At 39.5% G+C, this 141,774-nt stretch overlaps 11 protein-coding genes and 2 long non-coding RNA genes across 13 annotated transcripts in view; 4 read left to right on the forward strand and 9 right to left on the reverse strand.

The window, feature by feature from the left end:
- Positions 1–4,444: 4,444 nt before the first annotated feature.
- On the reverse strand, positions 4,445–7,486 carry LOC131977236 (uncharacterized). Its single transcript, XR_009394869.1, has 3 exons — positions 6,005–7,486; positions 5,851–5,922; positions 4,445–5,763 (listed from the first exon to the last, which is right to left on the reverse strand). It is a non-coding gene; the product is annotated as an uncharacterized LOC131977236 (long non-coding RNA).
- A 535-nt stretch (positions 7,487–8,021) lies between these two features.
- On the reverse strand, positions 8,022–20,929 carry LOC131977230 (cytochrome P450 2J2-like). Its single transcript, XM_059340436.1, has 11 exons — positions 20,566–20,929; positions 19,884–20,083; positions 19,320–19,691; positions 15,884–16,800; positions 15,608–15,770; positions 14,937–15,097; positions 14,338–14,514; positions 13,085–13,226; positions 12,355–12,542; positions 12,132–12,273; positions 8,022–8,229 (listed from the first exon to the last, which is right to left on the reverse strand). The coding sequence occupies exons 4-11, from the start codon at positions 16,085–16,087 to the stop codon at positions 8,054–8,056; spliced, it is 1,353 nt and encodes a 450-aa protein (XP_059196419.1). The 5' UTR covers positions 16,088–16,800; positions 19,320–19,691; positions 19,884–20,083; positions 20,566–20,929; the 3' UTR covers positions 8,022–8,053.
- LOC131977232 (zinc finger protein 862-like) lies at positions 9,530–12,125 on the forward strand. The gene is made up of 3 exons (XM_059340438.1): positions 9,530–10,794; positions 10,883–11,020; positions 11,274–12,125. Exons 1-3 carry the CDS (start codon positions 10,746–10,748, stop codon positions 11,645–11,647), a joined length of 561 nt encoding a protein of 186 aa, XP_059196421.1. The 5' UTR covers positions 9,530–10,745; the 3' UTR covers positions 11,648–12,125.
- Positions 20,930–25,328: 4,399 nt separating the features above from the next.
- LOC131977225 (cytochrome P450 2J6-like) lies at positions 25,329–34,942 on the reverse strand. Its single transcript, XM_059340427.1, has 10 exons — positions 34,792–34,942; positions 30,772–31,682; positions 30,494–30,656; positions 28,805–28,954; positions 28,555–28,715; positions 27,930–28,106; positions 27,112–27,253; positions 26,717–26,904; positions 26,494–26,635; positions 25,329–26,025 (listed from the first exon to the last, which is right to left on the reverse strand). Exons 2-10 carry the CDS (start codon positions 30,973–30,975, stop codon positions 25,844–25,846), a joined length of 1,509 nt encoding a protein of 502 aa, XP_059196410.1. The 5' UTR covers positions 30,976–31,682; positions 34,792–34,942; the 3' UTR covers positions 25,329–25,843.
- Positions 34,943–35,039: 97 nt separating this feature from the next.
- LOC131977235 (uncharacterized) lies at positions 35,040–36,408 on the reverse strand. Its single transcript, XR_009394868.1, has 3 exons — positions 36,009–36,408; positions 35,327–35,593; positions 35,040–35,135 (listed from the first exon to the last, which is right to left on the reverse strand). It is a non-coding gene; the product is annotated as an uncharacterized LOC131977235 (long non-coding RNA).
- A 5,707-nt stretch (positions 36,409–42,115) lies between these two features.
- Positions 42,116–48,032, reverse strand: LOC131977223 (cytochrome P450 2J6-like). Its single transcript, XM_059340426.1, has 9 exons — positions 47,732–48,032; positions 47,464–47,626; positions 45,549–45,698; positions 45,299–45,459; positions 44,680–44,856; positions 43,869–44,010; positions 43,474–43,661; positions 43,251–43,392; positions 42,116–42,782 (listed from the first exon to the last, which is right to left on the reverse strand). The coding sequence occupies exons 1-9, from the start codon at positions 47,933–47,935 to the stop codon at positions 42,601–42,603; spliced, it is 1,509 nt and encodes a 502-aa protein (XP_059196409.1). The 5' UTR covers positions 47,936–48,032; the 3' UTR covers positions 42,116–42,600.
- Positions 48,033–51,099: 3,067 nt separating this feature from the next.
- On the reverse strand, positions 51,100–76,178 carry LOC131977197 (voltage-dependent T-type calcium channel subunit alpha-1H-like). The gene is made up of 31 exons (XM_059340396.1): positions 76,110–76,178; positions 75,119–75,255; positions 74,390–74,478; positions 73,228–73,387; positions 71,286–71,592; positions 71,089–71,181; positions 70,592–70,758; positions 70,138–70,192; positions 69,921–70,040; positions 69,378–69,526; positions 67,713–67,898; positions 67,461–67,578; positions 66,635–66,790; positions 66,397–66,510; positions 66,248–66,325; positions 65,405–65,490; positions 64,248–64,371; positions 64,056–64,124; positions 63,142–63,326; positions 62,860–62,986; positions 60,981–61,106; positions 60,763–60,852; positions 59,532–59,697; positions 58,060–58,226; positions 57,832–57,941; positions 57,581–57,714; positions 56,753–56,811; positions 55,803–55,881; positions 54,946–55,067; positions 53,172–53,330; positions 51,100–52,262 (listed from the first exon to the last, which is right to left on the reverse strand). Exons 1-31 carry the CDS (start codon positions 76,176–76,178, stop codon positions 52,176–52,178), a joined length of 3,888 nt encoding a protein of 1,295 aa, XP_059196379.1. The 3' UTR covers positions 51,100–52,175.
- Positions 76,179–82,755: 6,577 nt separating this feature from the next.
- Positions 82,756–90,452, reverse strand: LOC131977222 (cytochrome P450 2J6-like). Its single transcript, XM_059340425.1, has 9 exons — positions 90,249–90,452; positions 89,206–89,368; positions 87,932–88,081; positions 87,683–87,843; positions 87,047–87,223; positions 86,269–86,410; positions 84,786–84,973; positions 83,820–83,961; positions 82,756–83,208 (listed from the first exon to the last, which is right to left on the reverse strand). The coding sequence occupies exons 1-9, from the start codon at positions 90,450–90,452 to the stop codon at positions 83,027–83,029; spliced, it is 1,509 nt and encodes a 502-aa protein (XP_059196408.1). The 3' UTR covers positions 82,756–83,026.
- A 3,325-nt stretch (positions 90,453–93,777) lies between these two features.
- Positions 93,778–99,740, reverse strand: LOC131977229 (cytochrome P450 2J2-like). Its single transcript, XM_059340435.1, has 9 exons — positions 99,446–99,740; positions 99,173–99,335; positions 98,854–98,997; positions 98,585–98,745; positions 96,937–97,113; positions 96,466–96,607; positions 95,953–96,140; positions 95,728–95,869; positions 93,778–95,210 (listed from the first exon to the last, which is right to left on the reverse strand). Exons 1-9 carry the CDS (start codon positions 99,647–99,649, stop codon positions 95,035–95,037), a joined length of 1,497 nt encoding a protein of 498 aa, XP_059196418.1. The 5' UTR covers positions 99,650–99,740; the 3' UTR covers positions 93,778–95,034.
- A 1,922-nt stretch (positions 99,741–101,662) lies between these two features.
- Positions 101,663–103,367, forward strand: LOC131977234 (cytochrome b-c1 complex subunit 6, mitochondrial). The gene is made up of 4 exons (XM_059340439.1): positions 101,663–101,810; positions 102,127–102,165; positions 102,736–102,897; positions 103,127–103,367. Exons 1-4 carry the CDS (start codon positions 101,766–101,768, stop codon positions 103,157–103,159), a joined length of 279 nt encoding a protein of 92 aa, XP_059196422.1. The 5' UTR covers positions 101,663–101,765; the 3' UTR covers positions 103,160–103,367.
- Positions 103,368–107,045: 3,678 nt separating this feature from the next.
- LOC131977219 (vitamin D3 hydroxylase-associated protein-like) lies at positions 107,046–116,232 on the forward strand. Its single transcript, XM_059340420.1, has 15 exons — positions 107,046–107,476; positions 108,548–108,661; positions 108,932–109,072; positions 109,501–109,634; positions 109,999–110,205; positions 110,319–110,359; positions 110,455–110,579; positions 111,021–111,146; positions 111,268–111,365; positions 113,339–113,438; positions 113,617–113,660; positions 113,747–113,786; positions 113,863–113,971; positions 114,054–114,199; positions 115,613–116,232. The coding sequence occupies exons 1-15, from the start codon at positions 107,249–107,251 to the stop codon at positions 115,733–115,735; spliced, it is 1,776 nt and encodes a 591-aa protein (XP_059196403.1). The 5' UTR covers positions 107,046–107,248; the 3' UTR covers positions 115,736–116,232.
- A 5,863-nt stretch (positions 116,233–122,095) lies between these two features.
- LOC131977220 (fatty-acid amide hydrolase 1-like) lies at positions 122,096–131,768 on the forward strand. The gene is made up of 16 exons (XM_059340421.1): positions 122,096–122,104; positions 122,748–122,986; positions 123,266–123,379; positions 123,655–123,795; positions 124,020–124,153; positions 124,324–124,530; positions 124,644–124,684; positions 124,773–124,897; positions 125,255–125,380; positions 125,502–125,599; positions 126,818–126,914; positions 127,850–127,893; positions 128,008–128,047; positions 128,124–128,232; positions 129,004–129,149; positions 129,240–131,768. The coding sequence occupies exons 2-16, from the start codon at positions 122,759–122,761 to the stop codon at positions 129,360–129,362; spliced, it is 1,773 nt and encodes a 590-aa protein (XP_059196404.1). The 5' UTR covers positions 122,096–122,104; positions 122,748–122,758; the 3' UTR covers positions 129,363–131,768.
- Positions 131,769–137,637: 5,869 nt separating this feature from the next.
- Positions 137,638–141,774, reverse strand: part of LOC131977231 (diencephalon/mesencephalon homeobox protein 1-A-like) — a 5,521-nt gene continuing 1,384 nt past the window's right edge. The window contains exons 2-5 of the mRNA XM_059340437.1: positions 140,993–141,164; positions 140,675–140,853; positions 140,015–140,474; positions 137,638–139,420 (exon numbers count right to left, since the gene is read on the reverse strand). Coding sequence (XP_059196420.1) covers positions 139,002–139,420; positions 140,015–140,474; positions 140,675–140,853; positions 140,993–141,146 — 1,212 coding nt within the window. The 5' untranslated portion in view covers positions 141,147–141,164 and the 3' untranslated portion in view covers positions 137,638–139,001. The remainder of the gene's footprint in view (positions 139,421–140,014; positions 140,475–140,674; positions 140,854–140,992; positions 141,165–141,774) is intronic.

Genomic DNA, 141,774 nt, shown 5'->3' on the forward strand with positions numbered 1-141,774 from the left:
CATACAGTCCAGTAAGAGGCCCACCCCCACCCGATTGCTGCCTTGCCCATATCCCAAAACATATGTTTCTGTGTAACTTGACCACTGCATAATGCAGCTCATTGAGACTCCAAAACTTAGGTGTATCCCACTTGTAAACATAAATGACCTAACAGGTATATAAATAGCTGAAACATATAAATGTAAAGCCCATTGTTGACTGGCTGACTGGCATGTGACACAGGCTATGTCACATGTAAAAATAACTGAAATTGTCCCTCTGAAACATAAACATTAATGTATGGCAGGGTCAATGTTCATACAATAATCAGTATAGCCTGAGAAAGGACGAACAACCCTCAGTGTTGAATTAGCATGGGTCAGTTAGATGTCCTTAATAAACAAGACAGCTCACACAGTGATACCTGGGCCATGAAAAATTCCCCGCCTTATTTTCAGGTGCCAATACTTTCCTCCCGCACCTTCTCGCCCTCCTGCTCCATCACCTCCCTGTGTCGTTGAGCTGCCGCCTGCATTGTCGAGACCCCGTGTCGAGATGACCTTTTCACATAGAGACTTCTGTACACCTGCAAATGCTTCCCACCGTTGGCTCGTAAGGGCACTGTAGTCAGCATAGAAATGCAGTGACTTGCCGCCGTCTTGTATAGGGGCGTTCTTCGTCGTCTCCTGGGCGCCGTTCAGTATGGCGTTGCGGTCTCTGTGCCGAAGCAGCCTCTGTATCATGGTCTGAGTTTTGTTGTCGAGGAGGGTATCCACTTAGGAAGCATTTGTTGGAGAAAAGTGATCACGTTGTCGCCCTCTCTGCCCGTACTAATTCCTGTAATCCGAACATTGTTTCTCCGGTTGTGGTCCTCCAATAGGGCGAGCTTTTGTTGAAACTTCTCGATGCCGTGGTGTTGTCTAATACCTGGCATACCTGGAAATAGTTTCTTTTGGCTTGACATCCTATATAGTTCTCACTACTAAGTATAAGACTGCCAAGGTCTTAAGCATCAAACTATCAATAAAAGTGGGGATATCACACGAGAGCTCTAGAGTCTTCCGACCATTTCGATTGCTGGTCACATGACCTCAGTTCATTTGTGAGACACAAGACACATTTCTCACCGTTGCTCTGTATTTCAAAGCCGAGCACGCCAATGTCGGAGCTGCAGTGGCTCTCCGGTGGAAGGTAAGTACCGTAAATCCTCTAATATAGGCCCGGGCCTTTATTTTACTCAAGCGCATCGCGGCCCAGGCCTTTATTGGAAGGAGGCCAGAATTAGAGGCAGGCCTCTATTTCTATTTGAGCAAAAAGGACTACCAGTAGGATGAATAAAAACGAGATTTTGGGTCTATTTGAACCTGTAAAATACTAGGTTCATTTATTGAAAACAATACAGTTACCATAACATATGGTATGCAGAACACCAACAACAGATACCGGTAATTCAGGTTAAATTAACAAAAACGTAGCAAACATACCGGTAGTGCATTGTAAACACTTTGAAGTTAAAAACCATAAAAATCCTCCTCATCAGTTTACTCCTCCTCTTCATCTCTCCCTGTAATCTCCTCATCACTCGCGCCAGCCTCTACAACAAGTTCATTATTATACAGTTCCTCTTCGTCCTCCTCATGTTCCGCTGCGCGTCTGTTGTCTTCCTCGCGCAGGCGGGCATCAGTCAGGGCCTGTCGTCCAGCAGCACAGGGCTGTGTGGAACGATACATTAATTTAGTTCGGCCGTTACTGCAAGTCACAGTGGACAGGCTCACAGAGAGAGAGAGAGAGAGAGAGACTGACTGATAGTGATAGACGTGAGTGCTAATTTCAACATACCTGTCCCTCTCGGAAGCACAGTATGAGGTCATCCTCACTCCCGTCGGGTTTCACAGACTGCCCACACACTTTGAGGGACTTGATGATCAGGTCCTTGTCCAGCTTGTCCCACGCAGTGAGAACCCAGTCCACAAGCAGATGGCGAGATGGTGCTTTTAGGTTCCCTCCACTTGTGTAATGCTTGTCCGCGTCCCCAGCCATCCACTCATCATAAGAAGCATGTAGGCTCGCTTTGAAGGGCTGGTTCCACATGACATCGGGGGCTTGGACATACTTAGTGCAGCCTCCTGGGATCACCGCGGTTGTGATGTTGTAGGGCCTCAATTCCTGTTTGTTAGAGGTGCTGATGTGACAGCGGTAGGCATCCCACACTAGCAGGCGCGGGCGAAAACTGAATTTGCCTACCACTGATCTGAGCCATGCTGTGGTCAAGTCGTCATTTATCCAGCCGTTGGCAGATGTGGCGATGACTGCTCTTGAGATCTCTTGCTGCATTGCCTTCACTTCACGAATGGCCCCCCGGAAGACGACATAAGGCTTGAGTTTAGTGCCATCAGCCTTGGCAGAAAGGACAACAGTGAGATGACTTTTCTCGTGGCCTGTTGTTTTGAGCACAACACTCTTCGTCCCTCTTACGTCAATGGTACTGGGAGACACCATATCGAACCAAACGGCAGTCTCGTCCATAGCAATTATTTCCTTCTCTGAAAACTTTTTCAAGACGAAATGAATGAGACAAGTTTCTCTGTGAGGAGATCTGGGTCCTTCTGAGCCATTGTAGGGCGGCGGCGCAACGCAAAGCCATTTCGGTTTAAAAACTTTTGTAGCCAACCCCTGCTAGCCAGAAATTGCTCACCTCCATCACTCACTGTAGGGTAGATTTCCAGAGCCTTGATTCGGATCATTTTTCTCGACACTCGGTTATGATTGTCCCTCATTGAATGGATCCAGTCAGAGAGTTTTGTGTCCATCTCCTCGCTAACCTTTTTTCTCCCTCCTCCTGGCAGTCTTGCTCTCTTTTTGTTTGCTGCGGCTAGATCTATTTTCTGCTTTTTCCAGTATCTTATTCTTTTCGGGTCAATGTTAAAATGTTTAGCAGCTTGCTCCCCAGAGTGCTCTGCAGCATATTCCAGCACGGTCTCTTTGAACTCCATGTTGAATTTTCGTCTCCTCTTTAGCTCCGCAGCTGCCATGGTAAACAACGTTAGCTTACCGGTGACTGAAGTCTCACGTGTTGGTCAAGAGCGAGGTGATTGACCTGGCAGGCTACCGTAGCGGCTTGGATTCGTTAGCAAACATTGCCCCCCTGTGGTAATTGCATGTTACTATCACAAGCATAATGTTGGCTCTGGTGGCTTTCTAATGAGCTAAACAGTCTCATCTGTATATTTTTGCGTTCAATTAGATATTTAAAAACGTTGGTTCTAATAATAGCCCGGCCTCTATTAGAGACCCGGCCGCTAATGGAATACTGGCCACTATTAGAGGATTTACGGTAGTTAGCCTGTTAGGCACAGAGCTAGCCACATGTTACCGTTGGAATCTTGCCACATGTGAATCTTGGGTTCATTTGCGAATTTGAACTGATGTGGATTAAATTCAGCATCTGGCAAGGAACAGAGGGATGTCTCTCTCCCATGATGCCTGGCATTTATGACACTTCATGTGCAGTTACAGAGATCCCTGGGTTCACACATCACTTCCCCGATACACATGATTAAGGCGGATCAGTTCATGAGGTCTGACCCCCCTTCTGTCCCTCGAACCCTTTTTTAATATTCTCACAGATTTACGAATCATGAAGGTAGATTTCTTCCAGGAAGTGCCGCCCTGTTGATCCATTGATTCGTCAGTTTTAATCAATATAAGGACACGTCATGTCACCAGGCAGAGAAGATAGCTACCTCCTCTCCCCAGCACACTGTGTCCATGACCTGGCCTGTTCCCCAAGACATTCAACAAAACCTCCTGCCTTGTTATGACTTGCAGAGATATAATTGGAGACACAGATGTTGCATTATGCACACAATATAAAACATTAAATATGAAACATACAATATATTTTTGTGTGATAATATAATCTTACTAAGTTTAAGCAGCTGGGATACATGCATTTATACTAATCATAGTTTCTAAATCAATATTAACACACAAACAATCATTGTATCAAAAGCATATTACATGATTAATCCATAATTGCATTGAGAGAGATAGCACAGACAAGGTTAGTGAATTCCGCATGCATAGACAGTGACCTTTGATACAGATAGTGACCCTCATGCACAGAGACAGACAACAGAGACAGAATAACATTATTTCTAACAAGATGTTTATTTAAGACTGTGGCCAAATGGATGCTTAAATTTCAAGTGCTTCTCCAATCCACTTTCAAAGTGTAAATCAAAGCGAAACCAAAAACCAGGGAGCAGATAATGGTCGAGACGGTTTTGTTGATGGTGAAGTGTGGATTAGGTGGCTTACCTTCACAATTAAACAGAAAGATAGAAGTTTATTGTGTGTTCATCATTATCTTTTATTCTTAAATATGTCACCTTGACATCAGTTTTGTATTTACATTCATAGCTAAAGAAATCTTTTGCACAATATGTAAATTCTTCCAAGAGACTTCCGCCAAATCCAAAATATCTGAGTGTTGAAAGTGCAAAACGCCTCTGCTGCTTCCATATGCTCCCATTACTCATAATGACACCTGATGGGAAATGCATCAAATGTAGATAAGAAACACAGTGGATAAGAATCAGGAAAAAAGGATAATTTATTCTCTGTTTAAAACTAAAATGACTGCCTTTTAGTTTTATACCTCCCACAACCAATACATTTGCAGTTTACATCGCAGGTTGACAATGATTTACACAAACTTTAACACTGACTGGGGGCAAAGCAATGCGTCATGGAGTATGTTCACTCAAGATTATTTAAGTATTACAAGAGTCACAAAAAGAGTGAGTTGGCAGAAATACAAAGCTTTTTGTGTCTGTGTTATATATGTATATCTATATCATAACTTCTTTATCCATGTTAGACATGTTTTAGCAGAAACCAATATCCTCAGTCCACTTCCTGGTAGTGTGACGAGTGGAACTCAGACAGTAATTATTAAATGTTGACGACAACGCCACCTAGGGGCGAAATTCCCCCAGGAAATTTTACCCTTTACACACACCAGAGTTCACACAGGTTCGGTTAAGAACGGACAGAGACACATCAAACTCATACAAAAATGTATTAACAAAAGGGATGAGTGAGGGGACACCGCCACCAGGGAGTCCACTGCCACTGCCCAACAGAGGAAACACAGTCAGTACACAGACCAGAGTGTTACAACAGAAACAAAATCAAAAATACATCCCCAAAAGTAAAATGAAATCCCACCCAATCACAATAAACAGTCAAATTAAATCTGTAAAACCAACAGACTATTCACCATGAGGTGTAAGCCTAAATGCTCCAAAGGAAATAAACAAACAAACCAAACAAACAAGAAACACAGTTAGGGATAACTGAAAATAAATGTAACACAACAGGATAAATTCACACTCAGGTATGAGCACAGGTAGACATATGGTCAGCAAAATATAAAAACAGCACCATACGCAAGACTCCAGAGAGAAGTTTTTGTGCACAACTGCACGATACTGCTCTGGCCAGATGGACCTGGAGCAGTAGAGTCATACAATATATAAAGATTCACAGTAGAGACAGAACAGCAGCACGTGCCAGAGGCCAGAGGTTGAGGACCAAATGCCGTGCTTGGTGCGCCGCCTGGCCTTTAGACCCTATAACATACAATAAAACGGTTATCAAATTGTAAGTGCGCTAAAATGAATTATAGCATCACAGGCATACATACCACCAAGCGAGCACAGCTGTCACTCAGTGTGGATGAGAGGGGAGAGACATATGGCCGCTGCGCACTTTGCCAGCTGCTGACCACAAGAAAAAAAGAAAAACATCACTTGCCAAACCAAGGGAGAAACCAGCCATCACTTTGTGAAGTCACGCCAGCCTACCTCACAGACTTGGTGAAGCTCAGGCCTGAAGCGAACTTCGCTCGTAGCAAAACTGCCGGAGAATAGCAGTGCCTACAGAGCGAGACAATCAGCAGGTAAAGCACAACTCCGCGCTCTATGAATGTGCTGCACGAAGAATGGCAAAAGTGCCTACCTTGTACTTGTAGTCAAATCGCCGCATAGCCACGCCAAACTGCAGCAAAGGACCAGACATCAGGCTCTGAAGACAGTCAGAGAGTGTGATCAGAGAAGCAGCCGGCCAACTTGGTATAAAGGTGCACGGCACCGCCCTGTAATCAAGACGCCGAGGAGTAATTGCGCACCGCCTGCTACCAATTAAGCGGGCTGGAAAGGAGGAGAAACGCAACCTGCCACAGTAGGGATGAGATCAGGGCTCTGTGCTGACCATTCAAGGTCCAGATTTCCAGACAATGAATGGCTGCTCTGTCCCCTCTAACCAGTGTCTCCATTTCTCCAGTGCGAGCTTCACTGCCAACAGTTCCTGGTTCCCAATGTCAAAATTGCTCTCTGCTGGGGACAATTTCCATGAGGAGAAAGGACACAGGTGAACCTCCAGATCCTCAGCAAGGATCAGGATCTGGAAAGATGAGAATGGGAGCAGAGGCGAAACATGCCTTTAACACACAAAACCCTTCTTCAGTTGCAGGGGACCCCCGAAAGGACACATTCTTGGTGGTGAGGTAGGTTAGGGAAGATACCACTGACCTGTAGGTCTGGATGAAGTGTCAAAGTTTTACAAATCCCAAAAAGCGCTGAAGCTCCTTGCGTGTTAAACCTCAACTGGCAAGGATGTAGACGCTATATGTAATATATTTGCTTTATCATCTATTGATTTGGACGTCTGTGTGAACTCAATAAAATGCTCGTTAGCAACCAGTTGCCTTAGCCTTAACATCATGCTATCAGTTACATGTCATTCAGTGCGTTTCTGTCCTTGTCCCAGTTTACATGTAACTGAGAAATCGAATAACTGATGGGAACGTGTCCTCTTCCTCAACACTGGGTGGCAATATGCGTTGTTTCAGCGGGTTAATACGGCCCCCTTTCTGGTTGACCTCCGTCCGACACTTTGTGCCATCGACCTGCTAATGCGACCGGCTAATGTGACCTGCTAATGCGACCGGCTAATGTGACTGGCTAATGCGACCGGCTACTGCGACCGGATTTCTTAAATATTTTTGTTTGGGGGTCACACTGTTAACTTTCAGCTGAGTGCACTGAGATAAAGTGAACGAATATTGTGGAAGTTACTTTTTTCTCGTTTCTGAAAGTTGTGCTACTTTTCTACTATTTGTCTAAAAAATCATGTGTTGACTATGTGTACACTAGTTCATTATGATCTTGCAGTGGTCATCCTGCTGCTTCCCTCTTTTTCTGTGTTTCATATTGTTTTCTTCCTGCTATTTTAGGTTGTCCGGTGGGACGGTGGGATAAAGGGGACAGGTATCAGGGTGGCCTTTGGGCCACTGTTCCTGCTTTTTCAAACATGCCCTTTGGATTATGAAGATGTTGTGGATGACTGTCCCACCCTGCCCCTGATATGTACCTCAGGAGGAGTGTCATGTCTTTGGACTGAGGGTTTTCACATTTCTTTTCAAGGTTGCTTGCACATAATTTTTAGGAAGTGTCGTCCTGTGTCAAGTCTAGCAGTGTACCCGAATTTTGTATCCCTCTGGGACCCCCCCCCCCTCCCGAATCCTACAACTTGCAACCAGTACCAGACTCAAGTACTACAGTCGTGCCACCCACGACCTCTTTGACATACCTACAAACACTGACAGAATTATTGACCACACTTTTCATTAAAATAGAAGTCATTTAGTTTTCAGGCCTCAAATTATTTAAACAATTCAAGAAAAAAGTGACTTTTATATTTATTGTATTTGTCATAGGGATTTAAGCAGGTCTTTGTTGTGTTGGATCCCCTTGATTGTTCAGACAGTTGAATTTCAGGGCATGGGCACATCCTGGATGTGTTTCTCCCGTTTTGAGGACTGTGTATGAAATATTACCCTTTTACGGCACTTCAGAAAAGCACTTTCAAACCCACAGAGAGCTACTGTGTTTACCCTATTGTAACTAAACCCTGTCATATAGTGACCATAATGACAAGTTATGGAGCCAGAAAAAAACATAGCACAAAAAACATATTGCTTTAGTATTCTTTATATTAGAGATACTCTTAGCGTGAGGTTGCACATATTTCATATTGACATGGTGCCAGAGTGACGCCATAGCGGTAGTCCATCTCAGGTTTCACTCCAGCAGGCATGGAGAAGGTGAAGTGCTGCATGAAGGAGGTGAAGAAGAGGAAAAGCTCCATCTTGGCCAGGTTCTCCCCGAGACACAATCGCTTACCTGAGAAAGGAAAACAAAGTTAAAATTGCTTTGAAATACAGTTTTGGCCCCAAGTTCAAACTTGTTTAAGACAACAGCAGTAGTTCTCATAAGGCATCTACAGGAAGTAACACCGCTGACTGTTCTCGCAATCATTAAGACTTTTGTCCTGAATTAGAGGTTTACCAAAATCATTACCCAGACATGACCAATGTTGGGCTCTACTGGTGCACATGGTAACAACGATGAACAATGTTTTTGATCTTGATAATTCCTCTCTCATGGTCAGGGTTCTAAATGAACACCCGCCAACCCGCCAAATGCGGGTTAAAAATAATTTTGGCGGGTGTTAATAAAAACTTACTAGCCAGTTTGGTCGGTGATGCATGAGGCAATCATGTCGGTCAGAGCCGCTCTCCGCTTTTGGTCATTTGTGGCAGTAGGCCTATTTACTACATTTCCCATGAACACTGCCGTGATGCTACGTGATGACGTTTCAGACACCCACTGGCTTGACGCTATTTGACGCTACAGCAGTCCAAAAAAGAAGAGGGAGATAGCGGTAGCAAGTGAAAAAGTTAAACTAAATGAAGCGGTGGTTGGGACAGATATCTGGGGGCGAGAAGAGAAAGAAGGCAGGGGATGAGAATGTCGACGGAGCGTGCGAAACGAAGAAAAGAAAGTTTAACGCCAAATGGCTGACGGGTCGTGAATGGCTTGTGTTCGATCACGAAAATGTCGTCATGTTTTGTAAGGATTGCCGCATCTACGCGAAAGAAAAAAACAGAACGAACAATTTTGTGGTGGGAACAAATAATTTTAAAGTGGAAGCAGTAAAGGACCACGAGAGTGCCCGAAGTCATCAGGAGAGCCTCAGGATTAAAACCGCGAAGACCGGTCGTATTGAAGAGAGCCTTGCTGGGAGAAGCCTCGCGCTCCTGAAGACGGTCGAGTTGGAGAAGATGCAGCTACTTTTTCGAAATGCTCACGCCATTGGAAAAAAGGGCAGGCCTTTCACCGACTTCGCATGGATGTGTGAGTAAGTAAATTAAAGTTACTATTTACGTGTCTCAGAATCAGTGCATTTAATCCAATACAGAGTGACGTTCGGGGTTTCAAAAATAAAAAATCTCACTGAAGTATACTGTGTTGTAGGTGTTAAGAGTAGCTAAATGAACATGATAATTAATTTCAGGGTGGACCGGAAGAAGGGCTTGAAGATAGGAGAGACATACACAAATGACTACCAGGCAAAAGAGTTCATACACTACATAGCAGAGGATGAGAGAAGAAAGATGAGGGCAAGATTATCAGACGGCAAGTTCATCTCGGTCATGTCAGATGGATCCCTGGACAGTGCAGTGATGGAGGAAGAAATGGTCTACGTCAGGAGTGCCAGTGAGGGAAAAGTAAAAGTTGATTTTGTCGGGGTAAAAGCTGTTTCAAAGCCAGATGCTACAAACATAGCTGAAGCTGTGTGCAGTATAATGGATAGTGAAGTCAGCACTGACTGGAAGAACAAGCTGGTGGCCCTCACCACAGATGGAGCATCTGTCATGACAGGAGTAAACAATGGTGTAGTCACAAAACTGCGTGCAGACAGACCAAGTGTGCTCGGGATCCACTGCATGGCCCATAAGCTTGAGCTCGCCTTTTCAGATGGAATAAAGAAAAAACTGATGGTCAGGAAGGTTGAGGACCTGTTGAGTGGACTCTACACCTTATATCATAAGAGTGGAGTAAACAGGGCCAGCCTAAAGCTACACTACAAGGAGCTCCACATGAAGGCTTTGATGCCAACCAGAGTAGGTGGAACCCGGTGGCTACCACATCTTTTCAAAGCACTTGACCATTTTCTCAGGGGATATGCTGGCATTGTACGCCACTTAGAGGACAAGGTATGTTAATTTATAGCCTAGTAAAACCAGCAGTGTAGATGGATAATTTAATGTTAGCTTTCTTTTTTCTCATCAGTTTTAAATGCAATCTGTGATATAATGCAGTTGTTTTGTTTGCAGTCCCAGGAGGCCCCGAACATCAATGCTCTTCTGAGGGCAAAAGCCAAAGGCTTCCTCAACATAGCCAAGGATGGTGGAGTGCTCAGGTATTGCTGCCTTCTCCATGACACTATCTATCAACTGAGCAACCTCTCCAAGTCACTGCAGAGGTCAGTGTCAACCCTGGCTGAAGCTCAGAGCTGCCTGTCCTCCACTCAGGCTGTCATAGAAAAGTACAAGTCAAGGTATGTATCATATATCCTACAATTTATAGTTTGATTTTAGGTTGTGTTGGTGTGTTTTCACCTCAGTATAATAAATTAATTAATTAATTAATGAATACCCATCCATCTATCTCTGCACAACTGTAGACCTGGGCCTAAGTTGAGAACAGTGCTGGACACAGACACCTATGAGGGAGTCCTCCTGAAGCCTGCTGATGCCGACCACCATGACAAGGCAAAGAATGAACTAATCGATTCTCTGTGCCGGTGCATCACTGCTAGATTTAGTGCTGTGAACAGTGGTGTCCTGCAGGCTATGCGACTGACCAGTTTCCAGTGCTGGCCAGAGGCAGACACGAGTTCAGGTTAGCAATTCAAATGTAATGGACAAATATCTACACATTTTATGTCTTAAGACAACTGCTTAACTCTGTATCATATATGTGTTCTCAGATTTTGGTGATGAAGAGGTAAACAAACTCATCAGTCACTTCCGACCTCTTCTGCTGTCTGCTGGAGTGGATGTGGAGTTGATCCCTGATCAATGGACAGTTCTCAAGACTGAACTATACACAGCAGGATTCAGTCAAGGTACTTGGAGAATGATGCTTGTTCCTCTTGAGAAAAAAATCTCATACCATAACAGTAGCATTTTTAGCAAGTGTTTGAAAAGCTCCATAGAAATATCCAATATTGTGAGACAGTTTTATTTTGTTTATCAGGAGTCAGAGCAAATGCCATTGGTTAAAGGCACAATCCAAATTTGATGCCATCTTTTAATAACTAAAGTTGCATTTGAAAATAATTGTTTGGAAGTGCATAACGCTGTCTGACCCTGCTACAGAAACCTTCGAGAAGACCTGGCCTACTGTCAACAGAATGCTTCGCCATCGGTGTCCTGACATGCTGGATCTAATTGATGCTCTCCTCACCATTCCTGCAACCACAGCTGACTGTGAAAGAGGCTTCAGTGTTATGAAGCAGGTAAAAAGTGACTGGCGCTCACGCCTGAAAGGTGAGACCCTCTCTGACCTCCTAAAGACACAGTTGTGCTCACCCGACATCAAAGACTTTGATCCTACAAAAGCCATTGACATCTGGCATGCTGACAGTTTGCGCTCACGCAGGCCTGAGTTTGTGCGCAAACACGGAACAAAAGGAACTGAGGGTGGCTCGGAATCAGATGGAGAAAGTTCAGAGAGCTCTGCAGACATTTAATTCAGAAGAACGATGAAGATAGATAGACGAAATTCGGAAATTGAATGAATAAGAAAGGAAATGTTTGAACTATGTATATTGTTTTATGTATTGTACTTTCTGTACATTGTACTTTCTGTGCATTTTTAATGCCAACAATGATAATAAATTGATGAAATGCATTCAGTGGCACTCATAATCTGTTATTTTCATCGGGAAATAATTTTGGCTAGTGGAAATTCTGATTGGCTGGTAACTTTAGAAAGTTACCAGCCACATTGGCTGGTGATCAAAAAAGTTAATTTAGAACCCTGCTCATGGTATACATTGGAAATACTTTACACAGGAAAAGTGTTACCATCTCTGCAAACCCAAACCCAAACAAACTCAATACCAAAATGTGTGCCAATATGCAACCATTATGTGAGCAACACGATCCAAACCAATGTACACCAGTTATCAGTTATAAACATTAACAAAACGTGTAACTGGATTTCCTCCTCACCAGCAGAGAACGGGATGAAAGCAGCTGGCTTCACAAACTTGCCCTCCTTGTTCAGAAAGTGTCCTGGGTTAAAGGTGTCCGGTGTCTCCCACTCATTCTTGTCAAACAGCACCGAGGTCAGATTGGTGATTATTGTAACTCCCTGTGATTGGAATCATAATGACAATACATGATGAAGTAAAATGGTAGTGCCGATGACAAAAAAGTAAATACAAGAACTGACCTTTGGGATAGTGTAGCCTCTCAGCTGGATGTCCCTGTTGGTAATATGAGGCAGGCCTAGGGGAACTATGTTGCCCATCCTCTGGATCTCATGTATAACAGCATCAGTGTAGGGCAGGTTTGCACGGTCTTCCATGGACGGCTGTCTGGACTGTCCAATCACTCTGTCTATCTCAGCCTGGACCTTTTCTGTGTAACAGGAGGCGACACAAATAAGCTGAAACAGGATTTCATTAACAGGCTGCAGAAGTCTTATGGAGACACAAAGCAGCACTGCTGCAGTGAACAGAAACATTCATCTTCCTGATGAGTTAAAACCTTGAACCAGTCATGAGAGGATTTACAGCAGATATGTAAAAAGATGCATGTAGCACAGAATGAGTCATGAATGTGAAGGACACTGAAGGTGACACAATATCACTCAGACACATGATTTCAGTAGCTTTCATTTTGTCCTCTTATCCTCACTATCTTCACGTTATATCACCTGTACTTGCCTCTTCACTCACACACCTGTTTGCAGTTCTCAGAATCATCTGCTCTTGTCTCCCCATGTTTTTCATGTGTTGGTGGCTCCTATCCTATTGCTGCTTCCTGCCTCTTTGTGTGTTTGTCATTTTGTCTTCCTCTAAGCAGATTTTTTTTTTTACAAGAAACTCCACTAAATCTGCCTGCCTTTATGTGGGTCCTTGTTACCTGTGCTGCTTCCATCAGTGATGTCATTTCCTTACCCTGAATCTCGGGGTACTTTGCCATGTAGAGGAAAGCCCAGCGCAGGGTGGTGGATGTGGTCTCAGTGCCAGCCACAAACAGATCCAAGGCACATATAATCAGGTTTTCCTCATCAAAAGTGTTGTCGGCTTGCCCCTTACTCTGAGAATTTATACAAATAAATATGTGAAAACACACCTCAAAATAATTTAGTAAAACTTGCTAAAGTGAGTCTGTGCTGGTCAATGTACTTATAAAATTATAAATTATTTAAAACACTTTGTTAGATTAAAGCTGTCAAAGGTAAGGCCGTAAAGAAATGCTGTAGGTCACATGCCATGGCAAAAGTGCATGCCTGAAGCTTGTACTACAAAGCAGGATTTGAGGTCAGTGAGGTAATTTCAGGTTTCAGTCCTACGACATTGGTTCACTTCTAACCGAGGTACATCTCTAGGATAATTATTTAACTTCAAATTTAGGTAGGGGTATAGCCTGGCTAACACCAGACCAAATCTCATTGGAGATTAGGTCTGGACACCTTCAATGCTTTTCTCCGTAGAGCAGGTGTGGTTTACGATCCTCTGGAGCCGTTTATTGGGAGCTCAGAATCAAAAGTCTATCAAAAGCGTCTGTAGGTAGCTCTTAGCCTATCAGATCAGTTATACCAGATGACGTAGTAGAGCAACAGAGATGGATGTTTGTTGTGTGTGTGTCTGTGAGAGAGTGTTGTTTGCTGCGTTGCTTCTCCAGTTCTCGCTTTCTGCAAGATTATTTATTTTCACGCTTTATTCCCCCTCATGTCATCCTGCCACACACATCCACTGAATTTATGGGCAACAAACAAGCTGCTGCGGGTCTCTCGGCAGCTCCGCTGTCCCCCGGCTGGTAGCCAGATCACCGGCGGTGACCGGTGGTCTCTAATAGCCCCGCTACCGGTGATCTCGCTACCAGCCGGGGGACAGCGGAGCTGCCGAGAGACCTTTCGCCTTTCAACTTTCGCTCTAAACTATTTAAAACACCATCTACAGCTAAAGAGAGTTTTGCGTCTGCAGCAGCCATGTTGGATCCGGAAAGCTTCCAAGTGCCGAGTAGTACGCGTCATCGTCTCACCGTCCCTCCCCGCTCTGTGATTGGATCCCTAAAACAGGGCTAAGATTCCTTCCTAGTTTCCAGACCCCAACCAAACCAACAGGTGTGATGCTCACAGGAACTGAACATGAAACATCTTCATGAACACACGATAGGAAAAACAGCTACATCTAATGCCAATCACCATCTGGATCTCTTTCAGGTAGCAGTCGATGTAGTCTCTCTGGTCTGAGGGATCCCAGTTCTGTTTGTGCTCCTTAATCTCTGCTCGTATGAAGTCCTTTGCATCTCTCCAGATGCGCCGGACTGTCTGATGTGGCCCTGGCAGACGTCTCATCAGCAGAGGGAATGCGTTATAAAGCTGCAGAGTAGAGCAGATTGGACAATTGACATGTTTGTGGCTGAGCCTCTCTTCTTAGTGTTTTTGTTTAGTTTTTTCTCCACCCTGTTGTTTCAGCATCTCCCTGTCCATCTCTCTCTGTCTGTAACTGCATGTTTGTGAGGTTGTGTCCCCAGGCTGCCTGCAATCCGCTCTTCACTGCTTTACCTTACTCACCTGCCATCAATCAGCTTATCAGCCCTGCAGTATAACCCTTACTAATCACTTTGTCTTAAAATAAAATCTTACGATTTAAAACACTGACTACCAGCAGGTGCGTTCCAAGTCTTGACAAGAAGCAAGATTTCAGAATAAAATGCATGTGTTGAGAAGTACTGAGCACCAACTTTTATGAATAAGAAAGTGTTTATTCAAGATTAATCAACCACTTTAAAATGCTGTACCTGTGCCCAAATGGATGCCTCAATTTCGAGTGCTTCTCCAATACACTTCATCAGTTTCAGGAACGTCTTATCACCGTAATCAAAGCGATGTCCAAAAACCAGGGAGCAGATAATATTCGAGACAGCATTGTTGATGGTGAAGTGTGGATTCAGCTGCTTACCTTTACAATTATAGAGAAAGATGGATGTTAATTGTGTTGATCATTATCTTTTATTCTTAAATGTGTCACTCTGACAGTGTTTTATTTACCTTTATAGCTATTGAAGTCTTTTGCACAATATTTCAATTCTTCCAGGATGGTGGGTTCAAGAGACTTCTTGCCAAATCCAAAATATTTGAGTGTTGAAAGTGCAAAACGCCTCTGCTGCTTCCATATGTTCCCATTACTCATAATGACACCTGATGGGAAATACATCAAATGTAGATACGAAATTCAGTGGATAAGAATCAGGGGAAAAAAGGAATGTATTCTCTGTTTAAAATTAAAATGACTGCCTTTTAATTGTATATCAACCAGTACCTTTGAAGTTTACATCACAAGTAGACAATGCTTTACACAAACTGGAACAATGACTGGAGGCAAAGCAATGCATTACAGAGTGTGTTCACTCAAGATTGACTTCCTGTTGAAGTATTACAAGAGTCACATTTTGTGTCTGTGTCCTCTCACCTTGTCCATGAAATTCGTCGTCAACCATAGCTTGGTATGGACGGTCCACCAGGCTGTCTCCCTGAGTTACCAGAGCTTCTTTGAGAACCTCAAACCGGTTTAACACCACTATCAATGTCTGACCCATTCGCATGCTGTACACGTCTCCATATCTTCCTGCTAACTGTGAGTGGATTTGAGAGAGGAGCATGATGGTTCATTTAACAGACAACAGATACAGTCCTGTCAGTCAACCTGTTGTATTTAATAGTATATATTTGACATCTATTGATCTACCTGTGTCATACTCTCATGGAGCCTGTTGTGATCCACAGTGAATATGTTGCCCAAAATAGGAATTGCACTGGGTCCAGGAGGGTAGGTGTTTGGCCGACGGTTCTTAAGATAATCAGCAGTGAGGATGAAAACTACAGTGAAGAGCAGCAGACTCCTGACATCCCAGTTAACAAAATATCCAAATACAGAGAAGATTGAATCCATTCTGCAAACTAGCTAAAGCCTGTGTAGCTACAGCCTATGTTTTCAGATTTTGCAAGATAAAACACTGTTTTTGTGTTCCCAACATCAGCCAATGATAACACTTACCTTTCTCTTGTGAGGGAGAGGCTTGATCTTATTGGCTGTTGGCAGCACAGCAAAAGCCTACTGGTTGCATTGGACTTTGATATCATTTTTCTGTTTCATGGTGGGACTAAGTCAAAGTTAAATTTCATCTGATATAAGAAAAACAGGCAGCCAGATACTTATTCTCCCTTTGTGTTCTCATTTCCCCACATCTCTAAAGACTAGGTAGGGTTAACCAACACCTACTGCCTAGAAATGTTATTCCTCACATAACTTCTTCATCCATGTTAGACATGTTTTAGCAGACACACATATCCTCCGTCCATTTTCTGGTAGGGGTGGGGTCAGGGCTCTGTGCCATTCAAGTTCTTTGAAATGAGATTGGGGGGGGGGGGGGCGACCTTGTTTCCTGTTATTTGAGTCCATTTTAGTGAAACGTTTTGGATTTGACTGTTGGCATTGGAATGGTCCGACATAAAAAGGAGCCAGCTGTCTGGATTCCACTGTGAGGGGAAGGTCCTGCACACCAATCACACGCAGGTGGCAGGATACCCTCAGGTTGAGTTAGGGGGCTCTCCAGCTGGATCTGCCTAAACAGGGCATCAGGCTTGCTGTTCTTGTACCCAGCTCTGTATGACAGGGAGAAATCAAAACAGTTAGAGAATACGGCCAACCAGGCCTGGAATTTTGTCATTTTAGGGGCAAGGCCACTTGGCCTTTTGTGTTGTCAATTTTTTGAGGGCACAAAAGCCAAAAGCCAGGGCACCAAGGCCATAAAATAAAACAATGATTTTAAGTCCACATCCATGATGAATTTAATTTAAGGACTATTAATGACGTTTCTGAGGAAGATTGGAGTCTCAGTCAAAACTGTAAAGCAGGTAAAGAAACATCTTCTTGTAAAGTAAAATGCATCAATCTGGTGCACTTTGAGAGCTAAATTAGAGCAAACACCGCACAACATTTTTCACATTCGGGAGATACTGTATTATAGAATCTTGGTTATCCTATGCTGTGTCATATTTATTGCTGTCAACATGCTTTCCACTAGGACACAGGATAATTTTTTTTCCATAAAAGCCCAAATTTGGTGGCACTGTGCTCTTATTTTGAAAGCTGCATGCGTTTAGCGACAGGAAGTTATTCAAAACAGTAAGTCACTAGCCTGGGTATACCCATGCTGCCTTGCGCGCTGGAATTTCATTTCGAACCTCCAGGCAGTCTGGAAACCAGAGAGGTTTCTTAGCCCTGTTTTAGGGATCCAATCACAGAACGGGGAAGGACGGCAAGACAATGACGCGTACTACTCGGCAGACGGAAGCTTGTAGTTTTGTAGTTTTCTTACGGATCCAACATGGCTGCAGCAGATGCGAAACTCTCTTTAGCTGCAGATGGTGTTTTAATCTACCAACTAGCGCCGCTACTAGCCCCGCTAATAGCGCCGCTAATAGTCCCACTACCGTAACGCCGGTGATCTGGCTATGAGCCGGGGGACAGCGGAGCCGCTGAGAGACCTGCAGCAGCTTGTTTATTGCCCATAAAATCAGTGGATGTGTGGCTGAATGACATGAGGGGGAATAAAGCGTGAAAATAAATAATCTTGCAGAAAGCGAGAACTGGAGAGGCAAAGCAGCAAGCAACACTCTCACAGACACACACACTGGGGTGGGGTATCAAGGCCACCGTGGCCTCAGGGCAGGTTTTTTTTCAAGGGCACAAGGTCAAATTGCTAGGGCCATGGCCCTTGTGGTCCTTGTGAAATTCCTGCCCTGGGACCAACACTCATTGAGCTTCACTGCCAACAGTTCCTGGTTCTCGATGTCATAATTGCTCTTTGCTGGGGACCACTTCCATGAGAAGAAAGCACACGGGTGAACCTTCTGAATCTCGGAAAATTCATCATTTTTGTCAATCATTTCAGAAAGTGAAACTCATACATTATATAGATTCATTACGTATAAAGTGGAATATTTCAAGCCTGTTTTTCTTGTAATTTTGATGATTCTGGCTTAGAGATAATGAAAAGTCAAAACTCAGTGTCTCAGAAAATTTGAATATTGTGAAAAAGTTCGATATGTGAGTCCACAGTCAGTGTTGATTTGGGGCCATGTCGTCTGCTGGTGTTGGACCACTGTGTTTTCTGAAGTCCACAGTCAACATAGCAGCCATCTAGCAAGACATTTTAGAGCTCTTCATGCTTCCACAAGCTCTTTGGAGATGCTGATTTCATTTTCCAGCAGGACTTGGCACCTGCCCACACTGGCAAAGGTACCAAAAGCTGGTTCAATGACCATGGTGTTACTAGGCTGGACTGGCCAGCAAACTGGGCTGACCTCAACCCCATAGGAGTCTATAGGCTGTTATCAAGAGGACGGTGAGAGACACCAGATAAGCTGAAGGCTGCTATAAAAGCAACATGGTGCTGTAGGCTGATCAGCTCCATGCCACACCGTATTAATGCAGTAATTCATGCAAAAGGAGCCCAGCCAAGTATTGAGTGTATAAAAATGAACATACTTTTCAAAAGCATGACATTTGTGTTTAAAATATCCTTTCTTTTTATTGATATTATGTAATATTCTAATTTTCTGAGACACTGGGTTTTGTGTTTTCATTATCTGTAAGCCATAATCATCAAAATTACAATAAATACAGGCTTTAAATATTTCACTCTATGTGTAATCAATCTATATACTGTATGAGCTTCACTTTCTGAAATAACTGACAAAAAATATTGAACTTTTTCTGTGTTTTATATTGTTTTCTTCCTGCTATTTTAGGCTGTCAACAAACAGTCCAGTTAAAGGGGACAGGTATCAGGGTGGCCTTTGGGCCACTGTTCCTGCTTTTTTAAACATGCCCTTTGGATTCTGAAGATGTTGTGGATGACTGTCCCACCCTGCCCCTGATGTGTACCTCAATGTGATATGCCTACATCAGGAGGAGGAGTGTTGTGTCCTTGGACTGAATTCAGGTTTTTCACGTTTCTTTTCAGGGTTGTTTGCACATCATTTTTAGGAAGTGTCGTCCTGTGTCAAGTCTAGCAGTGTGCCCAAATTTTGTATTTTTTTCTCCCTGAATCCAGAACTTGCTAACAGTACCGGACTCAAGTACTACAGTCGTGCCACTCTCGAGCTTTATGACATACCTAGTTGATGTAGTCTCTTTGGCTGAGGGAGCCCCGTTCTGTTTGTGGTCCTTAATCTCTGCTCGTATGAAGTCCTTTGCATTGTTTCAGATGTGACTGTTTGATGTGGCCCTGGCAGACGTCTCATCAGCAGAAGGAATGTGTTATAAAGCTGAAATGTAGAGCAGGAAAATGTTGCACAACAATTATGTACTGTTTTTAGATTTCATCAACATCTTAAAAATGCGGTACCTGTGCCCAAATGGAAGCTTCAATCTCAAATCCATTTCCAATCAACTTCATTAATTCAAGTAATTTTTCTTCACCGTACTCAAATAGATGACCAAAAACCAAAGAGGAGATGATGTTGGAGACAGCGTTCATGAAGATGAGCTGTGAATTGAATTGAATTGCTTACCTAATTAAACAGAGAGTAAGTTGTGCATTTGTGATTGCTATTGTTTTCTGTAATGCTACTTTTTTGGGGGGATCAGTAGAAATAAACAGCAATAACTTGCAACATGCAACCGTTTCATGCAATAGTCTTCGTGTATTCACTTTTTTATTTTTTTATTTTTTTTTTACCTTTAAAGCTCTTGAAGCCTTTTGCACAATATATAATTTAATCCAGAATGACAGGCTCAAGAGATTTCTTGCAAAATCCAAAATATTTGAAAGTGGAAACTGCAAAACGTCTCTGCTGCCTCCATGACTCCATGATCTTGATATTGACATGGTGCAGGAGTACTTTGCCATCTGGAGGAAAGCCCAGCACAGGGTGGTGCCTGTGGTTTCAGAGCCACACATAATCAGGTTTACTTCATCAAAAGTGTTGTTAGCCTGCCCCTTACTCTGAGAACATATATAAATACATGTGTTAAAACATACTGCTAAATAATTTAGTACAACTACATGTGACTGCAATTACAGGCTGTTAGGATAAATTATAATGATTACTTTAGAAAAATAGCTTGTAATCTGCACTGGATTTATATCTTTAAAAATGGTTAAAATGCTTCACTTTGTTAGATTAAATAGGTATGCTGTTGCCTTTAAAGACAGCAAAAATTAACATGTGGTCTTTGCACTTCTCAACAAATACCAGCCAGGAGTTTACTTACAGTGAAATCATCATGTCGGTACAACATTTTAGTAGTTGGTAGGTAGGTGCAAAACCAGTCGGTGTGAAATTCACAGGAAGTGTGACTAAACGTCTTCCCGAACAACGCACTAAAAGAAAAACAGAGCCAAATCTATTGCCAATTACCTTGTAAATCTCATTCAGGTAGCAGTCGATGTAGTCTCTTTGGTCTGAGGGATCCTAGTTCTGTTTGTGATGTTGCCCACAAAAGGAATCGCCCAGGGTCCTGGAGGTTAGGTGTTCGGCAAACGGTTCTTTAGATAATCTGCAGCGAGGATGAAAACCGCAGTGAAGAACAGCAGACTTCTGACATCCCAGTTAACAAAAGATCCAAACACAGAAAAGACTGAATCCATTCTGCAAACAAGAGCTCAAGTCTGTCGTAAGTGAAGCTTGCGTTTTCCTGCAAGATAAAAGTTAAGTCAATTTTATTTATAAAGCCTAATATCACTAATTTTCCTCAGGAGCTTTACATTCTGTACAGCTTTTGACTCACTCTTTCCTTCAACATCACCTGTGAGGGAGAGACTTGATTTTATAAGATTCTACTGGTTACATTGGACTTTGCCCTCTGGAAAATGTTAAAAAAAACAAACTGGTCAGTGCTGCTCCTCTGCCAATCGGCAACCAATATGTGAGGAACACTGTGTGCCAGTATGCTGGAACAGGATCAAGGCTCCTGTACACCAGTTATCAGTTAAAAACATTAATAAAACAATTGAGAAATTTGTGGGTGTGCCTTGTGAAGGAAATTTGGTGTTTCCTGCATGGTGGGACATGAAGTAGGCGGCGACCTACTTGATATTCAAGACGCAAGGCATTGTGGGAACTCACTCGATAACACCATGAGAGAGGGGAACATGTAGACCAGTGGGCTCTGGCCTGATGTGATGTATAGGGCAGGAAGATAGGGCCACATTGAGGCTTGCTGAAGAATCAATGCTGGTAATTACAACAGATATAAGTCGAGCGGTGTATGGGACTTTCTTGTACTGTAAAAGAGCCATTCGGAATTGTTCGGTGTATGGAATACGAATGTGCTAATAAAACTTGCTGAACAGAGGATTGAGTGCTTTGTGCTTTTGTGTTTGGCCAGCTCACCCATTAACTTGTGTAGTTGTCAAAATTGCCACGACAGCCTCTCCTCTTCTTTCCCCACTCTCTTGTTTTCAGCTCTTCCGTCTGTCTGTCTCTGTCTGTAACTGCGTGTGTATGAGGGCGTGTCCCGTGGTGCTGCTCAGCCTGCACATCTGCCTGCAATCATCTCACCACTGCTTCAGCTTAGTGATGGCTGATCGAGGCTTTGTTGAAGCTTCGACACTTTATACAAAACGTGGTTCATTACTCGAAGCTTCAATGACACACAGTGCTCCAGTAGGACATCTAGTGGTCAATAAAATGAAGTGCAATCGAGGCGTGTCATTGATTGGTTCATGGATTTGTTTTCAACTACACTACTTGACTGTATGTTTCGAGTCGATAGAACAACAATATTGCTAGTAACGTGGCGTCCCGGTGGCTAACACTGGTAGAGCGCGCACCATTATGGCAGAGTCCTTGCTGCAGCGGAGCTGGGTTTGAATCCGGCCTGAGGTCCTTGTGCCGCATGTCCTCCCCTCTGTCTCCCCCTTTCTATCTATTACTTTCAATAAAGCATGAAAAATGCCAAAAAAAATAAGCTTAAAAAATAATAATATTGCCAGTAATAATAAAGACATTAACTATTGAAGACCATGTTTCTTATTTGATATGTCTGTTACCCTATATAGACTTCACTTTTGTGTTATGAAACATTTAAATGGTGCTGCTACATTCATACATTTTCACATGGGGCTGGTGCAAATGCAGATTATATTATGGATTTTGGCAAAGAATGTTTTGGGGTTCATTGGTAAAGAGGTTCATGGGTGGGTGGGGAAAGAGATCAGCGAGGTAGCGGTTCACTTCCACAATGGTGTTGGTGATTCGGTGACGTTCAAAGCACTTTGCTGCTTCGAACGTCACCAGTCACGTGACCAAACCACGCCTCGGCACAGTGCTTCGGGACATTTGCTTCATGAGCTACCGCGCATGTGTCGGAGCTTCAAGTGTCAGCGGACCATCACTACTTCAGCTTGTCAGCCCTGTTTGCAACCCCATGTAACCTTAAAAAATCGTACTATTTTAAACAAGCGTTAAGTATGTAACTATGGTTCTTTGAAATCTGGATGACTGGCAGAGGTGGTGCTTAAACACTGGATGCTTCCATCTCGTGCATGTGTAGGTCAAGTAGTTAGACCAACAAAGTCACCTGTGACCGCTGGATGACTGGGAAGATCTATAAGTTCCGGTGTCATCAGAGGATCTGTTCCAACTGGATCTTCCTGCAAAATCCCTGCTCAGGGGAAGACTCATCAATATCCCTGGCGGAGGTCGCCGAGGTAGTTAAAAAGCTGCCCGGCGGCAAGGCGCCAGGGTTGGATGAGATTCGCCCTGAGATGCTGAAGGCTCTGGACATTGTTGGGTTGTCATGGTTGACACGCCTCTTCAGTGTCGCGTGGAGGTCTGGGACAGTGCCTGTGGATTAGCAGACCGGGGTGGTGGTTCCCATTTTCAAAAAGGGGGACCGGAGGGTGTGTTCCAATTACCGTGGAATTACACTTCTCAGCCTCCCCGGGAAAGTCTACTCCAGGGTGCTGGAAAGGAGGCTCCGGCCGATTGTCGAACCGCAGATTCAGGAGGAACAATGCTGCTTTCGTCCTGGCCGTGGAACAGCGGACCAGCTCTTTACCCTTGCGAGACTTCTGGAGGGGGCATGGGAGTTTGCCCATCCAGTCTACATGTTTTTTGTGGATTTGGAGAAGGCTTATGACCGTGTCCCTCGGGAGTCTTGTGGGGGGTACTGCGGGAGTATGGGGTACCGGGCTCGTTGCTACGAGCTATCCGGTCCCTATATAACCAAAGTGAGAGCAGTGTCCGCATACTCTGCACAACGTCAAACACGTTCCCGGTGGGTGTTGGCCTCTGCCAGGGTTGCCCCTTGTCTCCGATTCTGTTCGTGGTCTTCATGGACAGGATCTCAAGGCGCAGCCGGGGGGAGGAAGGTATCCGGTTTGGTGACCTCAGAATTGCATCTCTGCTTTTTGCAGATGATGTGGTTCTTTTGGCTTCATCAAGCCGAGACCTCCAGCACTCACTGGGGCGGTTTGCAGCCGAGTGTGAAGCGGTTGGGATGAGAGTCAGCACCTCCAAGTCTGAGGCCATGGTTCTCTGCCGGAAAACAGTGGACTGTCCCCTCTGGGTGGGGAGAGAGGTACTGCCTCAAGCAAAGGAGTTCAAGTATCTCGGGGTCTTGTTCACGAGTGAGGGTAGAATGGAACGTGAGATGGACAGGCGGTTTGGTGCGGCGTCAGCAGTGATGCGGGCGTTGTACCGGACCGTTGTGGTGAAGAAGGAGCTGAGCCTGAAGGCAAAGCTCTCGATTTACCGGTCCATCTACGTTCCAACCCTCACCTATGGTCATGAGCTTTGGGTAGTGACCGAAAGAATGAGATCGCGGGTACAAGCGGCGGAAATGAGCTTCCTCCGTAGGGTGGCTGGGCTCAGCCTTGGAGATAGGGTGAGGAGCTCAGACATCCGGAGGGAGCTCGGAGTAGAGCCGCTGCTCCTTTGCGTCGAAAGGAGCCAGTTGAGGTGGTTTGGGCATCTGGTAAGGATGCCTCCCGGGCGCCTCCCGTTAGAGGTGTTCTGGGCACGTCCAACTGGTAGGAGGCCCCGGGGAAGACCTAGAACACGGTGGAGGGATTATATCTCTCGCCTGGCCTGGGAACGCCTCGGGGTCCCCCAGGAGGAGCTGGACGTTGTGGCTGGGGAGAGGGGCGCCTGGAATGCCCTGCTTAGCCTGCTGCCTCCGCGACCCAGCCCCGGATAAGCGGACGAGAATGGATGGATGGATGGATGGTATTTCATGTGATTTGTGACTGTTCAGACTTCAAAAGAGCCATCCAGTTCCAATCTGGATGGGCTAAAAATAGGATTTTGGCTGGCAGTCTGAAGGAGGCCTTATAGTCTGCGTCTCCCTTTGTCTTGTGCCAGTGTCTCATTTGTGTAGTGCAGCTCAGCCATAGTCCAAGTGTTGTCCTGCACTTGCTCTTCGTAAGTTCTATTCTCTGCCTCGATTTTTGTTTGTACTTTTTCTTAGTTTAGTGTTGCTGTTTAGTCAAGTTTCATTTGAATTTTTGATCTTGGATACATTTTCATAGTGTCCAGCTGAGCCTCCGGTTTTAAGGAGTGTGAGTTTTTCCTCCCTTGGGAGTGTTTTGAGTTTTCAGGTCATAGACTTTTGTTTTCCTCCTTGTGGAGTGATTTTTTTTTTTTTCCTAGTTTAGCTATCTCTTCCCTCCCTGTTCGGAGTGGTTCCATGTTTATTAATAGTCTTTCTTCCATTTTGGTTTTTGCTTTTTTCCTCTGTATTCATACATAACTTTCATAGCCTGTTTGGTTATCACTCAACTAAACAAAGTCTGCCTCTGAACTGTGATTGCTCTGTGTCTGAGTCTTCTTTGAGTCCAGGTTTGACACCTTTGTACACATGCTGTATTTCTGTGAAAAATGACAGCCAATGGTAGGGTGTTATTACTGTCCCGAATAAATTGTTTCAGTTAGTTTTTCACCAGCTTTAGGTATTGTTGGAACTAAAAAAGTGCACTTAGGAGAGAGTTCTCATTTATTTTTCTGGAGTGCGTTTGTGTTACCCATGGTGGTATCGTTAACGTTATAGTTGGATGTCTGAATCTGTGGTTTATGTCTGTCATAATCCCAGTAATACTGTTGTAATTGTTTTGTTGGATGGAATATTTTCTGCATTGTTTAAAAAAACAAAAAACAAAACAAACAGGGAACATTTATGAGTAAAATTTATTTGACTTACAAAAACATGGACATTTGGATCACCAAAACAACTAAAGGTGTAAAAATGTGATTCATAAAAAATGTCTGTAATCCATAAACACACCATAACTGATCTTGAAGGACACTAAATTATCAGTGAAACAATCAACAACAATTGAGAGCATCTAGGGCCCCAAAATCCATGAAACAACATTATTTTCTGAGTTCTTCAGTCTTATAGAAATTTTAAAAATCAGAGGTGATTTTAATAAAATCTTCAACCCAGCACAGGACAGATCAACCACATCACATTACACTTAAATCTGGCACTAAAGAAACAATACATGACATAAGGTTTTCGGTGTTGGCACAAGGAGAATACAAAAATTAAACTTTGAATAATGATTCTACATAATTGAAAAAATAAAGGCAAGTATCATTTTGGCAAATTATCTAAACCCTGTCACATTGACAAAGGAAGAAAAGCCTATTGATCTTTAATATATATATATATATATATTATTCAATGTTTGAGCTACTCTAGGCGTGAGGTTGCACATATTTCATATTGACATGGTGCCAGAGTGATGCCAAAGTCGAAATCCATGACAGGCTTCACTCCCGCAGGCATGGAGAAGGTGAAGTGCTGCATGAAGGAGGTGAAGAAGAGGAAAAGCTCCATCTTGGCCAGGCTCTCACCGAGACACAATCGCTTACCTAAAACAGGAAAACAAAGTGAAAATTGCTTTTACAGACAGTTTTGGCCCAGAGGTCAAACACATTTTAGACAACATAAGGCCTCCACAGGAAGTAAAATCGATGGCTGTTCAGGTATTATAAATTTTGTCCTGATTTTAGTTCAGATGTTTACCAAGATAATTATCCAGACATCAGAAAAGTTGGGCTCTGCTTGTATGGTGAAAAACAATGATGAATAACATTGTTGATATTGTAATTTGACCCTTATGGTATACCGTTGAAATACTTAACACAGAAAATGGATTACCAGCTCTGCAAACCCAAAGCTACAAAGTCAAAACAAAAATTACAAGCCTAGACTGAATGCCAATCTGCAATCATTATGTGGGGGACATCATAGTATACCAGTGTATCTGCAACAGAATCCAGGCTCCTGTACAAGCATGTAAAGACACTAATAAAACAAGTGACTGTGTTGCTCCTCACCAGCAGAGAACGGGATGAAAGCAGCTCGCTTCACAAACTTGCCCTCCTTGTTCAGAAAGTGTCCTGGGTTAAAGGTGTCGGGCGTCTCCCACTCAGTCTTGTCAAACAGCACCGAGGTCAGATTGGGGATTATTGTAACTCCCTGTGATTGGAACCATAATGACAATACATGAAGGCGTTACATGGTAGTGCATGTGAGAAAAAAGTAATTACGAGAACTGACCTTTGGGATGGTGTAGCCTCCCAGCTGGATGTCCCTGGTGGTGACATGAGGCAGGCTGAGGGGAACTATGTTGCCCATCCTCTGGATCTCATGTATAACAGCATCAGTGTAGGGCAGGTTTGCACGATCTTCCATGGACGGCTGTCTGGACTGTCCAATCACTCTGTCTATCTCAGCCTGGACCTTTTCTGTGTAGGAGAGGCAAAGGCAGAAGTTGTAGCAGTATTTAATCAACAAGCTGCAAAAGACATCAAGCACATTGCAGTACTGACACATTAGCACAGCTTCCATCAAATGACCTCACAGTTTCAGCTCATATCTCTGCTTGCCTTGCTAATATTTCTACATGGATGCCAGAACACCACCTTCACCTCAACCTCATGCCATTTCCTTACCCTGGATCTCGGGGTACTTTGCCATGTAGAGGAAAGCCCAGCGCAGGGTGGTGGATGTGGTCTCAGAGCCAGCCACAAACAGATTCAAGACACATATAATCAGGTTTTCTTCATCAAAAGTGTTGTCAGCCTGTCCCTTGTTCTGAGAATGTATATAAATACATGTGTTAAAACATACTGCAAATTCATTTAGGATAAATACATTGCAGTGTTATCACAGCCAGGGTAATAAAAAATTGTGATAGTTACTGCTTTTATTATTAAGTCTGCTGTTGAAGACAAGGCCATAAAAGATATTGATGTAGGGCAAAACCCTTGATAAATGTGCATATCTGAGGCTTGTACTACAGTGAGGTCATTTCAGGTTTCACCCTGGACTTTCAGTCCAACAACATTTGTTGGTTCACTTCTTATCTATCTCTTACCATAACCAGCTACAGAGCAGGTTATGTCTGATTTTTAAAAACACAAATCAGTTTTCCTGGATAATGACAGTGGTCCTGTGGAGTCTGGTGCGTTTTCCCATCAAGAGACATAGAATATTTGAAACACTAAAGCATTTTACTTCATGTTATGAAAGTAAACCGTCTCACCACTTTGGGCAGTTTTCAAATGAATAAATCTCACAAAGGATTAGCAAATGCCTATTAGCCTATTTTGTTTTTTAATTACATTTTTGACCATTTCTCAGCATTTTTGGAATCGGGATTGAAGGTGCAAAACCACTAGGTGTGATGTTCACATGAATTAAACATGAAAAAACATCTTCATGAACAAGTCGCTATAGGAAAATCAGAGCTACATCTAATGCCAATCACCGTGTTAATCTCATTCAGGTAGCAGTCGATGTAGTCTCTTTGGTCTGAGGAATCCCAGTTCTGTTTGTGCTCCTTGAGCTCAACTCGTATGAAGTCCTTTACATCTTTCCAGATGTGCAGGAATGTCTGATGTGGTCCTGGCAGACGTCTCATCAGCAGAGGGAATTCGTTGTAAAGCTGAAAAGTAGAGCAGATTGGACAATTGACACAGTCATGGCTGTACCTCTCTGGATTCTCAGTGTTTGTCTTTTTCTTCTTCTTGTTTTCAACATTTCCCTGTGTCTCTCTGTGTGTTTGTATATCAGTATCAGTGATTCAACTACACATTTGTCTTAGTAAGTTCGGACCAGTAGCAAGATTTTAGAAAAATGCATGTGTTGGGAAGTGTTGGGCAAATGAATAGTAAAATAAGACTTGGATTATACTGTGTGAGTTGTGTGAGGGTTTGTAAAAAGATTTTATCATGTAAACACGGTGCTCATCTACTTCAATTCATCAAGGATTTACTCTTTAGATCCTCCGTTCATGTAATATTTAACACAGGGTGTGTATTTGACAAAACAAAAACAGTTTAAAATGTGAAGTATTTCTTTAATATTTCATCAACAGCTTTAAAATGCTTTACCTGTGCCCAAATGGATCCTTCAATTTCGAGTGCTTCACTAAACCACCTCATCAGTTTCAGGAACGACTCATCACCATAATCAAAGCGATGACCAAAAACCAGGGAGCAGATAATGTTGGAGATAGCATTGCTGATGATGAGGTGTGGATTCAGTGGCTTACCTTCACAATTAAACAGAAAAGTAGATGTTTATTATGTGTTTGTGATTGTCTTCTATTCTTATATGTGTTGTTGTGGATTTACTATTTACCTTTATAGCTTTTGAAGTATTTTGCACAATATGTAAATTCATCCAAGATGACAGGTTCAAGAGACTTCTTGCCAAATCCAAAATATCTGAGTGTTGAAAGTGCAAAACGCCTCTGCTGCTTCCATATGTTCCCATTACTGAAAATGACACCTGATGGGAAATGCATCAAAAATAGATTTAAAAAAATATTTTGGATTGGAATCAGGGAATCAATCAGGAAAATGTATTTTGTATTTAAAACTAGAATTACCTTCCATTTACATATCTCCACCAACCAGATACTTTGCAGTTTACGTGACAAGTATTAATAACATCATTGTCATATAAATTGCTGCAAAGAAGCCACACATTCTAAAACCCAGCAGCACAGAAAACCTATACAGTCCTCACAGCTTCAAGGTGGGTACCAAAGATTATTGCCACCAATTCAATATCAGACCAAATGTGCCTAAAGTTGATCTTTGAACCTTTGTATATAATATTCCATCACCAAAAAAAGTTTCAACATTTGTGCCAAATTTTGTCACAAATAGCAATAAGTGCACATTTTTGAGTTTTGAACATGTATTGTGCGAGGTCACAGAGACTTTGACATCTGAACTCCAAAACTGAATCTGTTCCTCGGTGAGTCCAAATCTGAGCATGGAGGCCAACCAGGAAGTGCCTTTAGCCTGCAATTCACCGACCAACACCACCAACAGCCTCATTGGGTCCCATATTAAAAACGCAGGAAGATTTCGGGGAAAAAAGGGACATGTAACAGTTTTTTTAGATCGCTCTAACAAAGCTATTTTTTTATTTTTCTTGAAAAAAATCATATGTAGACGTTCAGGAAGAACTCAGGACGCTCAAAGTGAAGTCGGATCAATGATAGGTATTATGGTTTTGCCAAAAATGCTTTCTGTTCGAGGCCAGAAATTTCAGTCTGTCTACCTCTGCTGTCACTGTGCCGGAACAGGTGCCAGTTAATTCTGTTGATTGCTTTGATCTGAATGCCTTTGATCTTTGATGTGATTACAGTTACAGATAGACACACACACACATGCACGTAAGCATGCACACTCCTCACACATGCATACATATGCTTCAAACACACACGTGCACGCACACACATACACAGGTAACTTCATGTGATTTTAATTACACACACACAAACACACACACACACACACACACACACACATTTTGAGGTTAAAGGGCATAGTTTGAAATCTCTGAAGAATATCATCATAGTGTACACACACTGGCAGTAGCCCCCGTGGCCCTTTCAGAATTTCCCCAGGGGAAATTTTCTAGTTTAGTTTATTAGTGTAGATAGCTTTCAGTGTTTTCCTCCTTTGGAGCGACTTTTATTTGTTAGATCATAGGAGTTTCATAGCCGTTTTCTTTCACTCTGAGGTTTTCCTTGCTGCCTTTTTGAATAAAGAGATTTTAGGTTCACCTGCTCTGCATCTGAGTCCTGACTTAAGCCCGGCCTGACAAACACAGGGTGGATGGACAACCATCATGCTTGTTAAAAGGGTGAAACAATGAGCTTAATAAAAAGTATGGACTAACACATAGTGTAAAACTGACTAGGGGCAAAGCAATGTGTCACACAGTGTGTTTACTCAACAATGACTATTAGTATCACAGGAATCACAATAGTAGCAAGTTGACAGAGTTACAAAGCATTTTATGCCCTCTCACCTTGTCCATGAGTTACGTCGTCAATTATAGCTTGGTATGGACGGTCCACCAGGCTGTCTCCCTGAGTTACCAGAGCTTCTTTGAGAACCTCAAACCGGTTTAACACCACCATCCATGTCTGACCCATTCGCAGGCTGTACACGTCTCCATATCTTCCTGCTAACTGTGAGTGGATTTGAGAGAGGAGCATGATGGTTCATTTAACAGACAACAGATACAGTCCTGTCAGTCAACCTGTTGTATTTAATAGTATATATATTTGACATCTATTGATCTACCTGTGTCATACTCTCATGGAGCCTGTTGTGATCCACAGTGAATATGTTGCCGAAAATAGGAATTGCACTGGGTCCAGGAGGGTAGGTGTTTGGCCGACGGTTCTTAAGATAATCAGCAGTGAGGATGAAAACTACAGTGAAGAGCAGCAGACTTCTGACATCCCAGTTAACAAAATATCCAAATACAGAGAAGATTGAATCCATTCTGCAAACTAGCTCAAGCCTGTGTAGCTACAGCCTATGCTTTCATGATCTTGCAAGATAAAACACTGTTTTTGTGTTCCCAACATCAGCCAATGAAAACACTTACCTTTCTCTTGTGAGGGAGAGGCTTGATCTTATTGGCTGTTGGCAGCACAGCAAAAACATACTGGTTGCACTGGACTTTGATATCATTTTTCTATTTCATGGTGTGACTAAGTCAAAGTTTAATTTCATCTGATATAAGAAAAACAGGCAGCCAGATACTTATTCTCCCTTTGTGTTCTCATTTCCCCACATCTCTAAAGACTAGGTAGGGTTAACCAACACCTACTGCCTAGAAATGTTATTCCTCACATAACTTCTTCATCCATGTTAGACATGTTTTAGCAGACACACATATCCTCAGTCCATTTTCTGGTAGGGGAGGGGTCAGGGCTCTGTGCCATTCAAGTTCTTTGAAATGAGATTGGGGGGGACCCCTTGTTTCCTGTTATTTGAGTCCATTTTAGTGAAACGTTTTGGATTTGACTGTTGGCATTGGAATGGTCCGACATAAAAAGGAGCCAGCTGTCTGGATTCCACTGTGAGGGGAAGGTCCTGCACACCAATCACACGCAGGTGGCAGGATACCCTCAGGTTGAGTTAGGGGGCTCTCCAGCTGGATCTGCCTAAACAGGGCATCAGGCTTGATGTTCTTGTACCCAGCTCTGTATGACAGGGAGAAATCAAAACAGTTAGAGAATACGGCCAACCAGGCCTGGAATTTTGTCATTTTAGGGGCAAGGCCACTTGGCCTTTTGTGTTGTCAATTTTTTGAGGGCACAAAAGCCAAAAGCCAGGGCACCAAGGCCATAAAATAAAACAATGATTTTAAGTCCACATCCATGATGAATTTAATTTAAGGACTATTAATGACGTTTCTGAGGAAGATTGGAGTCTCAGTCAAAACTGTAAAGCAGGTAAAGAAACATCTTCTTGTAAAGTAAAATGCATCAATCTGGTGCACTTTGAGAGCTAAAATAGAGCAAACACCGCACAACATTTTTCACATTCGGGAGATACTGTATTATAGAATCTTGGTTATCCTATGCTGTGTCATATTTATTGCTGTCAACATGCTTTCCACTAGGACACAGGATAATTTTTTTTCCATAAAAGCCCAAATTTGGTGGCACTGTGCTCTTATTTTGAAAGCTGCATGCGTTTAGCGACAGGAAGTTATTCAAAACAGTAAGTCACTAGCCTGGGTATACCCATGCTGCCTTGCGCGCTGGAATTTCATTTCGAACCTCCAGGCAGTCTGGAAACCAGAGAGGTTTCTTAGCCCTGTTTTAGGGATCCAATCACAGAACGGGGAAGGACGGCAAGACAATGACGCGTACTACTCGGCAGACGGAAGCTTGTAGTTTTGTAGTTTTCTTACGGATCCAACATGGCTGCAGCAGATGCGAAACTCTCTTTAGCTGCAGATGGTGTTTTAATCTACCAACTAGCGCCGCTACTAGCCCCGCTAATAGCGCCGCTAATAGTCCCACTACCGTAACGCCGGTGATCTGGCTACGAGCCGGGGGACAGTGGAGCCGCTGAGAGACCTGCAGCAGCTTGTTTATTGCCCATAAAATCAGTGGATGTGTGGCTGAATGACATGAGGGGGAATAAAGCGTGAAAATAAATAATCTTGCAGAAAGCGAGAACTGGAGAGGCAAAGCAGCAAGCAACACTCTCACAGACACACACACACAACAAACATCAATTTCTGTCGCTCTACATACGTCATCTGATCTGATTGGCTAAGAGCTACCTACAGACGCTTTTGATAGACATTCTAAGCGCCCAATAAACGGCTCCGGAGGATCGTAAACCACGCCTCCTCTACGGAGAAATGAACGGCTGGTTTCCAGACTAATCTCATTTGTGATTAGTCTGGTGTTAGCCAGGCTAGTAAGCCACAGTTTAGTGTGATTAAAACAACTTTAATTGTTAGCTAATGTAAGCTTGCGGCTACCGAACGTCTCGGAGGAGGACGGAGAGTTGGGTCGGGGTTTTGACTGACTGACTGGTGACAGACACTCTGCTGAGGCAATGGAAACACAACGCCAAATAACTTTATATTATGAATCATGTAAAAATACTTTCAGCCGGTGATCTGGCTACGAGCCGGGGGACAGCGGAGCCGCTGAGAGACCTGCAGCAGCTTGTTTATTGCCCATAAAATCAGTGGATGTGTGGCTGAATGACATGAGGGGGAATAAAGCGTGAAAATAAATAATCTTGCAGAAAGCGAGAACTGGAGAGGCAAAGCAGCAAGCAACACTCTCACAGACACACACACTGGGGTGGGGTATCAAGGCCACCGTGGCCTCAGGGCAGGTTTTTTTTCAAGGGCACAAGGTCAAATTGCTAGGGCCATGGCCCTTGTGGTCCTTGTGAAATTCCTGCCCTGGGACCAACACTCATTGAGCTTCACTGCCAACAGTTCCTGGTTCTCGATGTCATAATTGCTCTTTGCTGGGGACCACTTCCATGAGAAGAAAGCACACGGGTGAACCTTCTGAATCTCGGAAAATTCATCATTTTTGTCAATCATTTCAGAAAGTGAAACTCATACATTATATAGATTCATTACGTATAAAGTGGAATATTTCAAGCCTGTTTTTCTTGTAATTTTGATGATTCTGGCTTAGAGATAATGAAAAGTCAAAACTCAGTGTCTCAGAAAATTTGAATATTGTGAAAAAGTTCGATATGTGAGTCCACAGTCAGTGTTGATTTGGGGCCATGTCGTCTGCTGGTGTTGGACCACTGTGTTTTCTGAAGTCCACAGTCAACATAGCAGCCATCTAGCAAGACATTTTAGAGCTCTTCATGCTTCCACAAGCTCTTTGGAGATGCTGATTTCATTTTCCGGCAGGACTTGGCACCTGCCCACACTGGCAAAGGTACCAAAAGCTGCTTCAATGACCATGGTGTTACTAGGCTGGACTGGCCAGCAAACTGGGCTGACCTCAACCCCATAGGAGTCTATAGGCTGTTGTCAAGAGGACGGTGAGAGACACCAGATGAGCTGAAGGCTGCTATAAAAGCAACATGGTGCTGTAGGCTGATCAGCTCCATGCCACACCGTATTAATGCAGTAATTCATGCAAAAGGAGCCCAGCCAAGTATTGAGTGTATAAAAATGAACATACTTTTCAAAAGCATGACATTTGTGTTTAAAATATCCTTTCTTTTTATTGATATTATGTAATATTCTAATTTTCTGAGACACTGGGTTTTGTGTTTTCATTATCTGTAAGCCATAATCATCAAAATTACAATAAATACAGGCTTTAAATATTTCACTCTATGTGTAATCAATCTATATACTGTATGAGCTTCACTTTCTGAAATAACTGACAAAAAATATTGAGCTTTTTCTGTGTTTTATATTGTTTTCTTCCTGCTATTTTAGGTTGTCAACAAACAGTCCAGTTAAAGGGGACAGGTATCAGGGTGGCCTTTGGGCCACTGTTGCTGCTTTTTTAAACATGCCCTTTGGATTCTGAAGATGTTGTGGATGACTGTCCCACCCTGCCCCTGATGTGTACCTCAATGTGATATGCCTACATCAGGAGGAGTGTTGTGTCCTTTGACTGAATTCAGGTTTTTCACGTTTCTTTTCAGGGTTGTTTGCACATCATTTTTCGGAGGTGTCGTCCTGTGTCAAGTCTAGCAGTGTGCCCAAATTTTGTATTTTTTTCTCCCTGAATCCAGAACTTGCTAACAGTACCGGACTCAAGTACTACAGTCGTGCCACTCTCGAGCTTTATGACATACCTAGTTGATGTAGTCTCTTTGGCTGAGGGAGCCCCGTTCTGTTTGTGGTCCTTAATCTCTGCTCGTATGAAGTCCTTTGCATTGTTTCAGATGTGACTGTTTGATGTGGCCCTGGCAGACGTCTCATCAGCAGAAGGAATGTGTTATAAAGCTGAAATGTAGAGCAGGAAAATGTTGCACAACAATTATGTACTGTTTTTAGATTTCATCAACATCTTAAAAATGCGTTACCTGTGCCCAAATGGAAGCTTCAATAATTCAAGTAATTTTTCTTCACCGTACTCAAATAGATGACCAAAAACCAAAGAGGAGATGATGTTGGAGACAGCGTTCATGAAGATGAGCTGTGAATTGAATTGAATTGCTTACCTAATTAAACAGAGAGTAAGTTGTGCATTTGTGATTGCTATTGTTTTCTGTAATGCTACTTTTTTTGGGGGATCAGTAGAAATAAACAGCAATAACTTGCAACATGCAACCGTTTCATGCAATAGTCTTCGTGTATTCAATTTTTTATTTTTTTATTTTTTTTTACCTTTAAAGCTCTTGAAGCCTTTTGCACAATATATCATTTAATCCAGAATGACAGGCTCAAGAGATTTCTTGCAAAATCCAAAATATTTGAAAGTGGAAACTGCAAAACGCCTCTGCTGCTTCCATGACTCCATGATCTTGATATTGACATGGTGCAGGAGTACTTTGCCATCTGGAGGAAAGCCCAGCGCAGGGTGGTGCCTGTGGTTTCAGAGCCACACATAATCAGGTTTACTTCATCAAAAGTGTTGTTAGCCTGCCCCTTACCCTGAGAACATATATAAATACATGTGTTAAAACATACTGCTAAATAATTTAGTACAACTACATGTGACTGCAATTACAGGCTGTTAGGATAAATTATAATGATTACTTTAGAAAAATAGCTTGTAATCTGCACTGGATTTATATCTTTAAAAATGGTTAAAATGCTTCACTTTGTTAGATTAAATAGGTATGCTGTTGCCTTTAAAGACAGCAAAAATTAACATGTGGTCTTTGCACTTCTCAACAAATACCAGCCAGGAGTTTACTTACAGTGAAATCATCATGTCGGTACAACATTTTAGTAGTTGGTAGGTAGGTGCAAAACCAGTCGGTGTGAAATTCACAGGAAGTGTGACTAAACGTCTTCCCGAACAACGCACTAAAAGAAAAACAGAGCCAAATCTATTGCCAATTACCTTGTAAATCTCATTCAGGTAGCAGTCGATGTAGTCTCTTTGATCTGAGGGATCCTAGTTCTGTTTGTGATGTTGCCCACAAAAGGAATCGCCCAGGGTCCTGGAGGTTAGGTGTTCGGCAAACGGTTCTTTAGATAATCTGCAGCGAGGATGAAAACCGCAGTGAAGAACAGCAGACTTCTGACATCCCAGTTAACAAAAGATCCAAACACAGAAAAGACTGAATCCATTCTGCAAACAAGAGCTCAAGTCTGTCGTAAGTGAAGCTTGCGTTTTCCTGCAAGATAAAAGTTAAGTCAATTTTATTTATAAAGCCTAATATCACTAATTTTCCTCAGGAGCTTTACATTCTGTACAGCTTTTGACTCACTCTTTCCTTCAACATCACCTGTGAGGGAGAGACTTGATTTTATAAGATTCTACTGGTTACATTGGACTTTGCCCTCTGGAAAATGTTAAAAAAAAAAAAACTGGTCAGTGCTGCTCCTCTGCCAATCGGCAACCAATATGTGAGGAACACTGTGTGCCAGTATGCTGGAACAGGATCAAGGCTCCTGTACACCAGTTATCAGTTAAAAACATTAATAAAACAATTGAGAAATTTGTGGGTGTGCCTTGTGAAGGAAATTTGGTGTTTCCTGCATGGTGGGACATGAAGTAGGCGGCGACCTACTTGATATTCAAGATGCAAGGCATTGTGGGAACTCACTCGATTACACCATGAGAGAGGGGAACATGTAGACCAGTGGGCTCTGGCCTGATGTGATGTATAGAGCAGGAAGATAGGGCCACATTGAGGCTTGCTGAAGAATCAATGCTGGTAATTAAAACAGATATAAGTCGAGCGGTGTATGGGACTTTCTTGTACTGTAAAAGAGCCATTCGGAATTGTTCGGTGTATGGAATACGAATGTGCTAATAAAACTTGCTGAACAGAGGATTGAGTGCTTTGTGCTTTTGTGTTTGGCCAGCTCACCCATTAACTTGTGTAGTTGTCAAAATTGCCACGACAGCCTCTCCTCTTCTTTCCCCACTCTCTTGTTTTCAGCTCTTCCGTCTGTCTGTCTCTGTCTGTAACTGCGTGTGTATGAGGGCGTGTCCTGTGGTGCTGCTCAGCCTGCACATCTGCCTGCAATCATCTCACCACTGCTTCAGCTTAGTGATGGCTGATCGAGGCTTTGTTGAAGCTTCGACACTTTATACAAAACGTGGTTCATTACTCGAAGCTTCAATGACACACAGTGCTCCAGTAGGACATCTAGTGGTCAATAAAATGAAGTGCAATCGAGACGTGTCATTGATTGGTTCATGGATTTGTTTTCAACTACACTACTTGACTGTATGTTTCGAGTCGATAGAACAACAATATTGCTAGTAACGTGGCGTCCCGGTGGCTAACACTGGTAGAGCGCGCACCATTATGACAGAGTCCTTGCTGCAGCGGAGCTGGGTTTGAATCCGGCCTGAGGTCCTTGTGCCGCATGTCCTCCCCTCTGTCTCCCCCTTTCTATCTATTACTTTCAATAAAGCATGAAAAATGCCAAAAAAAATAAGCTTAAAAAAATAATAATATTGCCAGTAATAATAAAGACATTAACTATTGAAGACCATGTTTCTTATTTGATATGTCTGTTACCCTATATAGACTTCACTTTTGTGTTATGAAACATTTAAATGGTGCTGCTACATTCATACATTTTCACATGGGGCTGGTGCAAATGCAGATTATATTATGGATTTTGGCAAAGAATGTTTTGGGGTTCATTGGTAAAGAGGTTCATGGGTGGGTGGGGAAAGAGATCAGCGAGGTAGCGGTTCACTTCCACAATGGTGTTGGTGATTCGGTGACGTTCGAAGCACTTTGCTGTTTCGAACGTCACCAGTCACGTGACCAAACCACGCCTCGGCACAGTGCTTCGGGACGTTTGCTTCATGAGCTACCGCGCATGTGTCGGAGCTTCAAGTGTCAGCGGACCATCACTACTTCAGCTTGTCAGCCCTGTTTGCAACCCCATGTAACCTTAAAAAATCGTACTATTTTAAACAAGCGTTAAGTATGTAACTATGGTTCTTTGAAATCTGGATGACTGGCAGAGGTGGTGCTTAAACACTGGATGCTTCCATCTCGTGCATGTGTAGGTCAAGTAGTTAGACCAACAAAGTCACCTGTGACCGCTGGATGACTGGGAAGATCTATAAGGTGTCATCAGAGGATCTGTTCCAACTGGATCTTCCTGCAAAATCTCAGAAATCTGAGTGACAGAGAACTCTGGCAGTCATCCAGAATTCACAGAACCATAGCTACAAGTGTTGCCCTAAAAGCATCTGCCATTCTATCAGCTTACCAGGCTGACCTGGAAGTGCCGCGTAGAGTGACATCACGGACAGTCAAAACCGATCTGAGTGTTTGGAGCGGTTCAGACTGAGACGCATCTGTCCAAATGCGATCTGAATCTACCTCCCGAAGGTGGTTTTGATCTGGTTTGCAAAAATCGTATTTCATGTGCTCCTCCAAGAATCGCCACCTTATCGTGGTGGAGGGGTTTGTGTGCCTCAGTGATCCTGGGAGCTGTGTTGTCGGGAGCAATAGCTCCTGGTAGGGTCTCCCATGGCAAAGTGGTCCCAGGGGAGGGGCCAGACTAAGAGCGATTCAAAGACCCTTATGAAGCGGGACCATTTAAAACAGTGTACCTCGCCCGGCACGGGTAAACCGGGGCCCCCTCCTGGAGCCAGACCCGGGAGGGGAGCACGCAGGCGAGCGTCTGGTGGCCGGGCCTTTGTCCACGCTCAGCCCGAAAAGACTACGTGGACCCGCCGACCTGTGGGCCCACCACCTGCAGACTCAGGCATAAGGGTCGAGTGCACAGAGAGTCGGGTGGCGGGCAAAGGCGGGGACCTGGGCGTGCTGACCCCCGGCTCCAGCGGCTAGCTCTGGGGACGTGGAACGTCACCTCGCTGGCGGGGAAGAAGCCCGAGCTTGTGCGGGAGGTGGAGCGTTACCAACTAGAAAGAGTTGGGCTCACCTCCACGCATAGCTTGGGCTCTGGAACCAAACTCCTGGAGAGAGGCTGGACTCTCTCCTTTTCCGGAGTTGCCCAGGGTGAGAGGCGCCGGGCGGGTGTGGGGATACTCACAAGCCCCCGGCTGAGCACCGCTGTGTTGGAGTTCTCCCCGAGGAATGAGAGGGTCGCCTCCTTGCGGCTGCAAGTCACAGGGAGAAGGTCTCTGACTGTTTTTTGTGCTTATGCACCAAACAGCAGTTCGGAGTACCCGGCCTTCTTGGAGTCTCTGGGTGGTGTCCTGGAAGGGGTACCATCTGGGGACTCTATTGTTCTTCTGGGAGACTTCAAGCTCACGTGGGTAACGATGATGGTACCTGGAGGGGGGTGATTGGGAGGAACGGCCTGCCCGATCTAAACCCGAGTGGTGTTCTACTATTGGACTTCTGTGCTAGTCATGGATTGTCCATAACGAACACCATGTTCGAACATAGAGTTGTTCATAAGTGTACCTGGTACCAGAGTACTCTAGGCCAAAGATCGATGATCGATTTTATTATCGTATCGTCTGATCTGCGGCCGCATGTTTTGGACACTCGGGTGAAGAGAGGAGCAGAGCTGTCAACTGATCACCACCTGGTGGTGAGTTGGATCAGGTGGCGGGGGAGGATGCTAGACAGACCTGGCAAACCCAAACGCGTAGGTGAACTGGGAACGTCTGGCAGCGGCCCCTGTCTGCAGGGTCTTCAACTCACGCCTCCGGAAGAATTTTTTCCAACATCCCGGGTGAGGCTGGGGACATGGAGTCCGAATGGGCCATGTTCAAAGCCTCAATTGTTGACGCGGCTGGTAGGAGCTGTGGCCTGAAGGCCGTCGGTGCCTGTCGTGGCGGCAACCAAAGAACCCGCTGGTGGACACCAGCGGTGAGGGAGGCCGTCAAGCTGAAGAAGGAGGCCTTTCAGTCTTGGCTGGCCGAGGGGTCTCTGGAATCAGCAGACAGGTACCGTTCGGCCAGAAGGGCTGCAGCTGCGGCAGTCGCTGAAGCAAAAACTCGGGTATGGGAGGAATTCGGGGAGGCCATGGAGGAGGACTTCCGGTAGGCCTCAAAGAGGTTCTGGAAAACCTTAAGGCGACTCAGGAAGGGAAAGCAGGGCTTGGCCCAAGCTGTGTTCAGCGGGGGAGGAGACCTGCTGACCCGATCTGGGGATGTCCTTAGACGGTGGAAAGAACACTTTGAGGAACTCCTTAATCCAGTCAAAACGTCCTCCGTAGAGGAGGCAGAGTCTGAAGACTCAGGGGAAGACTCATCAATATCCCTGGCGGAGGTCGCCGAGGTAGTTAAAAAGCTGCCCGGCGGCAAGGCGCCAGGGTTGGATGAGATTCGCCCTGAGATGCTGAAGGCTCTGGACATTGTTGGGTTGTCATGGTTGACACGCCTCTTCAGTGTCGCGTGGAGGTCTGGGACAGTGCCTGTGGATTAGCAGACCGGGGTGGTGGTTCCCATTTTCAAAGAGGGGGAATCGGGGTCTTGTTCACGAGTGAAGGTAGAATGGAACGTGAGATGGACAGGCGGTTTGGTGCGGCGTCAGCAGTGATGCGGGCGTTGTACCGGACCGTTGTGGTGAAGAAGGAGCTGAGCCTGAAGGCAAAGCTCTCGATTTACCGGTCCATCTACGTTCCAACCCTCACCTATGGTCATGAGCTTTGGGTAGTGACCGAAAGAATGAGATCGCGGGTACAAGCGGCGGAAATGAGCTTCCTCCGTAGGGTGGCTGGGCTCAGCCTTGGAGATAGGGTGAGGAGCTCAGACATCCGGAGGGAGCTCGGAGTAGAGCCGCTGCTCCTTTGCGTCGAAAGGAGCCAGTTGAGGTGGTTTGGGCATCTGGTAAGGATGCCTCCCGGGCGCCTCCCGTTAGAGGTGTTCTGGGCACGTCCAACTGGTAGGAGGCCCCGGGGAAGACCTAGAACACGGTGGAGGGATTATATCTCTCGCCTGGCCTGGGAACGCCTCGGGGTCCCCCAGGAGGAGCTGGACGTTGTGGCTGGGGAGAGGGGCGCCTGGAATGCCCTGCTTAGCCTGCTGCCTCCGCGACCCAGCCCCGGATAAGCGGACGAGAATGGATGGATGGATGGATGGTATTTCATGTGATTTGTGACTGTTCAGACAAAGAGCCATCCAGTTCCAATCTGGATGGGCTAAAAATAGGATTTTGGCTGGCAGTCTGAAGGAGGCCTTATAGTCTGCGTCTCCCTTTGTCTTGTGCCAGTGTCTCATTTGTGTAGTGCAGCTCAGCCATAGTCCAAGTGTTGTCCTGCACTTGCTCTTCGTAAGTTCTATTCTCTGCCTCGATTTTTGTTTGTACTTTTTCTTAGTTTAGTGTTGCTGTTTAGTCAAGTTTCATTTGAATTTTTGATCTTGGATACATTTTCATAGTGTCCAGCTGAGCCTCCGGTTTTAAGGAGTGTGAGTTTTTCCTCCCTTGGGAGTGTTTTGAGTTTTCAGGTCATAGCCTTTTGTTTTCCTCCTTGTGGAGTGATTTTTTTTTTTTTGCTAGTTTAGCTATCTCTTCCCTCCCTGTTCGGAGTGGTTCCATGTTTATTAATAGTCTTTCTTCCATTTTGGTTTTTGCTTTTTTCCTCTGTATTCATACATAACTTTCATAGCCTGTTTGGTTATCACTCAACTAAACAAAGTCTGCCTCTGAACTGTGATTGCTCTGCGTCTGTGTCTTCTTTGAGTCCAGGTTTGACACCTTTGTACACATGCTGTATTTCTGTGAAAAATGACAGCCAATGGTAGGGTGTTATTACTGTCCTGAATAAATTGTTTCAGTTAGTTTTTCACCAGCTTTAGGTATTGTTGGAACTAAAAAAGTGCACTTAGGAGAGAGTTCTCATTTATTTTTCGGGAGTGTGTTTGTGTTACCCATGGTTGTATCGTTAACGTTATAGTTGGATGTCTGAATCTGTGGTTTATGTCTGTCATAATCCCAGTAATACTGTTGTAATTGTTTTGTTGGATGGAATATTTTCTGCATTGTTTAAAAAAACAAAAAAAAAACAAACAGGGAACATTTATGAGTAAAATTTATTTGACTTACAAAAACATGGACATTTGGATCACCAAAACAACTAAAGGTGTAAAAATGTGATTCATAAAAAATGTCTGTAATCCATAAACACACCATAACTGATCTTGAAGGACACTAAATTATCAGTGAAACAATATTTGAGAGCATCTAGGGCCCCAATATCCATGAAACAACATTATTTTCTGAGTTATTCACAGTCTTATAGAAATTTTAAAAATCAGAGGTGATTTTAATAAAATCTTCAACCCAGCACAGGACAGATAAACCACATCACATTACACTTAAATCTGGCACTAAAGAAACAGTACATGACATAAGGTCTTCAGTGTTGGCACTAGGAGAATACAAAAATTTAACTTTGAATAATGATTCTACATAATTTAAAAAATAAAGGCAAGTATCATTTTGGCAAATTATCTAAACCCTGTCACATTGACAAAAGAAGAAAAGCCTATTGATCTTTAACATATATATATATATATATATTATTCAATGTTTGAGCTACTCTAGGCGTGAGGTTGCACATATTTCATATTGACATGGTGCCAGAGTGATGCCAAAGTCGAAATCCATGACAGGCTTCACTCCCGCAGGCATGGAGAAGGTGAATTGCTGCATGAAGGAGGTGAAGAAGAGGAAAAGCTCCATCTTGGCCAGGCTCTCACCGAGACACAATCGCTTACCTAAAACAGGAAAACAAAGTGAAAATTGCTTTTACAGACAGTTTTGGCCCAGAGGTCAAACACATTTTAGACAACATAAGGCCTCCACAGGAAGTAAAAATGATGGCTGTTCAGGTATTATAAATTTTGTCCTGATTTTAGTTCAGATGTTTACCAAGATCATTATCCAGACATCAGAAAAGTTGGGCTCTGCTTGTATGGTGAAAAACAATGATGAATAACATTGTTGATATTGTAATTTGACCCTTATGGTATACCGTTGAAATACTTAACACAGAAAATGGATTACCAGCTCTGCAAACCCAAAGCTACAAAGTCAAAACAAAAATTACAAGCCTAGACTGAATGCCAATCTGCAATCATTATGTGGGGGACATCATAGTATACCAGTGTATCTGCAACAGAATCCAGGCTCCTGTACAAACAGTTAAAGACACTAATAAAACAAGTGACTGTGTTGCTCCTCACCAGCAGAGAACGGGATGAAAGCAGCTCGCTTCACAAACTTGCCCTCCTTGTTCAGAAAGTGTCCTGGGTTAAAGGTGTCGGGCGTCTCCCACTCAGTCTTGTCAAACAGCACCGAGGTCAGATTGGGGATTATTGTAACTCCCTGTGATTGGAACCATAATGACAATGCATGAAGGCGTTACATGGTAGTGCATATGAGAAAAAAGTAATTACGAGAACTGACCTTTGGGATGGTGTAGCCTCCCAGCTGGATGTCCCTGTTGGTAATATGAGGCAGGCTGAGGGGAACTATGTTGCCCATCCTCTGGATCTCATGTATAACAGCATCAGTGTAGGGCAGGTTTGCGCGATCTTCCATGGACGGCTGTCTGGACTGTCCAATCACACTGTCTATCTCAGCCTGGACCTTTTCTGTGTAGGAGAGGCAAAGGCAGAAGTTGTAGCAGTATTTTATCAACAGGCTGCAAAAGACATCAAGCACATTGCAGTACTGACACATTAGCACAGCTTCCATCAAATGACCTCACAGTTTCAGCTCATATCTCTGCTTGCCTTGCTAATATTTCTACATGGATGCCAGAACACCACCTTCACCTCAACCTCATGCCATTTCCTTACCCTGGATCTCGGGGTACTTTGCCATGTAGAGGAAAGCCCAGCGCAGGGTGGTGGATGTGGTCTCAGAGCCAGCCAGAAACAGATTCATGACACATACAATCAGGTTTTCTTCATCAAAAGTGCTGTCAGCCTGTCCCTTGTTCTGAGAATGTATATGTGTTAAAACATACTGCAAATTCATTTAGGATAAATACATTGCAGTGTTATCACAGCCAGGGTAATAAAATATTGTGATGGTTACTGCTTTTATTATTAAGTCTGCTGTTGAAGACAAGGCCATAAAAGATATTGATGTAGGGCAAAACCCTTGATAAATGTGCATATCTGAGGCTTGTACTACAGTGAGGTAATTTCAGGTTTCACCCTGGACTTTCAGTCCAACAACATTTGTTGGTTCACTTCTTATCTATTTTTTACCATAACCAGCTACAGAGCAGGTTATGTCTGATTTTTAAAAACACAAATCAGTTTTCCTGGATAATGACAGTGGTCCTGTGGAGTTTGGTGCGTTTTCCCATCAAGAGACATAGAATATTTGACACTACAGCATTGTACGTATGATACTTCATGTTATGAAAGTAAACCTACTCACCGCTTTTGACAGTTTTCAATTGAATAAATCTCACAAAGGATTAGCAAATTATCCTATTCTGTGTTTTAATTACATTTTTGACCGTTTCTCAGCATTTTTGGAATCGGGTCTGAAGGTGCAAAACCACTAGGTGTGATGTTCACAGGAACTAAACATGAAAAAACATCTTCATGAACAAGTCGCTATAGGAAAATCAGAGCTACATCTAATGCCAATCACCGTGTTAATCTCATTCAGGTAGCAGTCGATGTAGTCTCTTTGGTCTGAGGAATCCCAGTTCTGTTTGTGCTCCTTGAGCTCAACTCGTATGAAGTCCGTTACATCTTTCCAGATGTGCAGGAATGTCTGATGTGGTCCTGGCAGACGTCTCATCAGCAGAGGGAATGCGTTGTAAAGCTGAAAAGTAGAACAGATTGGACAATTGTCACGGCTGTATCTCTCTGGATCCTGAGTGTTTGTTTTTTTCTTCTTGTTGTTTTCAACATTTCCCTGTGTCTCTCTGTGTGTTTGTATATCAGTATCAATATTTCAACTACACATTTGTCTTTGTAAGTTCGGACCAGTAGCAAGATTTTAGAAAAATGCATGTGTTGGGAAGTGTCGGGCAAATTAATAGTAAAATAAGACTTGGATTACACTGTGTGAGTTGTGTGAGGGTTTGTAAAAAGATTTTATCATGTAAACGCGGCCCTCGTCTACTTCAGTTCTTCAAGGATTTACTCTTTAGATCCTCCGTTCATGTAATATTTAACACAGGGTGTGCAATTGACAAAACAAAAACAGTTTAAAATGTGAAGTATTTCTTTAATATTTCATCAACAGCTTTAAAATGCTGTACCTGTGCCCAAATGGATCCTTCAATTTCGAGTGCTTCACTAAACAACCTCATCAGTTTCAGGAATGACTCATCACCATAATCAAAGCGATGACCAAAAACCAGGGAGCAGATAATGTTGGAGATAGCGTTGCTGACGATGAGGTGTGGATTCAGTGGTTTACCTTCACAATTAAACAGAAGAGTAGATGTTTATTATGTGTTTGTGATTGTCTTCTATTCTTATATGTGTTGTTGTGGATTTACTATTTACCTTTATAGCTTTTGAAGTCTTTTGCACAATATGTAAATTCATCCAAGATGACAGGTTCAAGAGACTTCTTGCCAAATCCAAAATATTTGAGTGTTGAAAGTGCAAAACGCCTCTGCTGCTTCCATATGTTCCCATTACTGAAAACGACACCTGATGGGAAATGCATCAAAAATAGATTTAAAAAAATATTTTGGATTGGAATCAGGGAATCAATCAGGAAAACAGCAATAACTGTAGGGACCAGTGCTGCACTACTGTTATACTGTGGATTTCTTCTTCTTCCTCTTCCGGACGCAATTTCATCCCGCTACTAGTCCTACAACTTGAATTGTTGCAGGACAAATTATATATCAAAACGTGCGGTTTGATCGGGATCGGTGTGCTATTACTTTTCTCTAAAGAATATGAATTTTTCGCTACGTAAGTCGCAAAAAACTGCCCAAAATTTTGCATTGAATTGAATGGGACGGCCGAAAAAAATGAGTGAAAAATAAAAATAATTGGAGATTTTTAAACGTCTACTCCTCCGACATAATTTCACCTAGAGACTCTGAACTTTAAACAGTAGACACAAGTCTTGTGTATCGGTGTATTAATCCACGTTTCGATAGGTCGTATAGTTTTTTATCAATCCCTGTTCAATGACCATGATCATTTTTGGAGAAATTCTGAGATTATAATGGGTGTGTATTGCACGGAATGTTCATGTCACAGTGTGTGACATCATCGCCAGAGTATAGAGAGAGAGAAAAAATTGTCAAAAAATAAATTTGAAAATTGCGCTCCAGGCTGCAAATTCCACTCTACAGAAATAATTTATACAGAGAAATGTAGGAAAATTTGTCATCTCACTCACAATCCTCTGGTAAAGCTGTCAGAGTTATAGTTTGGGTGTAGGACGCATAGATGTGCGACCAACACCACCAACAGCCTCATTGGGTCCCATTGGGATTTCGGAAAAAAGGGACATGTAACAGTTTTTTTAGATCGCTCTAACAAAGCTATTTTTTTATTTTTCTTGAAAAAAATCATATGTAGACATTCATGAAGAACTCAGGACGCTCAAAGTGAAGTCGGATCAATAATAGGTATTATTGTTTTGCCAAAAATGCTTTCTGTTCGAGGCCAGAAATTTCAGTCTGTCCACCTCTGCTGTCACTGGAACAGGTGCCAGTTAATTCTGTTGATTGCTTTGATCTGATTGCCTTTGATCTTTGATGTGATTACAGTTACAGATACACACACACACATGCGCGTAAGCATGCACACTCCTCACACATGCATACATATGCTTCAAACACACACATGCACGCACACACACACAGGTAACTTTATGTGATTTTAATTACACACACACACACACACACACACACACACACACACACACACACACACACACACACATTTTGAGGTTAAAGGGCATAGTTTGAAATCTCTGAAGAATATCATCATAGTGTACACACACCGGCAGTAGCCCCGTGGCCCTTTCAGAATTTCCCCAGGGGAAATTTTCTAGTTTAGTTTATTAGTGTAGATAGCTTTCAGTGTTTTCCTCCTTTGGAGTGGCTTTTATTTGTTAGATCATAGGAGTTTCATAGCCGTTTTCTTTCACTCTGAGGTTTTCCTTGCTGCCTTTTTGAATAAAGAGATTTTAGGTTCACCTGCTCTGCATCTGAGTCCTGACTTGAGCCCGGCCTGACAAACACAGGGTGGATGGACAACCATCATGCTTATTAAAAGGGTGAAACAATGAGCTTAATAAAAAGTATGGACTAACACATAGTGTAAAACTGACTAGGGGCAAAGCAATGTGTCACACAGTGTGTTTACTCAACAATGACTATTAGTATCACAGGAATCACAATAGTAGCAAGTTGACAGAGTTACAAAGCATTTTGTGCCTGTGTCCTCTCACCTTGTCCATGAGTTACGTCGTCAATTATAGCTTGGTATGGACGGTCCACCAGGCTGTCTCCCTGAGTTACCAGAGCTTCTTTGAGAACCTCAAACCGGTTTAACACCACCATCCATTTCTGACCCATTCGCATGCTGTACACGTCTCCATATCTTCCTGCTAACTGTGAGTGGATTTGAGAGAGGAGCATGATGGTTCATTTAACAGACAACAGATACAGTCCTGTCAGTCAACCTGTTGTATTTAATAGTATATATTTGACATCTACCTGTGTCATACTCTCATGGAGCCTGTTGTGATCCACAGTGAATATGTTGCCCACAATAGGAAATGCCCGGGGTCCTGGAGGGAAGCTTTTTGGCCGCCGGTTCTTTAGATAATCTGCAATGAGGATGAAAATTGCGGTGAAGAGCAGCAGACTTCTGACATCCCAGTTCACAAAATTTCCAAATACAGAGAAGATTGAATCCATTTTGCAAACTAGCTCAAGCCTGTGTAGCTGCAGCCTGATTTTCTGGTCTTGCACGATAAAACACTGGTGTTTTTGTCCCAACACCAGCCAATGATCTTCCTGCTGTGGGTTAGAGGTTGACTTGACTCTTGGCAGCACGAAAAAAGACTAATGGTTGCATTGGACTTTGATATTATTTTTCTTGGTATAGGGAGGGCAATCATTTACTAAACTCACCTAACTGTAGATAAAACATTTTGTTTATATGGTATGACTAAGGTAAAGTTTAATCTTATCTGATACAAGACAAATAGGGAGCCAAATATTTTCCCATTGTATAAAAGAGGTGTTGGTTACTAAGCACCAAACTTGAAACCCTTGTCAAAAGAAATGATGGATATGAATGATTTCTAGTGGCTGTACACCTCCACAGTTTGTCCTGTTAGAACAGTGATATGAGGCTGGTAATCTGGCCGGTCCAATGACACTCTCACACTCTTTCTGCTCATTTGTTTATTTAGAATGAGATGTTAGGGGCATCTACAGATATTTGTATGTGTGTGGTAACTGAAAAGAGAAAAATAAATATGTAAACAAATATAAAAGTTTAAACATCTGAAACAGTAATGAATAAACAATATGATATAATATAAACACGTTTAAAATTACATATATGAGGACTGAATTGAACTACAATGAATGATTCTAAGGAGAAGCATGAAATGAATAAGGGTCAATATTTTCCATATTTGAATGAAAAAACGCCACTGCATAGGCCTATTAAACACACACAGAACAGGTCCCTGAACTGAGGAGAGCCTGCCTCTGTGTCTTCAATTATAATACTTAATTGGTGAAATCCTATTGGTCTAGGGACCGCATGCACAGCTGATGGTGCGAGTGTGTGACCTTCTGAACACATTGTGTTCTCATTTCCCCACATCTCTTAAGACTTGCTAAGGTATACCAACACTACTGCCTAGAAATGTTATTCTTCACAGTCTGGTATGAGACAGAAATGTCTGATTCTTATATCTTTTCTGATATGTTCTTTATTCATCTTCAACATGTTTAAGTAGACACCAAGATCCTCAATCCACTTTCTGGTAGGGATGAGATCAGGGCTCTGTGCTGGCCATTCAAGTTCTTTGAAATGAGACCGGGGGATGAGTAATCTTGTTTTCTTTTTACTGACAAAGTCCATCTTCATGAAACCTTTTGGATTTGACTGTTGGCATGGGAATGGTCCAACATAACAAGGAGCCAGCTTCCTGGATTCCACTGTGAGGGGAAGGTCCTGCATGGACAGGGTGTTCAGAATGGGAGTCTTTCACTCTGTCCCCCACCTCCCAGGCTCCACACCAAAGACACACAGGTGGCAGGATACACTCGGGCTGAGTTAGGGGGTTCTCCAGCTGGATCTGCCCAGACAGGGCATCAGGCTTGATGTTCTTGGACCCAGCTCTGTATGACAGGGAGAAATCAAAACAGTTGAAAAATAGGGCCAACACTCCTTGACGAGAGTTCAGATTTCCAGACAACGAATGGCTGCTCTGCCCCCTCTAACCAGTGTCTCCATTTCTCCAGTGCGAGCTTCACTGCCAACAGTTCCTGGTTCCCAATATCATAATTACTCTCTGCTGGGGACAATTTCCATGAGAAGAAAGGACACGGGTGGACCTGCTGATCCTCAGCAAATTACTGAGGAAGAAATGCTCCAACACCCATGTGAGAAGCATCTACCTCCACAATACATTGGCAGGAAGGATCTGGAAAGATGAGAATGGGAGCAGAGGTGAAACATGCCTTTAACTCACAAAACCCTTCTTCAGCTGCAGGGGACCCCCGAAAGGACACATTCTTGGAGGTGAGGGAGGTGAGGGAAGATGCCACTGACCTGTAGTTCTGGATGAACTGCCTGTAGAATTTTGCAAATCCCAGAAAGCGCTGAAGCTTCTTGCGTGTGGATGAAGTTGGCCAGTTCAGCATCAAATCTGCAGTAAGTCTGGACCTGCGGAACTGACACGTTCTCTTTTAAAGATTGCCAAAAATCAACGGTTTAGAAACTGTAAAAACGGGCATTATCGTCGAATTGTTATTGTTCAGACAAATTCAACTTGCGTTTTTTTCTTGTTTCATGATTTATGTCATTTTAACTGTTGTGCTGCACAAAATACATTTTTGAGTTGTTTCCACTTCTAGCCATGATTGTGTTGATTCCATTGAGGTGCAGTGAGTAAAATGTAAAAACAGCACACACACAAAAAAAATTGAAACAGCAGTTCAAAGGGTTAAATTACAAAAAAAAAAATTAATTTAAATTTAGTTTCAGGTTCAGGTTCAGGAGCATTGAACTTTAATCACATACTGTGTACAACATACAAAATAAATGTACAATCGTTCAAGAAATGTCCTAAAAAGTACAAACCGTGTGTTTCTTATGGAGATTTATTACCAGTCACCAGCTGCCTTTGGACTCTCGCCTGTAAGACTTTTCTTAATAAATCAATGAACTACACAAGTTAGCCTGTTTAATCTGTATTTGGGTTCTGCTAACACTTTAGCTGTGATGTTAAGTTTGCATATTACATTTGAGAGTGGACTAACGGTTCATTTTTGGCAACATTTTAAATGAGACCTGTAGAATAAAGTGATTTTGACAGTAATATCCCAATGTTAAGCTTGATTTTGGTTCCTTTCATAACCTATGAACCGTCCAAGGACTGTTGGGAGGTTCAAATTCCTGAAATTCTCAGGTTTGTTTCATATCTTTCAAAGAAAACATCAGTTTGGGTTCAGTGGGTTAAAAACAACACTTGGTGTGTGTGAGTGCTGTTAAAATGTTACACCATGCAATGCGCAGAATGAACAAGGGACGCGTTTGTAGCTGAAAACATTTTGGAGAGTAAAACACCAATTTTTTCCCTTTGCAGTACCATTACAAGGTTGCAGTGTGAACTGTGTCATGTTACTGCACATATTTCATTATATCCTGAAGAAAACAATGATTTATTGTAAACTAATTGAAAAACAAACCTGCCTGACAATGGAGGCTACACAGATAGTATGCAGCATGTAATCAGATCTCTGTAAACAAGGTTTTGTCATGCTGTGTATTTGTTAAGTTACCATCTGGACCACAGTCTAAAGCTACATCATTTAGGTGTTAATAACTTTCTTTTTCTTTCTTCTAAATATGTTATTTTTATTGGACTGCAAAATTGGACAGAAAAGGAGACAAATGAAAATTATACCTCACATTTATTCATTACAGATGAAAATCATTCTCTTAAGAAAAGTTTGAATCAAATATTTACAATCTTATTTACACATCTTTCATGCCTAAAACATAAAAAATAATTACATCTTTAATCAATGAGAGAAAAATGAAAATTATACTTCACATTTATTCATTACAGATGAAAATCATTCTCTTAAGAAAAGGTTGAGTCAAATATTTACAATCTTATTTACACATCTTTCATGCCTAAAACATAAAAAATAATTACATCTTTAATCAATGAGATCTTTTAAATCCATTCAGTTAAAATGAAAACAATAGCCATAAAAAGATGTGTCGTAAAAACAAATGTACAAATATAAACAACACAAATGTCACTATAAAATGTTAGTGATTTGCTAACACTATGTGTTTTATATTGTTTATATGTGAAATAAACAATATAAAACACATAGTGTGGGTGCAGCAGAAACCTGCAAAGGCTTATATGAAAGTCACACCCAAAAAACATTAGAATAAGAAAAATCCAACAAAAAAAATCAAAACAATACAAAAATAATAAAAATACAAAACAATGAAATACATGTTTATATCTATTGCAAAACAATCTAAGTGTAGGAAGTATATGTGGGGTTAAAATTAAATAGCAAAGAGTCTGCTTGAACATATAAACAAGAACACTTTTAGTTTGAACTAATTGGTTTTTGACAGCAGAGCATTTCATAGTCTCTTTTTGTCCACAAACAATGAGACAGAAGAGTCTAGTAAATTAATGTTTGCATTCCATCTCCACGATATTTAATAAAAAAACTGACTGCGGGAAGATTTATGCAGAGGGAGATGAAGATTTTCAGCCTCTCTAGTACTATAATGATGGAATTTTGAATTTTGAACAAAATAACATCTAAAACTGTAAGGTAAATCTGTAACCGTATATCTCACTTTATAAACATATGTGCAGATTTCAAGAATAATGAAATGGAAAATGGTACAACAGCTTTGTCTGTGTCTGGGAGCGGTCTAGCGGTCCCTCTGGGTCAGCCTGGCTGGATCTGGACCTGTCTCCTGGATTTGGTGGGACTCACTCACTGCCCGGCACGTCTTCTTCTAGGGGGAGACACAAGTTAGCAGGTTGTTGGTTTTCCTGGAACATAAAATTTTTATTTTAATTCTATTTTATTTACAAAGAGGTAGTAAAGAGTTTTTTTAAAATACATTTTGTCAGTCTTTTTTGAAGAAATATTAATTAATTATTAATGTATCATGTATTCTTTGTATATGTTGAATATATGTGTTTGAGTATACATTGTTAAGCTTTTTCAAGCTGACGTGCAGTGGTGGAATGTAACTAAGTACATTTACTCAAGTACTGTACTTAAGTACAATTTTGAGGTATTTGTACTTTACTTAAATAAGTAAAGTAAAGTAAATAAGTAAAGTAATTCCATTTTATGCAACTTTTTACTTCTACTCCACTACATTTTTAGGCAAATATTGTACTTTTTACTCTAGGATAAAGCTGCCAACTTTAGTTACTTTTCAGGTCGAGATTTAACATAATATATATGATCAATGTAAAATGATTAGACATTTTTTAAATTAAATCTTTTAACAGTATTTTAAGTAATTAAATGAGCCCAATCTTTACAAAATTAAAACACTGCATACATTAAATCATCAATACAGATAATGTAATAATACATTTAGAATATATAAAACAATCATAGTGGGTCCATTCTGCATAACCCGAGTACTTTTACTTTTCATACTTTAAGTAGATCTTGATGGTGATACTTTTCTACTTTTACTTCAGTAAGATATGGATGCAGAACTTTTACTTGTAGTGGAGTAATTTACCAGGGTGGTATTAGTACTTTTACTTAAGTAAAGGATCTGAATACTTTTTCCACCACTGCTGACGTGCATAAAATACATTTTTCAAAAGGTCTTTTCAGAAAACCTGATAAATTAAGGAAATATTTGGAAGTTTGAACTATGCATTTGTAGTTACTGTACCTCGGTGCTGTCCTCCAGAGCCTGCATGATCGCTGCCACCACCAGGTTCACCAGCACAAACTGGGCCATGACCACGAAGCTGAAGAAGCAGATCGGCGAGACCCAGTAGAGGTAGCTCAGACAGCCGTCGTCGCCGGGGCGGCACTCCCTCAACGTGTCCTCAAGAAGCGCAGAGAAAGACTCAGAAGTAAGTTTCACACTATTTAGAAATCTTAACTGTTAATTCTAGTTATTAGAAACTTGAAAGAGCAAAGCGGAAAGAAATCATTTTTAAAAAATCCTCTTTGCAAATGTTTTATGGGGAATTAATTTAATTCAACACATTTTTTAGATTGGTGAGTTGTTAGAGCCATTTTGTACATTGTGGAGAAGCTGATAAATAATTCAGATTTGTAGTTCATAGTTCATAGTTCTTTATTGAGGTTGTAGGAATGCCTATTGGTTCGTAGGAATTGCACTCTTCTTATTGGCTGAGATGTGTGTAACGTCATAATTGCTTACTTTGTTTTAATTAGGATTATGGAGACGAGGAGAGCACACTAGTTTTTGACCGTGCTCATAATTATTATTATTTTTTGGATTGCTGCAGTTTATTGTTTGTAATGCTCAAACGAAAGGATTTCAATAAACCATAAGAAAGAAACTGTGGGATTTTTTCGGCTTAAGACACGCGTCAACTACATCCTCACGCTCCATAATTGAAGTGTGCGTTTCAAGTAAAACTACATGGAGCCACACTAACAGTGAGTAATAAGATAACATAAGATGCGTTTGTTACAATCCCGTTGTCCTGTCATTTTGTTACGTTATATTTCACTAATAAAAGAAAAAAGAAAAACATTTCAGAAGCAAGTGGCTAGCAGACAGAAGGATCAGTATAAACAAGGGTAGTGTAAAATAAAAGGCATAAATATTAAATAGACAAGGGGGAGGTTATGAAAGTATAGAACAATATCTACAATAAATTGATAAATAAAATAAAATATATTGATAATAAAAACTATGATATACACATGATGTGGGGGATATAGGTTGAAATGCATATATTGCACATTAGTATGAGAAAATAATGCACCAGAGTGGAGAAATATTGCACAAGAAAATTGCACATCTCACACCTTTTAAATATAGCATTTTGTTTAGTGATTTTGGGCACCAATTCAGGGTATATATATGTCAAGAGCAGCGGTTCCCAAACTTTTTTAGCCCTGCACCCCCTTCTATAAAAAAAAAACAAAATGCAATAAGCTTCTTTATAACTATATTAAAGGCGGCATGTTTAATCAAATGACCAGAACACACATATAATAAGATAATCACCATCACAATAATGCGCTCTTGCATTTGAATTCATCTGAAACACAGTTTCAATATAATGCAACAAAGTTATGCACAAACATATAATATTTTGAGCTGCGTTGAACAAAAATTGCAGCAAGTTTAAATGAGCGTGGAGCTAAAACAACCCCATCATCATAACGCGGGTTGGAAAAATGGAAGAAGATAACTTCTACGCTTCATTTCAAGATGAAGTGCATTTTGAATAGCTTTCATTAATTAATTAATTAATTAATATTACAGTTTTTGATTTCACAATTTTTATTCACACGTCTTTATTGTGTGTGGGTAAAAAAATTCAATTGTGTAATTATCAGACCGCCATTACATCTTTCATCCTAGCGGCAGCCCGTGCACCCCTGGGGGTCCGCGCACCACACTTTGGGAATCCCTGGTGTAGCGTGTGTGTGTGTTTGCAGTGTGAGTGTACGCATACTTTCATGATGACGCTCCAGTTGTCTCCGGTGCACACTTGGTAGAGCGTGAGCAGGGCCATCCCAAAGTGTTTGAAGTTGGCGTGTCGGTGTAATCCCAGGCACGGGTAGTCTTCGCTGCATTCTGATTAACACAGACACACACACAGCTGATTGTTGTGCACTGTGGATATTTCTGGTTCACACCAATAAAACCCTGCAGGTATGTTTTTCAGTCCGCTAACTAAAACTAAAGCCCACACAGTTTATTTATCCTATATGTACATATACACCAATACAATGTAATACAACATCTCCATCCATAAATTATGCCTTTACCATAACAATAATAATGTTCAGTTAAGATTGGCACTGTCAGTTATTAATTAACTACATCTTCATTCTAGAGGTTGTAGTTTGCAGCAGTTTTGAACTGGATTGCATTATATTAAGAGGTGTTTCTAATAATTTGGCCACCCAATTTACATACTGTAAATCAGTAGTTCTCAACCTTTTTGAGTCGGGACCCTCAATTTAACATGCATGTTGTCCGCGACCCCCGCTCACTGAACAGAATTTCACGCGCACAGTTCAGATCATACAAACTCAGTTGATACAATAAATTTTGGACAAATAATGAAGCACAAAATGACACAAAAAAGACACAAAATGACCAAAAAAAGACACAAAATGTCAAAAAAAAAAAAAAGACATAAAATGACAAAAAAAAGACATAAAATTACCAAAAAAAGACACAAAGTGACCAAAATAAGACACAAAATGACCAAAATAAGACACAAAATGACCATAAAAAGACATTAAATGACCAAAAAGACTAAAACACATAGCTGCTGTAAATGTTAGTGTATGTGTGACTGACCTAATTTGCCAAAGAGTTCCACTCCCAGAGCGGCGTAGATGAAAAAGAAGAACGCAAACAGCAGACAAATATTTCCGACCTGGAATAGAAAATGCACCACGTTATATCCTCCACACAACAAAAAATGCTACAATGTAAATACTGTGAATCCTGTTAAAGCAGTGACATCATTGAGCATTTTTTTCACAGCCTCTCACCCTCAATCAGAACCACAGCAAGAGCCGTCCGCCTGTCCATATTTTATGTTATTCATTAAAATCAAAGGGTACAGATACCAAAACAACAGTTACAAACAGGCTAAGAACCTTTATGAAGCTGAAAAACTGCCCCTCATGATCTGATTGGGGTCTTAATGAGCAGAGATCTATTCATACTTCTGTAAAGTTGTTCTTAAAAATAAAAAATTAAAGATAACAAAAGAGTTAATAGACATTTACACTTGTTTACATATCATGTTCTTCATACTTGTAGTATTCCGTAAATATCTATGTTTTATAGTGAGTAACTAATAATTGTGAACTTAGAATAAACAATTAGATGAATAAGTAAATAGAAAAATAATAAGAGTAGATTATTGTAATGATGTACATACAGTATATACGCTTGAATAGTCAGGGCTATCCAATGAATACATGCCTACATATTTCTACATATGCATGGATTATAGGGAAGAAAATTTCAAATAAATAGGTAAAAAAAAAAAAAAAAAAAAAAAAAAAAAAAAAACATTTTATTAGTATGAAAATGTAATAATAAAAAGGGGCTTTTGTGCAGAATTTCAAATATTTGCAAACAGAGATACTTCAGTTTCACTTTCTGCACACTGTAAAGGACTCAGACATTCAAATATTAACAGCTCGAGCACAAATGCAGCAGGAGCATGTTTATCCCTGCACAAAACAAAATTATTTATAATGAACAATGCACATAAAACAATATACAGTGTTTACCTGTGACAGCGTCTTAATGATGGTTTTCAGCAGAACTCGTATCTTTTTGGCCTTCAGCACTGAAGAGAGAAACACAAGTCGTCATGAATAACTTACAGCTGTACATGTACACACACACACACACGCACACACACATTCTTGTACTTCTATCTTTGTGAGGACTCTCATTGGAACAGTGAATTCCCTTGCAAGGTTATAATAGTTTTGGATTTTTTGTTGTTGTTTTTTGTTTTCAAATTCAGTTAGTTTTAATGAGTTTTCAGAGTGAGTTTGCTAGTTTTAGTTTAGTATTTTTTTTTAAAAAATTGTTGGGTGGGAGATTAAAATAGGTCACAGTACATGTTCCCTTTATTTCCTTTGTGTAATCCATCTTCATTATGTATGAAAAAAGTTGACAAAGACGAAAACGAAGGACATTTTTACTATAATGTTAGTTAGTTTTAGTTAGTTTTGTAACCACATAATACAGTTTCAGTTAGTTATCTATTTAAAAAAAAAAAATGTTTTTTCAATTCTAGTTTTCGTTATTTTGTTTCGTTTTCCTTAACTATAATAACCTTGTTCCCTAGCCCCTTAACCTAACCTTCACCACCAAAACTAAATGGCCAACCCTAACCCTAACATAAACCTAATGTAACCTTTAACCCTAAAACAAAGTCTGAAATCTCAAAAAACTGTCCTCACTTTGCAAAAATGTCCTCACTTTGTTGGTTAAAAACGTGTTCCGGTCCTCACTATGTAGGAAGTACAAGAACACAGACACACACACACACACACACACACACATCCTAAAGATAACTTTAATACCAATAAGATTTGTTTGTTTACCATGTGCCAGTCTGAGTACTCTCAGGACTCTCAGGATGCTGGGATTTATGGGGAATCGGTGTTCCATGTCCGTCTTATTGAAAATGACGCTGGTGATGGAAATCAAGACAACGGCGACATCCAGCAGATTCCAGCTAAACACACACACACACACACACACATCAACATCATGCAACACTTCAGATACTGACAACACCTCACACACAACAGCAAATGAGGAAATTCAATTGTCCGTCGTTCTCGTCTGTTACCTGATTTGCATGAACCTCCGTACGCCAAATGCTACGAGCTTCAGCAGGACTTCGACAATCAGGATGGCGGTGAACACGTAGTATGAATACTCGGTCAGCTTGTCTATATACTGAACACACACACACACACAGGTTTATTTCTAACCCCTCAGAGAGTCGATACAAAGTTGTTTTTGTGGCAGTTCTGAGCTGTGGACAAAGTGTGTGTGTGTGTGTGTGTGCATTTACCGGAGGTTGATTATAATGTTCGAAAGCCATCATCAAGACACTGATGAAAATGATGCCCGCCATGAAGAGGTCCAGGAAGTTGCTGGTGCTCAGAGTGTGGATAGAGCGACGCAGGGGGCAGTAGTCCGCGTAATACGGCCGCGGTTCAGGCACTGGCACACACGTGTCTACACACACACACACACACACACACACATATTCATATGTACACAGACAGAACAGAGAGACACGTTTGTAACAAACACTCAAATCATTTAGATCACACTTTTTCTATCATTTTAAAGCAACAACTGATGATGGCTGCGTTCCAAACTACCATAATAATACTTTTTTTAACCTTTGGTTGCATGCAGTATGAATACAAATTGGGACTTTATAGACATGCTGTGCAGAGGATTGTGGGTCAAAAGAGCCCGCTGGCTTACATGCTGCAGAATGTGACCTGATGCAGTAGGACATCCTGGTGTTTTCGGCATGCTGCATTTGACATAGTGTGTATTGTTCAGATGTCCAAGAAGTATTCAGATCCCTTACTTAAATAAAACTACTAATACCACTGTGAAATGACTTCACTACAAGTAAAAGTCCTGCATTCAAAACTTACTTAATTAAAAGTACAAAATCATCATCAAAATGTATTTAAAGTGTCAAAGGTGAAAGTACTCTTGATGCAGAATGGCCACACTCACATTGTTATATATATTCCAAATATATTATCTGATCATTTGTACTGAAGAGTTTTAATTTTGTCAAGATAGGGCTCATTTTATCTACTAAATATACCGTAACTACAGTACAGGCCAAAAGTTTGGACACACCTTCTCATTCAGTGTGTTTCCTTTATTTTCATGACTATTTACATTGTAGATTCATCAAAACTATTAATGAACACATGTGGAATTATGTACTTAACAAAAAAGTGTGAAATAACATGTCTTATATTCTAGCAAGCAAAGGGTGGTTACTTTGAGGAATCTAAAGTACAAGACATGTTTTCAGTTATTTCACACTTTTTTGTTAGGTACATAATTCCATATGTTCATTCATAGTTTTGATGAATCTACAATGTAAATAGTCATGAAAATAAAGGAAACGCATTGAATGAGAAGGTGTGTGTCCAAACTTTTGGCCTGTACTGTAGGTTTAATCAAACAAACATGTCTAATCACTTTAATTGCATCATGTTTTTTATGTTAAATCTTGACCTGTAGTAACTCAATCTGTGTAGTGGAGTAAAAAGTTATTCTTTTTGCCTCAAAGTGTAGTGGAGTAGAAGAATGAAGTTAAATCAAATTGATATGAGTAAATGTACTAAATTACATTTCACCACCATAAGACATACTGAATCTTTTTCTGAAATACTAAATAGTATGGTTCTCATTAACGTTATTTCCACCTCAGATCAGTCACTGTCGCTCTGATGTTTCTGCTCAGAAAACTAGATCATGGACCAGCCCCTCTGTCCTCCTTACCCACGCACTGGCCTTGCAATGCTTCCTCGTCTCCTTTTTTTTGCTCCTGCTGACACTGATGGAAGGTCTCCACCATCACGCCGATAAACATGTCGAGGAGAAAGAAGCTCATGATCATGAAGGTGATGAAATACATGAGCATCCACTGGTTGTGGTTCCTCACAGGCTGGGAGGAGAAGAAAACAGACAACGGGTTTTATTTTCATGTGTATAAGAAATTACAAAAGTACAGGACAAAACATTGAACAACCTGTGCGGTTAATATATCTCTCCTCCCTTCACATGTAGATAACAGTGTTTGAACACAGATAGAATAGAATAGGTCTTTATTTGTCATTGTCACATGTACAACGAAATTCAAAGTGCTCTCCGGTAAGTGCAACATTTAAGAGTCTATAAAAATATGAATATAAAAAGAGAAATATGTACAATTCAAAATACCTAGTTTAGACAAACACATAAACACACCCAGACATAAATGCATAGTCACACAGGAAAAAAACAAACAAACAGCATGAACACACAGTCAAGACAAACAACAGTACAGAACATACACTACTCGTCAAAAGTTTTAGAAAAACTTTTCCAGAATTTAACTGAAAATGATGCAGTTTAATGTCTCAGTGTACTCTGAAATGAATGCACATTTGCAACATTTAAAATTCTTTATTGAGCATGATAGTGTTTTGAAAGTAAAAAAAAGATTCAAAATCACATTTTATGTTGGACTAAAGGACTAAAAAAAGACACAAAATGACTAAAAAAAAGACACAAAATGACCAAAAAAAGACACAAAATGACTTCCAAAGACATGAAAAGAATTCAAAAATGGACAAAATAGCCCAAGACTCCATAGAGTTAAGTTGTTAACCCATTTCTTGTTCCCTGAAAAAAGGCCTACTTGTATAATTCTGAAATGTACATTATTTTCCAGTTTTGGTTAACCTTACCTTTTTTATTTACCTCTGGCAGTTCACCACTTACCTTTGTACCCTTTCAAGCTGTTCATTTGACTTGAACTGCTTGAATTTCAATAAAAAACTGGAAAAATTGGGGTGTTCTAAAACTTTTGACCGGTAGTGTATATCTCAAGTGTGTTGAGCCATCAATGTGAATGCAGTGCAATATTATCGTTTTTTTCCAGTATTGAGGGTGGTTATTGCAGTTGGATAAAAGCTGTGTTTGAGTCTGTTAGTCCTTGTGTTGAGTGGCATACTGTCAGCAAACACACCTGTTTGTCCACTCCCACAGCATCCAGCCCGTCATACATGAGGTTCACCCAGCCGTCCTGAGAGTACATCACGAACAGGGACATCAGAGCCTGAATGAAAAACACAGAAACAGCTGTTAAGTCAACGCAGCAATTTTCCAGATCATAATATTACGTATACACATTTATTACAATCGGCTCAATATGGAACTTTGTGCTCTCAGTGTGTTAGTGTGTACCTGAGGCAGGCTGTCAAAGTTGTACGTCTTCCGTACCCAGCGATAGTTGGCCGACAGGCACTCCATCCTGTTGGTGATGTTCCTCGTGTCCGGACCCACACAGTAGTAGAACTTCCCTTTGAACAGCTGTGTTATTTATGTGAGACAAAGACAGAGTCTCACCATTTGTCCTCATCACATCATCTCAATCAAAGCTGTCGCCATCAGCGCCAAAGAAAATAAAGAGGAATACGTCACCCAAAGAGCTGTTTACTACGCTTGATGGCCACGGGTCATGTTCACTGTCATAGCTGGATTGTACTTGTACTTGTTTTCTTTGAACTAGTTTTACTTTATCCAAGCTGGGAGCGCTTGAGAGTGCTTTGTAGGTACAGCATTTTTTCAGCTGAGATGCTTTGGTGGCATCTGGTTGCTGATATGTACACTACCGGTCAAAAGTTTTAGAACACACCAACTTTTCCAGAATTTAATTGAAAATGATGCAGTTTAATGTCTCAGTGTACTCTGAAATTAATGCACATTTGCAACATTTAAAATTCTTTATTGAGCATGATAGTGTTTTGAAAGTTAAAAAAAGATTAAAAATCACATTTTATGTTGGACTAAAGGACTAAAAAAAGACACAAAATGACTAAAAAAAGACACAAAATGACCAAAAAAAGACACCAAAAGACACATAGACATGAAAAGAATTCAAAAATTGACAAAATAGCCCGAGACTCCATAGAGTTAAGTTGTTAACCCATTTCTTGTTCCCTGAAAAAGGCCTTCTTGTATAATTCTGAAATGTACATTATTTTTCAGTTTTGGTTAACCTTACCTTTTTTATTTACCTCTGGCAGTTCACCGCTTACCTTTGTACCCTTTCAAGCTGTTCATTTGACTTGAACTGCTTGAATTTCAATACAAAACTGGAAAAATTGGGGTGTTCTAAAACTTTTGACCGGTAGTGTATATAAGAAGAATATCGGCAGAAACAAAACTTCGACTATTTGCTACTGGCCCATGCTCTGGATTAAGGTAAGACTTAATGTGAGACTATGTGGGTTCATGAGACCCCACATAGACCTGAAAAGCTCAGGGACCAGCAGCATTAATCTCGCATCCATTCTTTCCTGCTGTTGTTGCCGTTTCCCATTCTTTGTTGTTTGTGGTATCTGTCCAGCCCCTCCTCCACTACGATTGGATGACTTGGGACCAGTGACAGTAAGGATTGCATTTTCAAAGGCTAAACATGCAGCACTCATCACAGGATAGATGCTCAACACCTCTTCACTCTGCCGTTGTTTGTAGCATAATAGAAACACACTGGCCTCAGGAAACAAAATACTTTGGTGGACACAAACCGTGTGTGTGTGTGTGTGTGTGTGTGTGTGTGTGTTCTTGTACTTCCTACATAGTGAGGACCGGAAGACGTTTTTAACCAACAGAGTGAGGACATTTTGGCCGGTCTTCTCAAAAATGAGAGTTTAAAATTAACTGAAACTGTATTGTGTGGTTACAAAACTAACTAAAACTAACTAAAATTATAGTTAAAATGTCCTTCGTTTTCATCTTTGTCAACTTTTTGAAGATCCATAAGACAAAGGAAATAAAGGCAAAATTTACTGACCTTTTTTAATCTCCCACCCAACAAATACCCCATTACAAAAAAACTAAAACTAATCATTTCAAAAAAATAAATACTAAACTAAAGCTAGCAAACCCACTCTAAAAACTAACTGAATTTGAAAACAAAAATTCACAACAAAATTAAAACTTTTAACCTTGCAAGGGAATTTACTATTACAATGAGGGCCCTCACAAAGATAGAAGTACAAGAATGTGTGCGTGTGTGTGTGTGTGTGTGTGTGTGTGTGTGTGTGCATTCCCACATTACCTGCACCCCAAGAATGCCGTAGAAAATGAAGAAGACACAGGAAATAAGTACGATGTTCCCGATGGGCTTAACCGAGGCGATCAGAGCTTCCACAGCGAGCTTCAGTTTTGGGGCTCGTTTGATCACCCTGGAACACACAAACATAAAGAAACACATGTACACACAGACACACCCTGACTGAAATCAGAAAGAAGGCACTCAGACAAAAACAGTGCATGTACATAATGTACAGTTATCAACCAACACAAACAGAAAACAGACACACACAGATAAATGATTTACCTCAGAGGGCGAAGTGTGCGTAGCAGGCGCAACACTTTGAGGATGCCCAGCATGTTGTTTTTGCCCGAACTGGCCAGAGACACAAAGATGTGGACTAAAGACAGGATCACCAACAAACCGTCCACGACGTTCCAGGAGGAGCTGCAGTAGCTGTCCTTCCCAAACAGCAAGCCGAGAGCCAGAACCTGGTGTTACAGCAACAACACGTCAATTCAAAACTCATCACAAATACAATGTTATACAAAATACTCCCGAAAGTATGAGCTACAAAACTGATTTAAGGATGAAAACAACTGACACAAAATTATTATTTGCTGTACAATAGAGCAAGCAATCGACAGAAAAAATATCGCCAAGCATTTCAAATGATTATTTGATCAAGTCAGAGAACAACAGATGAAAATCAGCCTCCAGCTAACATTGGTAAAATGCATCAAATGGCAAAATGTATGTTTAATATTGTACATGGTCCTTTTATAAATAAAAATTTAAAGTACATTTTCATGCAAAAATGGCAGAAAATGCTGGGGGTTTTTTTTTGCTGTTGTTGTTGTCTTATTCCCAAATATTAATTGTATGCTTATTTCTGGTTTATATCACATTTTACTGTTTAGGGATTAACAAAACAAGACATTTAAAGACAATACCTTTAAGAAACTATCACTATTTTCTGACTTTCTACAGGCCAAACGATTAATATGTTAATAAAAAAAAACAGAAGATTAATCAATAAGGAAAATAGTCAATAGTAAACAGTCCAAACTTAAATGTATGCAGGAACTGGAATGTTCATTCAACAGCTCATAAATCATCATTTAGAATTTATTAGAAGAAATACCACATTTAAGTTCATTATAAAGCCATTTTACAGAGCCCAGAAACCCTTATGGTTCAAAAACAAAACTGATATTTACCTTAAAAAGCATCTCGACCAGGAAGACAGCAGAGAATACGTAACGGGACACATTCAGGATCCATCGCTCCTAAAGGGTAGAGTGATTCATTTCTAACCTGCCTGTATGTTGTATTACATATAATCACACTCATTATTTGCTTCATAAATAGTTAACCCTCTCCAGGGTTAACAGTGACTGTCGGTGTCTCACCGTGCTCCTCGGGTCTATTCCAGGCCTCTCCATAGCGATGGTGATGCAGCTCAGGACGATGAAGAGCAGAACCATGTGGTCGAACATCTTGTGAGAGATCAAACGTTGGCAAAAGATGCGGAACCTGAACAAACACAATCACACTTTAATATTAAAATAGCGAGAGACAGTTAAACAAAAAAATGAAAGACGCAGAAAAATCAAGTGTCCCTGTATTTAACTGCCATAACTATTATTTATATCATTATTTGATATGTTTGGTTTATATATTCATTTAATCTATTATTTATGAATACTGAGTTGTGAATGTTAGAAGCAGGAACTAAAGTTCAGTTTGCGTTGCACTCGGACACTTTAATGTGCAACAGGTAATTCACAGGAGGCGACACATTTTTCCCTGATGTGATGAAAAGAAGTTTTCCCTGTGTCGAGAAGCAAATGTTTTTATTTTTTATATTTTGAACCGGATATTTTTAAGTACTCATTTCCCTCTTGGTTATGTGCGGCCAGCGAGGTATGTGTATTACTTTTTATTTCCTTAATATATTTGTATTTACTTACGTATTGTGTATGTGAATGTATTTATGTTTAATACTGTCATACTGTAGTTCGACGGTGGATTGTGATGACAACGAAGCAATAAAGCCATCAGTAATCAGAACCATGGTGTCGTTAATGTCCCGGAGGGAGTATTCATTGTTCATTGATCTTTTGGCATACATAATTATGCAAGAAACATTTTTGGACATTTTTATATACAAATGTCTTCCTTTCCAGTTCTTGTCTTTGGCTACTTTGAACTCAGGGAAAAGCAGAGATAAATGTTTTCAATCAGATGTGATTTGTTTGGACGTCATATTACATGGAGTTAAATACAGGACTTTTTACCACCACATATCATGACATTTTTTTACCTGTTTCACAGCCACACCATATTTCTTATTATATCACAAAGATGATGATATAAATAATAAAATGGCAGAAAATTAAAAGATTGATTCTACTCGTTATTGCTAGCGTTCAGGTCTGATGGTGTTCATTGAAATGCTACGAACAAATCATTGAACAACCTCCTAGCGACTTGTAGGAAACAATGAAACAATTTAATTTCAGAACTTAATAGTGAATTTGTCTGTGTTTGTATCTATGAGACTTACTTGTTCCTGGGAGACAACATGTAGAAGGACCAGTCTTCATGCTCTTTGCACCAGCGGAGAACTTTCTGGACCACGTTCAAAGATTTCTGCGGGTGTGAATAGTAACACATCAGCCGTCACTCTTTATTAAAAACATGATAAAAAAAAAAAGAAGATTATCCCAGCACTGGTCAACTATCTAACGCTTTTGAGCTAGTCTGCCTGCATGAGTAGAAGAAATAAAACCTCCTAAATACACATTTATTTTTTACTTGCATCTGTAAATTTCTCTTAAATTTACCGATTCACCATTAGATAATGCATCATTTTAATCGTTAAACAAAGAATTTCAGAAAACTTGTAATACAAAAAATATTTATGAAATAAAATATTACATTGATTCTATTCAAATAACACAAAACATTGTTACTTAGATATACATTTTATTTATACAGCGTTGATAATGTTGATAATGTTGTGTTTTGTTGTGTTTTGTGTTTTGTTTTAAGTATTTTTCTATATTGATATAAATATCAATATTTTGTACTGTGCAACTGGAGGACTGCTCCAAACAAAATTTCGTTGTCTTGTACAATGACAATAAAGTTCTATTCTATTCTATTCTAATAAAAGTTATTTAAATCTACATCCTGTTTACCTGTAGTGTCTCTTTTTAAAAGAACCACCACAACACTACAGAGATGCAGTACAGAAGCAAAATGTTGTTCAGATTAGAGGCAAAGAAACCAACGTGGCTTTGATCACGTCACTTTCTTCAACACCTTTTAAAATTCTCTCACCCAGGATTAACTCTCTGTTGAGTCCCAAACCAGACTTGCTAAAATATCACTCTTAGGAACTTACATTTTCCACATTGGTTGCTGAAGGTGCAGAGTCTTCCTCAGGGGCTGAGTTTACTGCAGCGGATCTTCTGGGAGAGCTCTGGAACAACATGAAATAGAGATTTAACAAGTGGTTGGGACAGTTTGAGCAATGCAAGTTGAAACACTTACATTTTCCTCATTGTCATCTGCCTGTGAAGAGTTCTCAGGGGTCGAGCTGGCCGGAGTGGAGCTGGCAGACCCAGAGGAAGACAGAGAGGAGTCTTGATCTGTATTTGTGGGGGCCTGAAACAACAGGAACAGGAGAGTTTGGCTTAAGTATGCATGTAAGTGTTTGAATAAAAACTATTTTTTGGTGGGTAAAACATCTCACTTTGTGAGAAAACGAAAAAAAGACGGGGGTGCTTACCCGATCCTGGAAGCTCTGAACCACTATGCCCACAAGGATGTTGAGAAGAATGTGCTTTCCCACCACAATGACCGAAACAAAGTAAAGAGAGGCCCATGGGGAGGTGGCAGCCATGGCATTGTACAGCACCAGATTCCAGTCCTCCTGAGTCAGAACCTGGATTGACAGGTTTGATTAAAAAGTGAAGCTCAAAAAATATATGCATTAATTCTGGATAGCTGTCCTCATACGTGGGACCAAATCAAGGCAGCATGGGAAGGAGAAGTTGGAGAAATAATACCAGAAGATACTTGGAAAAATACCATACAGCGTATACACACATCTTGTATCTTGTATTAGACATGGCTTGATCCAATTTAAGGTTGTCCACAGGTTGCATTACTCTAATGACAGAATTTTACTCTAATGTTGCACCGAACTGTCCTAGATGTCAATACTCCCCTGTTTCTTTGGGACACATGTTTTGGACATGTCCTTCTCTGTATGGTTTCTGGTCTTCAATCTTCCAATCACTCTCAGCCATACCTGGCAAAAAACTGCAGCCCGACCCTTTGATAGCTATCTTCGGTGTAGTTAGGGATGAGCTAAAGCTGTCTCGCTTCCACATAAAGGACATTGCCTTTGCATCGTTACATGCCCGTCGTCTGATACTGCTGAACTGGTTCACAACTTTTGTAAGAAATGCTTAACCAATGATGTCAATGTTTTCAATATGAAAAAATCATAAATAAAGTTGTAAAAAAAAAAAAAAAAAAAGTGAATCGCAGACAGGGATTGAGGCAGAAATTGCACGATGATGGCACAAATCAGGAAGCCAAAGACTAACCTGGAACACAGTGACCATCGACCAGAGCAGAGTGTCAAAGTTTTTTCGGTCAACGATAATGTCTCCGTGAGGTGTCGTGAATGTCAAATGTCCACCGAAAAGGTGCATGCCCATTATACTGCAGAGAAACAAGAAAATTCTGTCATAATCATTGAAATGCATGCATCTTGTAGGTGACCAGCATCTCCTGTGACTTTAACAGGTCTACAAGCAGATGCATGCAGAGGAAGGCTCTGTGTGTCTCATACGTGCCTGAACATGAAAGTGATGAAGAACAGGAGCATGCAGAGAGTGGCAGCCTCTTCGATGGCCCTCTTCAGCACCAGCAGTTGTCTCTTCAGGTAAGGGAGGAAGTGAAGCAGTCTCACAAACCGCAGCAAGCGAAATGCACGCAGGACAGACAACCTGCCATCGGACTTAGCTATTATCTCCCACAAACTGAAAACCACAAACAATCACATTTTAGATCTATGTTGGAAGTGTGGGGCAGAAAGTGGCACATTTATCCATGCATTATGGGAATGTTCTAAGATCCTCCCCTTGTGGGGAAAAGTTATAGATTATATGGGAAAATCATTAAATTGTGAACTTCCCAGGTCACCAAGACTATGTCTCCTTGGAGACAGAACTATGGTACCCCTGTTGAACAAATACAATTTTAGAGTATTAAAAACTGGCCTAATAACATGCGCACAGACTATTCTGAGGTGTTGGAAGGAACCCCAAGCTCCCACACTGAGTCTGTGGAAAACACAGATGATGGAGACTGTGGCATGTGAGAAGATGTTGGGGAGATTAAATTGTGAAAATGATATGATAAAACAAAAATGGGATAGTTTTGGTAGGCAGATTTGTTGATTTGCCTGCCTTGCCTGCTCACTTGCCTGTCTTATTTTTAGTTAATTTATTTTCAGATTTTGTATGTTATTTATTTACTATTATTATTGTATTTTTTATTTTTTTTATGACCTCCATCCTGTCTGGTTTGTTTGATGTTCGTTTGTACGGTGTAAAAATGAAAGGATAATAAAAACTTTGAATTATAAAAAAAAACCAATCACATTTTAATATGCTTTAAGCAACTTCTGTCTGACAACTGCAACATGTTTGTATTATATGTAGAACAAAAATGTTCTATGACGTTTTGCCTTCGATCTGAATAATTCAATACTGAGTAACTGCTGATAAAGCATCCTGATGCAATACTTTTATTTTTTTTCTAGATAATATAGCTGTACAGTGCACACTTCAAGTACATTAAAATTATTAAAATCAGTCTTGTGCATATGCAGGACAATTGAAAATAGCTTTGCATTGCATAGTCTATCAAACCAGCAAGCACCTTCAGGGGCGTTTTTTGTTCCCTTCACATTTTGAGGCCTCGTTTTTCACCTCAATTTAGAGACCCACACGTCTGTGGAAACAGCACAATCAACGCTAGAAGTAGGGTAGTAATAAATCGTGTAATTTGACGATTCTTTAAAGAAATATAATTCCCAAACCAGAGCAAAATGCATGCACATTGTAACATTGTTGTGCAGCCTTTGCCTGGGTTAGCTAAATGAACTGTATTCTGTTTTGTTTTTTTGTCCTTTCAGCTAATTGAATTAGTCTACTCTTTTTTTACTTGCGGGACATTAGTTGCACTTGCAGTGATTGACTGCACTGCTTTCTGTCCCGCCTCTGTGCAGGGACAGGACCCAGCATGTGGTAAAACACCATGCACTATAGATGACAACAAAATACAACAGATTCTTGCACTCTGTTAGAAATGCATTGATCAGCCCTAACATCGAGTCTTTGAGCTAGGATTGGGACAATGAGAGTTGAACTCCAAACAATGGAATATGGATATAAAGTGAATTTCAATGATGGCACATATTTCAGGACCAAGCAGGAGGTCAATGGACACATTACCTGATGATAACGATGACAAAGTCAAATAAGTTGTTTCGGTCCCTAAAGTATCTCCAACTGAGAGCCAGCAGCTTTAAGATCATCTCCACAACAAATATAAAGGTGAAGATGATGTTACTGATCTGCAACATGGATGTCATCTTCTTAGGCTGCAGGAAGAGAGGATGGAAAGGAAATACAGGGAGAGAGAGGAGAAAGAAAAGTTAAGGAAGGAAAATAAAAATAAATTTGTTAATATATTACTTTAACGTGTACTTTCCTAAAGTTAGAAAAACAGCTGTTTATTTTTTTCTATCATTCACCTCACACATCTGAAATACACAAAAGCCAACAAACAGTAAGCAGACAAAACACTTTGCTCCTCACTCAAGGTAACCCCAAATAAACAATCCAATAGGTGATTTTTTTTAATCTCTCAGAGGGGGATCAACAAGCAAAAAAACAAAAAAGACATCATGATTCATGATTCAACAATCAGTCCACTAAAGGTGAGACCAAATTCAGCTATATAGGTTCTCAGTCAGGGACAGCCCTTCTACTCACCTGCTTATGATGCTCTATGACCATGGGGAGAATACTGAGGAAAACAGCAACCATGATCAGTTGGTCAAAGAGTTTACTCTTGACAATCTTCTTAACTCTTCTCAGGTATGGTGTACAGATCTGAAAGATGAGATGAGAGTAAGTGAGCCGTCGTTAGTGAGGCAGCATGTCTGCTGCTGCTGCTGCACAGCTGCAGACAGTGGCTGACTAGTCTTACCAGTGAAGCATCTATCCTGCCGCCGTCACTGTCATAAGGGTTCACGCTGTTACGTCTGTTGGTAAAAAAAAAAAAAAAAAAGGACATGAATAACAGTACATTTTGGTGTGTGGTGACAAAACGTTAATCCGGCAATAATTGTGAGATGCCACGAGTTGTAAGCAATTGAGAGTGAGAGTATTAAAAAAGGACTGTGTTTTGTATATAATGAATGCATTATTTCATGTCACGTATGGGCCACCATTGGTCCAAAGGCCACACTCTGAGCAACTACAAATTCAAGTTATATCCAAGATTAATCTAAAGCAGGGATGGGCAATTAATTTCCCCAAGGGGCCACATGACCAATACCACGAAGGTTGCAGGGGCCAGACCAAAACTCAGAACTAAATTCTGCTTGCATGCTACTTGAAAAGACTTCCAGGCTGTACACAGAGCCTTCACAGTGACTGACCTCTTGTAATCTCGGTAGCGTCTCCGCAGCCAGTTAATAAACTTGCGACCGAGCCGTGTGATGAGTGCAGCGGCAGCACTCTGCTCTTCTGTCTCCGGCTTCATGTGCTCTGAGAACTGGGTGGCGATGACGACTGCGCACACATTCATCATGATGAAGGAGCCCATCTAGTTTTTGAGGTAAAGAGTAGATGTTCAGACCAAGTATGGAAGAAAACCAATATATAAGGTTTTAAATTCTAGACACACTGAAAAAAGAACCAACTTAATTGAATTGTTTCATTTGGTAAAACCTAAAAGAATTAAGTTCTTTCAAATTAATTTAATAAGTTAGATTAACACAATTGATTTTAAATTAATTTGAAAGAACTTAATTCTTTTAGGTGTTACCAAATGAAACAATTCAATTAAGTTGGTTCAACTATTTTCTTTTTTCAGTGCAGGAACACGGTCAAATACTACAGATGTTAACTAAAACAAAGGCAAGTGTCTACTCACAATCGTGACGAGTATGAAAAATAGAAAACTCCAGAAGGAATAAGCATCCATCACATTAAACATGATCGAAGCCCATCCTTCCAGTGTGACAACCTGGAGGCAGACAAACAGAGACAGGGAGCGATGAAAATAAAACATTACTGCGATAGATAGATCGAAAATTGCAATTCTGCAAAATCAATGAAATCCCTTCTCACCTGGAATGTGGTTATCCAGGCGTAGGCGATGTTGTCAAAGTTGATGGCTCCCCTGTGAGGGTTGAGTTCCCCGGCGCGGCACACGTTGTAGTACAAGTTCCAGTTCACACAGGCGTTGGCCACAGGAGGGAGTAAGTCAGCTGCAGCATGGTGGGGAGCAGTCAACGAACAGGTCTGCCCGTTCTCACTGTAAGGGGGCACATCACGGCAGTGCTGCATCCCGGCCTTGCCGTCAGGCGAACAGACAAATGGGAATTCTTCACCGTGCTTGGTCGTGAAGAATGGACTTAAGGACACGTTGTACATTCTAGATAGAAAAAAGAATGACAGTTTATACACACTATAAATAATTACCTGTATATGATAATCTCCCTCTACACATACACTACTGGTCAAAAGTTTTAGAACACACCAACTTTTCTAGAATTTAATTGAAAAATGATGCAGTTTAATGTCTCAGTGTACTCTGAAATGAATGCACATTTGCAACATTTAAAATTCTTTATTGAGCATGATAGTGTTTTGAAAGTAAAAAAAAAGATTAAAAATCACATTTTATGTTGTACTAAAGGACTAAAAAAAGACAGAAAATGACCAAAAAAAGACACAAAATTACAAAAAAAGACACAAAATGACTTAAAAAAGGCACAAAATGACCAAAAAAAGACACAAAAGTTTTTGTTAACCTTACCTTTTTTTATTTACCTCTGGCAGTTCACCACTTACCTTCGTACCCTTTCAAGCTGTTCATTTGACTTGAACTGCTTGAATTTCAATAAAAAAATGGAAAAATTGGGGTGTTCTAAAACTTTTGACCGGTAATGTATATTTAGGCATGTATATATAATCTCGTGACATAGCTTTTAGATTTCACATAACAGCATCTTTTTGCACTGTGCTGAGAAAAAGAAGCAATATACACACTGCAAAAAACAAGATAAAAACACTAAAGCTGAGGGAAATGATCCAGCTGCATGGACAGATAACTTCACTTAACAGGATTTCTTAAATTAAGTTTGTTACATCTAGAAATAAGCATGTTTTACGCTTAATATAAGAAATTAACTCTTAAAACAAGGTTAATTATCTAACACTTCTAAATCTAAAGTTGTTGTTTTTTTAAATCTTGGTAAGAAACAAGTATTTTGCAGTGCACTCTGCTCGGGCCAGTTCATCACTGCTTGCAGCTTTAATTGATCTTGTTTTAAGAGTTAATTTCTCATTTTAAGCATTCAACATGCTTATTTCTCGATTTAACAATCTTAATTTAAGAAATCTTGTCAAGTAAAATTTTCTGTCCATGCAGCTGGATCATTTCCCTCAGCTTTAGTGTTTTTATCTTGTTTTTAGACTAAACACCTTTTTTGCAGCCGACAGGTCCTGTATATAGTGTAGAATATATACTGAAATATGAAGACATACGAAAACCTAATTTCCTAAAAACAGGATGTAGTATAACTAAATATTTGATGGTGCTATCTTCAAAAACTGAGTTACTTACTGTTTGTGTTCAGCATTCTTTTACACATTAAAGGCAGAAAATCTTTCTTCTCTATATCATGATATTGATTTTAATGTAATTCATCAAAAAAATGAATTTGTGTGTGCTAGAAATCATTTTATTTATTTATTTATTTTTATTCATTCATTCATTCATTCATTCATTCATTCATTCATTCATTCATTCATGCATTCATTTATTTATTTATTTATTTATTTATTCATTTATTTATTTTTGGCCAAAAACAAGCAACTCACCTTTGGAAATTAGGATTTATTTATTTATTTTTTACTCCTTTTTGACAATTTGTGTAATTCTCTTTGACAATTTTGAGACCTGTATTCAACAACCCAGAAAATAACTGGCAGATTATTTGATCACTGGCAAAGGTGGAATAAATATGCAAATACAAGGAAAAAGCAGACCAAGCAATGTCCTTACCCAGGAATGTCCTCCCCCAGGAAGCAGCGGTTGCGCAGCTGCCCCGCCCACAGCTGGATCCCCACCACGCCGAACACGTGGATGACGAAAATGTAGAGGACGAGCACGTTTGCGAGCATCGGCATGGTGTCTATGAGGACCGTCATCACGCCTCTTATACCTGAACAGATCACCACAAGAAATGCTTCTCAGAAGATATAATACAGTAATGTGCACATTTTATTTATTATTATTATTATTATTATTATTATTATTATTATTATTATTATATATACTGTTGCTGACATTACTATTATTATTATTACTATATTCTGTAATATACTACTATTATTATTATTATTATACCGGCCTTATTTATTATTACTATTACTATTATTATATATTTATATATTATATATCATATTATATATAATGTATCATATTATTTTATTTATAATTATTTTATTTATTTTAATTTTAATTTTATATTGTTACTATTTATTATAACATATTATATTATATATTATATAATGTACTATTATTACAATTATATACCGTCTAGTCTAGTTTTTTTAACTTCTTAAGTGTCCTTGTTCTATTCTGTGTTTTTTTCTATTGTTGTTTCTATTTATGCTACTTTAGTATTTTATTCTGTTGTATTTTATCGTACTTGAATACCGGACTGCTGTGACAACTGAATTTCCCTTCGGGGATGAATAAAGTAATCTGTCTATCTATCTATCTATATCTATCTATTTTAAATTTAAGTTTATTTATATAATTTAATTTTTATTGCTTTCTCAATCAAACAATGACAAAAGACAGAGTTGTGATGTTGTGAAGTAGTGTGAGATCATGGAAGTTGTTGTCTTAAGAATCTTTTTTCATTGTATTCAGCTTTTTTTTCCAAGTATCCAGATTGTTTCTGGCAATGTCAGATAGTGGACATGTTATTGTATTTGGATTTAAGGCGTCGCCCATGCTTTGATACTGGTATTTGTCAACTGTAGAGAGAAGCAGACAGCTTCAGGAGGTTTACCACAGTGATATTCTGATTTTCGTGAAAGCTTGAAATCGTATTCTAATATAATTATCCACAATATAAACATGACTATGGCAGTTACTGTAGGTATGTTTGGAAAAATAATGCAATATACTGCTAAATGTTGAAATGTCCACTTACTTGGGACCCTGCTGATCAGTCGCATAGGCCCGAGCACTTGACAGAATTGCAGGTGCATGCCGACCAACTCCATTAAATAGTCCAACACCCTGAGGAGACAGAAATGGGGGAGGAGAGTTTTATATTTTGTTCTTTCATTTAAAAAAAAAAAAGCTATGTGTATATATATATATATATATATATATATATGTGTGTGTGTATATATATGTGTGTATGTGTGTATGTACGTATATATATATATATATATATATATATATATATATTTTCATTTTAGTTTATCTTTATTTAGATAGATATTAGATTTATTTTGTATTACAATATTATTTTAACCTTGTATATATTTTCATGCCTGTAACTTTTTTTTTCTTTTTCTTTTTTTTCGTATAACATTTGAGGTGTACTTCTCACTCACAAGTTTATTTTCATTATTTATTTATTTTTTATCTATTTTCCGTATTGACAGCACGATGGGGATGGGTGGGGGGGAAGAAAATAATAAAAATGATGTATGTTGAATATCTGTGATCAATACTCATTTCTTCAAATAAAAACATGTTTAAAAAAAAAAATCTAAAAAGCACACACATTCTAATACTGAACATGAAAACAGGCTGTTTATAAACAAGTCATGAAAGTCATGACTCTTCAAGAGGAAAAAAGACATTTTCCTAAAGTACTCCTGTTGTTTCTCAGCAGATAAAGGAGCAAAAGACACTGTGGGATACTAACTCTCCACAGTTGATGAAGAAGTCCAACTTGTGCCAGATGCTGCGAAGATAACTCCCTTCATATCCAAAGACTCCCAGGGCCACCATCTTCATCAGCATCTCCACCATGAAGAACACAAACACACCCGCATCCGCTATCTGGCACACAACAAAAAGAAAATATAAAGTTATACACTGAGTAGAAACAACAACGCTAATGCTAACGTCAGTGGCAAACGTATTATTATACAGATGGACATTTTGGATGTGTTGTATATAAAATAAGTTATCAGTACCCTGAATGTTATGATTCAGCTGGTCAAACTGTTTAACCCCCTGAACCCAATCAGTTGAATTTGTTTAACTATTTATTTTACTAAAAGTTTCACTGAATTGTTGACAAGCGACTGTTGGTCTCAGCCAAGTCCTTCCCAGTTGTGTTGAGGAACACAGAATTTTTACTTTTTATAGTATATATATATATATGTATATATATATATATATATATATATATATATATATATATAATATATATATATATATGTATATATATATATATATATAAAATATATATATATTATATTATAATAATAATATATTATATATATATAATATTATATATATATATATATATATATATATATATATATATATATATATTAAAATAAATAAATGAAAAATAAGTCAATAAGACAAATAATAGTAATCATTTTTTTTCAGGATATGGTTAGTGCAAACAGATCAAAAAACAATTTTGAATGAGATGTAGAAATAATTGATTTTGTTAAAAATAATTATTTCAAGCTTTGGACTACTTCTCCTGATTCATTCAAGAACTACTGGAAAATCTGACTTTTGTTTTGTTTTTCCAGTTTTGACTACGATCAAAGGTATAAATTGGCAATTTTTAAAAGGAGACATGTAGCACAGTATTTAAATTAGGTGTTAATGACACAGTAATAGTCCCTTGAACAGCCAATGCTGCATTACAAGAGTGCAGCGACCACACTGACCTCTTGCATAAAGGTTTTCTCCACACCAGGCTTGTACATGGCCAGACTCGCACAGCTCAGCAGGACCATCAACACGGACACGTAATCCAGCCACGTGGAGGAAGGGGGTTCAGGTCAAAACACATACGATGGGATCATATTCATTTATTCATATAATTATTCAACAAATATCAGTAGTTAATTATAGCCAAATGTATATAGTGTTGTAAAGTTTTCAAATATGACATAAGAGCCCAGACCTATTTATCCTTGAAGGAAACTTATGGGGGGTATACCACAGACCAAGTGGATCACATAGAACACATTAATGATGGTTTTTTTTTTTTTTTTTAAATACTACCTCTAAATGTCAAAGATCTGTGATGTCACATATTCGATACATTGGGCGTTTATGGTATTTATGGGGTTTTTTTGTTTTGATTTTTTTTAAATTAACGAATAAACAAAGAAAAGAACAGTGGATTACTTATTAGGAGCCACAATATGAAAACAAAACACTAAAACACAATTCTAGACAACAAAGACTCAGAAACATATTTACAAATTGGACATAATGTACACACAAATAACATACAAAGAATAATATAAAGGATAACCACAACAACAAAAATGAAAAAAACGATACACCAGTACAAGGCCACACGGCGAAAACAGACAGACAAACAAACGACCCAAAAAAAAAAAAAACAACATGAATTTAGCCCAAACAGAAATATAGAGACTGGTAATATACACAGATTCCAGGATAAAAAGTATTTACGTTTATGATATTTCTTATTTTAAAAAAACTAGACATTTTCTGCTTACAGAAACACAAATTTGCCTTTTTTTTTTTGCATCTCCACAACATATATCAAAATTGTGACATTAATAGTGCTGTTTAACAACAAATTATTTTTCAGATTTGTTTTTAAGTGACAAAATAAGAATACATCAATAATAAATAAAAACAAATAACAATTTGCCTTTTTGTTTGCATCTCAATAGCATATATCAAAATTGTGACTTTAATTTGTCGATTCATTTGTTAATTTTGGAGAAGTCACTTCTAGTCAAAGTCACGTGACGAGTCACTTAGGGATTTAATGAGTTAAGGTGAAGCATAAAGCTGAATATGGGAGATTCCAGAAGATTTAAAGTGTTTGTTACACTGGTGTCACCATAGGTTCTTATGGGTTAAGATACACTCAGAAATGCACATATGACATTTGCTCATATTTGGTCTCAGAAGTGTCAGACAAGGTTAAACTTCCAGCATTAAGAAAGGATATGGACTAGCGGCCACTTTCAGACACCAGCCACGGAGTCTGGTGGTCTGCCTTAAGCAGCGGAAAACCACAGGAGCCAGGGCGGGGAAGGGCAGCCGCTCCTCCTCCGTGGAGACATAGTGTGGGTTGTGTAATGCTTCTTTGACTATAGTGAACGCCACATCTGGCTTCTGCTCCTCCTGTCCCTTAAAGTCGGCCATTATTGAAGATGTTGAGCACAGATGCTCTGGAGAAAAGAAATGGGTGAAGAGAGCGAAAAGAATGAAAGGAGAAGGAGAGACACAGGCATGAAGGAAGGCAATAATAACAATACAATGACTGAGGTTGTAGGAATAAGTGTGTAAGTTTTTCACTAATGGATTGTATATGGGTCAATGACAAATAAGGATTGGCAAGATGTCAAATGGCGTAACCACAAAAAAATGATAAACATTAAATACTTCATCCACCTACATTGTATTTTATATTATTTTTATATATTAGTGGATTTAAACATATAATACTATATAATATATTATATTATATATTATATATTACTTATTTTTTAAAAACTTATTTTTAAAAACATTTCTACATTTACACATTTTCGTCAATATTGAGCAAAACATATTCTAAATACAACCATTTTTTTCTAAAGTTTTGACAAATTATGTAAAATTTGTTATATACCATAGTGTTGCAATGTAAACATAGATTGTATTTTTTTTTCTAATTTTAGTTCACATTTATTTTCCTGCATATAATATGTATATAATGAGATTTTTATGGGAAGAAAATTACTGGTTACACCAACTGACACTGGGTTAGATCATGTCATATGACTTTAAAGCAGAAGAAGATTACTTTATTAATCCCACAATGGGGAAATTCAACCTCTGCATTTAACCTATCCTTTTTTACACACAAGTGAACACACCATGCAAGGAGTGGGCAGCACATTACTGCGCCCGGGGAGCTGTGCAGGGGGGTTAGGTGCCTTGCTCAAGGGCACTTCAGTCAGTACCGGGATTCGAACCGGCAACTCTCCAGTTGCAAGACCGATTCCTAACCTCTAGGCCACGGACTGCCCTAAGTTTGAAAATACTTTATAAATTAATTTCTGTCGAAAATCACTTTATTCTAAAAGTCTAATTTAAAATGTTGCCAAATGCAAACCGTTTGGAATAACTAGTTACTGTTAAAAACATTAAATTCTGCTCTCCACACTGAAGCCATGATCGATTCTGCTGAGAGGAACAATCATGTGACAAATATTCACTGAAAATCAGACAGAACTGCAGGCAGTTTACAGAGAGCAGAGAGGAGAGGACAGGAGAGGTTGCCTAGAAGTTGTAAAAAATGCAAATAGTTCAGTATTTATAATAGATGAAGACCCATTCTCCCGCATGACACAATGTTGTATGTATGTATTCCATTTTATTCCAATTTACTTTTTTATTTATCAGAGAAATTAAAGTTGTGTTTTTTTCTTTTTTTAATGTCATTGTAACTGTTATACTGCACGAAAGACATTGTTCACACAATCTCAGCAGATTGCACCAGACAGGTGTGCCAATGTAGGATAAAGATTTGACAGTAAACAGCTTCTTTACAAGTCAGCCATTACTGTAAATCTATTTATAATAATAAAAACGTATATAGGCCATAAATACAAGGACACCCATGTTCTTTTTCAAGCTAAAGTTAAACATCTTTCAGTAAAGTTAACTGTTAATTGGTTCAGCAATAAACATTAACCTTCACGTGTGTTTCCAGGTGTTACACTAAATCTTGTCACCCATCAGATTATGCGACTATTTATCTGAAATTAAAGCAGCTCAATAATAATATTATATTTGCTGAAGTTGGTGAAACTTCAACGTTACTTAAAGTTATTTGCATCCTTCTTGCAATTTGTGTGCGTTGTCATTTTCGATAAAAGCGTCGGTTGATTAAATTAATGTAAGATAAGGTAACTTTAACCCTATAAAGCCAAGTGTATCATATTTGATACACAAGTTTTTGAGACCTATACATCATCAGTGTGATATTTTTTTCCTGAAAAACCTGACATGTGTTGAAAAAAACAACAACTGAGCAACAAATTGCATAAAAATACAAGATATAGCAAAAATTATATGCAGGTTCCACTGGTGGATCAGTCATTGCTGCGTGAAAACTTCATATCAGCAGATGTATGATGTTGTGTTATATGGAAAAAAATATTTTGCATGTTTGAGGAAAATGTTAAAAGAAAGTAAAGCCTTAAAAGGTTAAAAATGTTGGGTTTTATATGTTTTTGTTAGTTCAAGAAAAACAAACTGTGAGCAACAAATTGCACAAAAAGAACTGATGTATCAAATATGATACAAATTAGAATCATATATCCCTATTGTTTTGGGATTTTTTTTTTAAATTATCTGTCAGCAGGTTCAATAAACACTCAAGTTTAAAAAAAAAAAATTCTGGCAATTATTTAATGGTTCAGGCTTTATAGGGTTAAGGTAACAGGATGAAGACGGTCGACAGTGAAGCTAACAGCTAATAATTTCTGTAGTAATTTATATTACTACAATGTAAGTAGGTATCAAAAGATGTCACCCTATGTATTTATGTTGAAGCACTTACCAGTAAAAAAAAAGACGACAACTTGCCACTGACGATAACTGTCCAAATGTTTCTTCAAAGTCCGTTCAGGTAAATGTCACTTAAAAAACGTGTTTATTTTAGCTAACGCTATCAGGTAACGTGAATGAAGCATTATTATGCATTATATGATTACAGTCATGCTGAAATCACTGAACAGAATGTTTTTTTTTAAATTGTTATCATTTAAATTGTATTTTAAAAGGCCTACTGCCTGTAAATATTGATTATGCATTGTTGTCTGCATTGTTTTTGATATGTATCTCAGGAAGTTACCATGGAAACGGATGTGTTTGTATTTCTGTAGCATCCTGGAATGCATCACCTGCTGCCAAATATAAAACAATTCTAAAAAAAACCCGAACAAAACACATTTATTTATTTATCATTTTCTGGTCAATTTGTGTCTTTTTTGGTAATTTTGTTTCCTTTTTTTGGTCATTTTGTGTCTTTTTTTTTGTCATTTTGTGTCTTTTTATGGTAATTTTTTTTCTTTTTTGGGTCATTTTGTGTCTTTTTTGGGTCATTTTGTGTCTTTTTTTGGTCATTTTGAATCTTTTTTGGACATTTTGTGTCTTTTTTTGGTTATTTAATGTCTTTTTTGGTTATTTAGTGTCTTCTTGGTAATTTTGTGTCTTTTTTGGTCATTTTGTGGTCATTTTGTGTCTTTTTTTGGTCATTTTGAATCTTTTTTGGTCATTTTGTGTCTTTTTTTGTCATTTTGTGTCTTTTTATGGTAATTTTTTTTCTTTTTTGGGTCATTTTGTGTCTTTTTTTGGGTCATTTAGTGTCTTTTTTTGGTCATTTTGAATCTTTTTTGGACATTTTGTGTCTTTTTTTGGTTATTTAATGTCTTTTTTGGTTATTTAGTGTCTTCTTGGTAATTTTGTGTCTTTTTTGGTCATTTTGTGGTCATTTTGAGTCTTTTTTGGTCAATTTGTTTCCTTTTTTTGGTCATTTTGTTTCTTTTTTTGGGTGATCTGAACTGTGCGTGTGAGATTCTGTTCAGTGAACCCGAACAAAACACCTTGGCTGCTTTTAAATGAATTGTATAGTAGGTAGTAAATTGGATAGTCATCAATAAATATACAACAACAAATTAAGTTGTAAAAAAAAACACATGACACATTTATTTTACAAATGTTACACAAAAAATGTTCTGCCTATCAAATGCTTGGAGGATTTCTTTGGTGACGATCAGCAACAACACTGTAGTGCTCCATAATAAGCAGCAGTAACTATAAAAAAATAGTATGTATTTGCTCAATAAATAAATAAAATTTTAATTAAATAACTTTCATACCTAATGGTAAATTGCATAGAGAGATAAGACCTGCCGCGCATCTGACAATGATGGCATGGGCTCAATGTCATTTTGCCTCATATCTGATATATATATCAGTGTGGTCCCGAGGTAGCTATAGTCACCTACCAACAAGAGGGAATAAAAGTATTAATATCTTGAATCATTGGGAAAACTGCAAAAATAATTTTCCTATGCACAAATAATAATGTGCCTGTTAGAAATTGTTAATTTAGATCAGTGTTTTGTCTATCACAAACCAGAAGAGGGCAGCATTAAAGACTTTACAGTTACCTTGACTTTAAAAAGTGCTTGATTATGAGAGCTCTACATCTGCACATTGATTGCAATCAGATTTAAAGCTTGTGTGCAGTTATAAAGAATGATGGACACAATGAGATCTAAAAGATGGCACAGCAGTTTACACAAACCACATTCAAAGTATTACCCATGTAATCCTGCAGTCTAGCTCCTGACACAGAGACTCAAGAGTCCTAGTAGACGTGAATAAATGATGTGGTTGTTTTTTCCATTGACTAATTTATCAACTTCATGAAACTCAATTTAATAATCAAAACCGTGTGTTTCATTCATGCATCCTCTATGTGACCTCACCTATCAGATCTTAAATCTTTCTCCTTTTTTTTCTTCTTCCCACTTTTAGATCCTTTCTTTTTCTGTGAAGAAGAAAATAAGGTAACGCTTTATATTAAGGTCCTTGTAATAACCATTAATTAACAAGTAATAAGGCCCTTGTAATAATGGCATTATAATACAGCTAATAGCAGGCTATAAGAGATGTATGATAAGAACATTAATAAAAGCCTCATGAGTATCTTATAATAGCATTACAAACGCCCATAACCCACCCATTATGACTTTGCCATGCCTTTATTAATCTTTTGTTTGCTTATTGATATTAAAATGTGCTTTATTGCTCATCTATCATAAGTTAACAATGCACTTGTTAATAGTTAACTATGCTTTTTGCAGCTAAAGGGATCTAAAGAGAGAACAATGCCTTATTACTTGTTAATTAATGGTTATTAAAAGGACCTTAATATAAAGCGTTACCGAAAATAATGTTGTAAGGACGCAGCGAAAGGTAATCAACGTAAACTGAGACCGAACCTGACAGATATTTCCACTCACTTATTACCTTGGCATTTGCTTTGGTCTTTCGTCTTTATCCACAGCTAGCTTCCATTCAGCCAGCTCTTGTCTCATTTGCTTGTCTAATCACATATTGACATATTTAAAACTATACGAAAAGGAACACAAAAATTACCTCAACATTTCAAATATATTTTTCCCTGTATAACTCAATTTAAGAGTCTCAATTTTGGTAAATAAAAAGGTTCCTCTAATCCATTAAACAATTAAACAAACAAAAAGTACAGATGACGGAACATTGTCCCGTAATTTTTTCAGATTCTTAAAAAAATTTCGACATCAGCTTTCAAAATCAGAGGTGACTTTAATACAATTTTCTACCCAGCTCAGGACAGATGAACCACATCACATTACACCAAAAGTGACACTAAAAAAAATAAACAATACATTAGGGCTTTGGTGTTGGCAATAAGAGACTTCTAATGAAAAGTCTATAGACTGACACGTCATCTAAAATTAAAGGTAAACATAATTCTCTAAACCATGTCACAGTGATAAAAAGAAGAAAAGCTCATTGCTCTTTGAAACATATATTTTTAATGTTTGAGCTACTCTTGGCGTGAGGTTGCACATATTTCATATTGACATGGTGCCAAAGTGGTGCCAAAGTTGAAATCCATGACAGGCTTCACTCCAGCAGGCATGGAGAAGGTGAAGTGCTGCATGAAGGAGGTGAAGAAGAGGAAAAGCTCCATCTTGGCCAGGCTCTCACCGAGACACAATCGCTTACCTAAAACAGGAAAACAAAGTGAAAATTGCTTTTACAGACAGTTTTGGCCCAGAGGTCAAACACATTTTAGACAACATAAGGCCTCCACGGGAAGTAAAATCGATGGCTGTTCAGGTATTATACATTTTGTCCTGATTTTAGTTCAGATGTTTACCAAGATCATTATCCAGACATCAGAAAAGTTGGGCTCTGCTGGTGCCCTCCTTGTATTGTAATATTAATATATTGTATTGTATTGTAACATTCTTGATATTTATAATTTCACCCTTGTTGTATAGAGTTGAAATACTTAACACATAAAATGGATTACCAGCTCTGCAAAATAACAAACTCAAAACTAAAATCACAAGCCTAGACTAGACATTCAGCTGTGATCCTTTTAATAACAAGTTCAATCAGTGACTGGCATTCATCACAAGAAGGACGTAGTTCTGATTCCTGGCTTTTATCTTCTCTGTGTTCTTTTCTTGATCATGATGGTTCCCTTGGGGCAAATCTGCAATCATTATGTGGGGGACATCATAGTATACCAGTGTATCTGCAACAGAATCCAGGCTCCTGTACAAACAGTTAAAGACACTAATAAAACAAGTGACTGTGTTGCTCCTCACCAGCAGAGAACGGGATGAAAGCAGCTCGCTTCACAAACTTGCCCTCCTTGTTCAGAAAGTGTCCTGGGTTAAAGGTGTCGGGCGTCTCCCACTCAGTCTTGTCAAACAGCACCGAGGTCAGATTGGGGATTATTGTAACTCCCTGTGATTGGAACCATAATGACAATACATGAAGACTTTACATCAGACCTGGGCATTGGGCGTGAGGTTACCCAGAAATTAGAAATCAATATAACCGCAGTGCTTTTATTTTGAAAAAAATAGCAAACATTAGCATTAGCACTAGAGCTAACAAGCACTTTTACTATAGTTAAGACAACAAATATAGCCACTAATATATATGAGAGAATAAAATAAACTTTAACAAACCTTGTGTCCTGTCAGTCAGCCACTATAGAAGCCTTTTTGATACTTTATATCAACTTTATATGAATTAGGACGCACTCATTATTTACCGCTCGTTTTTTCATTTAACCGTTCTACCTGTTATTTCCTGTCACTACCTTTCAAAATTAAAGCACCCGTTTTACACTGGATGGCACCTTTTCAAAAATAAAAGCATCACAACATTGTAAAACACCTTAAAAAATGTACAAACATGAAAAACAAGCTATGTAATACAAAAACATAAATATGAACCTTGCTAAATGTCATTTACAGGTGTGTTTAAAATAAATTGAAAAGTGATATAGTGATTGGAGTATTTACTACTTTTTACTGCTATATTTGATTTACTCCACATTAACAGTCTTATCATAACATGTATTCCTATCAGTAGCAAAACCAGATAATTTACTATATTTTATAAAGCGATTACATTAATATTGAACAGAATTTAGTTCTGAGTTTTGGTCCGGCCCCTGTAACCTTCGTGGTATTGGTCATGTGGCCCCTTGGGAAAATTAATTGCCCACCCCTGCTTTACATGGTAGTGCATATGAGAAAAAAGTAATTACGAGAACTGACCTTTGGGATGGTGTAGCCTCCCAGCTGGATGTCCCTGTTGGTAATATGAGGCAGGCTGAGGGGAACTATGTTGCCCATCCTCTGGATCTCATGTATAACAGCATCAGTGTAGGGCAGGTTTGCACGATCTTCCATGGACGGCTGTCTGGACTGTCCAATCACTCTGTCTATCTCAGCCTGGACCTTTTCTGTGTAGGAGAGGCAAAGGCAGAAGTTGTAGCAGTAGCTCAGTTGGTAGAGCGGCCACCCTATGATGGAAGGTCGGTGTTTCAATCCCCTGACCATGGCAGTCTACATGTCCAAGTATCCTTGGGCAAGATACTGAACCCCAAATGGCTCCCAATTCTGTGTTCATCTGTGTATGAATGAAATCCGAATGGTGGCAGGTAGCCTCTGCCACCAGTAGAGTGGGTGAATGAGCACAGTCTGTAGTGTAAATCGCTTTGGATAAAAGCATTATATAAGTGCAGTCCATTCACCATTTACTTCCATCAAACGACCTCACAGTCTCAGTTCATATCTCTGCTTGCCTTGTCGATATTTCTACATGGATGTCAGAACACCACCTTGAACTCAACCTCTCTAAGGCTGAGCTTCTTGCTATATATCAACCAAATTCTGCTTGGATCAATGCAACTCGTGCCCACAAGCTCCGCCCGAAACTTGGATGTCATGATTGATGACCAATGACCTTTAAGTTCATGCAGCCACAATTGCTCGATCATGTTGATTATCCCTATTCAACATTCAGAAGATTAGACCCTACCTGATTGAGCAAACAACACAAGTCCTGGTACAGGCCCTCAGGATATCACGTTTGGACTACTGCAACTCTCATGTCTCCCTGAATGCACCTTCAAGCCTCTGCAGATGTTCCAAAATGTGATGGTGCTTCTGGTCTTTAACCAGCCCAAAAAAGCACGTCACTCCGTTTGTCATATCGCTGCACTGGCTCCCATTGCTGCCCGCATCAAGTTGAAAACCCTTTCTTTTGCCTACGAAACAGCAACTGGCACAGACCCCCTCTTCTAAACAACCGTATTTGCACTGTCCTTGTAATCTGCTTGTCTTTTGTGTGCACTTCCTGTTTTATTTTGTAGTTTTAGTTTTTGTCTTCCTGTTTTCCCCACACACCTGTGTCTCATTTGTAATTAGGCTTCCCCTTGTTTTTGGAATCCTTTCTGTGAATCACTGGTATGTCATTTTGGATTGTTTTCACCTATTGGATCTACAATTAAAAGTTGGATTTTTTTGTACACCATTCCTGGTTTCAGCCACTTTCTTCTGTGCCTGAGTTCCTGTATTGACTCATTTCAGTCCTTATGCACTGCCTGATAGCACCTACGTCCTATTGGACTCAGACTTAACCCATGCCACTTACTCATGTGTTGTCTTCTGACTTCATCTTTTGTTGTGTTGTATGCACTCTAAAAAGAAGTGTCTGCCAAATGACATTGTAACATCAGCCATGCCATTTCCTTACCCTGGATCTCGGGGTACTTTGCCATGTAGAGGAAAGCCCAGCGCAGGGTGGTGGATGTGGTCTCAGAGCCAGCCACAAACAGATCCAAGACACACATAATCAGGTTTTCTTCATCAAAAGTGTTGTCAGCCTGCCTCTTACTCTGAGAATATATATAAATACATGTGTTAAAACATACTGCAAAATCATTTAGGATAAATGTGTCAGTGTCAATCAATTCTTTGTTACACCTTTAGTCTTCAGTCCAACCTATGACCACTCATTTTCCCCTTTGTTTAGGAATTTAGGACCAAAAGACTTGTTTTGTTTGTTTACAACAGTTTTGTTGTCCTTGGGTCAGATTGACTGATTGTTATATTAAAGGGAATGTTTGCTGTTGAAGATAAGGTCATAAATGATAATGATGCTACCAGCTACAGAGCAGGTTATATCTGATTTTTAAAAACACAAATCAGTTTTCCTGGATAATGACAGTGGTCCTGTGGAGTTTGGTGCATTTTCCCATCAAGAGACATAGAATATTTGAAACACTAAAGCATTGTACTTATGATACTTCATGTTATGAAAGTAAACCTACTCACCGCTTTGGGCAGTTTTCAATTGAATAAATCTCACAAAGGATTAGCAAATGATCCTATTCTGTTTTTTAATTACATTTTTGACCGTTTCTCAGCATTTTTGGAATCGGGATTGAAGGTGAAAAACCACTAGGTTTGAAAAAACATCTTCATGAGCAAGTCGCTATAGGAAAATCAGAGCTACATCTAATGCCAATCACCGTGTTAATCTCATTCAGGTAGCAGTCGATGTAGTCTCTCTGGTCTGAGGAATCCCAGTTCTGTTTGTGCTCCTTGAGCTCAACTCGTATGAAGTCCTTTACATCTTTCCAGGTGTGCAGGAATGTCTGATGTGGTCCTGGCAGACGTCTCATCAGCAGAGGGAATGCGTTGTAAAGCTGAAAAGTAGAGCAGATTGGACAATTGTCACAGTCATGGCTGTACCTCTCTGGATCCTGAGTGTTTATTTGTTTTTCTTCTTGTTTTCAACATTTCCCTGTGTCTCTCTGTGTGTTTGTATATCAGTATCAGTATTTCAACTACACATTTGTCTTAGTAAGTTCGGACCAGTAGCAAGATTTTAGAAAAATGCATGTGTTGGGAAGTGTTGGGCAAATTAATAGTAAAATAAGACTTGGATTATAAGTTGTGTAAGGGTTTGTAAAAAAAAAATGTTTGTATCATGTATTTTTGTTGCTTAACATGGTCATCATTTACTTCAGTTCATCAAGGATTTACTCTTAAGATCCTACATTCATGTAGCATTTAACACAGGGTGTGTAATTGATTTTCAAATTGTCATTTTTAAATGTGAAGTATTTCTTTAATATTTCATCAACAGCTTTAAAATGCTGTACCTGTGCCCAAATGGATCCTTCAATTTCGAGTGCTTCACTAAACAACCTCATCAGTTTCAGGAATGACTCATCACCATAATCAAAGCGATGACCAAAAACCAGGGAGCAGATAATGTTGGAGACAGCGTTGCTCATGATGAGGTGTGGATTCAGTGGCTTACCTTCACAATTAAACAGAAAAGTAGATGTTTATTATGTGTTTGCCATGTATTTCATTGTTATATGTGTTGTTGTGGATTTACTATTTACCTTTATAGCTTTTGAAGTCTTTTGCACAAAATGTAAATTCATCCAAGATGACAGGTTCAAGAGACTTCTTGCCAAATCCAAAATATCTGAGAGTTGAAAGTGCAAAACGTCTCTGCTGCTTCCATATGTTCCCATTACTGTTTATAACACCTGGTAAATGCACCGGAAGAAGTTTAGAGAAAATAAAGTGGATAAAAATCATGAAAATAAAGGAAAATGATTATGCTTAAAAGGGCTTCCCATCAATAACAATTTTTTTAACTAACTAATTCCAAAATTTGCTGCATTAATCACAATTATTGGTATACTTTTTGTCAGACCGAAGCTCGTAATAATGGATATTTGTCTGTAAATGGTAGAATTTACTCTACCCATAGAGTCCATTTTCCATCATCTGAGGTCAATGGAAATGCCAACAATGACAACAAGATATCATGACATGATATTATTGCAAAATTCATTTTAACAGCATGACACAGTATTACATATTAACAGGACAACATGGTCTCACAGGAATCCATAAAATAGCCACGCATTCGCTTAACTCAAAATCCGTGGAACAGAATCACTCAAATTTCCGTGAAACTGACACGGATTTCGCTACAATGCAAGTTAATGACAGTCATATCCCGTAGCTATTCCAACATACAAAGTCATTATGTACATTCACTGAGTGAATATTTAGAAAATAAAACATATTTCTCACTAGAAATGTGATCAAAATCCATTTTTATGCAAAAACTAAGTCAAAATATTGATTTTTTCACTAAAAATGAGAGAACTGTCCGCCATGTTTTTTGTTCTGACCGCCGGGACCTTAAAAGTCACGTGACTTTTATTGGAACAAACCAATAGCCACGGGATATGACTGTCATTAACTTGCATTGTAGCGAAATCCGTGTCAGTTTCACGGAAATTTGAGTGATTCCGTGGCTATTCCACGGATTTTGAGTTAAGCGAATCCGTGGCTATTTCACGGATTCCTGTGAGACCAGGTTCAACAGGATCATGTCAGAACTGTGATTCTAACTAGCATTCTCAATATTTTTTTCATTATCATTCAGTGTGTTATGATCAATTACGTATGTCAGAATGTGTCATTCTGTATTTCAAAGTAGAATTACCTTCTCTTGATTGTATACCTCCCCCTGCTAGTCAAGTTGTCATGTTGTGTGATCACTCAACAATTATGTCCCATATCAGTAGACACAGGAGTCAAAGTAGTAGCGAGTTGACAGAGATACAAAACATTTGTCTGTGTTATGTCCTCTCACCTTGTCCATGCACTACATCCTGATCCAGAGCTCTTAGTGGACGGTCCACCAGGCTGTCTCCCTGAGTTACCAGAGCTTCTTTGAGAACCTCAAACCGGTTTAACACCACCATCCATGTCTGACCCATTCGCAGGCTGTACACGTCTCCATATCTTCCTGCTAACTGTGAGTGGATTTGAGAGAGGAGGAAATGCATGATGGTTCATTTAACAGACTAACTGAAATGGTGTCAGTCAACCTGCTGTATTTACAGTTTTTCTCAGTCGCTTTGGTGCATTTCTCACATCAATATTAACATTTGCATAACAGTCAGTTTAACCTCCACAACATTTTGTCATTTGTGCACATCATAGAAGCAGTTTTTCTTTGCTTACACCAAATTACAAATGCTTTTGGACATGCATCAATTACTTTCATACAACTCTCTGCTGTTTTATAACATTATTATTGCTTATGTCATGTCAGTCAAAATGAACCATCCCATATAAAACTAATATTCCTCATCTCATTGCTTGAGTCATTGCATACTAAAATGTTTGAACTAGTTGTCAAAATCTGTCAAGCAAATTTTATATATTTTTTTCTAAAAAAATGTTTTTCCTGAAAATGTTTATTTATATTTATGTTTATTTTTTGTTGTAAATAAGGTTGTTTTTTTTTCCTTTTGCACAATCCTGTGAACAAATTAGATTTGCAAAGAGCATATGCACTAAAAATGTGAAACATTCATATTCAGTGTGTTGTACTCAGTTACCTCACTAAATACAGTGCCATTTGACTATCTTGTTCATAAACATGGTGTCAGGACTTTTCATCTTGATGACTGACACTTTCATTGACGTGAATACTTGCTGTTGAGGAATGAACTATCCATTTTGAGCAAGTGACACGCTTTTGCAGGTTATCAACTAGGTTTTGCAGTTTGTACTAATTGTTTTGAGAAATGTATAAACTGTTGTGAGAATGTAAATAATGATGTGAGAAATGCACCAAAGCGAGTGAGAAAAACTGTAATAGTATATATTTAACATGTATTGATCTACCTGTGTCATACTCTCATGGAGCCTTTTGTGATCCACAGTGAATATGTTGCCCACAATAGGAAGCATCCGGGGTCCAGGAGGGTAGGTGTTCGGCCGTCGGTTCTTAAGATAATCTGCAGTGAGGATGAAAACTAAAGTGAAGAGCAACAGACTTGTGACATCCCAGTTAATATAGGGTCCAAAAACAGAAAAGATTGAATCCATGATGCAAACAAGAGCTTGAGTCTGTGTAGCTGCTCCGTGTTGTCCTTGCTTCACCTGTGAGATAAAACTCTGGTGGTAGTGACAGGAGCCAATTATTTAACTTATCTTACCTCCGTTCCAAAGCTTGATGTTATTGGCTCCTGGCAACACAATAAAGACCTGCGTATTACACTGGACTTTGGCCACTTGACCCCAAAAAAATATGTCAAACATTTACTAAACTCAATTAACGGGATCAAATATAATTTCTTGTATGGCGTGACTGAGCTAAAGTTTGTTCTTATCTGATATAATTAAAATAGGCAGCCAAATTCAAATGACCTGATTTCAAAAACTTGTTCTTCTTATACCACTTAGCTAAGGTATACCAACACCTACTGCCTGGGAATGTTGACATTTCTGATTCTAATTATATATTTTCTAATATCTTCTAATATCCATTAGATATCCACTTATTGTAAGTCGCTTTGGACAAAAGCGTCTGCTAAATGACGTGTAATGTAAAAATCCATGTTAGGCTGGTTTCAGCAGACACTAAGATCCTCAGTCCACTTTGTCTTTGACACTTTCATTGACATGAATACTTGCTTTTGAGTAATGAGCTATCCATTTTGAGCAAGTGACACACTTTTGCAGGTTAACTGAAACCAACTGAAAATGTATTTGACACTGCCTGCAATTTTTGTTTTTTGGTGGACAGTAATCTGCTTTTTGTATGCATTCTTGTGTCAGTTTTTGCTTTGGGGTCCAAACAAAAAACAGATCCTTAACAATAAACACTATTCCTGCTCTTTTTCATTCCTCCCTCCTGGCATACAGTGGATACACTTTATTTAGAAAAATATTAACATCTATGCAAAGCCAAATGAAAATACAATAGCCTGAAATGAACATATCAGGGGCCTTCCATACAAAATTAAATAATTTTGCATGTCTTGTCAGTAATCAGTGACTGGCATTCATCGAAAGAACTATGTAGTTCCCAACCTCCATCTTGTCTGTGTTCTCTCCTTGATCATGAGAGTTTCCTCTAGGTATGTCAATCTGCAATCATCACGTGAGGAACACCAATATGTCTCATTGTAATCTGGGACATGAATCAGGCTCCTGTAAAGACACTGATAAAACAATCACACTGTCTATCTCAGCCTGGACATTTTTCTGTGTCACAGGTGGTGACAGACAGAAGTTGAAACAGTGATTAATCTGCAGGCTTCAAAAGACTTAATTGGCATAAAAGCCAATTGGCATTTTGTGCTTTGAAACATGAGGGTCATTGTTCTTACACTGAATCTCGGGGTACTTGGAGGAAAGCCCAGCACAGGGTGGTGGATGTTGTCTCAGAGGCAGTCACAAACAGATTCAAGACACAGATAACCAGGTTTCCCTCATCAAATGTATCATCAGCCTGCCTTTTACCTTGAGCATATATACAAATACATTTCTTAAAACACACTGAAAAATAAGTTAAAGCAACTACATGTCAGAGCTCTTAGAGCCAGGGTTATAAAAAAAACCCCTTTAATCGATGATGGACCTTGTACCTTATAAAATATTCTAAGTACTCTGTTGGAGATGAGGCCATAAAAGATAGCGCTGTAAGGCAGAGGGCATGGCACATCAGAGTTTGAACTTTTCAGCACATACCAGTCGGGAGGTTAGTCACAATGCCATGTCATGTCATGTCATGTCATGTCATGTCATGTCATGCCATGTCATGTCATTCATTGTATTTCAAGGGGCCCCAATTTTAGAAACTGCACAAGAAAAAACTGTGCCGTATTTCAATGCTGTTTTTATTTTTGATAACATTTTCTGATTTCCCATTACCCCTCCTGACTCGTCTTTGGTTGCACCGTGACACCACATGTAAAAATAAATCCTGTAATCACCCCTGATGGACAACACACTACAAGAAAAACAAAGCTACTTCTAATGCTAATCACCATCTGAATCTCATTCAGGAAGCAGTTGTTGTGTTTTTGGTCTGAGGGATCCCAGTTCTGTTGGTGCTCCTTAATCTTAACGCCAATGAAGTCCTTTACATCTCTCCATCCACTTTTGTGCATTTTAGGGTGCTTTCACAACCCAAGTCTGTTTGGTTCCGAATCAGAGTAAAAAATTTTACTTTTGGTTCTTTTTGTGTTTAGTTTGGTTTGTCTGGTCACAGTGCATAAATGTAAGCGGACCAAATAAAGAGAAAGGCAGAGAGCTGGAAATATTCTGTCCTGCAGTATTATTTTTTATTGGTTGGAAGGTTGGCAATGGAAAATGTAAACACTGAGAGAAACAAAGAGGCTTACTGCCATATCACCATGAGCAAGTACAATCTTATCGGATCTTGGAAAGAAAGAAAGCAACATGGAACCCAACACACCCCAAGTACCTTTGATTTTTACTATTTGTAATCCTGCTCTGGTGTTCCTAGCAAACCAATTTGGAGAGAAATGCCAAGAACAAGTGTTGATACAGTAATTCTGCAGTGAGAAGTCCAAATCAGTCCTCTCCCAGTCATGTTGCATCTGTCGCTCTATGTAGGCTACATCTCACAAAATGCTCGCGCAGGTAGCTCACATTCCCTGTGTTTGGTTCATTTCCTGTCATTGGGTCGGATTATGTTTACACTGCAATCAAACCGCATGAGGGTTTGTTTGGAAATGGCCCTCCTCTGGCAAGTGGCCTTGGACTGGTTGTTTTTATCTGAGTACGATTGGAGCGTTTAAAAGTGAGCAAATACACTGCAACAAGGATTCAACCAAACCAGAGTTTGATTGAAACAGACTAAACTTTGAGTTGTGAAAGCACCCTTACACATTTTCCATTGTGAGCTATGTGGGTGCTATAAATTACATACACAGTAAGAAATGTATTATACAAGGCTGGTACACAGTATTAGGATTTCACCAGTAGCTTTAACATGCTGTACCTGTACCCAAATGGAGCCTTCAATTTCAATTGCTTTTCCAAAAATAATCATAAGTTGAACAAACTTCTCACTACGGTACTCAAAGCAATGACCAGGAATGTATTTGTTTTATGTGTGAAGTAATAATATAGATCAAGATGTGAGATAATAGTGTGTCCCTGTTTAGTGCATATTGTATGTACCCTATAATCAAGAAATAGCCATGAAAGTGGTAAAACATAACCTTTGAATGTAAAGTATACTCAAACAAAAAATGTTCTCAGATGAATTTCTTAGGAGTCATAATAGCAGTAAGTTGAACAAAAAGGTTCTGCATCTGCATCTGTGTTTATTGCATCTTCTGACCTAGAACATAGGATGTGTTGTGCAGCGGAGGGAGATCTGGGCGGTCCGGAAGGCTGTCGCCCTGATATACAAGAGCTTCTTTCAGAATCTTGAACCTTTTGGAAGAATTATCCTATCTTTATTCAAGAGCGTAGATTTTCAGTTTGAGAGCATAATTTGTCTTTCTCGTGCTCAGATTTGTTCTCCTCATGCTCACATTTTGCGCTCGCACTCAGATTTCTGCTGCTTTCTTTCAAAATGTGTGCATGCACTTAAAAATCACATGCTTGTGCTCACATTTCTTCTTCTTGGATACAAACATTTCGCTCGCACACAAATATGTCCTGTGCGCGCTCAAATCTAAAGTCTACGCGCTCAAATCTAAAGTCTACGCGCTCAGATCTCAACTCTGCACTCTCAAAACTTTTGTGCTCGCACCCAGAACACGCACGTCCTCTCAGGTTGAGGTGTCTGCTCAGACTGAACGATGTCCCGCCCTGCGCCTAAAATAGTGTGTTTCACCAGCCAATAGGGAGACAGCTAGATTGTGGCCCCGTCTTGGGTGCGTTCCCTTGCCTTTTTGAGCGCTCCGTAGGGGCGGGAATATGGTCTGTTTGTAAAACTGCTTCGCATACTGGGTTCCCTAAACAGGCTTTGAATTACATAAACTTGGTATCAATGGAAAGCTGTTACTCTAGTTCTCTTCATGTAGGATGACGTTAGTCATCAGTAGTAGCCAGTTCATTGCAGTGAGGGCATTTCTTGAGTCTCGATCTCACAGTATAAAATGAGCTGCTGTGACCTCTAGGATAACCACAGCCTCATGAAACTTTACAACCACAAACTTGAACACAACTTTCCTAGGTCTATTGACAATAAGGTGGTTTCTCAGCAGTTTGAAGAACAGAAGTGCTTGCCATCCAATCTCCAAAATGACCAAAGTTTTTGAACCCAAATCACAGCTCAGATTCTTCTATGTTGTTCCAAATGTCTTGATATTTTAATGTTATATTCTGAAGGGTTTTTCTGACCATTATTATCTATTCTCAGTATGAATTAAATTACATTATTCAGCACAAAATGTGTGTCACAAATGGTATCAACCCCAAAATTGCTGCAACAACTTATTGAACACAGTTGAACATGGAAATAGACTTCAGATAGCATAATATTAATGTTATGACACCTTATACAACCTAATAGGTTTCAATAATTTTTATTAGATATTTTTGACCAGAACAACTTGACACACCTCTAAACATCCACTGCCCTCAACCACCAATTCTCAAAAAAAGGGACCCCGAATGGTAAGTGGTTATGTTAGAGTCTGTCTTAGCGTGGTGTCGCGCAGATTTCATATTGAAGCGGTGCCCGAGTGACACCAGATCGATAGTCCATTACAGGCTTCACTCCAGCAGGCATGGAGAAGGTGAAGTGCTGCATGAAGGAGGTGAAGAAGAGGAAAAGCTCCATCTTGGCCAGGTTCTCACCGGGACACATCCTCTTACCTGAAGCAGAAAAATAAACTGAAACAAACTGAAAATTGCTTTCGGCCCAGAGGCCACACTAATTTGAGATGTAGTTGTCATTCTGATAAGGCCTTAATTGATAGTAGAGCTGACAGTTCTGGTAATACTACACATTGTGTCCTGATTCTAGGTCTAGACAAAAGAGGCTCTGTTTATGTACCCTTGTAATAGGCAGTGATGAGCACCACATCTGATCTTTTAAGCCACTTTGTAAAAGGCTCAATGAAAATACTTGATGTGGAAAAAGACCATCCCTGCAAACTCAAAACAAAATTCATTCACATGGCCTGAACATATAGCAAGCCTTACATGTGAAATACAATTATTACTAGATTAACAGTGCAGTGATAAGTGATTAGGTATGTATTATCTGGGCCAATCTGCAATTCTTATGTGAGGGATAACGTAATATCCTGCTATAATCTGGGACAGGATCCAGGCTCCGGTACAAACAGTTAAAGACACTAATAAAACAAGTGACTGTGTTGCTCCTCACCAGCAGAGAACGGGATGAAAGCAGCTCGCTTCACAAACTTGCCCTCCTTGTTCAGAAAGTGTCCTGGGTTAAAGGTGTCGGGCGTCTCCCACTCAGTCTTGTCAAACAGCACCGAGGTCAGATTGGGGATTATTGTAACTCCCTGTGATTGGAATCATAATGACAATACATGAAGACGTTACATGGTAGTGCATGTGAGGAAAAAAAGTCAATGCAAGAATTTACCTTTGGGATGGTGTAGCCTTTCAGGTGCAAGCCCCTGGTGGTAATATGAGGCAGGCTGAGGGGAACTATGTTTCCAATCCTCTGGATCTCATGTATAACAGCATCAGTGTAGGGCAGGTTTGCACGATCGTCCATGGACGGCTGTCTGGACTGTCCAATCACTCTGTCTATCTCAGCCTGGACCTTTTCTGTATAACAGGTGGCGATAAGTTGAAACAGTATTTCATTAGCAGGCTGCAGAAGACTCATAAAGAGACAATGCAACACTGCCACATTAGTGAATAGAAAGATTTGTGCTCCTGTTGATTTGTAACCTTTAACCAGTCATATGAGTTTTTACAGTATTTATTAAGAAAGATGTTTGTTGCACAGAATTGATATAATGGACACTGGTGATTATGTTTTATTATATTATTTGTCACCTTGGAGTAAAAACAGTTACATGATGTATACAATTTTGAGATATTACCACCAATAAACATTTTTTTTCATTAGCTTGGTCATTGTTCTTACCCTGGATCTCGGGGTACTTTGCCATGTAGAGGAAAGCCCAGCGCAGGGTGGTGCCTGTGGTCTCAGAGCCAGCCCCAAACAGATCCAAGACACACGTAATCAGGTTTTCTTCATCAAAAGTGTTGTTAGCTTGCCCCTTATTCTGAGAACATATATAAATACATGTGTTAAAACATACTGCAACATCATTTAGGATAAATTTGTCAGTGTCAATCAATTCTGTGTTACACCTTTAGTCTTCAGTCCAACCTATGACATGTGTTAAACATAGAGTCAAAACCTTTTAATCTGCACAGGACCATGACAATGTTGAAAATGCTTTGCTGTGCTTGATTAAAAAGGGTGTATGCTGATATAGATAAGGTGTGAGAAGATTGTGCATAGGCCATGGTAAAAGTGTTTCTAAGATATGGCTCTCAGGAGAATGGGATGGGCGAACAAACTGAAAAACAAACATTTAGTGGCAATCACCGTGTGAATCTCATTCAAGTAGCAGTCAATGTAGTCTCTTAGGTCTGAGGGATCCCAGTTCTGTTTGTGCTTCTTCATCTCAGCTCTGACAAACTCCATTACAGAAGTCCAGATGTGCACAAATCTCTGATGTGGCCCTGGCAAACGTCTCATCAGCAGAGGGAATGCGTTATAAAGCTGCAGAGTAGAGCAAGCAACATAGTTACTAGAGAATGCAATTTCTGAAGAAATTGAGGTGGGAATGCTGGATGCTGAATAGCTGACGCTATGCTGCCATGCTGGCGGAAATAGTTTGAAAAGTGGGATTGGGTGGAATTAACATGAATGAAATGAATAGAGGAATAATGATGATAATAATAATAATAATAATAATAATAATAATAATATAAAAAATATTAGAAGAAGTTGAAGTAGTAGCAACAAGAATTTGAAGTAGTAGAGGTAGTTGACAATAATGTAAACAAAATGGGGAATAAGTTCATTGAAGAGCTCATGCTACACTGCAATGGAGGCTTAAAGGGGTAAGATAAAGAAGAAAAGAAAAGTAGTAGGAAAAGAGTTGAGTCATGGTTGAGGAGATCTAGTGATAAAACGCAACAGTAGTACGTGGAGACAGAGGTCCCAAAAAACGTTGAAGAGCGATACACCTGTCAGAAATTGAGAGAAACTGATGTAAATGTAGCCAATTGGCTAAAAGTGATAAAAGTGACTCATGGTGATAGGACACAACATTAGAGACAAAGGTCCCATGATGGAAATCGAGTCAGCTGTCTAAAGGTGCTGAGTCATGGTTGAACATTACAGTCGTTGCAACACACACTCATCTTAAAATGTGAAAAAAAAAAAAAAAAGAAAGCTTTTTTACTAAACTTCAAATAAGGTAAAATATAACAAGGTTAAATATAATATATATAAATATTTTTAATGGGATTTGAAAGTTGAATGATATATAGAATGTCGGAGAGATGGGAAACATTTTTAAGGTGTGAATGGAGTTTCTAGCTGAAAGCATGAAAAATAATGGATGAAAAAAGTTTGATTTTATTTTGTCAGATTCCTCATTCATTTGAGGACAGAAAAAACTTCTGGAATATGTCAAATATTTCTGAAATTATGCCTCCAGCATTCCAACCAATAAGGCATTTCAGAAAAAGATATTCGATAATGCTTTATATTAAGGTCCTTGTAATAACCATTAATTAACAAGTAATAAGGCCCTTGTAAGTCCTTACAAGATGCTTATTGATATGTCTTTGCCATGCTTTTATTAATCCTTTGTTTGCTTATTGATATTAAAATATACTTTATTGCTCATCTGTTATAAGTTAATTATGCACTTGTTAACATTTAACTATGCTTTTTGCAGCCAAAGGGATCTAAAGCGAGAACAATGCCTTATTACTTGTTAATTAATGGTTATTACAAGGACCTTAATATAAAGCATTACCAGATATTCTGTTCATCACAATCACTTCAGAATATTGAACTGCATTGACACATGAGCTGTTGTGCATCTTACACACTTTCCATCTTGAGATATATATGTAATACATATTTTGCACCTGCATACTGTTTAACAATGAAGAGAGTATTGCACAATGATAGTTGACAGCATTAAGATTTCATAAATATCTTTAAAATTCTCTACCTCGCCCCAAATGGAAGTTTGAATCTCGATACCTTCTCCAAACCACTTCATCAGCGTCTGAAACTTCTCATTCTCATACTCAAAGCGATGACCGAAAACCAGGGAGCAGATGACGTTGGAGACAGTGTTGCTTAGTAGGAGGTGTGGATCGAATGGCTTCCCTGCACAAGTAAACAGAACATTTGATGACATTTTTGAATTTGTCATTCATCTGTCATCATTTGTCATTGTCTATCATCTCAATGTGTCCCTGTGAAATCACTATTTACCTTTATAGCTGTTGAAGTATTTTGCACAATATGTAAATTCATCCAGGATGATGGGTTCAAGGGACTTCTTGCCAAATCCAAACATTTTTAGGGTTGAAAGTGCAAAACGCCTCTGTTGCTTCCATGTGGTACTGAAAGATATACCTGATGGGAAAGATATCAAAAATGGATTTAGAAAAAAAAGCATGGAGAAGTAAGGAAAAAGAAGGAATGGTATATTCTCTCCACAATTATTTCCTGTATAAATATCACAGGACTCACAATAGTAGTGAGTTTACTACTCAGTCTTTTAGTCTCTGTGTGTGGGATCTCCTCTCACCTCGTCCACGGGTTATGTCCAGCACCATAGGGAGATTTGGACGCTCTGACACACTGTCTCCCTGTTCTACCAGAGCTTCCTTCAGAACCTCAAACCGGTTTAACACCACAATCCATGTCTGGCCCATTCGCATGCTGTACACATCTCCATATTGTCCTGTTAACTGTGAGTGAATTTAAGAGAGGAGGAAAAGTATGATGCTTCATATAACAGAAACAGTCCTGTCAGTTGACCTGTTGTAATCTAATTGTATGTATTTATCTATTGATCTACCTGTGTCATGCTCTCATGGAGCCTTTTGTGATCCACAGTGAATATGTTGCCCACAATAGGAAACATCCAGGGTCCAGGAGGGAAGGTGTTCAGCCGGCGGTTCTTAAAATAATCTGCAGCGAGGATGAAAACTACAGTGAAGAGCAGCAGACTTCTGACATCCCAGTTAATAAAGGGTCCAAAAACAGAAAAGATTGAATCCATGATGCAAACAAGAGCTGGAGTCTGTGTAGTTGCAGCCTGTGTTTTCTATGCTTCTCTTGTTAGATAAAAGGCAATCAGTCATCTCTCTTAAAGCTTTATGTTATCAGCTCTTGGCTGCAAAGCAAAGACCTGTTTGTTATAGTGGACTTTGTCTTCTTTACCCCTTTGGCAAAGGAAACCAAATACTATTAGTCACTGAGCCTAAAACAAATATTAACACTTTTTTTTCAGGTAAGGTTCAGGCCTGAAGGATTCATCATATTGTATATCACATGCATTTATATCACTGTAATCACATTATATCACTTTTCATCTACATTAATATTAGGCTACTCTATAGCATATATATAGAGATGTATTGGACAGAAATTAAGCTCATCAAGCGCAGAATATCCAAAATGTATTTTTGTCTATTATTAGGTTTTGGTCTTGTTTATGTCTGCTTAATTAATCAAAGTTAATATTTTTCAGCCGTTTTACTCTCTTTTTATTATTATGTTGTCTGTTTACCTTTACAGTGAAGTGGAGGAGTTTTGTCAAAGGATTGAAAGGCAGATGAGGAAGGAAGGGGCACTGGTGAAATGGTAGGTAATATTGTTAATATGTCAATGTGATAGTGTATTTGCTATTCTCCAGAAACTTCAGTATTTCAGTGTAGACTCTGATATTTCTTTCTTTTTTTAAGTGTTTCTGTTTTCAATTTTGCGATGTGTTTGGTTTATTTTTTTTCTCTGCAGCTCTTCCTGATGACGTAACTGAATATATATATATATATATATATATATATATATATATATATATATATATATAGTGTCATTCTTTGTTTTTATTTTTTGTTGTTTTATTTTGTGTTCAGATAACTTTCATTTATTCTTTAATTTGTTCACATGTTAAACCATTTCAGTATTTCACACCCTTTGTTTGACATTCCCACAACAAAAGTGAGTTTGATCAATGCAGTGCAAGTTTTGTGCTCTGATAAATATTAAGAAATAAGACCTGAAATGGTTGGATCAAACAGCATGTGTACATTATATAAATGGTTACAAAAATACAAATTTGGGTGTGATTTAACGTAAAGAAAACATGGGTGTAACAAACCTTTAATCATTAGTTGGTATTTTGTATTTTGGTGTAATCACCTTTTATTACTACTGTTTATTATCGGGGTGTACTAAACCTTTAAACTGTTAGAAGAGAGACTTTTAGCTTCATCAGAATCAGACTGATTTCTGGAGGGAAATTCTTTAGTTAGAAGCTTCATGCTTCTTCAATAATTAAATCTTAGTATTTTTATATTTTTTTATTTTAAAATTGTAAATTGTAGTACAAGTTTAACTTATTTCAAAAAGCGGTGTTTGGGTGTGATGCTGATTTTAGATGCAGTTTTAAAGAACTGCGGGTCCAGAAATGCAGGTCTGAATGTGCAGTCTCCTGCAGTTCTACATCAATCCAGTAGGGGGCGCCATATACAATAGGTCTAGAATTGTAGGTCTGAATCTGCAGTCTCCGGGTCTGCAGAGATATACTATTGGTTGAAACTGCAAAGCACCTGCCATAAACAACAAAACTGGAAACAAACATTAAGACTTCCCTTAATTGTATATAAGGGGGTGGTTCAGATCATTAGAGTAAGGCGTAAAGAAAGTATGAAAAAGTATGCAAAAGTAGGCCTATACATAGACATATGTATATATGTCTATGGGCCTATATGTCTACTTTGTTTTTCAGCTGATGTAGTAAAACTCCTCAGTGGGGAAGTAAACGACAGACAATTCTGACTTCAAAATAAAACATTTTTTTGCTTGGTTGAAAAAGTTGCAAAGTGTGAAAAATTGCTTCTGAGTAAGTGAAGGGGTGATTGTTAGGTAAACGGTCCTAGCTAATGCTGGCAGGAAACGTTGTGGTTTTCGTGTTCCTGTTCTGTCTCCGAAAAACTATTATTACGGAAACAAGGTTGGTAAAGAGGAGGTTTGTTGTGAAAGTCTGGTAACCGGAAGTTGTGGGTGTAACTGTCGCTGACTTGACAGCTATCCGCTCTGCTCGTGTGACCTGCTGTGTCCTCCAACTCTCTAGATTTGACAGCCGGTCATTTAAGGACAGGAGCACTAAAATCATGGTTTTCGAGGACAAGATGATCATGAACGGCGAGCCCGAGGATGTTAGTAGGTTTTAAAGATTCAAGATAGCTCTGCTATGCCAGTGACGTTTGGTTATTTCAGCTAGCAAACCAACACAACACAACACGGCTAACAAGCTAACGTTAGGCTATATTAGCATTAGCCAAATGAATAATTTCATCGTCGTTCAGAAACAATTTGATGTTGATTTATGCAGCACAGTCACAATGTTGTCGTTCTTCATTGTCATTTTAATTGCTGAATGTGTGATTAATACCAAAACGACAGCTAACGATACATACTGCATGATGGCTTGAGGTAAATACAAAAATATTGATCATGTCATGTCTATTTCAGGAGGAAGAGGAGGAGGAGGAGGAAGAGGAAGATATGGTGGTAAGTGCTTTGCAGACCTACTTCAGAATCTAAATATGTTATCAGTCACTGTGTATTGTAGGATTACCGGTTTGATCACCCTTTCATTCGATTTCATTGAACTTTACTGAATACATCAAATTGTCAAGCAAGGAAAGGACCATTTTAGGTTAAATAAAAGAAGTACAAACTGGTCTATAACCAGAGGTCGTTTCAGGCCATCTGTTTTACCTCCCCCTCCCTCTGGAAGTTTGTCTGGTAATACATGAGGCCTTTTCTCTCTCAACAAACAAGAACTAAAGTTAACATCATAACACCAATTTTACTGATTAACGCCATGCTCCATACCACCATTCTGTTATGTTAAACTGGAAAGAGACATTTCTCTGAGTGTTTTTTTGTCTCCTTGTGGATAAAGGGAGCTACACTCAGTAATCAGTTATAGCTTCATGGAGATTTTGGAGGTTGTAGTTTGGCTGTGTTGCTTAGATGTTTCAAATATTTTGTTTGTCCTGAGTGAAATACTCAAGTGTTGTCCCCTTCATTCATCAAGGTGCATATTCCGAATATACTCTACGTATTTTGTTTCAGGATCCTCTTGAAACGATGCGACAGAAGTGTGAAGAGACGGAGCACTGCGTTCACACTCGGGAGCGCCTGGAGAGTTGTGAGACCAGAGTTGGCTCCCGGTCTTCAACGTTGGAGGATTGTACTGAGGAGCTGTTTGACTTCTTGCATGCTCGGGACCACTGTGTAAGTGTGACAATTAGCAGGAAAAAGAGAGATTAAAAATACACCCACAAGGTTCATTAGAAGTATTTTTGTTAGCCGTGTGATAGCATGGCTAACACTAGTCTTGCCAGTATCGCACAAAGGTTACATTACCAATGGTACTTTGTTTTGAGGCACCAAAGTTTAATCTTACATTACAGTGTTTGTATGTCTGCATGTATTTATTTATTGCCTCTTCTGTCCTTTGCAGGTGTCACACAAACTGTTCCATTCGGTCAAATGAAGTCCTCCCTCACTGCTGCACCGCTGGCTAATGGCATTCTTCAAATGTATTATGTGGAGAACTTGGTTTTAAATACATCCATATGTGGATCTGCTATATGTTGTAACTTAAAATGTATACTATGCTGTATCTGCTCAAATGAATTAGTAGTATTTAACAAGGTCACCTGAGTCAACATTTCATTAAAGTGGATGGCTTGAAAACCTTACCTTGTGTCGCAGGTTGATTTTGAGACTATAAAAAGTGCAAAAATATAGGGCTGCCCCTCTTGTTAACTAATCTGTAATTTTGGCCTTAGTTGGGATTTCTTTAGTTGACTAGTCGTTTGTTATTTTTATTTTTTTCAGGATGAACAAGCTTATTTTCATAAAACTCTGTAGCACATCTATGATTTAAACAAGATTACCGTATTTCTTTTGCTTGATTCTTTATGGAGAAACTCAGTTTGACAGATCTGTCAAACTTCTTGATTTCAATAAAATCAGAGTGTTGGTTAACTATGAATTTCTTTGTTTGAAAACAGCCCGGCTATTTAATTAATTTTCCACAAATCCTTTTAGCAAATGTGTCACTGAAATGAACAGAGGGCGAAATGATGTAATTTTTGAACCCAATTAATTCAAGTGTCTTTTTTCTCGACCATGGGCCAAATTAGTCTAAGATACTGTCCCCACATCTTCTCCAGAGGGAATCGGGTTTCTCTCTTTTAAACACCTCTGCCCCTTCTTTTTGACCACCAGACACAAAACAACCAAGATACTTATTATGTACTGCTGGCTTATCTGACACCATTGGACTTGAGTGCATGCATTCGGGTGCAGCTGGCTTATGTGATGGGCAACTTCTTGAGGTCAGTCGTAGTAGACAGCTGATGTAACCATAAGTCTTGTTTTGTCTCAAAATATAAAAAATGATTAATACTTGCAGCTAATAAAGATGTGACACAGAATGATTATCACTTAAAGATAACTGATACAGGACCTCAGCAAATGGGATACCGATACCTCACGCAAGCACGGACGCCTAGCCAATCATGGCGCAGGATAAGTCATGGCCCGCCCTTCTCTGCCTCTGATTGGTTAATACTCATAAACATTAATCGCATCGAATTTTTTGACTTTATATTATATCCACCATCAAGTCATGCATGATAGATTCAGTATCTGATTATTTTAGCTCAAGTAAGCCAACATTACATTATAGATTAGTAAATAAATGTAAATACAAAACATCTGCTGATTCAAATGAAATTGATATGAAAGTTGTAAAAAAAAAAAAAGGTCATTGAGGGGATTTCTGAACCACTTACATACATCTGTAACTTATCATTATAAACTGGAAAATTTCCTAACAACATGAAAATAGCTAAAGTTGTGCCGTTATATAAAACTGGGGACAGACACCACTTCACAAATTACAGGCCGGTTTCTTTACTTCCACAATTCTCCAAAAGTCTAGAAAAACTATTCAAAAACATAGGCAAATTCATAAACAAACATAAATTACTTTCTTACAGACAATACGGATTTAGAGCAAACAGCTCAACATCACTGGTATTAACAGAATCAATTGAGGAGATCACAAACGCTATAGATCACAAACTGCATTCAGTTGGAGTATTCATAGATCTCAAAAAAGCTTTTGATACAATTAATCATAACATACTAATCAATGAACTTGAAAGTATGGGATCAGGGGGTTAGTATTGCACAGGGTGAGAAGTTATTTAAGTAACAGAAAACAATTTGTGAAATTGGGGGAACATTCATCGTCATGCTTGCACATTGCTTGTGGCGTCCCACAGGGGTCAGTATTAGGTCCAAAACTATTTATACTGAAATGTGCAAACTGAAAATGTGGTTTGACAGAAACAAATTATCATTAAACTTAAGTAAAGCCAAATTCATGTTATTCGGCAATTGCAATAAGAATACACAAGTACAGTTACAAATAAATGGGGTGGACGTTGAAAGAGTATATGAACACAAGTTTCTTGGGGTAACAATTGAGGATAAAATAAACTGGAAGTCTCATATAAAACATGTACAAAGCAAACTGTCATTTCAGGCATTTCAGTTCTGAGCAAAGCAAAACACATTCTGGACCAAAAATCACTCCACATTCTCAACTGTTCACTGATTTTACCATATTTACAATACTGTGCAGAGGTTTGGGGTAATACTTATAAATGTACAATACAATCTCTATCAATACTGCAGAAACGAGCCATAAAAATAAAAATCATAATACGGGTTATAGAGACCACAGAAAATCACTATTCTTAAAAACAGAAACTTTAAAATTAACTGACCTGGTTCATTTCCAAACAGCACAAATCATGTACAAAGCAATAAATACTACTTCCTGGAAATATTTAAAAAAAAAAATGTTTTTTTTACAGAGTTGGGGGTTATAATCTGAGGGATGAGTTCAACTTAAAACATCAGCGGGCACTTACAACATTAAAAAACTTTTGCCCTTCAACATTAAAGGGCTTTAACAATCGGGTGTTTTCATAAATGATAAATGATTTATGTATTTGTTTATTTAATGTATTTATTTTCTATTTTTTTGTAAATATGTATTATGTAAATATATGTCTATTTAGGGGCAAAATGTTAATTGAGGAGTGGAGAAGGGGTAGGTTTAAATGAGCATATGTTTCATCCTACTCCTTTTGAGAACATGTTAGGTTCACATTACAGCTTTTGTTTTTACTATTGCTATTTTTGTTTTGATTATTCTCATTGGATTTGTTTGTTTTTCAGTTTACTTTGTTATGTTACTCGCACATGTTCAAAATAAAAAAGCTAAACTAAACTAATTAATATGTTTGATTTACAGTATTTAAAACATGTACAGGGTGGGAGAAAGACATGAATGTACTTGAACATTATCACAAATGTTTGGTTTGATATTTTAAGAGGTCTCAGAATCAAGAATCATTCACATTCAATATACACTATATGAGTATATATATTAAAGTATTGGGACATCTGACCATTATACCAACAGGGACTTTAATGACATGGTATTCAAATTCATAAACTTTAATATGGAGTTGGTCCCCCTTTTGCAGTGATAACAGCTTCCACTCTTCTTGGAATTCTTTTCACAAGATTTCGAGTGTTTCCATGGCAATATGCCCATTCATGCTGTTGAGCATTTATGAGATCAGGCACTAATGTTGGACAAGAAGGCCTGGCTGGCTCTCTTTTAAAAAAAAGCAGGGTGATTTATATTTTAAAAAATGATTAATACTTGAAGCTAATAAAGGTGTGACACAGAATGACCATCACTTAAAGATAACTGATACATGGACTGATTATTATCTGTTGGCAAGAAAAAAACTTGTTTGGCGGGGACTACTTTTGTACTTAGTACCTTAACATGAACTTGAGAAACATCTGAAACTTTATGGTGTAACATAAGTGTGCAATAAATGTTGGCATTGGTATTTTGTTTATGAGGCCTGTAAAACTAGCCATGCCTGCCTTTAAAAACCGGGATCTATGAAAATGAGAGACATCCTACATGCATTGGTATTGGTCTACCAGCTGAGAAGCACGTATATTTATTTGATTTTTTTAAATAAAACCAATATATCTGCACCAGAGACTGTATATAAATGTCTGCACCTTCTAAATGCTCTTTGCATGACCGCCGGGTTTGTTGCAGTCCAATTAGTTAAGGCGTGGGCCTGACATGAGGACAGCCTCGCTCATTGGTCAGGGGACAGGACCTCAACCAATCGGATACCGGGACCTCACGCAAGCGCAGTCGTTTGGCCAATCATAGCGCAGGATAAACATGGCCCGCCCTACTCTGCCTCTGATTGGTTAATACTCGTTGTCGTGTATTGGTTAGGTTCAGACGTTCGGTTAGGCGTGAGTTTGTCTATGGTTTGAGCACACTATAGTAAAGGAACAATTCATGTTACACAATGAGACTGAGCTTCAGGCTAAATATATAAGCTCCCTTAACCGCCCAGTTATTTACTTTATAGCACTGACAAGTCCTTTAACTTACATGACCGGTCATTTTTAGTCGCGGTTAGCAAGCATCCTTGTGCTTGCAGTGAGAAGACAAATGATGGGAATCATGGACCACGTTAAACAGTTTCTTCGAGGAGTGGAGCTTGACAACCGGATGGCGGCACTGGTGACAGGGGCTGCCTGCGGTGTGGGAGCTCTGGTGCTGCTGGTGCAGAAGGTCCACAGCCACCATGAGACCAGGGGAAAGATCCAGAGAGCCAGAGAGCGGAGGACTGACAGCGTGCAGCGGGCTGAGCAGGCTGTGCTCCAGTACAAGAAGTTGGTGAGAGTTGACACTGAACACAACACGCTTATCACAGTTTTGGATATTATTATTATTAGTTAGGGCTACTTGAAGTAGCAGGTGGAACTCACCAATAACGTTGCTTTTTATAGATGATGTCTTGTCCCATTAGTCTGTACTTGCAAGGTCACTAATGCCCAATACAGGGCCATGGCCAGGCACATTAGCAAGTCAAAATGTTTGGTCACTGGTTTGGTTGAATTATAATAATAATAATAATAATAATAATTATTATTATTATTATTATTATTATTATTATTGTTATTATTATTATTATTATTATTAATAATAATAATAATGATAATAATAATAATAACAATGATAATCATGATAATAATAATAATTATTATTAATAATAATAATGATAATAATAATCCCACGGAGAGTGAAGTGATTACACTTGATAAGTGAGACTTGATATGATGCCATATGATGCCTTTTAAGTTATCAAAGTAAGTGCACAATGACCCGTTTGCTATTAATGTTAACCCTGGGTTATGTTGACCCATTTCAAAGTTTATAGTCCTATAAACATCTAAAAATGAAAATGATTAATTTCACATAAAGTCTCTGTCAGAAGTTTACAAAATGAGGCTGAGCAGCAGAAGTAAACAGGTGACAGTCCATGTCAGCACACTGTGATGACATGTCCCTCATGTTCATTTTCACCTATTAACTTTTGTTCATTTCTGGTTCAATAACAGTGCTTTACTTTCAATATAAATCCTTTCAATACAAAGACTCATTGTCTTGATTTTAAGTCAGCAGGTCAATTTGACCCCAAACAGGTGTCCCGTGTTAACTTATCAGCACCATAAAAAGAAAAAAACGAGTGAATGAGCTGTGAGAGATAAAGAACACCACTGCCCAACAACATTATGTCATGAGGGACACCTGTTCTTTGATGTCATGCCAACTCAAAATGTGTCATTTGGCCAATCAGATTACTTTTAAGACAAAAGTGTTTATTGGTTAATTGCGACAATAATCAGCAGATACGTTGATAATAAAAATTGTGTGTGTGTGTGTGTGTGTGTGTGTGTCCTCCAGCATCCAGAGATGAACTCGGCTCTCATCTTGTCGCTGTCCCTGGCTGAGCTGACAAAGAAATTGCAGGAAGGCTCACTGAGCCCTGAGGACGTGTTTTACTCTTACATGGAAAAGGTTGAAAACCAACAAAATATCACCAACGTAGAATATTTTTTTGTGTGTGTGTTAGTGTTCAGTAAAACTCTGTGTGAGTATAGTGTTAATAGTTTATCATCACAAAATGGATAAGGAATTCTTAAGGCAACTTATGTAATTGTTTAGAGTAGATTTCATGCATTGCTACTTAGTAAATATTGAACTTTCAAACTTGACTTTCACGTTCTGCACAATCAGGCTTTTGGAGGAAACACCTACATGAACATGTTTGCTGTTTTCCCCCCACAGGCTCTGGATGTAGACAAAGATCTGAACTGCTGCACAGGGATCCTGTTGGAGAGTTTTGATCAGCTGAAAACTGTGTCCTCCAACAAGACAGGTCTCTTGTATGGAGTTCCAGTTAGCATCAAAGAAAACTATGCTTACAAGGTATTTTGGAGTTATGTATTGCCTGTATAAAGAGAAGGGGCTGATTCATTTTTATAGGAACAATGGGAAAATTTATTTCCACAAAATGTGCATTATATTATGTCCTCCAGAATGCAGACCAGTTCACATAAAACAACATATAACTTTAATACATACTTTGTTTTTTTTTCCATCACCATGTCCTATATCTGTGGCCAAATGGTGGAGGAATGGACAATAGGTTATGGAGGGTCATATACTATGGTGATTGCTATGTGATTGATGGCTCTGTCTCATAAATCAGAGAGGCCGGTGGTTTAGTGCCACAATAATATTATAAATAATATTGTGAGCAGTGTGTGTATAATGGGTCAGCTTGTTCTTGGCCTCAATAAAGCTCAGGTTTATGTATTTGACATGCTCTTATCAATCATTGCTCTCTTTATCAGAATCATGACTCTTCTTGTGGTGTGACCATTAATCTGGACCAGCCTGCCCAGAAGGACTGTGTGCTTGTTGAAGTTCTGAAGAGACAAGGAGCCATTCCCTTTGTGAAAACCAACTTGCCCCAAGGCCTATTAAAGTAAATAATCTAATCTAATCTTAATCAAGTGTTCACAAAGATAAGCTATGCAAAACACTGTGCACACATGCAATCGTGTCAAATAATAAAAGGCAATAGGCGCCCTTTGAAATCTGTTTTGATTTCTTCCAGATTCCGTTTTTTTTTTTTTTTTAAAGTAATGGTGTTTTCCATTTTAATTTGTCGGAATTCTGTCATTTTGTCTAATCTTGTGGTAGATTAAAATATTACCATTATTAACAGTTTACTTAGACAATGTTATGATGAAATTGTATCAATGAAATTGATGTAACATAACACTCTCTTGACTTATTGCAGTTATACATGCCAATGCCTTTTCTTTTTTTTAATAATTTATCTCCAGTTATGACTGTGGTAACCCCATCTATGGGCAGACCCTGAACCCACACAACCTCCAGAAGACCTGTGGAGGTTCGTCTGGTGGGGAGGGGGCTCTCATTGGGGGAGGGGGCTCCGTGCTCGGTTTGGGCAGTGATATAGGGGGGAGCATCCGTATTCCTGCCTCATTCTGTGGGATCTGTGGCTTTAAGCCAACACCAGGTCGTCTCAGGTGAGAATCTCTGCTTCGACAGTTTTGGATAATAACTGTACACTCTTCACACGTTGGGCTACATTTTTAACTGTTTCCTTGCTTGATGTTGTTTGCCTTTGTGTCTTGATTAGTTCAACAGGTGTAAGTCCCATTTATCAGGGACAAAAATCAGGTAAGTCATACAGTACAGTCATATCATTGCCTTCATACTGCATGTGTTATCTGAAAATATGTGGTAACTTTTTCTTTTGTACCTTATCAAATGAGTGCTGTCAAGTGTGGGACCCATGGCGAGGGATGTGGACAGTCTGGCTCTGTGTATGCAGGCTCTGCTCTGTGACCACATGTTTTCTTTGGACCCCACTGTTCCACCAATACCGTTTGATTCGCAGGTGAGTCCACCCAGAGGCCCAACACATGCATATCTAGGCTTGTGTCACTTCATGGACACACAGTTTTTCTTTAACCGCTGTGAAATCTGGAATACACCGTGTCAGAAATTCCAAACTGCTGCTTCCTTTAGCTACCAGAGATATCTGGTTAAAGAGAAAGCGAGCAAACAAGATAAAGTCCCTCGAGGGTCACCGCTTGTTGTTGGAAGATTTTCTCTCTGGGGGGATGGGCTTTGCTGTGATGGCAATGAGTTACATTCACTTGAGTAATGTGCAGGGGAAACAAAAAGGCACATGTAGGTATATACACTCCATAATGATAAAAAAAAAAACCTGGATCTGGCCTTCTGGCAGGGTTTGTGGACACATTCAAACTTTGTCTCACTGTCCTCTAAAATGTCTCCCCTCTGATCTGACAGAATGAAAATGTCTTGTCCTCAGATATATCAGAGCTCCAGACCTCTCAGGATCGGTTACTTCGAAAGCGACGGATATTGCCATCCGTCTCCAAGCATGGCCCGAGTCATCAGAGAGGTCAAAGTTCTGTTAGAGCAAGCAGGGCACACTGTAAGGCCACATTACTCACAGACACACAATATATGATCTACAGCCACATCAAATATTTGATATGAGCTTTACGTTTTTAATGCGGTTATTTTTTTCTTCTCTCTGTCATTTGTGCCTGTAGTTGGTGCCTTACAGTCCTCTGAAGGTCTCTGAAGTTGCACCTGAACTGATTGTAAAGGGAATCCTAGCAGACGGAGCTACCACCCTGCTTCAAAAGCTGTGAGATAAAGTTCCTTTTAAGATGCCAGTTATTTAATCAGTATAGTCCTTGTTATTAAACTAATTCATATGATATAATTTTGAGTAATTTAAATGTTGGAGTATCAGCAGATCTTTTTACCTTTTGTGGTGTTTCATATTTTAATTAATTATATTTTGACTGATAGTTTAGCCTTTTAAAATATGAAAAAACCTTATTTATAAAACCATCCTCGGTGTTCTTCCTACATACCTGCAGAAGTATGTAATTCAGAAAAGCACAGGAAAGTATCAGTTCCACTCTGAGGACTTGTTTTTACTGACTGTGCCTAGAGTCCGTACTGAACTGGGGAAAAGGGCATTTAGTTATGCTGCTCCTTTTTCATGGAACCAGCTGCAAAATGCGCTAAAACTTAAGGAGCTGGTTTCTCTAAACAGGTTTAAATCCTTACTTCATGATGTTGAAGCTGGCTCTTCTGTCTGTAAATGCTTTGTTTGATGATGTTCTGACTGTGACTCTATTTTTATGTTCTCTGTTGTTTTTAAATAATTGTCTGTAACTAACTGTGCTGCTGCCTGTCTTGTCCAGGACTCTTTTGTAAAAGAGATTTTTAATCTCAATAAGACTTTCCTGGTTAAATAAAGGTTAAAAAAAAAAGTAGTTCTGCAGCTCAAAGTGTTATCTGACACAAAATACATAAAAGCAGTAGCTCCAGCCAGGGGCGTCTCCGGTAGCACACCTGGTAGAGTACATACTGTACAGGCTCAGTCCTCGTGAGTGGGCGGCCTGGGTTTCAATCTGCCTCAAAGCCCTTTCTTGCATGTGTTCCCCTTTCACTTGGAATATCTCTGTATCAATAAAGCTATAAAATGCCCAAATAATATCTTTTTAAAAAATTAGAAATGTAAAAAAAAAAAAAACCTCCAATTTACTAATTTTAAGGGATTTTGCTTGATGAATAGCTTAATCAAGCCGGTCCGTTGACTGTTAGAAAAATTGCATGAGGAAACCTTGAAAATTGAATAATCTGTCACCAACAGAAAAAACCTCACCATTTTTCTGCGCAGATCATTGATGGGGAATGAAGAGCAGGAGGCGTCCAAGTTCTCAGTTTAACATAGTTTTATCACAATACGTCAAAAAATATGCATTTTACAGAGATTCTCTGGGTTCAAAACTCATGTCCCTGAATACAAACAGGCGGGTTTCAGTTTGTGAAGCCTGAACCACGACTCTCTCCCTGAACCCATTAAAATACTAACATTTGTTTACAAAACATGCTGGTCGATTTCTTCCAGGAAGTTCCGCCCTCCTCACCCGCCGATTCGCCAGTCCCAATTAACACAACGGCACGTCATGCCACCTGGGCATACGATCTTGCTGCCCCGGACAAGGCCATCCTGACCTGGCCTCTTCTCCAGAACATTCAACAAAAACCTCCTGCCTTGTTATGTCTTACAAAGATATCATGTCTTACAGAGCCAAAGGATTTTCACTGTCTCACATAGATTCTAAAAGTCTAAAAAATATGAAACAGACAATGAAATATATGTAATCAAAGTAATCACAGTTTCTAAACCAACATTAACACACAAACATAATCATTGTATCAAAATCATATTGCCTGATTTAATATAATTGCATAGAGATATTTACCAAGGCTGACCTGATAGTCACGCACAGAGACAGACACAGAGTCAGACAACAGAGAAGCAGAAATCAAGCATAAAATCATTTACCAATATAGAAAATAATCAATTATTTTAACATGACCAACTACTAATTTGGTTCATCCTGAAAGATCTCATCAACTATCAGAGGGATGCCATGAAGTTTTGTATCAATGAATAAAACGTCTGACATTTCTGAATGTGAATCTGAAGATGATGTCCTGAAACCTTATTATACCAATTATAACTAATTGAACCATATTGTCATATTATAAACAGATGTCCTGTTATGTGCCCATGATCTCTTATCATTTCTCTTTTAGGGAAGGAAGCCCTCTGGACCCCTGTCTCAAAGCACAGGTTGTTCCTTACTATCTTCCCAACTGGTTGAAGAAAACCCTCTCGTTCCTCCTCAGACCTCTGGTGAGTTCTCTCCTTCTGTGACAGACATGCATAATTACAGATGAAGGAAAATATAATTATCCTCTTGGACACTGAGTATGACATCGGTTTAAATATTTCCTTGGCAGGTATTTAATAAAACAGTTACTGTGTGATTTGAAAATTAAAGTGTGTTTCATGCTGTTCTTACATTTTGTAGTTTCCTCGTGGTTCTGAAATCATGGATGCTCTCCGTGGAGTCGGGTGAGAAACATTTTTTTTTTTGACATTGACAGTTTGCACTTGAGGTTTCATTATACACACTGATTCTTTCTCTGCCTTGTTTATAGATCAGTTCAAGATCTGTGGAAGCAGCATGCTGCTGTTGAGGTACTGATGGTTGTCTGATGATTGTACATGTATGATCACATTCAGCCGACTGTGAATTCTCTTGTGTTTTCATCAGGACTACATTCAGGATACGATAGCAGAGTGGAGACGATGCAACATAGATGTGCTGCTGTGCCCTGTGATCGGACCAGCCTTCAACTTATTCTACTGCGGCCAGCTTACCAGTACGGTACACTGAGAAGTTATTGTGTGTCTAAACCCAGTATTAATCTTTGAATAACCCGTTTCTATTTTCTGTCCTTCCAGTTTATACCACGTACACGATACTTTACAATCTCCTCAAATTTCCTGCCGGCGTTGTTCCTGTTTCCACTGTGACAGCAGAGGATGAGGAGGAACTCAGACACTTTAAGGGCATTTATCAGGACAAATTTGACAAACTCTTCAAAGAGGTAAGCAACACATGTGACTGAGGGATGACTGACACCAAATTATGTCATACAGTTAATACTACACAGCCCTGCTGAATGTTTAGTTTTTGTTCTGTTTATGTGTTTCAGGCCAAGATAGATAAGTGATCATTTTAAGGCTGTTTGTAGGGCTATGTTCAGACTGGGGTTCCAGTTTTTTTGCTCATGTGACTCTGATCTGATTCTTTTTAATGAAAGTGTGAACAGCACAAATCACATCCAAAGTAATTTGTCTTCAATTGTAAAAATATGTAGCTTATATACGACATCAAAAAAAGGCTTTAAACTTTTAGTCAGCTGAAACTAAAAAACTAAGCCTTTCAACTCCTCATGGTTTGGTTATTAACTTACTCGTCCAACCGACACTGACAGTGACATCCTCTGTGCATTTCTGGATTTTATGTTATTATTACATATCATTTAGCTGACATTTTTGTCCAAAGCAATAAGTACATTCAACCTGGTGTTACAAGCCTTAGACCTCAGGAATCAAGTAGGTACATAACTTTTAAGAGCCAACTGTAATCACTACAGGAGTGCTGTACGCTGAAGAAGAGCTTTTTTTTTAGTAGTTTGGTAGAGTAGAGGACACTCTTGGTGTTAGCACTGGGAGGGATGTACACCGCTGTAATGGTGATGGTGGTAAATTCTCTGGGCAGATAGAAGAGTCAACAACTCAATGTTTTGTATGTGGATTCTTCACTCTGCAAAGGTACCAAGAGAGCTACTTTGTCAAACATAAAACTTTATGAAATAATGTTTAACATTGTTATACATTATACAAACAATGTATTACATTGTCAGCCAACTCTATAAGTGATAACTGAGAAAATAAAAAATAAATAGCTAAATAAACATCATTATTGTTCCGTTTCAGTCAACTGCTGACTATTTTAAAAAAAAAAAAAGTGATATTATGAATAAATTATAACTAACACTATTTCTAAATCATACCAAGCAACATTTTCTACATTATATATTGTGTACAAAAGTTCTATTCATGGCACATATAGGAAAGCATAAACACCAATATCAATATGCCTAAATTATTGTGCTTTTATGAAATTTTGTACTTGAATGGGTGATGTGTGAAGTACAGTTATTGCTGTAGGCTATTTTATATTTTTCTATCCTTGAAATGTTTTTCTTTATTGTTTAACTATTTATTCTGTTTGTTTTGAGACATGTCTATGGTGAAACCAAAGAGGAATTTCCACTCAGTGGATAATAAAGTTTTCGTATTCGTATTCGTAAATAACCCAAACTTCAGTGTCAGGGAATTTGAGTGACTCTCTTAAAAAAGCAGTTCCACGGTTGGTCAGTAGATGGCGGCAGAAGGCTGTGCTGGTTCTGGTTGGTGACTGGTGACTGACTGGATGTTGTGTTTGTGTTCAGGCTGTGACTGGAGGAGAGGGTCTTCCCGTGGCGGTGCAGTGTGTCGCTCTGCCGTGGCAGGATGAGCTCTGCCTGCACTTCATGAAGGAGGTGGAACAACTGGTCAAACAGAGCAGAAAGTGAGGCCTGGAAGCCACAAGTGGGGCTGCTGACTCCTGGGGCTTCAGATTAAATGTGATTTAAATGCACTCCGTGAATATAAAAACACAGCCAGCCAGTCTGTAAAAGCATTGATGATGATGATGATGATGATGATGGTACTTTTTCAAGAACTAAAACCTGCACTAAACATGAATTAAATAGGAGTAAAATTATTAAACTAAATTTATAAATTAAACACAATTAACATTGCTTTGTAAAAGGTAGCTTGAATATATGAGTATAATTTAATATTTTGTGTTTCTCTCCAGCTTCTCAAGGATGAATATTCTCTTGGCTATTTAGGTTTATTAAAAAATCCTGAATGTAAACTGTGAAACAATGGAACGTAATGTTTGTTTTTACTGATTATGTAAGTTGTGAAGGTTTCACTCCTTTGTTTAATTCTATCATTAGCATTTTTTACCGTTACTGTTATTTTTTAAACATTTTTCTTGAGGATTAAAAGATCTTTGAATCTGCATCCTGTTGGAGTATGTGTGGGAAGACTAAAGTCTTTGTTCTGTCTTTCCACTGCTGGCATTGTTTAAATTTGCAGATTTTGCAGAACAGAATGGCATGCTCTAGAAGAAATTAGCTTCAGATCACCATTAGGCAAAGAGTCAAACTAAAATCAACAGAAAATGTTGTCACTTTAATCATATTTGTCTCTTTACAAGAAAAGGCCGTCTTCTTAAAATGTGATGACTAATAAGAAAATAAAGTTACTGATTTCTTATAGAAGAACTGTTGCTGTTATTTCTTTTTCACAGTAGAAATGTTTATTGAGGTTGGAATCGTACCAATAATGCATCCTGTAGAGGTAAGACCTCTGTTCCTCGGCTCATCTGTCATCAGTTGTGATACATTTTGTGAAATAATATGTTTGATTTACAGCATTTAAAACATGTGCAGGGTGGTAGAAAAACATGAATGTACATGAACGTTATCACAAATGTTTGGTTTCATATTTTAACCCTCTATGGTACGGTGTTGCCCTCAAGCAACATACCAATTTTTGGCCTGTCAAATTTCTACAATGCATCTTTTTGAGTGATGCGATACTTTAAAAAAGAGGGCAGAGTATAGGGAACCAGTAGGAATGCTTTAATTTGTCACATGACCTCCAGGAGGCCATATTGAATCCCTATTTTGCAGACTTTTCCAAAGGAAACAGCTTTGCCATTTTGTGCCATAAAAAATTGCTACTCCAGACAAGAAACCGGTTTGAAAAAGTTTTTGATGTTTTAAAATGTAAAATATTTCATATTGTACCCTGTTGAAGCTACTGAATCTTTTACACATGTCTATTAAAAAGATAATGTTCATATTGAGAAAAAAAACTCTTTTTCACTTGTGTACCATTATGGTACTATGTTGCCTACAGACAACAAACCCCCAAAACTTCCACGAATAAAATATATATATAAAATGTATTCAGATTATGTTTATTTAGTCTATTTTAAGACAAAAAAAACACTCTTTTTTTCCCCCTAACTGGCATCATGCGTACCATAGAGGGTTAAGAGGTCTCAGAATCCTTTACATTCAATATATGATTAACTCCTTCGAGGTTCACTATACTTCACTATGTGATCATCATGAGTTAAATAAACCTATGTATTGTACAGGGGAAACATAAAGGCAAGGCAAATTTATTTGTATAGCCCCTTTCAACAACAAGGCAATTCAAAGTGCTTTACACAAAACATTAAAAGCATTGGAAAGATACATATGTAACCCTTATTTCCTGTCGGTGTAGTGTTCTCCAGTCTTTCGGGCTGATGGGTGATGAGCGAGCTACAAGATAACTCCACACTTAATTCTGAATCTTCTTTAATGACCAACATCGGCTTCATGGGTCACAACGCAAGAGAAACCCTGCGAAACTACTGCAACTACTGACTTCCCCTCACATACAATTGTCCCCCAAAACAAGTGCAGGTAGGAACTAATAAACTTTGGGCAAGGGGACAAGTAACATCAACTTGAATATAACACATGAAAATGAATACATAAATTATAGTGAAAGTGCCATAAATAATAATGAAGTAATTATTGTATATAATAATAACTTAAATAATTGAAATAACCCAAAACATTTTTTCCATTAAGTAAGGTTACACATACATAAATGACAATAAGTGTAAACTTGAAAACTTAAAAGGCACATTATTACCCATTTAGGTATTGTGTTTTTAATGATTCCAAAAAAACTTAAATCTACAGGAGAGCAGTTCACACGTACCTTTACTGTGCCTCAATAAAAGTAAATAAAGTAAAGATAAACAAAACAGTAAAATCAACAAGAACTGGAAAATCCCTTAGAGCAAAGAACATCTAATAAGTCAATATACCAATAACCCCAGAGAACAACTGGAAAGTTAACACACATACACAAAAAACAAGTTCTTCATCCAACAACTCAACTATATAAAAAAAGTTTAATTAAGATTGAGATTACCTCATTAGTCCCACAATGGGGAAATTCAAACTCTGCATTTACAGTTTTTCTCAGTCGCTTTGGTGCATTTCTCACATCAATATTAACATTTGCACCACAGTTAGTTCAACCTCCACAACATTTAGTCATTTGTGAACATCATAGTAGCAGTTTCTCATTCCTTCCAACAAATTACAAGTGCTTTCGTACAACTCTCTGCTGTTTTATAACATTATCATTTGATTATGTCATGTCAGTCAAAATTAACTATACTTGTGAATGCTGGATAGTCATTCCATACAACTAATAGTCCTCATTCCATTGCTTGAGTCATTCCATACAAAAATGTTGAACTAGTTGTCAAAATCTGTCAAGCAAATTCTATTTTTTTTCCCCCTGAAAATGTCTCCTAAAGTGAATAATTTCTCTCAGGTGAATCTCAGCTTTCACTGATGAGAAGGCTGTGTGACGCATTAGTTGCAACCGATGAAAAGCCACTTCTCTACAATCACTCAGAGCTGAATCCATAAACCCATAAACACTTTACAAGCATACTGTATATGAACCAAGCAAGACATAGTGTGGATCATTTCTACAATCCTGCAGAGGGTGGATGAGGAGATACTTTCCTCGCTGCATTGCAAGAGATGATATTGGCTGTGATGAAACTATGTGGCCAGACAGAGAGGAACATCTTGATGTGCATGAATGATTTACAGTCATGTGTATGGTTCAGTTCCAATATGTACTGCAATATTGTTTACAGCTGTGCACAGCTCTACCCAAAGGGAGTTGTTCGTTGTAAATAAGGGTGTTTTTTTCTATTGCACAATGCTGTAAACAAAATTAGAATTGCAAAGAGCATATGCAGTAAAAATGTGAAACATACATATTCAGTGTGTTGTACTCAGTAACCTCACTAAAGTAATGTGTAACTTTACTGTAGTTTTCAAATGACAAATAGTAGAAAGTGTTGTCTTGAGCATTTTCAGGACTTTTTAGAGTTGGAAAAAATGTACAGCGTAAACTGTCATAATGAAAACATGACAGAGCCGTTTGACAATCTTGTTCATTAACATGGTGTCAGGACTTTTCATCTTGATTTTATTATATGTGTGTTTTGGTCATTAGAGCATGATTAAACATGCCCTTGGGTTGTTTTTTTGAAGGTGTGGGCGATTGGGGGTGCATCAACCTGGTTGGGACATAGAAAAGGGTGCACGGCAAAAAGTTTGGGAACTGCTGTGTTAGAGCAAAAGCTTAAAAGTAAAGTAATATACCAATGGCCACAGAGGACAAATACGAAATGAAATTAGACAACTTAAAAGACAACTGAAAGGGGAAAAAACACACACACACACACACACACACACACACACAAAATAGTTCCTCATCCAATGAATCAACTATGAAAATGTTCAGTACAATAACAAATTAAGTAAGTATCTGGCGAATCTACTACAACACAAAAAGAGGAAATGCCCGTACTGAATTCTACAGTTGTTGCATGTTTTTCAGAGTATGAAGCCGGGCCCAGCTAACAGGTTACCTGGTTCAGAGGAGACCAGAAAGATTAGAGCTTGTTGCAATGAGACTATCTTGGTAGCAGAGTCCTGGAGCTAGGCGTGATGAGACTTGTGAAAGTGGGCTTTTATTTTCTCTTGCTGAATTGCGACAGAACACAATTTCAACATGGTTGGCTTCTTTAGGATCTTGGTTGTATTTTTCTGTTGTTGCTCTCCTTCCCCTCCCTTTTTTGTGTCCATCTTTTTCTGCATGAGTGTATGCATGGCAGCAGGGCGTGGCTGGCTGCTGAGCAGACACATTCGGTGGTAACTTGCTTTACAACCTCAACCTGTTTCACTTCCCTTGTCGTTGCCGGATCATCCCGTTTTATTTCAGTCGTGCTGACAATCCTCCAGTTGAGTGTATTTTTTGGACTCCATGCTCACTCATGTTTGTTTGTGTCTTCAGGTTTTTGGTGAGTTAACCTGCTCTGCCTGCATTTTATTTGCTTGGTGTCACAGATTCCATGTGCTCGCTCCTTACAGATTTTTTTATGACGGGTGTGTTTGCCGTGAGCCAACCAGCCTCCTGCCTCCACTGCCTGCTTTGTACTTTTTCTTGTGACTTTGTTAAAAAACTCCTTTATGTGTATATTCACCAGTGTATTGTCTCTGGTCCGAACTAGACCTGGTTGGAAGACTGGTTTATGTTTCTAAATGTTTCATGATTTTTTTAAAGAAGCAGATAACTTAAAGAAATACCTCACTTAGAACCTACAGCTGACCAGTCTGCTTTATTTCTGCCTCTTTTGCCTCTTCTCTGCTGTCTCTTTTTATCAGACGGTGTGCACAAACTCTTTTCTTAATTGTTTTTACAGTTGCAAGAAAATGTATGTGAACCCTTTGAAATGACGTAGTATTCTGCATGAATTTGTCATAAAATGTGATGTGAAATGTGAAATCTGATCTGCATCTAAGTCCCAGGTATAGACACACATAATTTGCTTAACCTAATACCTCACAAATAATTATAATATTTCATGTTTTTATTGAACACATCCATTAAACATTCATAGTGATGGTGGAATAACAGACAGCCACTCTGACATTATCCTGTAGGATACATTGATTAACTTGGGAATTAATTTTCCCCTCAATGATAGTAAGTGGTCCAGGCCCTGAAGCAGCAAAACATCCCCAAATCATGATGTTCCCTCCATCATACTTCACTGTTGGGATGATGTTCTCAGATTGGAATGAAGGGCGCTTTTTACACCATACCTATTGCTGCGTGTTCTTCATCAACAATTCCACCATGTACCATAATTAGTCCACTAAATATTTTCCCAGTAGTGTTGTGGAGTGTCAAGGTGCTCTTTGGCAAACTTCAGGAGTGTTATGTTTCTTTGGAAATCAGCTGCTTCCTCCTTGGTGTCCTGCCATGCCATCACATAAGATTGCCTGTTCAATCTTGTGTTTGTGGTAGACTGATGACTCGAGATGTTAACCAGTTCCAATGATTCCTTCAAGTCTTTACTTTACTATACTTGGGAGTTCTTTTTTTTTTTTTTTACCTCACTGGGAGAGTCGCCACAGTACTAAATCGTCTCAATTTGTGGACCATTTGTCTAACTGTCAACCAGTGAATACCTGAAGTCTTTAAGATGACTTTGTAACCCCTTCCAGTCTGATGCAAATCAACAATTCTTGATCACAGGTCTTCAAAGTTCTCTTTTTTTTTGGGATGCATGGTTCATATGAGCTTCTTGTGAATAGCAATCTAAAAAAGTTTGAGTGTTTTTTACAGGTCAAAGTATCTCTACACCTCACTCAAATCTAATTTCATTGTTAGGACTCCAAGTTTGCTAACTAATGACTCCAATTAGCTCTTAATGGAGTCATTAGCCAAAGGGTTCACTTACTTTTCTACAGTGGTGGGCCGTCAGGGCCAGCAAGGCCTTCTCTGCTGGCCTAACATAACCAGAAATCATGATCATAATTATGATAAAGGTTAATTTAATTTTTTATTTTCTTTCCCTAAATATCTAAAAGTATTCATATTCTCTTCATGTCATATTATGCTCCTTCCAGTGCTGTTGTTTTTAGGTTAGAGTTTTTATCCAATCAGAATTCAGCTATCTTATGTTGCCAGGCTGTATGAAATCTGCCCGGGCCTTCAGAATCAACAATGCGGGCGTCTGTGCACTGTAAGTGAACGGGCAAATACAGTTGATAGATAGTTGCGATAGCCAATCAGATCACGAGTTGTGTCAGTAAGGCCCTCTAGCTGGCTTCACGTTGAACGTGACATTTACGCGTCCTGTGATTGGATATGGATACTTACTAGTTTGAGCACGTCAGTGCTGTGCAGATCTACAGAGTCACACCTGGCCGGGACTGTTAACGGTATGTCAATAATCTGGCGCATTGGCGCAGCTGTGTGGTTGTACTCAAAGCAACAGGTGACAGAAAGTCGTGATACGTCACGTCTTGACATGAAAACGTTTTTTTACAAAGAGACTTGTTTATTGTGTCGCTGTCGCCAAAGTATGGCCGTCTTGTTAGTGTCTTTCTGATATTAAACTGCGATTTTGCAATGTATTGTACAATCTTGTTAACGCTTGCATATTCTTTGTGGACTCATTTATATATATAATAATATATATATATATATATAATAAAACTTTTTGGAAAGATAATATTAAAGACCCTTTTATTTTTAAGTTTTGACAGTAGCATACCAGATATGTTTTAATTGCTGATGCGCCGGATAATAGCCCATTTTGTACACAACTGAGGTGATGCAATGCCTAGTAGTGCTTAAGTGTGTTTCTAACTACTCTCCAGTCCTGGTGTTATAAATGCTGGCGTAATGAAAGGTATTTATTGACTAAGTTGGACATCACTGAAGGCTTAAGTGTGCTTTTCTACCAGAATAATTAACCGTACTGAGTTTTTGACTTTCTATTATATCCACCATCAAGTCATACAGGTTCAGTATGTGATTATTTTAGCTCCAGTAAGCCAACATTCATCCTTGTGCTTGCAGTGAGAAGACAAATGATGGGAATCATGGACAACGTTAAACAGTTTCTTCAAGGAGTGGAGCTTGACATCTGGATGGCGGCACTGCTGACAGGGGCTGCCTGCGCTGTGGGAGCTCTGGTGCTGCTGGTGCAGAAGGTCCACAGCCACCAAGAGACCAGGGGAAAGATCCAGAGAGCCAGAGAGCGGAGGACTGAGAGCGTGCAGCGGGCTGAGCAGGCTGTGCTCCAGTACAAGAAGTTGGTGAGAGTTGACACTAATGGGTTTGCCGTCCACTTCTATCTTTGTCTAAGAACTGAACTCAGTTTTGAATTGATTTGCAACTATGTTGCTCACCAAAAATAGTATAGGCATTTATCAAAAAAAATGCAACATGGGTTGGTTCCAGCTGCTGAGATAGCCATTTATTTCTGCTGTTTGTCTAATATGGCAGTGAACTCAGTACTTTAGCTTTAGATTGTTGATTATTGTGTGTGTGTGTGTGTGTGTGTGTGTGTGTGTGTGTGTGTGTGTGTCCTCCAGCATCCAGAGATGAACTCGGCTCTCATCTTGTCGCTGTCCCTGGCTGAGCTGACAAAGAAATTGCAGGAAGGCTCACTGAGCCCTGAGGACGTGTTTTACTCTTACATGGAAAAGGTTGAAAACCAACAAAATATCACCAACGTAGAATCCCTTTTCTTTATTTTTATTGTTTAGTTAAACTAGTACAGTGTTAATACGTAGTTTATCATCACAAAATGGATAAGGAATTCTTAAGGCAACTTGTGTAACTTGAGTAGATTTCATGCATTGCTACTTAGTAAATATTGAACTACCTGCTTGCACATTTCAAACTTGACTTTCACGTTCTGCACAATCAGGCTTTTGGAGGAAAGTTATATATGAACATGTCTGCTGTTTTCCCCCCACAGGCTCTGGATGTACACAAGGATCTGAACTGCTGCACAGGGATCCTGTTGGAGAGTTTTGATCAGCTGAAAACTGTGTCCTCCAACAAGACAGGTCTCTTGTATGGAGTTCCAGTTAGCATCAAAGAAAACTATGGTTACAAGGTATTTTGTGGAGGGTATCATACGCTGTAGAGTTGTAAAGCCCCTGAGGCAAATTTGTGATTTATGATAGCGGGCTATATAATAAAATACAATGCCAGTGTGTGCAGTGTGGCATAGCTTATTCTTGTTGCAGACAGATAACATAGTGAGGATTACAATTACACCAACGGCGCTTTCATGTATATTCTCTTAAAACTATTATTTGTGTTTATTTTAAACACAAGAATCATGACTCTTCTTGTGGTCTGACCATTAATCTGGACCAGCCTGCCCAGAAGGACTGTGTGCTTGTTGAAGTTCTGAAGAGACAGGGAGCCATTCCCTTTGTGAAAACCAACTTGCCCCAAGGCCTATTATGGTAAATCATTTCTCCATAAAGTTATCACAAATTTAACCTCGACACAATACAGTCTGCACTGGTGGAATTGTCCACTTCAAAGGGTAATATGGTCGTTTTTTTAATATTATGTGCAAAGGCTCTAATTCTCGTTGGTTATTTGTATTTTTCTTTTGTTATTTTATCTCCAGTTATGACTGTGGTAACCCCATCTATGGGCAGACCCTGAACCCACACAACCTCCAGAAGACCTGTGGAGGTTCGTCTGGTGGGGAGGGGGCTCTCATTGGGGGAGGGGGCTCCGTGCTCGGTTTGGGCAGTGATATAGGGGGGAGCATCCGTATTCCTGCCTCATTCTGTGGGATCTGTGGCTTTAAGCCAACACCAGGTCGTCTCAGGTGAGAATCTCTGCTTCGACAGTTTTGGATAATAACTGTACACTCTTCACACGTTGGGCTACATTTTTAACTGTTTCCTTGCTTGATGTTGTTTGCCTTTGTGTCTTGATTAGTTTAAAGGGTTTTAACCCCCTTTATCGGGGACAAAAATCAAGTAAGTTACAGTCGTATCATTGCCTTCATACTGCATGTGTTATCTGAAAATATGTGGTAACTTTTTATTTTGTACCTTATCAAATGAGTTCTGTCAAGTGTGGGACCCATGGCGAGAGATGTGGACAGTCTGGCTCTGTGTATGCAGGCTCTGCTCTGTGACCACATGTTTTCTTTGGACCCCACTGTTCCACCAATACCGTTTGATGCGCAGGTGAGTCCAGTACAAAAACAAAAACATGGGGGATTATGCACTAGCTATATCATGGCTGGTGCATAATCTCTGGTTTGGCTAGTAACTGCCAGGATTCTGTACAAACTAGGTATGACGTGTTAAATAGTGAGCTTTTTTAGATGTGGGTGTGCCAGTCTTCTCATGTAATTGGCTAGAAAGTGTATTTCCCAGAGGTTAAAGAAAACTAAACTAAAAGATAAAATAATAAGATGAACAGAAAAGCTTTAATCTTTTATCCTCAAATATTTATGATTTATGTACCAAAATCTATTTATTCGTGATTCCTCTAAAATGTCTCCCCTCTGATGTGACAGAATGAAAATGTCTTGTCCTCAGATATATCAGAGCTCCAGACCTCTCAGGATCGGTTACTTCGAAAGCGACGGATTCTGCCATCCGTCTCCAAGCATGGCCCGAGTCATCAGAGAGGTCAAAGTCCTGTTAGAGCAAGCAGGGCACACTGTAAGGCCACATTACTCACAGACACACAATATATGATCTACAGCCACATCAAATATTTGATATGATGTGTTTGTGTTTTTAATGCATTTTTTTTCCTTCTCTCTGTCATGTGTGCCTGTAGTTGGTGCCTTACAGTCCTCTGAAGCTTAGTAGCACTTATCATGAACTGGTAGAAAAGGGATTCATAGCAGACGGAGGTGCCACCCTGCTTCAAAGAGTGTGAGTTAAAGTTTCCATTAACATGCCAGGTATTTAATCAATATATTTATTTTTAATGACATAAAAATGATTATGATAGTCCTAAACCCAAATATTTTAATTTACAACGACTTCACAAATCACAATAAAAACATCAGAGTTCTATTTCTCAATTTGTCTGCCTCTGTGTTTCTTTTGGTGTATAACACTATTGTACACTGTGTGGCAGTCACCTATAATGGAAGTGCATTTAAACACAGTTTAATGCAGCCAGGTGTGCTGCATGCCAGAACAAGTACAGTTTAAGGATGTGCAGGAAGCATAGCAGTGGCATTTGGCTAAGCGGTAACGCTTTATATTAAGGTCCTTGTAATAACCATTAATTAACAAGTAATAAGGCCCTTGTAAGTCCTTACAAGATGCTTATTAACATTATTGTGTGTTTATAAGCTTATATAAGTGTTAATAATGGCATTACAAACACCCATGACCCACCCATTATGTCTTTGCCATGCCTTTATTAATCTTATTTTGTTTGCTTATTGATATTAAAATATACTTTATTGCTCATCTATTATAAGTTAACTATAAGCTAACTATGCTTTTTGCAACTACCGGATCTAAAGCGAGAACAATGCCTTATTACTTGTTAATTAATGGTTATTAAGGACCTTATTATAAAGCGTTACCTGAAACAAATACAAACATACAACTTGCATTTGAAAGCTGCTTCCAGATAGTTTTAAGTGTTTTTGCTTGATAAATGGCTAAATCAGGTAATTTAATTTCTGGCAATGTTGCTATGTCGATTAGTCCACACTCACCTGGGAGGGAATCACACAGTCTATGGAGGGAATGCAAATCCTATGGTGGTCCTCTGTCTGTTTCTCTAGCGCCCCCCTCTGGGCTGAAATGTTTTCACAACTGTAAGATGGATTTGGTATGGTCCCTATGACCTGTAATGACTTTTTTTGACTGCTCAACTTTTCGTCTAGTGCTATCATCAGGTCAGATTTTTAACTTGTTCAAGACTTTTATGTCTAAATACCTGCAAAGCTGCTTTCTGGTGCCAATGAGACAATGTCAGAGTGCTAAAATGTTAAACTAAGATGGAGTAAACATACCTGGTAAACATCAGCATGATTAGCACTGCAATTTTTTTGTTTCGCTCAAAACTCTGCTGCTTACAAGCAATTTGAACAGATTGCTCTGTTGTGTGCCTTATTGTTTCTATTTTAGGGGCAGGGACCCTCTGGACCCCAGTAGTCCACAGCTTTTCCCTTGCTATCTGCCTAAGTGGTTGAAGAAAACCCTCTCTTTCCTACTCAAGCCTCTGGTGAGTTCTCTTCTTCTGTGAAAGACATTTAAAAATACAAACTAAAGAAAGTGTAAATATACAGAAAATATTGTGATGAGATGCAGTGCCCTCATGGGTGGTCTTCTAGTAAAAAAAAAAACACAATGCAGGCAGGGTCCTTTTAAGGTGCTCCTCCAGTGGATAAATGTAATATAGTGGCTGCACTACTAGATACTAGACAGCTTTCTGCCTGCTGGGGCCAGCAGCCCCACTGAATGCAGCTGACGCCCTTCATAAAAAAAGCTTTTTTCATCCTTTCAATGTTCATTACCATGAAGACTGTTGTGAACAGTACTATTAAGAAAAGAACCTAACAGTGTTAAAATCCACCTGTAGTCCCTTGTTTTCTCATCACGGACAATGGTAGCAATTAGCCGAGGTGTGTATGTCGCTATGATTCAGGGTCTGTTGCACTAATATACCACCTCACTTTTGAACATTGTTGTGAACTATATGAATTCAAATACTGAATTTGAATCAGATTCTTCATGACTCACTCACTCACTTGCTATTCTGATGTGAAAAGCACAATCAAACTTTCATATATCATGACAGTTCTGATAAGGAAGTTTTGTTGAACTATGAAACACCTTAATGGGAGTGGCCTGTAAAAAAAAAGTTTTTACTACTTATTGCAAATATGTAAATCAATCAAAGGTTCGGATCAAATTCAATTTAAAAAAATTACATATTTGTGACGCATGTTGCACATTTTGGGGTAGTTCTATCAAAATGCTTTTTATGGAAAAACAAAATGCGTTTATGATTCTCATCATATTAAAGGAATTTCTGAAATATTGAGTAATAAAATGCATAACATGCATGGATAAAACAAAAGCATCAACTCTGGTCACTTTTGACACATTGTGCATCTGAGGGTAAAAGTGTGTTCATGTCGTGCTTTTATTTTGTAGTTTCCTCGAAGTTCTGCTAGTCTCGATGGTCTCTGTGGAGTTGGGTGAGAAAGAAATTTGGACATTGACAGTTTGCACTTGAGGTTTTGTTTCTTCCACATTGCATGTGATGCACAAAATGTCAGAACACACTGATTCTTTCTCTGCCTTGTTTATAGATCAGTTCAAGAGCTGTGGAAGCACCATGCCGCTGTTGAGGTACTGATGGTTGTCTGATGATTGTACATGTATGATCACATTCAGTGGACAGTGAATTCTCTTGTGTTTTCATCAGGACTACATTCAGGATACGATAGCAGAGTGGAGACGATGCAACATAGATGTGCTGCTGTGCCCTGTGATCGGACCAGCCTACAACTTATTCTACTGCAGCAAGCTTAACAGTACGGTACCATGAGCAGTCAATGTTTGTGATGAGATATAGTCTTCATCTATCCCCTTTTCCGCATATTTTTTTTTAATAAATATGGGTAAGAGATGTTCCATCTTTGCTGATATACAAATCATACTGGTTACCAGTACATCATGAAAGCAGACCACTGCATTGCCTGCTGTAGGCCTAGTAGCCAAAGAGCTACACTGTAAAAAAGCCAACTTGTATTTTTTGGCCTAAAACAGTGATTTAAGTTGGTAAAACTTTGATTGAAAACTTTGAAATTGATATTTAGGGCATTATGTAAGTTAGCACAACAAAGGAAGCCAGTTGTCTGCTCAAAAACAAGTTTGTGAGTTGTTGTTACTTATATCTTTAAGTTGGGGTTCACAACAAGGGACAATAGTTCTGCTAACTTTTATTTCTTTGTTGTGAAATGCGGGAAAGCCAACTTTCCGAGTTGCCGCTGCACTTGAAAGTCTCATTGTGGCTGTGATGTGCTGCCTCCAGCTGGAGTTTCAACTTACAGTTAAGTTGACAAAAATCAGAATTCATAGTTGAGCAAACTCAAAAGCAAAACTTAAAATATTTAGTTTAATTGTCCAACTTAAAATGTTATCGAAGTTTGTTGCCTTGAAATTTTGAGTTCACCCAATTTTTCTTTATTTGCAGTGTAGGACGCAACCTTCCTGCATGATAACGTTATAAACAGCAACACTATTACCAATATAAAAAGCCAGTGTAACACTGAATAACCTGTTTATATTTTCTGTCATTCCAGTTTATTCCTCTTACACGATACTTTACAATCTCCTCAAATTTCCTGCCGGCGTTGTTCCTGTTTCCACTGTGACAGCAGAGGATGAGGAGGAACTCAGACACTTTAAGGGCATTTATCAGGACAACTTTGACAAGCTCTTCAAAAAGGTAAGCAGGTTGGTCAGTAGATGGCGGCAGAAGGCTGTGCTGGTTCTGGTTGGTGACTGTTGACTGACTGGATGTTGTGTTTGTGTTCAGGCTGTGACTGGAGGAGAGGGTCTTCCCGTGGCGGTGCAGTGTGTCGCTCTGCCGTGGCAGGATGAGCTCTGCCTGCACTTCATGAAGGAGGTGGAACAACTGGTCAAACAGAGCAGAAAGTGAGGCCTGGAAGCCACAAGTGGGGCTGCTGACTCCTGGGACCGATGTGAAAACACAAGCAGCAAGCCAGTCTGTGAAATCATTAATGATGACGATGATGATGATGATGATGATGATGATGAAAAAAAACCCAACTGTTAACAACTGATTTCGTTTTCATTAAAGGAACACTCGTTTTTTCATATTAAAACATGTTATTCGGGTAAGTAAGACGAGTTGATACAGACCTCTTGCGTCTCAATGCGTGCACTCAATCGCCCTGGCGCGCAGAGCTACTTGGCTAGCACTTAGCTTAGCCCAGTTCATTCATTAGGATCCACACAGATGGACAGTTAGAAGCGACCAAACTCCTCCACGTTTTCCCTATTTAAATACAGCTACACGAGTAGTTAAACGACCAAGTATGGCGACACAAAAGAAAATGTGGCGCTTTTCGAAGCGGATAAAAAGGATAACTATAATGTATGGCGGAATAGCACTTGGGAGCACTTCGACTCAGGGGGATCATCACTCCTGACGGAAGTGAGAGGGAGCGGAAGTGATGATATTACTGCGCCGAGTCGAAGTGCTCCCAAGTGCTATTCCGCCATACATTATAGTTCTCCTTTTTATCCGCTTATTGTCCCATGACTATTGTCCCAAAATTTAACATGCTGTTTGGACTTTAGTATGCTTTAATATAGATGCAAAGTCTTTGTTCTCTTTTTCCACTGCTGGCATTACTTAATATAATAAGAAGAAGAAGAAGAAGAAGAAGAAGAAGAAGAAGAATCACCATTAGGCAAAAAGGCAGTGGAAAACTGAATTTACAATAAATAACAAAATTGTCATTTTAAACAAAGCTGTTATCTCTTTACAAGAGCAGACAACTTACTGTGATGTGATGACTAATGAATAAATAATAAAAACAAAGTTAATAGAAGAACTGCTGTGGTTTCCACAACAGAAATGTTGAAATTCGTTTCACCAACAATGCATGCTGTACAGGTTAAGATATCCTCTGCTCATCTGTGCCATCAGTCCTCATACATTTTGTGATGTTTTTAAAACTTGTGCAGTTAGCATGTTTTTATTGTTGAATGCTGAACAAACTGAAGTATGGGGCATCTTCATCAAGGCATCCAGCAGCTGCAAGGGCACAAAACCTTTATCTTTACCTCCTTCTTCATCCTCCATCTCTCCTCCTCCATCACTGTGCCAGAGATGAGTGGAGATCATTTTCATTCTTATTGTGAGTGATTGTTGCACTGATGCCTTAACAGGAAACAGAAAAGAGATAAAGGAGACTAATGACACATGGCGCCTCCATCTACAAGGCCAGTGCACCATGTCTTCATATTGTGATTACCCCGTGCTATTGTAAATATGTGTTTCTGTTGGGTTTACATAAATTTACATATGTTTTAAAACTCTCCTGGGATGGGAAACCATTAGGGACAATGTTAGTGTTTTCCATTACAATCGCCTACGTTTGCACTGCTTTCTCATTGAATGGAAATGGCCGTGTGCGTGCGGTAGAGGAAGGAGGGCACATTAGGAGAGGAGGGGAGCTGGAATTGAGAGGTTGTTCTTAGCATTATCTGTGGCACATAGAGAGAGAGTGTGTGGCTCTCGCTGTGCCACTCAGTCAGGGAGCATTAAGCTTTAAGAGGCAGTGAAGAGACTCAGGTCTTCAGAGGGAACTTGACATTGTTCATAAATCCCTCAGGATCTGAGACAGACGCAATGACAAAAATTCACACACACACGCACACATGCACAAAGTCAGTCTTGAAATTGCCGCATTAAATACACTTACCAATTACAATTTGGCAGTGTGTGTATTATATTACATGTTAAAATCAATTTATTAGTATGTTATTAAAATGCTGTAGCATCAAACATGCTCAAAGCACAAGTGATATAGTGCAAAAGGCCATTTATTATTCTCATATTTTGATGTTACCAACATATTATTTTATCTACATAATAAACAGAATTTTATATATGTAATTTCTTACACTGTTATGAAAATGTACTACCTAATATAAAGTGTCAGTCAGCACTAAGACTCTGCATTTTAATAATAATAGCTATATAATAATTATGTTAATTAAAATAAAAAGCCATTTTTATGTATGTGTATTTTACACCTGTGCTTTCCCTGTTATGAATAAGACATAATGAATGTAGAGACATATTTTGTTACCAGGAGCTACTCATGGTACTGCAACAAAAAATGCCTTACGGCCCGAAAAGTGTTTTCCGCATAGGCCACCATTATAACACCTTGAAATGCAAACAAGGCCAATTATGACTCTTTCTATTTTTTTCTTTCTACTTGACAGATAAAGTGTATATATTCTCAAAACTGTATTACTCAATCTCTTCCAAACATATCACAATGGAAATAAACCACAATTAACAGAGGATTGTGTCTGAAAACAAAATGATTCCAACTTTATGGACGATCATGTGCATCCATGGAGGACATTCAAGACAAGAGGGCAGTTAGCCGCATGTTAATTTCACATGTGCATGTACACCTGTAACATAATGGATAAAAAGAATAGAACTGTTAAACCATTTAATTGCCTAATGATATGTTATTGGGACATTCAGCAAGTTGCTGCATTTAAAACTGCGGACGAAGCCCTCCTTATTTCTAACGCGTATCAAGCTCTTCATAATTCATGATCTTGCTAAAGCAACTAAGGTGTTAAAGTTCCATTAGTGATTTCAACACCAAATCAATTGGCTTGTCATGTGAAAGAGTCACTAGTACTGTTGTATGAGTTACAGGTTGATGTGCAAGACTCCACACTGCAAAAAAAGAAAAGTTGGGTGAACTCAAAATTTCAAGGCAACAAACTTCGATAAAATTTCAAGTTGGACAATTAAACTAAATATTTTAAGTTTTGTTTTTGAGTTTGCTCAACTCTGAATTCAGATTTTTGTCAACTCAACACAATTGTAACGCCGCTACGAAATGTCAGCTAATGTTGCTAATGGCTACTCTTGTAGCTGTAACAAGCAGCGCCGCTAGCGTCAGTTAGCCGCTAGCATCAGTTAGCCGCTAGCGTCAGTTAGCCGCTAGTTTTCACTACTGACCGAATTTCACCGCTTTCCAGCATTTCACAACAAAGAAATAAGAGTTAGCAGAACTATTGTCCCTTGTTGTGAACCCCAACTTAAAGATATAAGTAACAACAACTCACCAACTTGTTTTTGGGCAGACAACTGGCTTCCTTTGTTGTGCTAACTTACATTATTGCCCTAAATGTCAGTAATTTATATTTCCAAGTTTTACCAACTTAAATGGCTTAAGTTGGCTTTTTTGCAGTGCAATGGCTCTCCCTGACCCCCTCAAACAAACGGAGGAAGAGTCACACTTTTTTTTTTAACCATTGACTAGTTGTAGGAAAATGTTCTAAATGTCACAATGCAAAGGATTTAATTCAGCTAGTGAAGAGAGTTTGGACAGTATAATGAAAGAGTGTTTGAAGTTAGATGTAGAGGGCATCTGGCCAAAGCTCAGCCTGTTGTAATCATAGAGCAGAACCACCCAACAGCCTGTCAGGCCAAGGTGCTCTTCTCATGTAACGTCTCATTGGTAAGAGCAGCAAACACCTCATTTACAGGAACCTTAGGCTATAAGATCAGGTACTTTAAAAGCCATCTAAACACATTCAGACCCTGCCTGTGTGCCAGCAAATAAAACACCTTGATATCGGCCCAACTAAACTAGGATGATTCTGTCTTAATGTCCCATTTCAGGGACCAAGGAGTCTATAGTCTTTATGGCTCCGTAGAATTGCAGGCAGTAATGTTTGACACAGCGGGGCTCCTGCCTTTCAGATGATCAAAGTGACAAGTTCAGCCTGCAACCAGAGCCACTTACAGGAGACATCAAGAAGCAGCAAGATTGGCAGCTTTCAGGTCTTTGGTCCATTTCATCAGCCATTACTACCAGCAGAGGCGACGTGCTGTGGAGGACTACTGGGAGGAGGGGAAGGCAGATTAACAGACAGCTGATACAGGTGTATAGGCGGTATCAAACAGCAGCTCTGTCAATACAGCAGCCTCCAAATTTCTTCAGAAGGGGCTGGGATCCCCAAAGTATGCCCACCGATTTCACTATGACAGGATTAACTGGGAGCTCCGTATGATTTTCGCAGATTCTGTGACTCAACAATTCAGTGATCCACATTCTATCGGCTTTAAATGCCCCTATCCCAACTTTCAAAAGCTTACCCTTCGGACAAGGGACACTCTTTTTCTCCCATGCGGTTCCGCTTCCCCTTTTTTGCTGCATTCAGTTGTTCATCAACCCCCGCGTCCTCGCCAGCTCTCCCATCCTCCGTTCTCTGCACATCTGCTAGGTTTGAGTTTTCCTTTCTTCCTTCCAGCGCCTTGCTTGGCCCAAGGCCCTTATAGCCAAATTGGTTTACATTGGAGAGATAAATGCTCTGCAAATGCGCTTAAACACGTACAGTAAAAAATGCAGACAGTGCGTGTCAGGATTATCACCCAAGTCAGGGGGAGAAAGGAGAGCGTCTCTGTAGCACAAAGCTGGGGAGCCAGAGTGAAGCCTGCAGATATAGTCCGTCTCATCCACTTCTCAGGAGAAAGAGAGGAGGATTTAGCATTTGCATGCTAGTCTGTAATTCCTGGCATTATATAACTTGTCGCCAACAATCAAACTCCTGTGGTATTGTGAAAGTATTGTTTCACATGGGTGAGCAAAGTGTGGAGTTACACTCTTGGGGGAAGGGGTTTTGGTGGCAGCATGGAGACAACTGGTCCAAGATGCACGGCAGAGACCACCCTATAAGCCCACTGAAGACTGCAACACAACCTCAGGCCCTACTACAGAAGGTGCACCTCGAAAATCCTCTCAAAATATTCAGCATAGAGCATAAACTACTTGTCACCTAAACACAGCAAGTGAATGGAAGAAAGAGGCTGAGACAAAGTGCTACAGCCATGGGAAAAAGTAAAAAGAATACAAATGTGTGCTGCCGAAGGTCAGGTCTGCTGTGAAATTCATATATTCACGTGTAAAATGACATTTCATATGTATGTATAACACACAACAAACTCCCAAGGGAGGAATCAAACCTGGGATGTTGCACTTACATGGCATGTAACCACTCTGCTACCAAGGTACTCTCATCTGTAAATTCACCACATTTTTAATGTAGTTTCACAGAATGTATCACCTGAAGAGTATTACTCATGTGATGTCAAAGGGGAAATGGTGGTCTTTACATGTGGCCTTTTTCATTTAATATTTTAAATAGTTGAAATCATAAATTTCAGGCATTGTGTGAAATTATCACAATATACTCAAACTCCACATGCATTTTACATGTGTAAAATTAAAATGTGCATGTACATTTTTCTTTTAAGATTTTTCTTTTCATGTTTATCTGCTCAGGGTCTGATTAGGAAATAGCTTGCAGTTCCCTTTACGCTTGAGATTTAAGTTTTTGAATCTGGTACTGGACAAAAACCTTTTTAAAAAGACAAGAATATATCCTTTGATTGTAAATAATAATAATAATAATAATAATCATAATAATCATAATAATGATAATTACCGTAAACCCATGGGAACTTTTAGCATTTTACTCAAACAGGAAGAAAAGGGTGCATCTGTTGAAAATGTAATTTAATTAAATACAAATTAATTCACATGGTGCTTTAGTGAGTATTTATGGGAGTAGACAATGTCTGTGGATTTGAGTGGGGGACACATTTTGCAAATTTACAGGTTCATATATTTTGAGTATGTTTACATGCTTTAATGTAAAAAAAAACAACAACAAAAAAACCCTTTATTTCTCTCATACTGCTTAGTCTGAGATGCTCTGTTTTAGCACCTGTCTCTTTAAACCCCCCACCTGAAAAAGCCCAGTCTGCTCTGATTGGTCTGGGAATGACTGTAATGGAGTGTAGCTGCACTTTTTATGGTGAAAAATCACTAATAACAGCTTCTAAACTAAAAACGAATATCTTTGGCCACATTTGATATAAACTTCTTACGTTATCACAGAAAATATGAAAATTAAATAGATCCTTTTTAATAGTTTTTTGGACAATAGTGTAGGTTTTTGACACAGAGGAATACATTATAACAGGATTTGGCTACATAGACAACACTTGTGAAAAAGGTTAATTTATTATTGTTTTTTAGTGTTTTGATGCGATATATTCATCACGAGAAAAAAGATGACTAATCACAACAGAAAGCTTGGGTTATATCCTCAAATTAGCCTACAAGCATATTTGACACTCCTACATATGTAAATAGATGAACCGTTACTGGGTGAAAGAGGTCTCACTTGGTGAAGACAGGTCGGCTTATTCAGACAAACTGGATCCTGAAGATTCAGGAAACAGCCATCTCCATTCCCTCCCCACCTGCTGCTGCTGTCGTCCTGTGCAGGACACCAAGCTGCTGTCCCTGTCCACTAGCATCAGTGTAAAACCCCTCCACATGCTCTGCCATGGGGATTTGGGTGTAAAACTTCCAAGAAAGACCCCCACCACCCTCCACCCAAAAAAAAGCCCCCTTTTTCTCATCCCCACGACCTACCCCTCCCTCCAAATCAACGCCGTCCCCCTCAGACCTCCCAACACAAAGCCCTCAGAGCAAACCCAGCACAGGAATCATAGCACACCATTCAATCATTGTTTTTTCCCCTCTCTCACCCCTTTTATGGTCCCACTAAAGGTTTTAGCCGGGCAGAGAAGGAGGGCTGTCACTGAGGAAACCTTAGCCCATTGATGAAGTGACAGGAGCTGCCAGAATATGATCCTAATCCTGTTTCCAGCATTCTTTTAGCCCGCTGGCATCGCAATTCCTCCACACATTCTCTGAGCTGTCAACTAGGAAAATCCCTCTAATAGCGCATTGCCCAGATACACATCAAAGAGCTCCTGGAAACCTTCAGCAGCTTAGCTGCCATAGACACACTCACACACTCTCTCACACACACAAACACAGCATTCCCATTAACTTATACCTATATGATCTTTACCAACACACAAAACCCTCAAGACAAATTGACCACATATCTAAAGAGTATGCCTGCAAAAAGGGCATTTGTAGGAGCTGTTTTTGCAGCCCTGAAATTATTTTTATGCACTGGAACCTGCCCCATCCTAAACCACCCACCGCTCTCACCTCCTTTTCTCCACTTAGACAGTGATATAATCTTTACGGTCATGGAGCGGGAAAGCGGGAAAGGACCAGGGAAAAACAGGTGTCTGAACTTTGCTGACTCCAGGAACCCTTTCAGTGCTATTTTATCTCATTCTATTCTTACTTAATCCATCGATATCCCAACCAAAGGTAATCTTCTTATGGCAAAGCATTCTGTTTCGGTGCAGCCAAACCTCGGCTGACAGGGTGGGGGAAGAGGGGAGCAGAGAGACAGAGTGAAGGGTAGGTGGGTGGGTGGGTGGTGGATTGGAGACTCTTTAGAGCCTGACACTGTGCTTCAGTCATTTCATTTAGGATTAGTTATTCTGCACTGAGTGAACAAGTGGCAGGTTCTCCCCTATGTGGTGTGTAAACCTCACCGTGGAGCATGGTAGACCTCCTGCGTCTAAATTATTTACGGTTCATCAAGGTGTCTTTAGTGGAACATATTAACCAAACTTAATTTTTTTTACTATAAAGGGTTGAATGTAACGTGTGTGGAAATCAAAAGTGTTTATTAAGATTCAGTTTTCTGTCAAGTTCCTCTCAGCTCTGTCAGACATCCAGAGAGGAGCAGGATTCGGCACACCCTAAACTAATCCTTCTCTTGTTGCCAACTTCCTCTCACTGGAGAAACTTTTAAAAATGGTTTGGGGTGTTTTGCAAGATGTAAATGTGGCTGCATGTTTGTGTGCATGATGGTGAAATGTCCTGCTATGTAATTGTTCCAGGTCCATAACAAAGATGGCTTGTCACCTTTTAGCTGACAAAGGCCCAAAGATACGGAAATCCACAAAAAAATCTAGTCGTGCAAAAGTTCCATTAAGAAAACATTATTTAAAAAAATAAAAATAAAAGCATTCATATGGTTTCTCCAAATCCTTGATTCAAACAAAATATCAAAATGCAAGACTTTCATTCAAGAAAAATATAATAAAATAACACACGAGGCATCATGTGTTATTTTCTTATATTTTTGAATAACTGGTGGTTTGCTTTTCGTTTGTCTTGGTTTCTTGAGTCAAATGTTTTTTTCCTCTTAGCTTTAAAAAAAATGAGTCAGTGTGAGTCATTACAAGCATACATTTTCATCTTATGTTTCCAACCAATGACACTGATAACATGATTCATTCTTATGTATGATTTATTCCCTTGCATTAAACAGATAAATTACTCACATTTTTAACAATTGAGAAATACAAGTCTTGAATCTACAGTGATATAATACATAGAGAATGGGCCTGTGCGTCTTTCTGCTGGAGCCAGTGGCTCAGAAAAAATGGTGACTCTGTCGAGATAAGTAAAAATATATGTCGGCTGGGTTCATATTTATTTGTCACTGTGCCTCGTCAGCGGATTCTCCCTTTATTTCATGTATGCTGTAGGTCCTTTGCTTAAAGCCGCAATTGAAAAGTAAATTGAACATTTCCTCTGAAATCCTGAACACACAAGGAGACATGGAGTTACTCTTTAGCCAGGCAGATGGAGGCGAACACTGAGGGATATTTACAACGCTCAATGGATTCAGCTGAGTGCTGTAACATTAAACAGAAAAGAGTCATGAATCATCTACAAAGAAATGCAGTTGGTGGGGGATTATATTGAGTGATCTGAGCTTCATTTCTGATAACAGATCGGATGTGACTTCATTCTGTGGCCGTAAGCCATGCTTCAGAGAGGTGCATGCATGCATAGTTCACGTTGAATTATAGAATATTTTACTATCTGTCCTTGAATCAGCCCTGTGGTTCAACACCGTCTTCAAGACTTCACAGAGAAGGCAGAAATCATTGTGAGCAGCCAGAGTTGGCTTGTGCTGTTGACTAGGAGGAGTTGATACAAGCAAAGATCCAAAAAGCACTGTTGAGTCACAACTGCAGTCCAGGTGGGATTTTTTTTTCATAAGTCCACTGAGTTCTGATCTTTTTTTCTTAAGTCTATCCAGAGCTGTTTTTTCTGTCCTGGTGTGCTCCCAGCGGTGAGCTGCATGCCCACACGGTGACGATGAGGTGAAGAGGAATATGTGTGTTGGCAACCTTGGGCCCCAAACCTCAAGTGTCTGCTCTAAAACACATTTATGGTATTTATGTGTGCCGACAAAATGTGTTGTTTCTGCTGCTTGTCAAACTTGTCTGAATTTTGAAATTGTTTCTTTGTCTTTTAATCTAGGAAACTGAAACAAAACATTAGCAGCTGTTCAGTTAAATTTCCGAGAAACAAACATTTAAGCAGATTTCTAAAACCGAGGACTAGTTATGTAAGCCAATTTTCAAATCTGAGATATTTCGAATGTGTTTTTGTAGATGTGTCTGTGTTTTGGACGGATACACATACTGTAGTTGCTGACAGTGGTGAGAGGTCAAGAGGCCCAGAGTCAGCTCCTATATGGACTAAGCCCATGATTAATAGGTATGGCCCTGACCAGAGGGTGAACACTTTGAACAGTCCGAGCTTCAGTTGGGGAGAGTGTCCAGTCCCAGCGAGGCTGCGTGCTGCTTGGCCCTCAGGCGAAGGTTCTCGATGCTGGTGGTCTTGCTGTTGAGACTTCCGGGGAGGCTGCTCGGCGCCGCCTGCAGCAGCGGGCTGTTCCACACCTGCTGGGCCTGCGACAGGGTCTGGTAGTAGGAGTGGCAGGGCAGCGAGCTCAGCGGGGACGGCACGTTGACGTTCATGCCCAGGTAGGGCAGAGAGGACGGCGTGCTCATGTCAAAGGACGGGTAGTGCACCATGTTGTTGGTGGCGGCCATGTGCTGCCGAAACTGCTCCTGCAGCCGGAAGAGGCTGAGAGGAGACGAAGCGTACGAGTTGCTCTGCGCCAAACCACTGGTCACGCTGCTGGAGGAGGCCAAGGTGGGGGAGCTGAGGGGAGAATCTGAGAGACAGGAAGAGAGGAGGACGTTAATATTCTGGAATCTGCTCCAGAGCAGTCTCAATCTGCAGGACCTTATTACGCTCACATCCTTTAAAAAACTCTTGAGAGATCTGGAAGCAGACTCGTATCGCCTTTGCACTTGTTTTTTATGATGTCATGATCTTGTGCTGTCCATGCCTATCTTACTGTGTTGTCTGGCTTGCTTGTATTTTACTGTACGTCCATGTTTTATTGTCTGTTCTTGTCATGATGCACTGTCTGTCTTATTGTTGTAACGTTTAACCCTGCTGCTGTCTTGGCCAGGCTTCCCCTGAAAAAGAGGTCTTTGTGTCTCAGTGGGACCGACCTGGTTAAATAAAGGTTAAATACAAAATAAAAAATAAAAAATAAATAATAGGGTTCCACACATAGACCTGCCCTGTGTAGATTTCTTTTTGCATTTTTATTTTTATTGATAAATGAGCTGCTTGCTGTAGTTACCAATTCAATAAAACCTCTTGTAAATCATTATGATTAGATTCCTAAATATGACATTTAATAAGGAATTAAAAAAATAAACAGCAGCTGCATTCATTAGACAGCAATATTTTGTACCTGATGTGGGGCTCAGCTGTTTGCATGATGGGGAGCTGCTCCCAGGCTGCGCTCCCTCCTCCCCCTGCGTCTCCTCCCTGATCTTCACCCTCGTCTCCCCTCTCATTTCGTCCTCCTCTCTGTCAGCATTATCTTCTGCTGCTGACTCGCTGTCCGATGGCTCAGGGGAGGTGACGTTGACTTCCACGCTCATCTCTTCTGGCTGGTGCCGAGCGGCTGCCAGCCTCTCTGTCTCTGAGTGACAGGATGAAGAGGAGGAGGGAGGAGGAGGAGTGCGGGCCTCAGGAACCAGCGTGGTCGTGGAGGTGTTGGAGGTGATGGTGGTGGTGTTGAGGTCAGTCTTTGAGTCCTCCGTAGAGCCTTCTGCGGTTCCGGACGCCTCCTTCTGCTTCTGGAGCTGCTCCTTCTGCAGGCTGCGCTGCTTCTTGCGAAACTTGGCCCGACGGTTCTTGAACCAGACCTGGCAGAAAAGCAAATCAGGGTTTGGGTCAAGAACTAAATGCAACAAAACAGCGGGCATCTTTAAACCATGGCAAATGAACAACATTTGCTCTCATTTTGCAGCACTTTCATGTTCATAACCATCAAAATGATTGCCTTTAAATTCCCCTTTAAGCTTTAAACACTACATTGGATAAATGCATTCTGAGGGGGTTTTACCTGAACGCGTGCCTCAGGCAGGTTGGTGCACATGGCCAGACGCTCACGCATCACCACATCGGGGTAGTGGGTCTTCTGGAAAGTTTTCTCCAGAGCCTCCAGCTGCTGGGCGGTGAAGGCTGTCCGACTGCGCCGCTGCTTTCGGTGCTGGGAGCCATACCGGGCCTCGAGGATAATGTCTTGAAATGTGCAGCCGTTGAGAAAAAAGGAACATGACCAGTTTAATTGAGGTATAGGTAAAAGGTCGTTTAAAACACCTCAGAGATCGATATGCATTGAGTGAAACACTGAACAACAAAGTGTGCAACTGATTCTTACCAGCCAGTCTCTCTGCAAGAGTGAGGGCATGCACTGAGGGCCTGTAGTCTGGGGCGTGCTGGGCCTGTTGCGCCGCCTGCTGGTGAAGGTTGTACATGGCGCTCAGTGAGTTCATGGCGTGGAGAGAGTAGCCGTTCACCCCGTAGTGCTGCATGGCCGGCCGACGAGCTGTCTGCAGAGAGAGAGCTGTGAGTGTCCGGCCTCTTTAAAACACACCACTCGTTTTAAAATGCGGAAACTTCACCGCACTGCATTACACCGTTTACTGCAGGCTGACTAATTGAAATGGCAACAGGTGAAATGAAAGCATTAAAAACTGCGCTCGTGGTAAAAAAACAACATTTTTTATTCAAATTGAGCAGCCAACTATGATTTAAAATAGTGTGAATTTAGCAGAGTATGTTTGTTGGTAACTCATATTCTAGAAAAACGAAACGGAACATTTTAGGAAACAGTTTTTATCCCCATAAGCTGCGTCTCAAGCCTTCAGTAAAACTAAAATATCTTTGTTTGACATTTTAAATATACCGTAACATTTTTAGTTGCTATTTGATCGAAGTGGAGAAAAAAACGGTTTCCTGAATCCACATCGATGCTAAACATATAATTAATTTAGTTATTTTCTGCAAAGGAAAATAAAATGCATCATTTTATTCACTTAAATAAAATGTAGCATCGGCCTGCTGCAACCTTAAAAAGCAAAATATTTTTGGAGTCATATTTTTTTCTTCCTTTAAAAAAAAAGTTTGTTGTTATTTTAGTATACTCAAATTAAGAAACAT

Source organism: Centropristis striata, chromosome 9 (assembly GCF_030273125.1).
Source record: "Centropristis striata isolate RG_2023a ecotype Rhode Island chromosome 9, C.striata_1.0, whole genome shotgun sequence".
Classification (NCBI taxonomy): domain Eukaryota; kingdom Metazoa; phylum Chordata; class Actinopteri; order Perciformes; family Serranidae; genus Centropristis; species Centropristis striata.

Bases quoted from the DNA above. Each gene is read 5' to 3' on its own strand.
- LOC131977225 (XM_059340427.1), bottom strand. From the start codon at position 30,975: ATGGATTCAATCTTCTCTGTATTTGGATATTTTGTTAACTGGGATGTC. The intron at 27,254-27,929 runs GTGATTGGCATT...ATACATTCTCAG, and splicing joins ACCTGAATGAGATTAACACG to AACAAGGGACAGGCTGACAA. The intron at 26,905-27,111 runs GTAAGGAAATGG...TCTCCTACACAG, and splicing joins AAAGTACCCCGAGATCCAGG to AAAAGGTCCAGGCTGAGATA.
- LOC131977220 (XM_059340421.1), top strand. From the start codon at position 122,759: ATGATGGGAATCATGGACAACGTTAAACAGTTTCTTCAAGGAGTGGAG. The intron at 123,380-123,654 runs GTTGAAAACCAA...TTCCCCCCACAG, and splicing joins TTTACTCTTACATGGAAAAG to GCTCTGGATGTACACAAGGA. The intron at 127,894-128,007 runs GTGAGAAAGAAA...CCTTGTTTATAG, and splicing joins GATGGTCTCTGTGGAGTTGG to ATCAGTTCAAGAGCTGTGGA.
- LOC131977234 (XM_059340439.1), top strand. From the start codon at position 101,766: ATGGTTTTCGAGGACAAGATGATCATGAACGGCGAGCCCGAGGAT. The intron at 101,811-102,126 runs GTTAGTAGGTTT...TGTCTATTTCAG, and splicing joins TGAACGGCGAGCCCGAGGAT to GAGGAAGAGGAGGAGGAGGA. The intron at 102,166-102,735 runs GTAAGTGCTTTG...ATTTTGTTTCAG, and splicing joins AGGAAGAGGAAGATATGGTG to GATCCTCTTGAAACGATGCG.
- LOC131977219 (XM_059340420.1), top strand. From the start codon at position 107,249: ATGATGGGAATCATGGACCACGTTAAACAGTTTCTTCGAGGAGTGGAG. The intron at 111,366-113,338 runs GTGAGATAAAGT...TTTCTCTTTTAG, and splicing joins ACCACCCTGCTTCAAAAGCT to GGAAGGAAGCCCTCTGGACC. The intron at 113,439-113,616 runs GTGAGTTCTCTC...TACATTTTGTAG, and splicing joins CGTTCCTCCTCAGACCTCTG to TTTCCTCGTGGTTCTGAAAT.
- LOC131977229 (XM_059340435.1), bottom strand. From the start codon at position 99,649: ATGGATTCAATCTTTTCTGTTTTTGGACCCTTTATTAACTGGGATGTC. The intron at 98,998-99,172 runs GTGAGAGGAGAT...CTTTCCCATCAG, and splicing joins GGACATAACCCGTGGACGAG to GTATATCTTTCAGTACCACA. The intron at 95,211-95,727 runs GTGAGGAGCAAC...TTTCTGCTTCAG, and splicing joins TTTCATCCCGTTCTCTGCTG to GTAAGAGGATGTGTCCCGGT.
- LOC131977222 (XM_059340425.1), bottom strand. From the start codon at position 90,452: ATGGATTCAATCTTTTCTGTTTTTGGACCCTATATTAACTGGGATGTC. The intron at 87,844-87,931 runs GTAAATAGTAAA...TTAATTGTGAAG, and splicing joins AGACTTCAAAAGCTATAAAG to GTAAGCCACTGAATCCACAC. The intron at 86,411-87,046 runs GTGATTGGCATT...ATATATTCTCAG, and splicing joins ACCTGAATGAGATTAACACG to AGTAAGAGGCAGGCTGACAA.
- LOC131977230 (XM_059340436.1), bottom strand. From the start codon at position 16,087: ATGGATTCAATCTTCTCTGTATTTGGATATTTTGTTAACTGGGATGTC. The intron at 15,771-15,883 runs GTAGATCAATAG...ATCCACTCACAG, and splicing joins TCCATGAGAGTATGACACAG to TTAGCAGGAAGATATGGAGA. The intron at 13,227-14,337 runs GTGATTGGCATT...ATAAATTCTCAG, and splicing joins ACCTGAAAGAGATCCAGATG to AGTAAGGGGCAAGCCGACAA.
- LOC131977232 (XM_059340438.1), top strand. From the start codon at position 10,746: ATGCGACTGACCAGTTTCCAGTGCTGGCCAGAGGCAGACACGAGTTCA. The intron at 10,795-10,882 runs GTTAGCAATTCA...ATGTGTTCTCAG, and splicing joins AGAGGCAGACACGAGTTCAG to ATTTTGGTGATGAAGAGGTA. The intron at 11,021-11,273 runs GTACTTGGAGAA...ACCCTGCTACAG, and splicing joins CACAGCAGGATTCAGTCAAG to AAACCTTCGAGAAGACCTGG.
- LOC131977223 (XM_059340426.1), bottom strand. From the start codon at position 47,935: ATGGATTCAATCTTCTCTGTATTTGGAAATTTTGTGAACTGGGATGTC. The intron at 43,662-43,868 runs GTAAGGAAATGG...TCTCCTACACAG, and splicing joins AAAGTACCCCGAGATCCAGG to AAAAGGTCCAGGCTGAGATA. The intron at 43,393-43,473 runs GTCAGTTCTCGT...TTCCAATCACAG, and splicing joins GAGGCTACACCATCCCAAAG to GGAGTTACAATAATCCCCAA.
- LOC131977197 (XM_059340396.1), bottom strand. From the start codon at position 76,178: ATGGTCCTGCTGAGCTGTGCGAGTCTGGCCATGTACAAGCCTGGTGTG. The intron at 59,698-60,762 runs GTGTGTTTGCTG...TTCTCCTCCCAG, and splicing joins CTGTGGGAGTGGACAAACAG to CCTGTGAGGAACCACAACCA. The intron at 56,812-57,580 runs GTAAACAAACAA...TTCTCTCTTCAG, and splicing joins AGTACTCAGACTGGCACATG to TGCTGAAGGCCAAAAAGATA.